At 46.5% G+C, this 141,274-nt stretch overlaps 6 protein-coding genes and 2 long non-coding RNA genes across 11 annotated transcripts; 3 read left to right on the top strand and 5 right to left on the bottom strand.

Moving 5' to 3' along the window:
- Positions 1-1,657: 1,657 nt before the first annotated feature.
- On the top strand, positions 1,658-10,848 carry LOC121073268 (cytochrome P450 2H1-like). The gene is given in 12 exon segments (XM_040564051.1): positions 1,658-1,837; positions 3,900-4,023; positions 4,026-4,061; positions 4,906-5,055; positions 6,294-6,454; positions 6,883-6,937; positions 6,940-7,058; positions 7,534-7,675; positions 7,960-8,147; positions 9,483-9,504; positions 9,507-9,623; positions 10,113-10,848. Coding segments are annotated over 12 exon segments (1,476 nt in total). The 3' UTR covers positions 10,295-10,848.
- Positions 10,849-17,107: 6,259 nt separating this feature from the next.
- BLOC1S2 (biogenesis of lysosomal organelles complex 1 subunit 2) lies at positions 17,108-20,883 on the bottom strand. The gene is made up of 5 exons (XM_040564052.1): positions 20,755-20,883; positions 19,875-19,991; positions 18,846-18,965; positions 18,219-18,323; positions 17,108-17,655 (listed from the first exon to the last, which is right to left on the bottom strand). The coding sequence occupies exons 1-5, from the start codon at positions 20,804-20,806 to the stop codon at positions 17,624-17,626; spliced, it is 426 nt and encodes a 141-aa protein (XP_040419986.1). The 5' UTR covers positions 20,807-20,883; the 3' UTR covers positions 17,108-17,623.
- Positions 20,884-21,640: 757 nt separating this feature from the next.
- On the bottom strand, positions 21,641-38,945 carry LOC121073262 (broad substrate specificity ATP-binding cassette transporter ABCG2-like). The gene is given in 18 exon segments (XM_040564045.1): positions 21,641-22,521; positions 23,041-23,153; positions 23,840-23,929; positions 24,345-24,499; positions 24,848-24,948; positions 24,950-24,970; positions 26,289-26,377; positions 26,702-26,788; positions 27,312-27,382; positions 27,385-27,576; positions 28,395-28,511; positions 29,433-29,584; positions 30,688-30,845; positions 31,611-31,763; positions 33,389-33,503; positions 34,772-34,831; positions 35,427-35,710; positions 38,220-38,945. Coding segments are annotated over 17 exon segments (2,106 nt in total). The 5' UTR covers positions 38,220-38,945; the 3' UTR covers positions 21,641-22,373.
- Positions 38,946-48,699: 9,754 nt separating this feature from the next.
- On the bottom strand, positions 48,700-69,414 carry PKD2L1 (polycystin 2 like 1, transient receptor potential cation channel). 3 transcript variants are annotated; one of them, XM_040564104.1, is made up of 17 exons: positions 69,212-69,414; positions 66,107-66,249; positions 64,244-64,406; positions 61,910-62,023; positions 60,436-60,563; positions 59,158-59,414; positions 57,973-58,197; positions 57,402-57,630; positions 56,839-57,009; positions 55,982-56,163; positions 53,933-54,053; positions 53,206-53,304; positions 52,271-52,392; positions 51,816-51,933; positions 51,453-51,589; positions 50,495-50,642; positions 48,700-50,090 (listed from the first exon to the last, which is right to left on the bottom strand). In XM_040564104.1, the coding sequence occupies exons 1-17, from the start codon at positions 69,231-69,233 to the stop codon at positions 49,878-49,880; spliced, it is 2,592 nt and encodes an 863-aa protein (XP_040420038.1). In that variant the 5' UTR covers positions 69,234-69,414; the 3' UTR covers positions 48,700-49,877. The 3 variants fall into 3 exon arrangements, with proteins under 3 accessions (XP_040420038.1, XP_040420039.1, XP_040420040.1); XM_040564105.1 differs by lacking the exon at positions 69,212-69,414 and adding an exon at positions 68,334-68,483; XM_040564106.1 differs by lacking the exon at positions 69,212-69,414 and adding an exon at positions 68,213-68,281.
- Positions 69,415-82,852: 13,438 nt separating this feature from the next.
- Positions 82,853-103,493, top strand: SCD (stearoyl-CoA desaturase). Its single transcript, XM_040563326.1, has 6 exons — positions 82,853-83,131; positions 86,872-87,157; positions 94,412-94,542; positions 97,417-97,622; positions 98,388-98,620; positions 99,831-103,493. The coding sequence occupies exons 1-6, from the start codon at positions 83,105-83,107 to the stop codon at positions 100,028-100,030; spliced, it is 1,083 nt and encodes a 360-aa protein (XP_040419260.1). The 5' UTR covers positions 82,853-83,104; the 3' UTR covers positions 100,031-103,493.
- A 4,177-nt stretch (positions 103,494-107,670) lies between these two features.
- LOC121072963 lies at positions 107,671-118,328 on the bottom strand. 2 transcript variants are annotated; one of them, XR_005821446.1, is made up of 4 exons: positions 117,004-118,328; positions 114,967-115,990; positions 112,975-113,771; positions 107,671-111,459 (listed from the first exon to the last, which is right to left on the bottom strand). It is a non-coding gene; the product is annotated as an uncharacterized LOC121072963 (long non-coding RNA). The 2 variants fall into 2 exon arrangements; XR_005821445.1 differs by having other exon boundaries at positions 114,967-118,328.
- Positions 118,329-118,877: 549 nt separating this feature from the next.
- Positions 118,878-126,665, bottom strand: LOC121072792. Its single transcript, XR_005821389.1, has 3 exons — positions 126,330-126,665; positions 124,558-124,637; positions 118,878-124,450 (listed from the first exon to the last, which is right to left on the bottom strand). It is a non-coding gene; the product is annotated as an uncharacterized LOC121072792 (long non-coding RNA).
- Positions 126,666-127,091: 426 nt separating this feature from the next.
- Positions 127,092-140,721, top strand: WNT8B (Wnt family member 8B). The gene is made up of 6 exons (XM_040562745.1): positions 127,092-128,558; positions 134,926-134,959; positions 135,875-136,013; positions 137,080-137,205; positions 138,684-138,826; positions 139,261-140,721. The coding sequence occupies exons 1-6, from the start codon at positions 128,461-128,463 to the stop codon at positions 139,816-139,818; spliced, it is 1,098 nt and encodes a 365-aa protein (XP_040418679.1). The 5' UTR covers positions 127,092-128,460; the 3' UTR covers positions 139,819-140,721.
- The last annotated feature ends 553 nt before the right edge of the window (positions 140,722-141,274 follow it).

Raw genomic sequence — 141,274 nt, 5'->3', positions numbered from 1 at the left:
TACATGTAGATCTTACTCCAGAACAACTCCATTTGACGCACTTCTCTCATTTATTTGTTTCACTCCTAAGGCTTTATTGAGCCTGAATTAACTTCACTTAGGACTGTTACATGACTCACAAGTCAAGTTTAGTAATATTTGTTAACCTTAATAACCAAAGAGCAGCTCACTTTCTTGATATTTATGCTGTGTCAGAAAATCAGTATAATTTTGCACCTACTAATTCCCCTTTTCTCACCTTGTACGCCTATATACTGCACTGGTTACAGCACTGCAGGTTGACTGAAACCTGAGCTTTTTTTAGGAAAAGGGTACCTGTTATTCAGACTCCTTCCCATACCGACATAGCCCTGGCCCACAGAGAGCCTGATGTGCAACCTTTTTCATATCCTCTTGTACAGCAGTGTGTCCGCTGTGTTTAAATGTGCTCCAGGACAGGGTCACGTAAAAAGTCACATGAAAAGGAAATACATAGCCTAATGCCATGCCTTGTAGTTGGGGTGGAGTGGAAGGAAGAGGCATGTTAGACCCAAGAGGCTGATGAGTCTAAGTATAGTGTCTACAGTAGATTGCTAACATTTAGAGACACCATGCATGATGTACAGACAAGATCTGGCAACAGAGTCCTAGGATTAGCTCTTTGGTATTGCTCTTTGCTACCAGGTAGCTGATTCACTGTTTCATTCCACTTCTCTGCCAGAAAACATACATATTTCCCATCTTGTTTATAGGGTTTGGGATTCCTGTGGGGAGGAGGAGTGGGATGTAATATTTTATGTAAGCTTTTATAATGTGTTAAATAATAAAAAAATATTATTATATAACAATTATTATAAAATAATAAAGTGATAAAATATTATTAACTATTGTATTAACTATTAATAGAGACAATCATTATGTCATTCCCTGATCAGGAAGCCTTTACCTTTCATGGCTCTTCACATCTTCTATGGATTTTCAGCTAGTTTCTAGAAACATCATTAAATGAAGAACACAGCAGGTTGCTGAAGGACTCTTTGGTTTGTAAAACTCTTGTAAACTCCTCAGTGATCATGCAAATGCTGTAGACAGTGTGGCTTGTCTGGTTAAAACAGATTAGGACAAACTGATTTTACTCCTCAAAAATCTGCATGTGTGACTGAGTACAATTTCATTTTTTCATTCCAGAAATGGAGGTGAAATATCGAAGAACTAGGGTCCTTTTAGGACTAGATGTCTTTTTTTTTTCAATCACAGCTCCCTCCACTGTGGACACATACTGGAGTGATACTGCAGTGACTGGCAGGAACTGCTCTATGCTTAAGGACAACAGCAAGAGTTTAAGCATACCCATAGCAGCTAGACTCTAGTATTTCTGCATTTGAGTTTGCTTGGCAGCATTAGACCATGATTTCTTTAGTCCTACATGAATGATTACCTAAGGGGACACAAGCTGTAGACATAAAAAGTCCAAGTATACAAACAGAGAGTTCATCACTAGTTTGTTCATTCTTATCTTAGACAGATTAATAAGTAATCTCCTATCTCAGCAGGAATAGTGAGGTGCTATTGGCTAATTTCATCTGTGTGCTTTTGTACTACAGCATATAACTAAGGATGGATTTGGATGTCCAAGCTCAGCCTCTTATGAAACTTGACATCTCTTTGTCAGTCCACCATGGAGCTCCTGGGACTGACTACTATCATCTTGCTGGCCTGCATCTCATGCCTTCTTCTCTTTGCAGCATGGAGAAGCATATCACGAACAGAGAAGGAGCCTCCAGGTCCTATGGCCCTCCCCATCATTGGAAACATGTTACAGCTGAACCCGTGGAACTTGCCTAAAAGCTTGAAGGAGGTAAAAGTCTGTCTCCTTTCCTGTGTTGTCTCCATTGCCTATAGCATGAAGTGCAGTCCAGATAGTCTCAGCTTAATTCACTAGACAGTGTCAACGCTGCATTGACCAAACATCAAACTTGAACAGGAAATGTTTCCCAGAAATGCATAATTCTGATGTCTTATACTGCGTATTACAGTAATCGTACCAATGATGAGTCCTGTGCTGGCCTCATGGCTGTACTGCATTTTGCAATAGATTTTCTATCAGTGCTCTGATGTTATTGCACTATTCACCACATTCCTTTTGTGTCCATCTCCTTGCCACCCTGGCAGCAGGGTCTGGCATTGTTTGAGGGAAGACCCTGCTCCATTTTGTTGCCTCTGCTCCCTGGCCTATAGGTATAATCTCCTAGGAGGGGAAGTAGTGAGTGAAGGGGCTGAAGCAAAGGAGTTTGGAGGTGAATCGTGCTGTCCATTCCCTCCCCTGGCTAATGTCATGCATCTGTCAAACAAAACAGGTGTGTTGCAATGCCTGGGAGGGGTTTAGTGGAGGCAGTTTGGCTGTAGTAACTGTTCCTTAGGGGACTGTGAGGGGATGGTGGTAGATGGATGGGAAGGGGCTGAGTCTTCACTGAGTTTCCAGACACTTTGAGCAGGGCTCTTATCCACAGGGTAAAGACTCTCTGGGGCAAATCCCATCTCTGTGGGAGGTCAGGCAGTTGAGAACCTCCAGGCTTCACGTCCAGCCCCAGCGAATCTACAAGTTTTAACAGTAGTATGAAATGGTGGTCCTGTAGTGTTTTGCCAAATATGAATACTGGGGAGGTCAAGCAGTAACACAGGTGACCAGGTCACTAGGTTATGCAACAGGAGACTTTTCAGTGTCATTGTCAGCAATCTGCTACTGTTTCTTTCACTCAGCTTTCTTTTATCTTTATTCTTTTATCTTTACCCTATGTGGCAACATACAAGCAGCACAGTTCCTCGAAACATGTCTCTGGAGAGCTCAAAGGTGTGAGTGCCTGGCACAGTTAAAAAGAAACCCTTGTGGATTAAATATGCTTGAATCAATATTTATCCCAACTCTAATCTCACACACCCTTAGCACTGAGTGAGATGAGGATCTGTTGAACCAAAGCACACTCCCACTTCTACAGCGTGAGTGACACTGCGCCTCCTGGGGTGCAGTTAAGCTGCTCAATGTATTGGTGCATATCAGACCTCTTGTCTGTCACAGTATTGTGGAATCTGCAAGTGTTTCCAGGGATAAAAGAAAAAAAAAAAAAAAAACTTTCATATGAAAGGTTAGTGTTAACCAAGTCACTTCTGAGTGTTCACTTTTTCAGAGAAAAATGTGGCAATAGCTAGCATCACCATGTCCATCAGCAGATGCACCCATATCCATATGAGCTTCTTTTTGCCTTGCTGTGTGAGTGTTGAGAATCACAAGCATCCTGCATTGTTTCAGAGCCCTAGGTTATTTGTTTCCCCAAAATACTGGGACTAGATTGTTCTTAGAAAGTGAGCTTGTTCCTAAAAAGTGAACTTCAGAAGAGGTGTTCCAGTTCAAACCAAGTGGCCCAAGAATCTTTCTGCAGCTGTAGCTAAAACCAGATGCCTGGGAAAGAGTACATGATAAGCACAAGGATGCAGTGACTCTTCACTGGTGTACTCATCCAATTTCCAGAGATCTGTGGATTTTAGAGACATCTGTAGTATTTTATGCTCAAAAACCCTTTAGGGACTTGCTTTATCAAGTGTGTATAATTGTTTTTTGAGCTCGTGCAAACTGTTACTATCTACCACATACAGTAGAAAGGTGTTTCAGACTGTTTGTCAGCCTCGTGAAGATTAATTTCCTTTTCTCTGATTTGGACCTGACACGTAACCATTCCTATTCAGACCCCCTATTTCTCACACAGTTCCTCTTTCCTCTAGGTGTACTCCATAGGTGAAATGTCATGCCTCAGTGATGCTAGATTGCCCTTCAGACCTCTTAGCTACAATCTTTTTTTTTTCTTTTTTTTTTTTTTAGCATGATTAACATCCAGATGTGGCCTTTGTGTTCTTTCTTCCTACAGCTCAGCAAGAAGTATGGTCCTGTCTTCACAATATATTTAGGCCCCCAAAAGATTGTGGTGCTGTATGGCTATGAAGCTGTGAAAGAAGCCCTGATCGATCAGGCAGATAACTTCAGTGGAAGAGGCAATCTGCCGTTGCTTAAAAACTCTTCGAAGGCACAGGTATGTCCCTGGTAATGTCAGCATGCAAAGCTCAGGCAGTCAGTGCTTCAGGAACACAGCTGAGAGGGCAGTGGTGGATTTCATTTACTACTTTCATACATAAAAATTAGTAGTAAAAGATTAAAAGCCCAACTCACTGCTTGGACCTTTGAGTAAACTGAACCCCTGGAGGATTGTTTAAGATCCCAGGTTGGCTTCGGTCAGTTCCTTTCTATTTCCACCACTCTTCAAATTCTGGCTAAAATCTTGTTCATGAAATGCACCTCTAAGATCTTACTGTCTTTCTCCTGTTTCTGAAAGTACTGGCAAGATACCTACAGCTCAGGAGCCAGCAAGAGGAAATCCCAGAGCATAATAGCAACAAGCTAATATCGGCTGTCCTAGTAAGGGTCACACTCAGGATTAGGCCCTGGGCCCATTCACTAGGACAGTTCCCAGTATGGCATTTAGCCACGTAAATGGTTATTCCAGGGTACTTCTGTTCCATGGTATTTTAAGTGATCACACGATGTGTGAAAGTGCACAGATGAACATCTGGTCAGTTACCTAAGTGCAAAGGCCACGTGCTGGTGGCCAAGTTCAGGTTAGTACCTGTGGTGCCTTCTTATTTACATCCTGATGTAGTTTCTCTTATTCTGTGAATAAGCTTCAGTTTTACTCAAAGTGCTGTGATCATATTGATCAGATTGTCATCTCCGGAGTTGAAGGAAAGTTAGGTTTGGGGGCATACAGTGATTGTGGTAGAACGCCACAGAGAGGCATATTTGCATGTTGAGAATTTACCACGTAATGCCTATTCAGGGGGGGAAAAATCCGTTTCCTCTGTTTTTCCTTCCTGTGTCAGGCATTGTAACCAGCAATGGGGAGACCTGGAAGCAGCTCCGACGATTTGCCCTCACCACTCTGCGTGACTTTGGGATGGGGAAGAAGAGTATCGAGGCGCGAATCCAGGAGGAAGCTGGTTTTCTGGTGGAGAGGCTCAGGAAAACACATGGTAGGACATGGACTTTGTGCCTGCTGGGACACTGTGAATCCACAATGGGACAGTGAGGGGTGTGGGGCTGCTTCACCAAACCTGTGACCCAGGAAGTGGGCACACAGCTCCTATTTCTGCTATTTCAACCTACAAATGCATTTTCTAGTAGTATGTAAATTAAGACTACTTATTTTAAGTACCTCCCCTGAGAGTGGTACCACCCTGGACCACAGGCTTCCTTTCCACAACCAACCTTCATGAGTGATAATCTGCAAGGGGGGAAAAGCAGATGGACCTAAATGGATGACAATGCATCACTGTTTCCTATGAGCCTCTAGGAAATAGTGACCCTCCATCTCTGGGTCACTTTGGTATGGCATCTTTTACTACATACTAAAAGGTTTCGCAAGCAAGATATATGCAAATGAAAAGTATAAAGCATATTTATTGTTAAAGCTAACAATAAATAGCTAGGACTACTAACCTACTAGGCTTAGGGTTACTATGCTCACCACTTCTAATGGGACACCGGATGGGCCTTTGCTGGCCAGGGAGTCAGCAGGCAGGCAGAGAAATGTTGGCTGCAGTGCTCCTTGGAATAGGCTGCTCCTCAGTGCTGCTGAGTTGACATTTTCTGTCACCTTTTTTTCCTTTAAGATTTTATGTCTTTTCATCTTGATGCTTCTCCTCTTCCATCCTTGATATGCACCACTGTCTGCAATTTTACCTTTCCTGTCTTTTGTGGGTCTAATACCACTTTTTCTCACACTTAGGTAATTTTCTTAGAAGTTTATGCAGCTATGCTATCAAAACTCAACTTTTGATCATGGGTATCTGAACCCCTAAGAGAGGTAACTGAGGTTACGCTAATAGAGTTTGTAAACAGGGTGCAATAACCTAAAGACAGGTTAATGCAAAGTCCTTAAAATTTTCCTTAGATTTTGGAGGGATTATTCAGGCTGTTTCTAATAGTCTATAATGCAGAGAGGCATGTGTCAGCTGAAGAGGAACCAAGCCACTCAGACCAGTGTTCTGGTGAGAACAGGATAAAAGAGGTATTTAAACCACTCAAACAGGAAAATTGGATCATTTAAAGTAGAGAAAAATAAATTGGATTAGCTCTCCACCAGCTTCTCGAAGAACTATACAACTCTGATTCTCAAAGACTCATAGTAGATGCAAAACTTCCCCATAGTGTCGAAGGAGGGAATAGTGACCAAAATACTGAAAGCAAGGAACCATTTTTTTTGTTGCAGAGAAACCTTTCGACCCTAGCAGTTTCTTAGTCCATGCTGTTTCCAACATCATCTGCTCTATTGTCTTTGGGGATCGGTTTGATTATGAGGACAAGAAATTTCTAACTTTAATTGAGTTGATGGAAGAAAATAACAGGCTCCAGAACAATATACAGACACAGGTACGTGCAGTTTCATTTCAGTAGTAAATGTATTAATTATTATGATTTTAATGAATATTTATTCACATTATTCATTTTTCATTGGGGTAAATTTGCCTAAATATGGAGAAAACTTTTGAAGGCCAAAAAGTCAATTAAATGATCAAGTCCTGATGTGTGGTGGCTTTTTGTGTGGTTTTTTTTGTTTGTTTGTTTGTTTAATTTATGGACTCCAAATTGTTTGTCCAGAGAAGGGTATCATTGCAAAAGTAGCTCAAGTGAATTCTATCTTTGAAACCATAATCTAAAAGGCATTAAAATCCACTTGAATAATACAGACCTACTGTTCCAAAACAGTTTAATTACTAATTTTCATAGTAACAGTTAGGGAAAAAAATATTGTATCTACATTGAGCAAAATGTGCTTTTCCATCATTTTATTTTTACAGATATACAATTTCATCCCAAATGTCATTGATCTTTTACCTGGGCCCCATAAGACACTCATAAAAATGTTGAAGATGTAAATCGATTTATTTCTGAAATAGTAACAGCACACCAGGAATCTCTGGATCCCAGTTGTCCTCGAGATTTTATTGATGCTTTCATCAACAAAATGGAACAGGTAATGTAAGAGTGAGAGTATTCTGGATGTCAGAGTGAGAAGGTTTTGGATACTAAGAATACCACTGTTTGAATCCCTGTGTCTTCTCGCAGTTGTAGCAGGGCACTGGGCTTTTGCAAACACAGAGGGGAATACACTTTCATTGGCACCTTGTTCTATGCTCACCTTCATTCTACCCTCTCCATTTTCTTTTTAAAGATCTTTAAACACAGAACTAACATTGGCATACAGCACTAGACAAAGCTAGGAGAGCTGGTGACAAACCTGACTGATGTTATTTTGAATTACACTCCTCCCATATCAAAAATGTTCACATCATTCAGTAGAACTACCATAATTGCTGGTGTTCTGGAGATCATTTTATTTTCAAAAAAAATTAGATGTACCTAAACACACATTACAGGAACAAGACTTTCCTTTGTAAACAAGCTTCTTAGCTTTCTCATTCAAAGAATTCTGCTAAATCTTCCTTCAGGAGAAAGGGAACGGTCACTCAGAATTCACCGTTGGTACCTTGACCAGAACCACGCTTGACTTGTTCCTTGCTGGAACAGGGACAACCAGCATTGCCCTGAGATATGGACTTCTGATACTCCAAAAATACCCAGAGGTTGAAGGTAAAAGAAAGGGAATAAATACCTGAAAAATTTTTAATAGGACATGGGTTCAATTTGTACAATTCCTGTCACTGCCACAGGTGGCAATGGTCCCCTGAGTAAAGAAATGTATTTGAAGCATGAAGATGTCTATCAGTCTTAGTTCTATTCATAGGAGAGAGGCATTAGTACTAAGTCTGTTCATATATTCTTGGGGCTCTAAAAGTTTTGCTGCAGCTCTGGGGAGAGGTTTAGGCAAACAGACAAGAGACTTGACCATTCAACACTTACTTATTTCCTAACAGAGAAAATTCACCAGGAGATTGACCGTGTGATTGGCCGAGACCGAGGTCCCTGCATGGCAGACCGGAGCCAGATGCCCTACACAGATGCTGTGATTCATGAAATCCAGAGATTCATTGATTTCCTTCCACTTAATGTCCCACATGCTGTGACCAAAGACACCAAGTTCAGAGACTATTTTATCCCCAAGGTCTGTTCCACTGTTTCTGAGAAAGGTCATAATCTCTTGTAAACAATGACGAGTTCTATTCATTATCTTTTACTTTGCTTATTTTCAAACACACTGAAATAATATATAGAATCAGAATAATTTAGTGTGGGAGAGTATCCTGAAAGTTATTGAGTTTAGCCCCCTCCATTGTATTTGAAAAAAGCCTTTCCATCCTCTGTGTGAAGAAGGAGATGGAGCTTTCTATTTTTCACACAAACGTAAACAATCAAAGTTCTAATTTATTTGAAAGCAATGTTAAATACTCGAACCAACCTTGCTATTAAAATTCATTACGGAACATCTTTACCATACTTATAGCAGATATTTTTATTTATTAAATGCTCATTTTAAACTGGTCAAACTTCACTGACTCAGATAAAATATGTTCTGTTATCTTTTAAAGAGGTAGGGGAGTAAAGGATCATGAATCGATTATCAGTAACAATGCCTTTCCAGCTGTGCTTTTTGCTTAGGCAAAGAGTGCTTTTAACCTTATTATAGCATATGTGGATTAAATAGAGATTCATTTGACCAATTTTCTATATCATCAGGATTTTCGTATCACATGTGCATGTGCAAACTTAGGTATCTGGAGCTCTGGGATCGACCGGAGGTCTGCTAAGTTTTGAATTGCTGCTTTCCAGCCAGTGTGTGTGATGATCACAGAGCTTACCCAGGCCAAAAGTACAGGGGAATTAAATAAATGAGAGCTGGAGCTTCCTGTTCCAGGCTTCAGGGTTATCAGGATATTGACCTCATAAAAACTTTGCCACTGGGTTCTCTTTCTATAACAAATGATTTCAAAGCTGATACAGTTGACATGAGAATTTATTTTTCAACATTCTAGAGGATGCAAATGGTCCTCTTGAGGTGTTATTATGCATTAAGACTTGCAGTGCTCTACGTTTTTATTTCCCTTTGTGAAATAGTCCTCCTGATTTTTACTTATTATAAAAATAATTGTTATTGAATGAACTGCTTCTCTGGAAGAATGTAGCCAGTTAACTCCTATACATGAATGAGTACTGTTGATCTCAGTCAACTCTTCTGTAATTTCTTTCCTCAGAAAAAAAATCCTGTTTCCCTAAACCTTTTAAATCTCACCCAAGAACCCCACTTGTGGCTCATGAGGAGTTCTACCAGCCTTTCTCATGAAATTTTAGTTTTGCTACTTCTGAGTGACAGTTACATGTACTGAGACTACGTAGCAGTTAAACCAAAGCAGTGCCATGCTGTTCAGCTGTGGGAACTGCTCAATACTGCTGTGCTTTGGCATGTCCCCACTTGAATTTTCTTCTCTCTTTGCTAATTCAGGACACTATGATATTCCCTATGCTGCTCCCATCCTAAAAGACAGCAAGGAATTTCCAAATCCTGAAAAATTTGACCCAGGACACTTCCTGAATGCAAACGGTACCTTTAAAAGGAGTGACTACTTCATGCCGTTTTCTGCAGGTAAGAGCTCTTTCTACTTCAGATCCTAGGCTGTGCTTTGCTAGAACCTCCGAACATTTTAGGGGCTCTGTCACCACTGTCTGTACAGTGACGTAGAATAGAAGAGTCACTTCTGGGCAGCCCTAACCCCTGTACTAGAGTTTCAGTTGGCTTCCTTTCTTAGTAGTTACAAAAGACCATCCGATTCATTCTACACAAAAGGATGAACGAGGTGAGACTCACAGCCATGCCAGTTCTCTATCTCCTGACTTACCATCAAACAGAAGCAGAACATGAAAAACTGAAGCCTTCAAACTACCTTTCCCCACTGAGCACTCTCACATTATTTTGGATACTGAACCCCTAGTTTAATTCAATTCACTTCCCCAAAATGCTGCAGTGCTGCCCACCTATTCTGAGACGTCCGAACTTTCAAGGAACAGGGGGTAAAATAAGTTACCAGAAAAATTACTCTACCATCACCTCCTTTTTATTATTTGTTCTTTGCAGGAAAACGCATCTGTGCAGGCGAAGGTCTGGCCCGGATGGAGATATTCATATTTCTAACATCCATTCTGCAGAACTTTACTTTGAAACCTGTTTTGGATCGGAAGGACATTGATACTTCCCCATTAATCACCAGTCTGACAAATATGCCCCGACCTTATCAGGTCGGTTTTGTTCCCTGTTAGACAATGAAGACAGCTGGCAGCTCCCAAATTCATGAAAAGTCTGCTTGAATCAAAGTCATTTCCCAGCTTGATGAGACTGACATCATTGTTATATTCTTTATGGAGATAAATGTTATGCTTTAAAAAAAAAAAGTGTGGTGTGTTGATAATCACCACAGCCAGCTCTAAACAGAGGCAGAGTAGGTAATTGCATAGCAACAACAGCTCCCTATGCTGAACGATAAAGGGTCTCCTTCACCTAGCTCAGGTTCCTATCTGGTTCCTGACATCCTGATGTGTTAGGCTGTGTGGACTAGTGCTGTGAGAGCCCAGCTGCTGCTGTCCCTATCACCTGCTCCTCTCAGCACAGCAGGAACAGATGCTTGCACTACAGGCTTTTCACAGACCCTGCTTGAGGTACATTTCTCCTCTGTTTTCAGTTTGTTTGTGATCTACTTGTAAAAGTAAGCACAAAGCAATATGGAATGATTTTCTTCTGTTAGAAGATGACCATCTACTGTAATCTTGCCCCAGTACAAATCCTCTCATATGACGGGGATGGAGTTAATCTGATGGCTGGGCGCATGGGTCCTCTCTTGTGTGATTATAATGAAGATCTGTAAAATTAGAATTTATACTGCAAAATAAATAAGAAGTAATGCACTGAATTGCTTTCTTAAAATCCTAGAAGGACATGTTTTAGTGGAAAACCTTTCTACACAAAGCTTAGACTCTCAAATGTTTTCCAAGATTTGTATGTATTTGACTTTTGTTTCACTCATTTATATGAAACACATTACAGCTTGAAGACTGAGCTACAACGACCTATAAAACTTACATTTTCAGTAACAATGTGGTAGAAGGCTCAACTGGCCTTATTAGACCTATCAGAACCAGAACTGTGATTACAGCACTGACCATTGTGCAAAAGAGGACAAATAAAATAATACTGGGATCCCCATGACGTCATTTACTAGCTGAATGGCAGCTTGCATCTTCCCATTACTTTTATGAACTATGTAAAGATCACTAAAGCAATTTTACAACCATTAGGCAGAAAGAGGTAAAAGGAGTTTATGTGAGATGCCAAGCATAGACGGACAAATGTAGAACTGGCATTTCCATGAGTTGTTAGCATGGCATTACAAAGTCCATAGCAAAAAATATTACAGAATCACAGAAATAGAAATGAAAAAAGATACATGAAAATATCATCTAGTTTATAACCATATACAACCAGGACCAACTGTTAGAAGACTTCTTGGCAGGAAAGAAGAAAAAGAAAAAAAAGAAAGCACCCTGTACTTCCCCTTCAGCTGTTCCATGACTAAAATAAGCAAAGTAAATGGCCCAAGGGGCAACTTCCCTGTTCCAGATATCTTCGTCCATGCTGAATAGATGAGCAGGCAGCCCATGCAAATCAGCAAGAAAACAGCTTTAGCTCCCAGAGACTCCACCATGATACGGAGCAGAAATTAGAGATAGAGGAGCACTGAGGCTGACTACTGAAATAGTCCTGACTGTTTCAGGAAATACTTGTCCCATAGAGATGACCTACCCAGCTCCTAGGGTGGAAAGCTGAGTGAGAATGACAACACAGCCATCTGTTTTCCAGGTAGTAACCCAGACATTACAAAATGCAACAGACACCATCTACAATAGCAAGAGAATGGGACCATTTAATGCCAGTGAGCCAAAGGTCTGTTCTAAATGTACTAAATGAAACATCAGCTCTTCCTCTCTGATCTTCGCAGTTACATCCTCCTCCTCTACCCAGCAAGAATCTCTCAGGAAAGTACACGTTCCTCTGGAGAACTTCTAGGAGAGTGGAATAGGTCCTCTTCCACTGAACTCTTAGTCAATCAGAGCCTCTTTCACAACATCAGGTCCATATAACACCACTGCACATACTGTGCCCAAAAATATATTGTGAACATGAGACCGTCCTTCTTACTGAGCTGAAACAATTTACCAAAAAAGAACACAGCTTTTAAATTACACCCATTTAATTACAAGAACATGAGCAAGTCACACTACATAGAAATGAAAGTGCTCTTGTAAAAGCTATCAAGCCCTGCAAGCAAATATCCTTTACCTCTTCCACAGACTCAGGCAAGCTATTCTTTAGCTGCAACATGTTTCCTATGAAGGGCAAAGGAAATGGCCCAGGAAGTAGCTTCCCTGTTTCTGACATCTTCTCCAATGCTGAAGAGACAAGGAGGTAGACAATGAAACTAGCAAGGAACTGGTTGTGGCTCCCAGCAGTTCTGTTGCAATGTGAAGCAGGGATGTGGGATCAAAGGGGGCTGATGCTGCATCCTGAAAGTCTCACTTTAGGTAGCCTACGGTAAAAACAACAGTGAAAAGATAATCAATAGATCTCATTTCTTCCAGGTTAAACATAACTGGCTAGATAAATCACTGGCTGCTGACAGACCTGGATGAACTGCTTTAATTTATAATTTTTGTTGACCCTGTCAAGGTTCAACTTTGTTCTACTGTAATATCAGAAAGCAGGGACAAATACTAATCATTAACAAACCTTGCATTAACAGACTTCATCATACTTAAATATCATGATGTCTTCTGCTTATTACTTTTGCTTGTATGTTTTTCCTCAGATGTAACACTCACATACAACAACATATTATTTATAATAATTATATATTTAGCTTCAGGCCAATATACATTTGTGATTAGCACCCCACTGGATATCTTTTAACATTTATTGAACACAGAGTTCCACGTAAAAAAGTATACTCCATTCTAGAAGAGCTATTTTCAGCTGTTGAACACATTGCAGTTTCCACTAATGATTTAAGACCCCATCCTGAATACTCTGGACATCTCCACAAAATATTATTCAGAAAGTTGGATCAGACTCAGAATCATAAAATCATTTAGGTTGGAAAGACCTCTAAGATCATCGAGTCCAACTGTTAAGTCCAACTTCTGAAGAACCTGTTGGAGCAGCTGAGTAGAACTGCCTCAAGGGTGCTGGGGAAAAAATCCTTCTCTGGAACTGAATGCTTCTGTCCTGCTTAAAGAGCTGTGTTTGCTAGGCTATTAGTCCCTGGTTTGCAGTTACAGTCCTGTCAAGAACTACAGACTTGTCAAGAACTGCTTCAGCTTCAAAGCGGCTGCACAAACCACTTTGACAAGATACTTTGCCCCTTGACTCTCATCTGTCAGCCCCCTCTTTCCTCGTGATCTTCCATGTTCTTCCCTTCGAGCACATGCTACTTTCGTATTATTTTTCCACCAGGAAATGCCACAGAAGAGAAGAGATGATGTTTTAATATCCGTTGTGCCTCCTCTGAGATGTCTAATGGACTTCCTAGGAAAAATGTTTGAGCAGCAACCAAGCTGTGCCTTGGCTTTTGGACTATACAATTCACTAGTAATATGCTGTCCACACACACTTCACCATGCCTCTTCTGTGGTGCTGCTTTTCAAGGACCTGCCAACCTTGCCATGATTTGGATTCTACCAGTCACAGAGAGGGCCCTCAGGCAGAGAAGGAAATGGTCACTTAGAGACAGAACTGAGAACGCAGCTGCCAACTCTTGGTGTAACTGGGGTGCCACTGTCACACAAACACTCAGGTACCCATTCTCTAAAATTTCCTCTCAGTAAAAATTCACTTGTTGGACAAGCTCCTCTTCCCATCTCTGCTTCCTGGAGATATGATACTCAAAAGTTGTGAAAGAGTTTGCTATTTCTTAGCTCTCTTACCTGAAAACACTAAGTGAAATCCATGGCTAGACAGACTTCCATCTTCAGAATTCCTGAGGCTCCAGAGTTCAAAGAGTTCATCTTTGTAATTTTAAAATACCACTATTTTCTACATGCAGAAAAGCAATTATTTCAACACAACAATACTGGTTCTTACTTTCCCTTAACTGCTTTATCTTGGGGAACTTTTCTCTACTGACACATCACCCTCTTGTGGCCATCTTGCAATCCTGTCAAGAAAAGACAATGAGCAGAAAAATGCTGTATTATTTTTCTTTGGAATTTTCTATGCCCTGATCATACAGATTCCCAGAACTTCCAACAGCATACTGGTTTGTATGTGGTGAGTGGATCTCACCATCAATTGTACCTTTGAGTAAAACAAGCCATGGCTAAGCTAGCAGTTCTACAAAACCAGATCCAAATAGGAGTGTCCCTGCAGTATATTTAAACCTATTCTTGAGCCTCACTGTAAAGACACAAATCAGACACTAGACCTCTGACTATAAAGAGATGGGATAGGGCAGACCAGGAAGCTCCATGCGACTGAACATTCTCCAGGTTGAGCTAAATGCAGAGGTAAAAGATAAAATGGTTTTGCTTGCATGTGAGCATATTTACGTATCCACTGTCACTCTGTCCCCTTGATCCACTGGGCCCTGAAGGATGAGGAGCAGTACCTGTTAACACCAGTAGTGTGGATGCCTTCTTTAGAGGATTCCAGTTAGTTTCCAGTTTAGAGGATTCCAATTTCCAGGATTCTCATTCCAGGTTTAGTTGTGACATTGACAGAATCCTCTGCTTTCAGACATGTCTTTGAAGACCGTATAAGGTGCTGATTATGGCTTACAGTTAGTAGGTCCGTACCCAGAGTGGTGTTCTGTACAGTATAATCTGCTTAATCAAAAATTTCCAGTTATCTGCTGAGCCGAGGACAAACTCTAGCCTTCGTGCCCCTGAGTGTGTGTTCTTGCTTACCTAGCAGTAGTCTATCTTTGAGTGCAGTCCCTTCTGCCTAAACACTCTGGCCATCCCTGTATCTAACTCCTGTGTTAGTAAAAATTCCTACTGGGTTGCCATAATGTCCAAAGCTACCACTGGCGATATAGTGTGCTGCATGCATGCATTAGGGGAAGAAGTCTTGCTGGCACAGGATGAGCTTCGTACATTGAACAATGCTTGAGGGAGAAACATGAGTGTCTCCTATTTTCTTTTAAGAAAGACTTGTAGCCCTGAAACTTCTTCACCATTGGTGCCTCCCCATGGCCTCAAGACAAGCAGGTGCCCTACTAAAGCAGCTCCAGTAGGAAGTATTAAAGGATGTAAACAAAAGCAGAGAGGAAACCTGCATTTTTCTTCATGGTCAGTTCAGCAGATTACACAGCAAGGCCGCTGTAATGATCCCAGTAGCAGAGGATTCTTCTTATGCATGACACTATGAGCCTTGGCATCTTAACTAACTGGAATGTGGACATACGTATTAAGGAAAATGCCATGGTGACTGCAACAGTTCTTAAAGACAGAGCAGGGCTGCCACGCATCCAGTTCTGCACCCAGCTTGGTTCTGTGGACTCTGTCTCCAATTGAGGATCTTAGTACATGGCACACATCCAAGAAGGGAGTGGATTTGCACCTAAATCGACAGCATGCTGCCATTAGAGTATGGAGCCTGTCTGGATCATGTTCCATTCTCTGTTCAATACCTGATTGACAGGTTATCTGCCAGGAGCAGAAGAATTTATTTAGCTTGCTGCATAGTGACAGGACAAGTCACTGGCACTTTGTGCTTGATATTTTCCCTATCACATAAACATGATCACAATGCTCTAGACAGCATCTTATCCTCAAGAGATTTTACATCATCAGCTGTGATTCTCCTCTATAATGGCAAAGAAAAAGGATGGTACTATCAAATACACTGGTGAGTCTGGCTGAATCATGTCCACCTCTTGTATAATCAAAAGTGCATGAAACCCTGGAGAAACAGGACTTGTAGACTCTCTACCACCTTGTCTTATTGCGTTGATATATTACACTTCCCCATATCAGAGATCACCAAACAGGCCACTGTCCACACTGTCATTCATGCCAGTCTCTAGGAATTAAGATTTTAGATCTGCCTGGCTAAGATCCTCTTGTCTAGCATAACTGTGAACACAGGTGCTGTTCTGCATGGTATGATTTCCTCCAACACAGAAATAACTCATCAGCTGGTATCTCCTCCTGTTGGACTGGAGGATGTTGCTTTGATAATGATGCTAAGTGTTTAGTAGCTAACTACGGATAAGAGCAAACAGACACAAATGCATGGATGCCTCTGGGAGACTTAACCCTGTTCTTAAAGAAACTCATTCAAGAAAATCTTTCAAAGTGAACTTGGCCTTCTCAAATCCTATGTCAAGGCCACCTAGAATAGTATTTACCATGTTAAAACCAGGATTTTTAAAGTAATGCCGGAGGCTCTCAGAGGCCTTGCTTCACCGCTTTTAAATAGCACTAGGAAAAACTGTCAATCCGCGGCTGTACACTGACTGACAGAATTATGATTTTTACCATATTGTCACCTGACTAACCATTCTTCTAAATAGTCCGTCAAAAGTTTGAACTTCCTCTTTCCTGCATCAGTACTTGTAGCATCATCTACTGCAACTCACTCAAAAGCCAGCTTCAACTAGTATGAGTCAATAGGAACCAAAAACCCACAAACTTTGAGTGGGAGTTTCTGTTCAGTGAAAAGGGCCTTGTTAAATTAGCAATTTGGAGCATTGTTAATCTTGTAGAGAAGGAGATTTATTTGCTGGGCATGCCCCTCCAAAAACTACTAGGATCAAAATATTATACAAAACTTCACTGGGAAAGCAGAGAAAGGATGTGCTATGTTAGCTAAGCATGTGATAATGTGATACAAGAATTCCACCTGAGGTCAGGACAGGTAAAGAATATAAGTGCAGAAATACTTGACACAGAGTTTAAAGCATGTTCTCTTCTATGACCTCCAGTAACTGGAAAGAGTTTGTCTTTATTAACAGACCCTTTGAAAAATAAAAGGACAAGTTACATAATCTTTCCAACAGGAATTTGAGATTCCAGAGAGACAAATGCAGCAAGTTGTTTTATTGTAAATTTATCATAACTAGTCTCTCTATTTCAAACAGATAAAGATGTATATCAAACTCGAGTATTTTCAATACCGCATTTGTAACTCCAAAGGCCAGGGAATCTTCTTAATGCAGAGCTCAATGAAAGAAAAAAATAGGTTTAGGTCCTGCTGCTACTACGGGAAGACATCTTTATAGGTTATGCAGGGCTTTTCCTAGGTAGAACGTTTCATGTGGGACACAGGACTAAACACAGCCAATATCAATGTACGGGTTAGGGACAAGTTTCAACTTTTCACCGTGTAACAACGGAAGCAACAGGAACGTTTGAGAAGAGGAAATACTATTCAGCCTTAAGCATGAATACAGCTTACTGTATTCGATAGATACAAAAGATTACCAGTCATGATGTTAGCTGTTACCAAATCCTTGTCAACATATAAAACTGGTGTTGTGTAACTTAAACAGGGATCGGTCTGACTCATAGCCCAACTCCAACTTAAAGATTGTTGTAATTTCATCGTTTCTCCAGTTTTTTGTACTTGGCTTCTGCAGGAGGAAAAATAACAGTATTTTAGGACTCGATAGGTAAAAATCTTAAATCTTGTATGCAGCAATACAAGACATCTTACAACCAAGTTAATTTAAAGAAATCACTTGGGGCCATTTTTTCCTAAAGTACTTAGGCAAATCGAATTGAAAAATGGGATTGTCAAGATCTAGATGCCTAAGTCAGACAACGCATACTAACTTAAGCCAAGACTTGGGTGCCTGGTGGAACTCAGTGAATCTCTCTATCTGTGGGATTAAACATCTGTCTTTAAAATTTGCATCAGTGCACACTGCAAAAAAGAAATCAAGCTTCATTAATAAGTTGTAGTTCAATAATACCTGTATTATACCTCCATGTAACTTGATATATTAATCTTTTATCAACTCTTACCACTTCACACACACTTCTAATGTTCATTAACTGGAAGTGGATCAACATTATGCTACACGAGCAACTCTGTCACTCAGACTTGTTAAATAAAGTAAGAGTTTACTTTGTCTTGTGAAATCTCCTTATAAGAGATATGTTGCTAGGTAGTAACAGTAGAAGATATAGTTACCAAGTTTTTTGGAATATGCATCCAATTTATAAGCTGCTTGCTCCAGAGCTGCAACCTGCTCCTCAATTAGATTGATTTGTTCCAGATATGGCTGAAGAGCAGCATCTTAAAAAAAAAAAAAAAAAAAAAAAAAAAGCTGTTAGTTCTTATTAATTCAATTCCAGGAAACAGTTCATACTTCAAACATAAGAATTTCTCATAATATTCTCCAGATAAAATACTTCAAAAGCTCCTTCCTTTTCCCACCCCAAAATTGAGTGGTGATGCTGACAGCCATATTCCAGCAACTTATGAAAAGCTTCAGAGGCTAGACTGGCTTACTGGCAAAAGCTTACTGGCTAGACTCCACACAAATAAAAAAACAATGTATATCAAAAGAATTGTTATTTAATCCCTATCAGTCCAAAATTTGGGGTAGAATGGGACATAAATTCTCTTATGCTAGTCTATGTACACTGTAGTTTTGTAAAGATATACAGAAGATTGTCACTGTCTAACAGCATGTATATTTCAGTGAGTTTTCTTTCCTTGAGAGCCTATTGGAGTGTAAACTATCAAATCTTAGATGCTTAATTTCACACACAAGTCTAGAGTTAATTATATCCCTCCCTTATTTGGTTTACTTACATTTTTGATTTAAATCCTTCAGATTTCTGCTGATGTTTATAGCAATATCTTTCATTTCTAGGTACTTCAAGCTAGTCAATTTGTTCATGTTTTCCAAGAGTTTGTAGTCTTCACTGGTGGCTTAAAAACAACAGAGTACATTTTAATGTTCACGCAGTTTGAACTGAGTGCAGACTCTTCTAGAGGACAAGAAATTTCAAAACAACAGCCAAATATAATGAAGAATAATTTAGGTGGTACTAGAGGTATTAGTATAACGATGTACAAAAAGAAATGACGTTTTGTGAAATGTAAAAATCAACTGGACTGTTGAATACATACTTGCAATTTTTTCTCAAAAAAATTAACAAACAAACAAGAAACAAGCAAACTTGAGAAACTTCAGGTGGAAGGAAACTGTCATTCCGAAGACAGGCCAATTCAGCAAAACATAGAAAGGAAGAATGCTTCAAAGATCAGAATGGTAGATAGAGTTTTGGGCAATCCCTGCATTTTCTCAGCCTCACAGACTTCCTTGCCTATTTTACCAAAGTCACTTTCATTCAGATTTTCAAGACAGAATCCAGTGAAATTCAGAAGATAAATTAGCAAGTTTCCACTTCCCGCAGTCCCCTATCTGTTTAACAGAGATAAGAGATCTTCTACACTCACAGCAAGGTGGAAGGACGATCATATCAGAGAGATCATCAACCTTATGAAGCATCTCAGCTAGGCAGGTATCTGCTTAAGTGACCTAACTGCTAAGTTTCCCTTTCTTTTAACAGGGAATTAGATTAGATGACCTGCAATGGTCCCTTCCAACCTATATAATTGTATGATTGCCTGTTACAGGCTCAAAGCAGTTGGACAAGACTGCTGATTTTTAAAACATACGCATGTGAAGCACCTATGAGGAACAGAACAGTTATTGCCAGCCTTGTCAAATATGATAAAATAGGTATAGTTTATATAAACAACACAACAGAGTTCCTGGAAAGAAAATGAAAAGAAACAAAAATTTATTTGCCAGTCACTACTGCAGTGCCTTACCTGTCAGTTCACCTGTTAAATAAGTGGCCATTTTGCTGAACATATCTTTACATAGTTCATTGATGTCTGCTTCTGCAGGCTCCTTAGCTTCCTCTGCTGTTTCAACAGCTGAATCCTCTAATCGGGGTACAGACATTATAGGGTTAGAGGAAGGTTAGCAGGTACAGAAACACACCATAAAAATGAAATGGTCAAGTGTTTTATTTTTGTTGGTGTTGTTGTTTTTGTTGGTGTTGTTGACTATACCTACTTTCCATACACACTGTCTACTTTGCACGAAAGGAGAACAAACCAAGCCTTTACCTTAAAGAAGCATCAAGATTATTTTTAAGTAATATGTTGGGAAACATTTAAGCGGAAGGTACCTGGCCTGACTGCATTTACAAATACCAGCCCTTTCTGAAAGGAATATGGGGAGAACTTCTGCGGGATGTTGCCTCTAAGAACTTGTGCACAATTCCATTGATGTTTATTTCTAGTCACTGCCTTAACATACAAAAACTGCCCCAAGCCAGTTTCACAAGGGGAAGAAACGGATTTCCATCCACGGAAAACGATAACCAGCGCTTTCCTCCTCGAAACCCATTTCTACCACACTTGGCCCTTGCCCTGCTCTCCCACAACCCGGCAGCTTGCTCTTTGTTTTGTGACAGCTTTGCCTTGCCTCTGGGCTGAACGCAGAGACCCCGGGTCCCCGCCCGTAGGGGGATCGCAGATACATGCCAGGACGCTGCCATCAGACGGACGGACGGACGGACAGACAGACAGACAGACAGCCCCGGGGCCCGCCCGCAGCCAGCCCCCAGCCCGGCCGGGAGCAGGCAGCGCCCCCCACCGCCCCCCCACCGCCTCGGGGCGCCCCCAGCCCCCGGCCCCTTACGCTTGGCGGGCTGCGCGCCGGCCTCGGGCAGCCCCTCCGCCGCGGTCGCCATGGCGCCAGGCCCCTGCCCCGGCGCCCGCCGCCGCCACCGCCGCCCTCACGCGAGGCCGCGGTCCCGCCCCTCGCCATGGCGGCGCAGGCGCGGCCCTGGAGAACCGGGGCGGGCCGGGGCGGGCCGCGGCCTTCTCGCAGCGCTGGGCGCTGCCCGACGGGGGCGCTGCTGCCCCCGCAGCCTGAGGGGAGGCCCCGGCCCCGTAACCAGGGGTGGGCTGCGGGGACGTGCGGGGGCAGCCCGCATAGCGGCAGCGGGAGAAAGAGGAATACCGAGATGTAAAGTGTGTCACGGTTTTAATTTTCATGAGCTGTAAGAGGCAGCGAAGCAGCGTTGAAAGTGTTTGACTTCACACAGCTGTGCTGTCAGTGTAGTTATTTCCTTCCTCGTGACACCGTGACCCAAACATTTACTGCAGGAGCACTTTGACAGACCAGCCCCGTTCCAAGGGTTGCCGGCTCGCCCAGCCGTCTCCAGCACATGCCTGCAGTATTTCCCTTGGCGGAGCAGCTGCACTGCCGTGTGAGGGTCTTCGTGCAGCTTAGAAGCTGCTCTCCTTGCTGACGGTGTGGTAAGGAGACAGCTGCTGGCACGCTGCAGTCTGTGCCGTGGTGACTGCGGTAAGCTTTGCTGCAGTTACCACAGCAGTAGGTATGTGTCTTCCTCTGTGCATAGTATGATATATAGTATATATACTATATAGTATATATAGTATAGCATAGTATATATATAGTATATGTATATAGTATAGCATAGTATATATCGTATAGTATAGTATATATATGCATCTCTATATAGAGTTGGCACAGCTAAACAGGAAGCCTGCTAAAAAGGTTTACCATACATACAGGTTTCTATTCACTTCTTAAAAAAGAGGGGAACAAAATCCCTTCTTAAGTAATATAGAATTCATTTTTATAGTACAACTGTTATCATATTTCTCACTCTTAGGTTCTATGGCTTATACCACTGTTTAGATGCCATCAGCAAACGCTGCTTCTGCAAGTATCTTCCACAGAGGAGCTACCAGAAGTATAACTCTTGCCTGGCACTGAGAGCTCATTCACTGTATAGGCTTCAACCTTGAATGCATGTCCAACTCATTGTGAATGGTTTCTGGATCTCCTCAGGTGTGACAGACACTAACAAGGGGCAATATATCAATGCATAAATGTCATCATTACTTTATGCCATGTGGTAGAGAAGCTCACACTTTCAAAGGAAAATGTTTCCTTGTGTATATTTTCTGTACAAGTTAACCACGGAAGAATGACGCTCTATAATGAACAGTTTGATAAGTACCTAAGAATTATGAGAAATATATTCCCTTACAAAAAAAAAAAAAAAAAAAGGAAAAAGATCACTTATGCAATCTTACAGTAATACATTTCCTCTTAAAAAACAAAATCATACAATCATATGGAGATCATGGTCCAGAAACAGTAGGACAGGATTTCCATCTTAAGTCCAGTAAAGTCAGTTGAAATCTTTGGCAACCTCCAGCAGGCTTTAACAAGCTTTGCCGTTTTAAGACCTGAGAAGTTGCTGAGCAAGGCAATGCAGGAATCTATGTGAACTTTCTCATAAACCGTAGTTTGGCATAGGCAATGATGAGGAAGATAACAGTCATGCAGAAGAGAGCCACTATGTTTTCCCACATTGCCCAGTCGGTAGGTGCAATTCCTTGGCTGCACAGGTATGCTTCACCAGAACACCTGCAGAAAAGCATGGGGCAGAAGTTGATATTATATTTGGTGCAAGATACTATAAGTCTTCAGTTGGTTACTTTTATTTTTCTGTCATACAAAGATTTCTCTACCCACAACTCTGCAAGGCAGAGATGACAGAAATAGAGTGACTTATCATGAAAAAATAAAGCTTAAGGAACAAATCTGGAATTTTTGTTCTCATAATTTTTCAGATGATTCCATAGCATCATAATTGTTTCTTACAGATAACTGGCAGTTTATGAGCAAGCCTCATAACCACATCAGACTATGATACATACAAAAATATTTAGTTTTATGCATCAATGATTGGAGGCCCACAGCAGGGCCTCCACGGTTCACTTATTCTCACAATAAGTGAGAATATTTTCTTATTCTTAGAAACGGTTCACTTATTCTCACAAATACTTATTCTCTGGGTAGTAGTAAGTTTAGAAATAGTCTGACTTGTCCTTTAGCAAGCCATTACAATTCAGACCCAAACACAGTCATGAGGTAAAGACTTACATTTCTCCTGAAGTAACTGGAGGACAACTACCTGCATCTCCCACAGACACTGTAACATTTGGTTTCTTCTCACCACAGAAGTAGAGATCCCTAAACTCATTCACTTGAAGAGCCTAGGGAAAGAGGTAGACAGCAGATTTTTACAAAGAGCTGGTGACTTGGGGTGCTAAAGCTGAAACGCCTCAAAGGTGCATGATTATTAGGAGATATATATCACCACTCTTGGAATCATACGTTAATTTTAGGCGGAACTGAGTGGCCCAGAAAAGTTACTTCTCAGCACTTATTTTGAAGCTCTTAACCACTAACTTCCCGGAACTGCTCCAATGTCTACATGCATGATTTGGTGTCTGAATCTGTAACTTCAGAGTTACTTTTCAGTGTTTTAGTCATGGGTTTCTGTCTTGCCAGCTACAAGTCCCCATTTATCTACCTTTATCCGAGTCAATCTCCTCCCTCAAAACCATATGGCTGCATACTGACACCCCAGCACCAGCACTATGAAGCAGGAGGGATCACTACTCAGGCTAGGAATTAGTACCTCATTGAACAGTTTGCTGCTATCCAAGCAGTACTAATTTGTGGCTCAAATTAATTGTTCAGTCTCTCAGGTTTTCACGTTTTACACAAATTAACTTTTCTTCCTTTTTGAGGATGGCTGGTTTGTTCTTTCATCACGTTCATGTGAGGAAAGAAACCAAGTCAGACTTTTAAGAGAACTGCATTTATACACAAAACCTCCCTAGGATGCAGCATGGTAGCCACTACTCACAGGAGACCAATGCTACATTCTACTTACTGTGAGGCCATATCGAGGGATGCTGAAGTACTTGAGCCAGTTCAGCCAGCCCATTACAGAAGGGAGGTTTACTAGAAGGCCTGAAAAGATCTGAAAGAGAACAAAAGAGACTAATGAGTCACAAACCCAGTTTACAGCAAACCATGCCATTCCTGCAAACCCCACTGGGCAGCCAAAGTTAATGCAAGAAAATCAGCTAAAGTTTATTTCATTTTTTTCCTTTTAAACAATCTAGTTGATCACTTAGATTTGTAATGCTGTCCTTTTTTTCTAAGGACAATTTAAAAAAAAAACACCTTTTTGAGGCACACTTTTAGCACAGCTCTGGTGGCACCACACCTACAGAACTGTGTTTGAGCAATGGTTTGACACTTAGATTACAATTTAGCAGAGGTAAATCTGACTACAGTGTCAGTAAAATTGCAGGCAGAGAGTAACAAGCTACTGGACCCATTCATGTAGACAGCCTGTCTCCTAAATCCATCTGTGCACCTTATGTACTTACAAGCATCAGGACAAAACAAATGGTGATGAGCAGATTCGCCACAGCCACCACTTCCATCCCAGCACTGATAGCCAGAGACATGGCTGTGGCAGTGTAGGACACCAGTATCAGGGCCAGCATGAAGAAGAAGAATCGGCCTGCAACAGCTTGGTATCCTGTCAAAAAGCAGAAAGAAAAGTCCAGTTAATAGCCACATCACGAACCTCAGAGAGGTACCCTTGGGCTCCCACACAAGACATGAAAAGGAGGAAGAAAGGCTGAGTCTGGAGTTGGCAGCAACTGTGAATGCTCTAAAGCATTACCAAAAGACATGGACAAGCAGGTCCCCATCTCTGATTGCTGGTGTCTCTGCCCCTGCTCCAGAGTCCTCAGAAGGTATGATGCCAAGCACTTAAATCAGCTGAGCGTTCAACCAGTTTCAATTTAGATAAACAAACTCTGGCTAAGTCAGAAATCAAATGTGTTGGAAGATGACAGGTTCAATGAAAGCATCAGTTCATTACCAATCATCCAGTAAGTGATGCATGAGAATATGATGGCTGGAGCAGTTCTCATGGGCAGTAGATCTCCTATCATCAAGGCCAGGAAGTAGGCAGACACACTAATATCCACTGGTGTACTGATGACTGCGAGGACAGGAAGGAGGCAAGTTGTACAGGTTTAGAGGTTATCTAGGAAGCAGGTTCAGTATGTGTGTCTGGTTTATCCTGATTCAGTTTGTTCTTTCTACCACTGACTCCTCTATATGCAAGTTGATTATTTGCTCTGTGCTGCCACTTCCCACTCCAAAGTAAGGGCTGATCTATCTCACAGGCCCTGCAGCAATGCTGGGAGTACTCTGGGAAGATGAATGAGAAGCCATGTGACTACTAAATAGCATATTGGAAAAAAGCTCCTAAAGCTCTGTTCAAAGAGAATGATCCTAAACACAAGAGCAGGGGAAAGTATGAGATTAACTGGAGGAATAGTTTATCCACAGCTATCTCATACAACTGTTTCTAAGGGAGAAGGAATGATAGCCAAGAATGAGAAAACACCTGTAGGACATTAACTCACCTCCAGTTCACAGGGCAATTAAATATCATTACGATTGCCTTGCTGCATAATGGAGCTCATGGAAAGACTCAAGTGGTGAGGTGCCAGAATCCCCACTAAGTTGGTAAGCAGGCCAGACTAGCAAGAAATGTCATAGATTCATTCCTGAGCAGCTGTTAGGGGTAATACTAAGCAGTTCTGAGTAAGCTGCCAGTGGTTGTGCGCACATCTAAGCTAGTGCCTCACAAAAATCACGCTCATTTTCCAGGCACAAATCTCTGATTTCCTCTTTACTGCATATCTTTTGCCCTTTCGTCCCATGAGCTGGAGGCTATTCCAAACCACATTTTCAACATGTATATACACTTTTTTATGCACACTTATATACATACACACATTTATATATGTATTTAATATACGTATGTATATAGACAGATACACTTGAATGTTAAAGAGATCTTGCAAGCCAGCCAGCAGCACTTTTCTTCTAAGCATCCTTTGAGAAGCTTTTCCAAGAACTCCCCTTCATCTTTGCCCAGTCTTACCACTTTGGGACCACTGCAAAACCCTGTTTCAACCAGGCCAGCAAGAGGGCAGGCAGGGTTCACAATCTTCAAGATTCACATGCAGGCTTCAAGAACAGGCTGTTACCAGAAGTGGAAAAAGCACTTCTCGGTAAACTGTGATACAGCAAGCAAGTAAAAGTATTTTATTTCTCCCTTGCTTCCATCACTTCTTAGCATTTCAGCTCCTTGCTTTACTGACTGATTTAGCACTACTATTACATTCTGACGTTGGAAGAAGAAATCAGCTCTCAAGCCCTCATAGGTAGAAATATTTTTGGTTAGCTTTTAAGATATTTCCCCCCCACTGCAGGGCAGGAAACAGTCCAAGAGCATCTCTACTTACACAAATAGTTTCTTATCTCTGATGAACAGCTCAATTGCAGAGACACTGGAAAAGCATTGGTTTGTGGTGACAAAAACAAGGATCCAACCCTAGAAGGCAAAACAGCAGTCAAGAAGTGAAGAAACAGCCAAGATCAAGTCAGCACTTTTCTGTCTCTGTCCATAGAACAGAGATATTTAATTGTGCTACTGTAGATCCTAGCTGCAAAGCCAAGTTTATTCCCTTGTCTTCCCCTGCACATTTCCTTCAGACATGTGTGCAAGCCCAATGAAATTGTGGTCCCTTTATTCTGCAGTGTGTTCAGGCTGGTGAACCCAACCCTCCTTTGTGGTCCAAGCAGAGCCCAGAGCCTTCTTTGTGGCCAAAACCTGTAGTCTGTCGGCACAGAAATAAGCAAGCTGCATCTTTCCAACTTACCGATTCTGAATGCCACTTTGATCCAGTTTCACACCAAAAAAAATGGCCCCCACAACCAAGGCTAGAATTATGGTCACTGCAATCTGGAAGTGAAAAGAGGAAAGGGAGAATGGAGTCCTTCAAATGGGCAAATAGGGACAAATCACTAGATGGTCATTAAGGTATATACAGGGTTTAACAGTCATGCCTACCTAAAACTATGCAGTGTGAGTCCATGTAAGCATAAAACACATACAATTAAAAAACTTCTGCCAAATTGTCATGATTTATCCTTTTCCCTTTTCTCCTTCGTTTGATCTTCTTTAGCTCATAAAGGCTAGCAGAAGCACACCCAAAGAATATCCCAGCTTGAAATGTCAAGTAAGCCACAAGATTAACATCACCCTGGAAGCTCCCCATGTGAACCATGGAGCATTTACTCCACTCCCCAGTATTCAGTGCTGTAATCCTTCTGCTATTTTTTTTTCCAAAGGCAACAACCTGTGTGGTAGTGGCACACGACTTTTCTGTTCCCATAACTGACTTTGAAAACAGAAGTGTGCTCTACAAACTGCATATTGTGGGACTGAGATCAGGAGTCTGAGACTTCTAACAATTGTTACCAACCTGTGCAACAGAGGCCTGCGGGTTCCTGATGAGGTTTTTCAGGGAACGCTTGGAAACCCAGTACAGCTGGTGAGGAATCCATTTGCATAGGTAATCTCATGCCCCTGCTTGCATACTTTACGATTGCTTCCCCATCCCAGCTCCACTTTTGCCAGTGCTTCCTTTGTGCTCTGGTACAGGCTGGAGTTGAGGTACTTCTGGTGTAGCACATCCACCACGCTGCTGACCGCATTCTGTTCCACTGCTCCATTTTCACTGTTCACCTCTAAGTGGCAAAGACAAGATATGGCTTGTGATTCCCCATGAACCCGTACCTTCAGACATGGCCCATCAACATGGGTCCGCTCTGGAGGCTGGACAAAGATATGATCAGGAATAGCCAGAGAATTTGCATAGTTCAAGCCTTAGCTCTGATCTTAAGAGAAGAGCTTGACTGAGAAGGTTTCCCTGCAGTTTTAATCAGCCTGGATCATCTGCCTTTGTGGCATAAACATGGCCACAGTCTTAGAATAAGCCATTAGAAAACTTTCATGAGATTTTGGGGAAATCAATGATTTGCAGTGATCCATTTCCGTAAAGACACCATTATGAATACTGTTGCTTTAAAATCCTTCAGTCATAGTCATGCTAAAGCATCCCCAGACAAATCTTTTCCAACATTTCACTCACAATATTGTTAGAGAATTTGTTTTCACATGTAGTTCTATTTAATCTTTCTTGATGCCACATAAATCCATTACTCCTAGGCCTATCTGCCTTCTTCTATATGGCAGCCCCTTACATGACTGAAAGCTTGTCTTCTTTTCTCAGCTATTTCTTGAGACTAAGCAATTCTAGTTTTTCTGTCTTTCCTACATTTTGCAGACAGCTAATATCTATCACTGTCCTCCTATATTACTGAAGGAAGAAAAAAAAAATCCCTTTTAAGTCTTCTGAGATCTTTAAACAAGCCCAAAGCAAAGTATATCTATTAGTAGGAAAAATAAAAAGATAGTAAAGTGTCTTTAGACTGGAGAAAACCCAGAGAACAAAAGGTTGCCATAACTACATTTAACCCAGGTGGGTTTCTCCTTGACAATTTACCTTTTCCTGTGTCCACGGGTTCGTGAACTTCCTTGTTTGCTGCCACAGCAGTTGAATCACCATTTATGATATCGAGGAAAAAGTCAGCTGGGTTGTTAAAGGGTTCACATTCATATCCTTAAAAATAAATAAATAAATAAACAAACTCCATATGACAACATGTTTGTACTACACAGAGCACAGCTTGAAAAGTCAGGTTTAATACTATATCACTATTCTACAACCCTGCTATGAGAGAAACCCACTGCTTCACTGCTTTTCATGAACATTAGTTTACAACAGTAGAACGGACAGGATTTGGGAGATGGTGAAACTGAGGTATCTATACAGAGTTTCAGAGCTGCTTATTCCTCACTGATTTCAGATAAGGAGAAATCTGCAGCTTGCTTCTTTCTACAGAGCTCAGCATGGACAACTCTTGCCTTCTTCCAAGTGAAAAAAGCTTGCAATCAAAGCTTGCAATCCAATGTCCATGACTGCATCTAGACTGGGAATTCACTCCATGTTCTCTGTCCATTATAGTCAGAAACCCCCATCCTCCTTATCCGTGGGGGGGCAGCCAACCAACACTGCAATTATTAATCCAACTTAAGACACACCATGATTTTATCCATTCAGTCACCCACCTGCGTTCAGACTAGAGCAGATTCTTGGATCAGCCTCCACAGATTGCTGCCAATCTGGAGGCTGTGGTTCAAAACTGACCAGGTCTGCCGTCTAGGCTTGGCAGAACTAGAAGCATCATCTTGTCTGTTGTGCATCATGCTTCTAAATGTCCAAGCAATTCTGTTTCTTTGGCCTGGTACAAGTCAAAACAAAGGCAGGAGACACCCATGCTCTATTCTATCTGGAAATTTTACTTTTTAATATTTCATTTTTTTCTAATTCTATCCTAACACTGTTCAGATTGTCTGTGTACAGCCTCTAGTATTGTAGTGATAAAATAGCATGAGAGTTTTATCAAGAGCAAGGGTAAAAACCTACTGACAGTTTAAACTTGGTAGCTGGTTACTGTTACTCTTGGCACAGAAAGCTTACCAATAGAACTAAAATAGTCCAGGGCCTGGTTTGCAGGACCATGGTACAGCACCTTCCCCAAGGCTAGTAACGTCAGGCTGTCAAACAGCTTGAATATGGAATAGCGGGGCTGATGGATGGAAAATATGATGGTTCGGCCTCTTCTGGAGAGCCTGAAATAGAAACAAAACTTCTCTCAAATACACCACACTTTGCAATTCAGAAGGGTCATAGTAGCTGAAGCAAAATGTAAGTATCCAAATCCAAGATAAATGCTTGTCAGCTTTCTAGAGTCCCAATCCAGTAAAGCTCTAGTTCCCTCTTCTCTCACTGTGTCAGATGCTACCTGCAAGACCTTCAAGCACCCATCATTACAAGAGACTTGCTGCAATCCAGGTAGGCAGAATGTTATGTTGTTTGCGGCTAGCAAAGGTTAAGCACACAGGTTAACCACAGCTGTATGTATATAAAACTTCCTTATAAGTTTTCTGTACCAGGCTTCAACATGACTAACAGGAAAGGTCCCATTGCACTCAGTGGCATAGCCAGGCTTTACACAGCAGGCTGCTGAAGTCTGGCCAGCTGAGATTTCTCCTAGCTCTTCTGCTGAGGACTTACTCTTTACAGAAGTCAAAACTAGTTTTTCTTCAGGTTTGTCAGATGCTTTTTCAAGTGCTTTGTCACTGATGCCCAACAAGTATCCCCCCTGATTAAGACCCTCTGTCCACGAACAGCAGAGTAAGAGGTACCCATGGACAAAGTCAGACAACATGCCGCAAACACAGGAGGAGTGTTAGAACTCATTCTCATTACATGAGCCTCATTTGGACCTCTTTGCAGCAGAAGATAGTTCATCTCTAAAGCAGGTAACGGGGAACACTGAGGGCAAAAATGCAGGTGAAGTTGGATCTGAGTTACAGGCCATTGTCATAACAGAGGAAAAGCTTTTGTAATAGGCTCAGCTGGAAGGCCAATAAATTGTGATTACAAGGCTTGACCTCACAGTCTACCCCGCTCTGTGGCAAAGGGAAGCTGTCCAAGCTACAACTGCTTTTTGGGCTCCAGTCCAACGCTTGCTGTGGAAAGATTCCCATCAACTTCAAAAAGCTTTGGACAAGACCCAGATAAAGAGTTTACAACCACTTCTGAGTCTGCTAGTCTAGCTTTAAGAAAAAAAAACACAAACATTGTAGCTACTAAGTCATAGCAACATTCCTTTTTTAAATAATGAGCTAGCAAAGAAATTTCAGCAGAGCCCTGAAGAATCGACTCTTACTTCTTCAGGAGGATGAGAACAGCGTTGGCTGTGCTGGCATCAAGGCCGGTCGTTGGCTCGTCCAGAAAAAGAACTGGTGGCTCTGTGATGAGCTCCATCCCAATGTTGGTTCTCTTCCGCTCCCCTCCAGACACTCCCCGGATCAATTCAGTTCCTACCTACAAGCAGAAGAAGTCAGGCGTTTGCAACTATTTGCTCTGGAGTTCAGGGCTCACCAAACCCACGAAAAGCAGACCTTTTCATTTTCAGTGTCCCTTCAGTGAGCTCTTAGAGCCAGCAGCAGATGATGGGTCTGACTCAAAGGGCACTGTGGAGGACCGTGTAGCAGTGAGCAGACAGTCTGATTTTTAGTAGTGCCAGACACCTTTGGCATCGGGAAACAAAGATGACACTGACAAGAGCCATGACAAGGCCAAAGCAGCCAGAGGCAGCTTTGGTAATCGGGGATGACTTTCATGGGTAGCTCACCTGCTACCCACGTAAGTGGGGGTAAGTAACATAAAGGTAAAATAAGAGTAAAAATGCAGCTGGGAGGAGCAAGCTCTGCACAAAACTTCTCCATCACAGCCCAGCTTCCCACCCCCACAGCATTCAGCAATTGTAAAAACAATTCCCTTGTCTTGTCCCACAAAGCCAGGAAGCCACCATGCAGCGTTCCAAGGTGCTATGACTAGGCAACTTTTTCCCCACTGCTTATACAACGTGCTGGATGCGGCCCAAAATCTTCCCTGTTTAGTAACAAATACACATACCTCTTTCCAAGCTACCTCCTGAGCTGGAGTGATTTCCTGCGTGTATTATGATCTTGTCAGGTTCCTGCTTAGCTTAGTGTAGCTGCGCTACATACTCCATACTACCCAGAGTCAAGTAGTTTAGTTTCCAGAGGCAGTAGGATTTCTAAGATGGGTATTCTCACTGCTCACCTTAGAATCAGCCACCTTGCTTAATCCCAGCTCGCCGATTATCTGCGTGACTCGCTCTTCCTTCTCCTGAAAGCTGATGGAGCTGGGGAGTCGCAGGGCAGCAGAGAAGTGCAGGTTCTCCCTCACTGTCATGGTGCCCATGACAACATCATCCTGAAAGCAGCACAAATTGACAGCTGAAAAGCCTCACCCTCAGCTACCTGACTGAGCACTGGAGTCCCTGTGGTGGCAGTTACTGCATAAGCTGTTTGTGGATCACAGGGAAAACTGGACTGAGTGACAACTGCTTCAAAGCATACAGAATACAAAATTCAAGATCACTCAGTAAAGTCAAAGGGAGAACGCAGCTCTGCAGGCTCCCAGCTTGTGCCCAGCATCACCTCAGCCTGCTTTCAGGCTCAGGAGTGTAAGTGCAGATGGTACCACTTTGTTATGGAAGTGCACTTTCCTTACAGGCTGTAGTGAGGTAGAGCAGGTAGCTGTTTCTGCTGCTAGTGCTCAGCATTTGCAAGATATGACTGCAGAGACCATTAGCAGTTTTATAGGGATAACACATGACTCAGCAGGTTTACACACCCATCTGCATAGAACAGATAATATGTTAAATATGTATGCATTTAGGCCTTCAGTTTGTTATGACTCTTTGGGTCATTTTTATCAATATAGGGAGTAGTGCACAGGGGTGGGAGGGGAGAGCAACCATTTAATGTCTTGCCCAGTTGCCAATCATTTCAAGGTTTCATTTGTTTGCTTTTGACATTGGAGAAACAGATGTCTCAAACTGGGAACACTTACAAGAAACTTCCTGGCCATTTATGAGGATTTGGGGATCTTTAACCTGCAGCATCAAGATTTATCACAAGTCTTGTCACATGTATCCTTTCAAAAGCCCCCCAGCTGTCAGCTTTCAGAAAGGCTGCATATTTTCTATCTGCCTGCAGACAGAAGCCTGGATGGATTCCAGATTTAGAGGCTCATATAACTGCCAAGAATCCCCTTCTCCTCAGCTCCCCCAGGGCTTTGAGGGTCTATTATTGGTCCAGGCCTCCACCCACTTCCGCAGATTCAGCCAGCTTTTCCTGTCTGAGTGGAACGAAGCTCTGTCCCAGCCAGCCAGAATCAGAGGAAGAACAGCAAAGATCTACTTACTTCCTAGAATTATTGTTGGACAGCTTGAAGGTACTTCTGCTGACTAGAACTGCCTCTGAGTTTTACAACAGGAGATTTTGGGTGTTGAGAGGTTCCCACCAACCAACCCCTGTTTTAAATTTAATTTAATTTTTATTTTTAGAACCCTTGCTGGAACTTCAGGAGAGAGACAAAAAAGAAAGAAAAAAACACAAACAAAAACAAGCCACAGTAGCCCGGTGGCTTGGGCACCCATGCAGCTTTGGGAAGCCAAACACCTCCATGCTTTACTTGGCTGGAGTAAACAGTTTGCTCCTCTGTCTTCAGTATCACAGGACAACACTGTAGGGATCATTGAACATTACCTTACTTAATGCTTTCATGCTTTTGCTCATCTTTGCTTCATGCTTTGCTCATCTTATGCAACAGAGCCCTGCCTTTTTTCTTGAGAAGCTGTTCCTCTTCCCACAGCAGACCTACTCACTCACTGGGGAAGACCATGCTATCTCTCATTCATGTAGTGGTGAGCTCCATCCAAAGTATTCCCCCCACCCTCTTCTCGTGGAGGACACTTTTCAAAGGCTTTACACCAAAACCTATGCTCTTCCCTCCGAAGGTCTACCAGGCCTCCACTGAAGGCATTTACTCACCTGCACGACATATCCTGAGATGCACTTGAAATTTGGAGGCTGTGGGATGCCATCTATAAGCACTTCTCCAGACAGGCCTGCCGGGTCCTTTCTGGCAGCCAGCACATCTAGCAGACTTCAGACAGACACCAGACTTTAGGTTTTGCCATGACAACTGCTTTTATGTTTGACCGGGTAAGTGCCACCAGTCAGGACTTCAGCTACAGCCTGCTCACGGCATGCTCCAAACCAAACGTGAGGCACTGAAAGGGCTTCCTCTGCTCTGGGGGCTTCAGCTTTTTGTACAGAAAGCCTGATGCAGATGGAGGATTCTCAAGTGCCAGCAGTATTGCAATATACAGACCCTCAGAGCCATCAGCCCCCTACAGATATTAACTCAGTCTCCATGCTAACAGCTAGTCTCAGACACACGCACACAAAAGCGCCCTGCCAAGCAGCTGCTGTCTGCTCTCCAGCCAGAGGAGCACAGAAGAAACTACTTTGATCTCAAGCAAATTAATCCGAATTGGTATAAACAAGACTACAGTCAAGATTAATTTTATAAATTCATTTTGTTTAACATATCTCTGGATTCTCCTTACTGCAAATTAGAGGTCAGACTGTCTACTAGCTATGTAAATACCAATGAGGTCTGGCTCTTCCAAACATCCTGATCAGCTGGCAGTCTCCTTAGAGGGGAAGATCAAGGGTCACCACAACGACACACCTGCATGAACCCTGGCCATATCTGCCTGTCCAAGACAGTCTCAAAGGAAGAATGACATAGCACTCTCTTAATATTTTTATATAGAAGAGAAAACAGCATCAGCGGTGGCTGGAGATAGCCTGCAAGTTACTTCTCAGTGCTTTCATCCAAAGTTTTCAAGCATGTGCATTCCCACCACCAGGCAACAGCCAGGCTGGGGTGATGAAACCCAGCAGGTATCCTACGGACTGACATTACCCTATTCTTGGCAGTCAGAGGGGTTTGACCCTGCATCTCCGAGGAAGTCTTGCTACAGCAACATCACTGGGATGACTTCCCTACTGCCCCTGAGGGACCTTGCCCTCATCCCCATCCCAGGGCAGGTCTGGGACAGAGCCTACACCTGAGCTCCAGTCACCCCAGTACAGCCTGGTATCTTCTCTCAGGCCACCATTAACGGTGACAGCAGTAATATGGACTGCCAAGTGGAGCATATGAGGGGTGTGACACCACTGCAGGGCAAGAACTCCAGCAAAGCCAGCATCAGAGAGACAAGAGGTCTGGCTGCATCTCCAGATTTCTCCCAGGCACATGCAAGTCTGAGCCTGGGGCTCCCTCATATCTTCCCCAACCCCAACAGTCCCACATCCCCTTTGAGCAGCTGACTGGCCATTTAAAGAGCAAAAGAAAGTACTCACGAAGATTTACCGCTCCCTGTTGGCCCCAGGATAGCATTCAAGCCTGGCTTCATAATGCCACTGAAAGAAGGAAAGAGTTATTCCCAAATGGAGGACTGTTCACATGCAGCTCACAGTAGAGGACAGATGTGAACAAAATTATTGAAGTTTTCCTTTCAGGATTGTTGAAAGCAAAATTTAAAGATTATTAAGAACTTCTCCTTAAATCTGAAATCAGTAAGCATTTTCCTTTCTTGTCCCAGACTGCCAGTCAAAGCAAAACCAGAGCTGGACAGAAAGAGCAACCTACAAAAGGCAAATTATGTATCTTACCAGCTGAGCTGGGTCTGGAAAAGAAGAAACAATTGCCCTCTGTTACTTATTTCCTCCCAGCACATCTCAGACCATAGTTAAGGGAACCCTCAGATCTTCTGGCAGAAGAGTTCGCACAAGTTTGGTCCTAATTTGCCTAGATCAGTAACTGAAACTGCTCCAGTTATATCCCAATTTTTATGCCTAAGGCAAATTAGCAAGTGCTCACATGAACGGCAGACTGGCAGGAGGGTTGTCATTTCTCTGTACAACAGTACAGCTGGATCTGGAAGGTGACACTCAGGTCTCTGATTCACAGCAGCAGATTAATTCCTACCCTCCGGTATTTTAGTTAGGAACTTACTAAACATTTTGAAGGATCTTCTTTTCCACAGTCTTCCGTCTACACAGGAATCCACTGGACTGCTTAACGGAGTACTGGATGTTATGGAAACTCACAACAGAGCCCCGAGGGGATCGGAGGGACTCCCGTGTTGGAAGAGAACGTTGGAAATTGCTCGCTCCTTCCTCTTCTCCAACAGAAATGATGCTGTGATCAAATGTGTCTGCCATTGTGTCCTTGTTACACAGGTCAAACTCCACCGCATGAAGATTTTTAGGGCTGCTGTTGTTTTGGGCAGTTCCCATCCACTGAGACAAAGAACACAAAAACACGAAGAAAAACACAAGAAGACGTGAGCAAAGAGGCCTGCAGAAGGTGTCCTGAAAAAGCACGTTCATGCACACCACTCCAATTCATACAAGTGCCAAGTTTCCAAAAGGATGGACGTCCGCACTGGAAGACATCCAGTACTCCCCAAAGGCATGGAAACACTTAGAACAATGCACACAGCCTTTAGGAACAAGACATGGATGTTCTTGGAGAAGTGACACTAGTTCAAAGAACATCCGATGAGGTAAAAACCAAGCCTGTTTGTGATGGTCAATGCCTTGCTTGACACAGTGGGGGCTACAGATGCAAGCTGCTATGCTTAAGCTAAAGAGACTGAAGCTCCCCTCCATCAGGTAGAACACAATTAATCCGCTTCATACCCCTACAAAGCCAGCAGAGAAAACCTTATTTGCTGGCACAAGTTTGTTTCAATGATATCAATTTGATTAAAATGCAGTTACACATATCACTTAGCATGTTTCAGTCATGCCAGTATCAAGATGCTTCACAGATACAAGGAGGAAGAGAATTTTGGATTAGTCTGCAGGTATTTCCTTCTTCCACAGGAAGAGATCTGGGACATCCCACAGTAAAGAAAAGAAGGGTACAAACGGGTATATTAAGGAAGATTAAATATGGTATCTGTTTGAAATCACAGGGGAAGTTATAAACCATCCCGATTCAAGCAGATAAGCTGCTTCCGTAGTGCAGGACGGGAGCACCTGGAAGGAAGGGCATGAGACCAGCAAAGGGAAAGAGCTGTTCTCCCTGCCCATGCAGCAGCACCTACACAGCAGGGAAAGTATCAATACTGCCATAACCATTAATACTGCTTCACTCAGTAGTCATAGCAACAGAGCTATTTTGTCAAGGGATGCTTCACTTTCTGTTGCTGTAAATGACTGAGACCAAGTTTGAACACCTTCACTCATTTAAAAAAAGAGAAAAAATAAAAGTTTAAACTTCTTCCCTTGACATTGCATGAGAAGAACACAAAACCTTGCGGTCCCCACGTTCTGCAGCCTGGGCAAGGGCTGGGCTTAGCCCGCACCCTGCCTTTTATCCAGGTGACCTCGCAGCCAAAAACCTTCTCGTCTCCTTTCCAGGCAATCACAGCAAGGAAGATGGGAAACACTACGTGCCCTTTCCAGAAACTGAAGGGAACAGGTTAGACTAACACAAACTAGTCTAATCATTTACTTCCCTTTTAGCTGCTGGCACAAAGGTGTTTGTTGGAAAGCTTAAAAAGTTACTGTGATTGTGTGGAGAGCCAAGGCCCTCACCAGGATAATGAAGAACAAGAAGAAAGAACTGTGCACAAAGACATCTGCTGCTGATTAGTTGAGTTTTGTGGGAAGGCAGATGTATTCCACAAGTGACCTTTTTCCTGCCATCTGCACCCACAAACCACCCTTTTCCCACCGATTACACTTCTTTCTCTCGAGGACTGAGATGGTGATAACCAGTAGGACTGATCACTGCAGAAGCAAGGGATATCTCCGGAAGCAAGATGGTCTCACTCTTAAGAAACAGGAGCTCCAAGAGCCAGGTTAAAAAACAAAGACAACCCCCACCCCAAAAAAAAAAAAAAAAAAGAAAAAAAATACAAAAACAAACAGAAAACAGAAACTACCCTTTCCTATCACTTAAAGTCGCTTGGACACGGTCCTGGGCAACCAGCTTTTGGTGGCCCTGCCTGAGCAGGAGGGTTGGACCAGATGACCTCCAGAGGTCCCTTCCAATGCCAACCATTCTGTGAAAGCTGAAGAAATCGCAGTAGTTTTTATTTCTTTATAAGTAAAGGAAGAGTGGCAGGGGGGAGAAAATGAAGGGTTGTTTAACTTGGACGTATCCTGTGGCTGGTGACCCCTAGGAAAGCCTTGCCTGTGGGAAGCAAGAAAGGATCTGCAGCTTACCTCAGCAAGAGAAGGCTTATATATAAAGGTTGCACAACACATTCGGGGGAAAAGAAGGAAAAAAAAAAAAAAAAAAAAAAAAAAGGACGACCACGACACTAAGGGCAAAGACCCGGTTAGACTTTTGAACATTCGACTGTTTGTAAACCTCACATGTGCTTCGGATAGCCAGGTTTCTCCCTTTACAACCCCACGAGCCCTTTTATACGTGTTTTTGCAAAGTTACCGATAAGCACCGCTCCACCTTGCCAGCGCCCTGCGGGCACGAGCGAGGATGACAGAAGGATGCAGCCGGCCCGGCAGAGGCTACAGGTGGGCGCGGGCAGCAGCACCCCGCGGGCAGCCACCCCCCGACCCCGGTACCGGCACCGGTACCAGCACCGCACCCCAAAGCGCTCGGGGACAGCGCCGCCCGCAGGGAGCCCCCCTCCCAGTCCTGGTCCCGCTCCCGGTCCCGGTCCGAGCCCCGCTCCCGGTCCCGGTCTCGGCCTCGGTCTCGCTCCCGGTCCCGCTCCCGGTCCCGCTCCCGCTCCCGGTCCCGGTCCCGGTCCCGGTCCCTGCCCGTTACCTCCGGGCCGCCGCGGCGCTCCGGGCGGCGGACACGCGGCTCTGGCTGCGGCGCTGCCTCGGCGGCGTTTTATAACCGGGTGCGGGCGGCGGGTTATATAAAGCGGCGGCGGGGAGTGCCCGGCGCTGTCACGCAACCCCCGCCGCGACCCGGGCAAAGGCAGCGGAGAAGCCCCGCGTCCCGTCCCGTCCCGTCCCGTCCCGGGGCGGTGCCGCCGGGCCGGGCCGCCCCCCGCTCCGGGGGCCGCGCAGGGGGAGCCGGCGGTGCGGGGCGGTGCGGGGCGGGGCGGAGCGGTGGAGCCCCCCGGCGCCGGGATGCCGAGGGTTGGAAGCTGCCAAAACGCCGTGTTGCGGCCCGTACGTGGCCCACGGCCCACGCACATCCATCCCTAGCTCAGGGGGAACGGCTGGAGGCAGCCCCCCGTCTACGTCCTTCCCTCCCTCATCCCTCTGGAAGGCTCATCACACCCAGGGGGGATTTCCCTGGAAATCCTCAGCTGGGGCCAGGGATGGTCCTGGCAGTGTCACCCTTCGAGGGTGCCACGCCGTGACAATTCCACCTGGTCGCACGCCTGCAGAGGCCCTGTGACCCCCCGGGGGGTCACAGCAGCCCTCCCGGGTCACCTGTCGTCCATCACGCTGCCATGTGTCCCCAGCTCCAAGAACGTGTGAAAGCAGGAAGATCAGTTTCCGCTGGTTTGCTGTCACAGTTTCTCCTCAGCCTCCTGTTCCCAAGCACTATTGTCTTACTATAAATAAGCTTGTTCTACTTAGGCTCCTTGGAGTTACGAGTGCAGGAAAGGCCTGCTTTTTTGGTTTATAAAGATAATTTATATCAGCGCTGTCAAGTCACGCTATCAATTGCCTCCGGTTTGACCACCCTCTGCACAGCAGCTCTGTACAGAATTGCATTTCCCTAACAACAGCTCTTGCTATATCAGTTCAAGGGTCAGATAAGCAGGAGCATGCCTCTAGCTACCCAATAAATACCAGTAATAAAAACTCCAAAGGTTCACCTATCTCCTCCCTGACGCCTGCCTGCCTCCAGACATGCTGATGCAGTAAGCCGAACAGATACTCACATCCCGTGCAGCTGCACTGCTCTACAGGGCTGACAGGAGTCAAGAGCAGGGGGGACTGGGGGGTTCTGAAAGAGCTTCAGAGATCTGTCAAGAGGGTAAGTTTTGCCATAGATACACTCAAGATTCAGGCTTGCTGAATAAGGATGTTATTTGCAGTCACTCTGTGGGGCAGAAGCAGCTCAAGTTCATGTTTAGTTTGCACTTTAACTTCCCCCTTCGAGGGAAATCTGCCTGCACTGAAGACTTTTGTCCTAGTGCTTCACCAAGCATGCATATCTGTGTCCAAGGGTATTTCAATCAAACGCTCCCTTGCCCTCCTTGTGCTGCGGTGACAGCCCTCTCATCACATGCCTGGGACAGTGAGAAAAGAAACTGGTGTGCTTGGGAGCAGAAGTGTTCTTCTGAGCCACAAATTTGCTGCTCCACACGGTGCCTGCACAGTGGTGCAGGAGAAGCGCTCTCTAAAGCAGCACAACTAGAGGTTCGGGTTCCTCTTGACAGATGGTTTCAGTTGCTTGGCTGCTCCTCAGGCAGAGGTGCTGCTTCCCTTCACTTCGTGGGGAAAAAAAAAAAAAAAAAAAAAAACACTTCTCTGCCCCCTGTACCTAAGCACATCCCAATGGCGTAGAAATGGAGAACTGAGATATGGGGAGGAACCAGATCTGCCAACTAAAGCATCTGGCTGGAGACTCTGGCTTTCCTCTAGCCCATTCCTAAAGCAACAGTCTTCTGGGCTTCTTCAAGGGCCTTTTGATCCTCAGACTTTTTCATCTCCCTTTCCAGCTAGGCAGCCTGGGGGAGGACAAACGCTCTCCCTTGCTGGGTGCACACACAGGCTGTGCCTCAGCTGCCCTCTTACATCTGACCGTACCACAGGAATTGGGTCTGGCTGCAATTAAGCTAGCAATAGGAAAGAAACAAGAGGGAAGGGAGAGTTTTTCTGCTGTGTCATTTTACTGATCCAGTTGATCTGAATCATAATGCTGCTGAGGCAGATTTCTGTCCACACAGGAGAAGACACCAGTGGCCAGAGCTGCGGCTTGAGACAAATACTCATAGCAAGCCAGGAGATCCTCACGTCAAACACTGTATTTTTCTCTCACCAAACCACTTGTAGGTTGGTGCTTTCTGATGCTCATGCACAGAGAGGGGGATTTGCCTTGCAAATTGTCAGTCTTTGCTTCTGATTAAAGAATGTGGTCTTCAAAGAAAGACGACAAAGGCATTATTAACCCAGCATAAATTTCTAGCAAGCACCAAGCTATAAAGCCTTCTTGCTTTTACTGAGAGATGTTAAACAAATTCAGCTACAAGCTTGGCCTTGATACACTATGGTAGCAAGGCAAGACCGGCCTGGGCCATGCGCCAAATCCCATGCAGGTTTTAGCACACGTTTGGGGTCTACATTCTTGCTTCTTAGATGATGTTGCCATGAGCTTCTGACCTGTCTGTTACTACAAGGTTGCAGAGGAGGAGAGACTCTGATCCTGGGCATGGGGAAGGGAACCTGGCAGAAAGTCAGGCTTAGAGGAGGCCTGCTGAAAAGAATTATTCTCATTTGAGGCTAATTTTAACATTGCTCCTTTCTTACTGGATCTGGTCACACTAGACATGTCCTGCATGTGCCCCAGCACACAGAGTGGAGAAGTTACTGAGTACTATGAGTTCATCTCTCTGCTGAAGGTCCTGGCCTCTTCGTTCCTCCTTCCTGCAGCTTGCGGTACAGGTTTGCAAAAGCATCTAATTGAAGGGGGTGGTGGAGGTTCCCTCTAGTCCAGCTTTACACTTGGGCCTGGGACGTGCCACCCCTTAATTAACTCAGACATGGCTTTGTCTAGCAGAATTGCCAGACAGAAATTTTTCAGGTCTGTTTCTCCATTGCTTTCCTTGGGCTGCTGCCTTCATTGCCCCGAGGATCCAGGTTGTTTTAATCCCACCTAATGCTGAATTTCATAAAGCTCATAAAACATTTCAGGGACTCAAGCCAGCAAGAGAGTGGATGAGAAACATGTGCGGGAGGAATTGCATGCTGATGAGTACTATTTCCTTCTCTATTGAATGCAGCAAGAAGCAGATCCCAAATGCTCACTGTGCAAAAGCAGCTCTGAGAACAGTGGAGAAGACAGCAGTATCAGATGTGGTGCATGAGTGAGGAGCTCTTCTTTTTCAAAAGTTCCAGTAAACCATTCTAAAAGACACACCCTGTGTGTACAGATGTGTACATATGTGCTGAATTGGCTGCATCTTCAAATTTACCACCCTAGGCACAGAAAGACATCTCATCTTGCCTTTTCCACCCTGAGTGCTCATCATGTCAAAGCCAGTGCTAGCTTACTTGACTAAAGTGCTGCTTCCTGTGGGGAAATTGGCTTTTGCAAGACTTGAAGATTATATACAAGAAATCAGATGTTGTTGAGTTTTGTTAATCATTTAGTCCATTATCTCAATGCCTAGTAGCGCTAAAGCCCTAATAGGTTAAAGATAAGAAAGGATTCAAGCAAATCTGAGAGTAAAGAAGATCAATCTTTAACTAGTGTGCTACATTCAGGTATCACTGGCTTGACTGACAGAAATCAAGAATGGCTAAACAATAGGATCAATAGAACTACACATAGACATTATCTGGATAAAGCAGATAGACAAGGATTACATATCTGAAGTCTAAAGTATCTAGAGGATGTAAACCACCGTTCCACTTCTTTGGTGGGTAAAACACTAACATCATAAATATTTACAGATATTTACAGCACCAACTTGCTGCTGTTAGTGAGGTTACAGAGAACCTCAGGTTAGCATAAGATGTACAATGCAAATATAGAGAGATGCTCCTTTCCCCCCCATCTAGAAAAATGGAGAGAGGGAGATAAAACAGGTAGAAGGAGCAGAAAAGGTAAAGTTTAATTAGAAACTTGAAATAGCAACCTAGACCAGGAATACTTCTTAGTCATGCAGAATAGCAGCTATGAGGTGGGTAAATTTTGAGAGCCTGCTAAGAAAGGAAGCCCCCATGTCCTCTCTAAAAAAGCAGATATGAAGAGACACCAGCCATGACTGCCCCATGCTCTTACATCTTTAGGATGAAGCCTGGGACTGCAGACTGCCAGGAGGTGAAGCGGACCTGAGGTAAGCAGAGGAAGGCACACAAATTCTCCCACATTCACCAGGAGCTCCTGGGGCAGGACTCCCTCAAGTGCAGTTCATGTTGCCATTTGCAAGTCAGGCATGGCCACTCTGCAGTTCTGCTTCCCGTTTGAGTGCTTCAGTGCCCGCAGCAGTCTACAGGTTTGCAGTGTGTTTTATCTGTCCAAAGTCAGCTCTCCAGAGGTCTGCTCTGTCCCTAGGCATGAATGTTGACATACACAACGTTACGTAGGCATTTCACCTCCTTCCTCAGGAGCAAAGTCCAAGCTACCCTACCAGCCATTCCTAAAAGCAGTTTAAATTTTATACATTCCCATGGCCTGATTCATTAGCATTTGCTGCTGCAGCCCTGGACAGATTTGAACTTTTTTTCAATAGGTGCTATACACCCAGAGGCGCAGAGTGTCTCTCCCCAAAGGGACACTGCACAACAGCAGAACGTGAGACTGCATGATAGTAAACAGCCTGTATGCAGGAAGAGGAGAGAGAAACAAAACCAGCTCTGATTTGCTATAACTTCTCCCTTCTTTTGCACTTTCCTAGATGCCTGACAGTGCTGTATGACCCTGACAGAGTACTGCACCACATCCTTCCAACACAGGACAGAGCCTTGCATTAGATGGCAGAAAAAGACAGAGTGCAAAGACTCAGAAATTACAGTTGTCCCCTCCTCTGGTGCAGACTGCAGGAAAATAGCATTCAACAACATGAAAACCAAGGCAGAAAGACAGGGATTCACCAAGTAGCATGCATTATCAAAGAGAATCCAAAACAGTGGGCCAGGTTAGACGTTTGACTTCAAGAGGAAGGTAGTGACATGGATGATGGCGAGAACAAAAAGAAAGAAGCACTTGGTTGCACAGCTCACCCAGATATGCCACAGGAAAGAGCTCCACACTCCTGCATTACTTATCCCAGACCTCTTTGTGCTTACCTTCTGGCTGATCCAACTGGTTACACCCTACTATGTCCCAGGTGCATCTCAATACTTAACAATTTCATTCAATAAAGACACTGTCTGGTATTTGTTTTAGCCACTGAATCTCTTTTATTTTTTTTTTTTGACGTTGTCATTCTGCTCCTCTCCAGACCTAATTTTCTCTCCTAGTTTGGAAACCTTTATGCATCCCCTTTGGGGATGACTAATGCATGCAAAACGAGCAGAGAGAGCCCAGAGCTACCCAGGGACCCCATGGACCACTGAATGGCAACCGGATGTCCTAGGGCAGGAGACTGTAATTCAAGAGAGGCAGAGAGAATAAAGAATCATATCAGGAAGTCTAAGACAGGTATGAATGGAGAGTAAATGAGAGTCTGAGTGTGGAACACCAGGAGGGGTCACAGGTGTTGATAGCACTGAGCTTAGCAACTCATCAGGACATCAACACAACTAGGGGTAGCTTCTCTGGGCACTCAGACTGGGAGAGAAACAAGACAATATCTTAATGACTCACATTAATGACTCATGACAAGATAAGAAACTGAACACTATCATCTCTTAAGGGTATGGTTATGAAAATGCACCTGCAAGACCAACCATTTTCACTCATCTAAGAGGAAACCAGGAGACATGAGAACTCGAAAACTGTCATTCCTTGCTCTCTGTCCTCAACAAGGACATCCCTGACCACATCACCTGAACACAGGTCTTGGTGCTCAAATTCTGAACAGCCAACAGTCCATTTGAATAAACATGACAAGGCTGGTGAATCAGAGCTGGAAAGGCCTTCATCAAAGGCCCTACATACCTTTGATGTTTCTGGAAAGTCTAAAAGTGGGTTGGATGCCACAAGTTTCCTTCCACCACTGTTTACCTCTTCTTTTAAAGGCACACTCCCTGTCACACACCTCAGTGTGATCCAGTAAGCAGCTCAGGGACAAGACCCTGGCGCTCTGTCACTTCAGCTGGTCCACTGCCTTTGTCGCCACATGGCTGTGGTGGAGAAGGCAGGCTTGTGGCAGGGCCTCTTCTGGGGCTGTACAGGACAAAACCTGCTGAGGCAGGACAGGTTGATTCCTGAAAAGATTCTGAAAGACTGCCATCTCCCATTTATGTAACTGCTGTCTATTCCTTATGAAACTAAGGAAAAGTTCTGCCCTTTTGTTTGTCCTATAAATCTTTGTGCACAGTTCCAAATCTTGCTTTGTTCAGCTAACTCCAGACGTGTCTGAACAACCTTTTGCCACGTTTGAGCAACATGTGTGCATGTGCATGTGCAGTTTCTCCATCTCTAAGAAAGCCATTTGCTGTTATTTCTGGTGCCTTTCACAGAAGGGGAACCTGAAAGTAATCACAGCCAACATAAATGATTGCTTGAGATGGCTTCTCAGCCCTTTCTCAGGCAGCACAAGCCCGGCTTGCTTCAGGCTCCTCGGCCTTGCCTGTTGCTTGGATGGGCTGTTCCTCAGGCTGCTGTCCCTTCTGGCCCTTGGAGGTGAGCATGGCAGCTGAGAAATGGCTGGTGTCCTCAGGGGATGGCAGTGGTCAGGATACAGGACCAGGCAGAGCTGGTCTGGGACACCCTGTGCTGTAAGGCCCTGTCACAACGCCAGGTGTGCAGGCTCTATTGGTGACATGCCATGGCATGCCCCGGCGAAGCCCGGCTTTGAAGCGTGACCCAAGGCCAGAGGCCTGTCACCAAACACTACATTTTGTTTTACCAGCTTGACTTTGGTGTTTCTCTTTCAGAGGCGGGGTGCAGCCCCAGCTCACCGCACCCAGGGGCCAGCACCCTTCAGCTGCCCGCTTCAGCTCACAGTACCTGCGTGGTTGGCTGTCAGCTATGCCTGGCATTTCCCACCTCTGAACCCGGGCTACCAGTGAAACTTCCTAGTTGGTTTCTCAAGCAGTGTCCTTGTTCAAGAGTCCTGAAAAAGTCCTCTCCATAATCCAGTGCATTCCTTTTAACGCCCCCCCTTGATGTCTGAGCTCAGGAGGAAGGCTGGGCCTCGCACCCACTGAAATTCCTCCTCCTCTTACTACTGCTCTCCCAGTACCTGGCTTCTTGCGTTCAGGTTTGGAGGCCCTAACTGGCATTTTATGTGGGTTTTTGTGATCAGCTGGCTCATCGCATGATGATAGCTTCTCGCCTCCCTTTTCCCAGGTCTCTAACAAACTCTGTAGCTTAATACTCTTAGTTGTCCCCTGGTGTCACTTTGTAAGCAGCTTCTGCTATGAAGTGTTTGTGGGAAGTGTGTGGGAAAACCTGGTATCATAAAGTGTGTTTTGGGAACCCTGGGTTCTGCTTATGTCTTTTTGCCACTGAGAAAGTCATTTTTCTGTGCCTCAGTTTGCCTCAGTAAGGTAAACGTGACACTTGCAGCAGAGGTCTTTTGAGAACAGTGGAGGACAGTTCGCAGGTGTGTCTGTTAATGGTGCTGAATGATGTCTGCTGGAACACCAAATACTTTTCTTATGGTATCTCCAGAAGCTCAGCTGTATTTGTCAGGGTATGGGGATTCATGTGTTCCTTTCAAATGTGCCAAGTTGGACTTGCTCACTGGTGAGGCAAACACGCCATGTTCCTGAGAGACACAGCAAAGAGACACTGCAGGAGCTTCCGTTGCTCATGGCCACTGCTGGCTGGGGCTACCTCTCACTAGCCTGAGTCCATTTTCAGACATTGCTGCTATGCCTCCCCCTGTACAAGCCAGTGAGTCTCCCCATGCCTCACTCATGCTTTGACACTGTGGTTGTGACACTGCTTTCTCCTCCTGGCTGGCTCTGTGAGCTCATTAACCACCCTAATGCACAGCAGTTCTCTGTGAGACAGGAGCTCCCCAGCAGGATGCTGCAGTCTGTATGGGCCACCTTCCAGATTGGAACAAAACACATCCATGCTCCCACTATTGAGGAAAAAAACACTTTACTTTCCTCACGAGACATTTGTCATCTAAATAATACCAGCTGCTGCTGGAGGCCTAACTGTGCATCTGAAAACAGCAACTACATGAACTTACCATTCAGTGTATTTATGTTGTTTCTCAACCAGCTTGAACACACAATTGAGTATTACACATGAGTGACTGCTTGGAACAAGTAATTGCCTTGCTCTGCTCTAGGACACATTGTTTACATGACAGCATGTCAAGGAACAGATCAGACACAATTGCATGGAGATGTACATGTAAGAGAAGTCAATACAGGCACAGGAATCTAATAGTAACAGAGCTGGTTTTACACCCAGTGACACTGACACAACCAAAATCACAGCACATGGTGAGGAGAGTGGCCTTTCTGACTAAAAGCAGGGAGAAAGGAGCTCATTGACCAGATTCTGGCTGAGACCCTGGAGACCCTGGGTTCTCATCTGATCCCTGGCAGGATTCCCTGCCAAAGTTTCTCAGCAGAGGAGTATGGAGACTCCACACTCTCACTTTGGAGGGAAAGCTGGCTTCCCAGGTCTTGGGCATGAACAAACCCAATAGTGAAACATCACCATTTTGCTCCTCCAATAGCCTACTGCCCTAAATAGCAGCCTATGTTACACATGACCCGGTTGCCTGAGGATGATTGTCCCTGCCCTGTTGCCACACCATCATCTTTTTGCCTCAACTACCTTCTCTGACATTTACAGGGGTCTCTGAAAGAGAGGAGAGGTTGGGTAGAGGTTGGCTCCTGGTGTGCAGTGACAGCAGGGCTCTCGTGCTGCCCTGCAGTGGCTGCAGCATCCCTTTCCCTGTGGGTGAGTTGCAGGAGGGAAACAGGAACACCGGGTGGTGCCAATAAACAAGGAGGTCTCATGCCAGCTTCTCGGCTGGGCAGAAACACTCCCCCTGTGAGAAATCTGAGACTTTATAGAGCATGGCCTCACCTTCTTGTTTCTGGTGGGACCTGGATGCAGGATCCTGTTGTCCTCATGGTAATTGCTATGCTGAGGAGCAGAGCCTCATCCAACAACATATCTTCCACCGACTCTACCAGCACAGCATCAACCACCTGAAGCAGACAGTTGCTGCTTGGATGTCTTCCATGGTGCCAAGCTTAGTTCTTCACAAATTCCAAATTATTTGATATCTACGCAGTAATGCCCAGTCCCTCTCCTGCTATTCTAAGTTTCTGGAGGAGGTAGGCACCCCTCCAGAGATTTCAAAGAGCGTCTTGGTAGTGTGTTTTGCTTGTTTGTTTGTTTTTGTTTCAGTTAGGTCTCAGTAATCATTGTCTGCTATTGAGGCAGGATCTCAAACAAGGTCTAGCAAATGATTTTAAAGAAGATCTTTCCTCTCTACTTCTTGAGATGCAGAGCAGCCAGTTCATTAACCACAAACTTTCCACCTGCAGTCGCAAACATGCTTCAGTTTTCACATCTTTAAGGGGCTGTGTGTGCTATTCAATCTAATTAGAAGCACATAGTTCTGATGGATTATAATTTTGCAAATAGATTTTCTGTTTAATTAAAATTTTCAAGAGTTTCTCATGTCTCTGACATAGGCCATTTTCTCCTGAGTAAGACAATAGCTTCAGTGCTGAGAGTAGAAAGAAATAAGCAGTATCCTTGCTCTGTGTTCAGCTGGAAAAGCTGAAGGCAAAGAGCTCTTGCTCAATTCTGCATTGAATGGAACTGGGAATCAAGAACCATGGCAATGTCTCACAGGGAAATCTCATCCCCAGCAGCAGCTGATGGGACTTAGAGCTGTGTGACCTGCAGGTCCTGGATCCACAGTTCCTGGCTGAAGTTCAAGCTCCCTGTGGGCTGGGTGACAAGGTCTCACAGCTCTTGCTGGGCTCTTGCAGCTGAATGACCCTCTTCTTCAGTTTGTCAGTGATGTTGAATAGCTGTGACTGGAGCTCGGGCCATCTTGGGACAGGGCTGATCCTCCTGAGGTCCCTCAGACATTCCCAGGGAGGCTTTCTCTCAGAACAGATGGACGCATCCATCTTGGAAGCATGGCAATACAAGATGCCACTGCACAATATCCCCACTAAGCCTTTCACTGTGCTGCATGCACATTAAACAGCGCAGCATTCACCTGACTTGTTAGCAGTGGTCTGGTACAATTCACACTTCCATTGGCTTTAAGACTACAGAACCTACTTTCTGTTAACTATTGTGGAATACCAGCAGTTAACATACTTCAAATAACCTTTACAGTGGTCCTGTCCTGAATTTTTTCCCCAAGTGACTTTTTTTTTTTTTTTTCAGTCTGTAGGTGGTTGCCTTTCAGTGGTGAAGTGATCTCTAAGCTAAACTTCACAGCAGCCCTAGGATGAAGTTTACTATAAAAAATGGAAAATAGTGTAGCCAACAAGTAAAGTTTTGCCCCTGCTCATTTCACAAGATGATCTTGTGACAGTATTCCTCAAATATATTAACCATTCATGTGCTTGTTAGGGTTACAATAACATAAGCAACACAAAATTGAACTGATGAGCTGGAATGTAGAACAACAGGCCAGATTCTCCAAAGGTATAAATCAGGTGCTGACTTATACTAGCTGCAAAATCTGCCCCAACTGCAAGGAAACAGGAGTCTCCAAGTGAAAAATGCCTGGGAAAGCAGCATCTTGCATGTGATTGAGAAACTTATGTTCATCGTAATTTTCACAATATTCCTAAACTGAAATTGGTGTCAGTACCCACAACTGCAAGCAAAATCATTACCTTGAGAAAAATGGGAAGTGTCATAACTTTGTAAATACGGTGCTAGTTTTGTTCAGTATCTTGAAATACAATTTAAGGAGTGTGAAAATAGACAACATAGAGATTTTTTTTGGTGCCAACACCTGTGTTAGAAACGATGAAGTCTGTTCCCTAACTTTCAGACCCAGGACTCTACCAGTAACAGCTGTTTCTCCATTTGTATTTCAGATCTCCTCCTAGTTACACTGGGAGTCAAATCTCGTTTTAATTATCCTGAGTTAGATGTTTATATCCCCTTTTCTCAAATTCTGAATCTAAGGTACAGAGAGAGTTACCAATGTGTTCTGGAAACAAATTACAACAGAACAAAGTTGGTGGTAACCAGGTAGATGCAAATAACTATTCTCTCCTTTCTATCTCACACTAATGATTATATTCTGCCTTGTTTACATTTACCACCTCTTTTCCTGCAGACAGTTCTGAGAGTAAGCATACATTGTAGAGAACAAGTTGCAATTTCCCACCTTAGATCCAAGTGTTTCCAGAGCTCTGAGGTCTTTACATGTTGGAAAAGTATAGGTAAAAGTACTTTAAGTTGTCCTGTTTAGAGACAGAAACCTCGTACAATGCCTGGTTCCAAATTTCCACCTAGTCCAGAGACAGTGGGGCCGGAAGTTTCAGGTCTGTGACATCACACTTCATTACACTGGTAAAGAGCATCCCTGATTTTTCCCGTCATCAGTCCCTGGCAAGAGTGGTGTCTGTGTTCAGCTGTTCTGACTATTCTAACAGCGGGGAAAAGAGCTGACAGTGACTTAGTACTGTGGGAGCCAGACTGAGAGCACTGGGCTGTTCACTAGAAGTGCACGTCAGATTGCAGTTGGATGTTCTTGGGCACCTGAGACCCTGGTACACTTGACCTGGGCAAGATGGGGTAGACCCCATTTTGGGAAGAGCTACCACTTGGGTTGTTTCCCTGTAGACATTCCACTCCCCAGCCTTCTGCTTCTTTGTTCACCAGCTGGTCTAGGTTCTTGGGGAGCACTTCTTCCTGACTGGGTTCTTCCTCCTGTTAACCAGAAGAAATTGTGACCTGCTTTGTTAGCAACATAGCAAGAAGTCTAGCAGCACTCCAGGAGAGAGACAAGGTGTACATGATACTTAATAAAAACCCATTTGTTAAAGATCCAATATAACGTTTGCTGCAATGCTTTGATGAATATAGAAACAAGCATTAGACAGATGAGAAGAGAGACAACCCTTTTTGTCCTCTACAATAATGTTCACAGAAATCCTGTGTCACTGCTTGTGACCAGAGGAGGCTGGATCATGCAAAATTCTGACCCTGCCCAACCCTTTTTGTCTTGCATCAATGGGGATTTGAAAAGCAAAGATGATACCAGGCCCATTCACACAGCAGGGCTGGTCACCTACCCTGAAGTTGGTTCAAATGAGTGGTGGAGTGCTACTAACCTTCCTACCACTATCCAGTGGCTTGCCCATCAGGTCCTTCCTCTTGAGCTTGTTTCTTTCCAGGACTTCGAGCTTGCTCACCACTGCATCAATCTTGGAGCCAATGCTGTTTATGGACTGTTCCAGATGCAACACACGTTGCAGGAGGCTGGGGAAGACATGAAGAACTTTTACAACTTTTTTTCTTGCGATGAACACTAAGATTTGCATCAGTTATCCCATGGGCGATGGGCCAGATCTCAATCAGGAGCGAATGCTCCACATCAGAGATGCTGATTCATACTCACTGAACACATAACTCCCTGCTGCACTGGATTTTCGTCTGTAATCAGTGATTCTGCAGGGGATGGATCCCAACCAGTTTGGATTACAGTCCAGACACCTTATAATCACATTATTATTTAATGTTTTACCCTATTCTCTTTTCATGTGGCCCTATGCTTTCATGTGGCCCTAATTGCTTAGTGTTTCTCAGTAGCAGAATCAGGATACCCTCATTCTCTGTGCTGTATTTATCCAATGCTCCTGTCTTGGAACAAGCAGCCACATGTTATTCTCTGGCATGGAGGATGACATTTAGCTAGGCTATAAACCAAGGATATTTATTCCCACAGGGACTCTGTAAAAGTATCAACTTTCCCTGGGCAGGTTATCCAGGCTACCTTCTGACCTGAAACATGACAGCATATTGCTTGTGGCCAGCTGACAGCTGCAGAGTTTATTCAAGAAGCAGAAAAAAAAATTCTTAGCCTGATCTTTTATGCGAGCAAGCAAAACACATTACAAGAAATGCCTTGATTATTTCCTGACCTGATCAGTTACACGTATGCAAGATAAAAAGGGACAAGATCTTACTGCAACTGCTCAGCACCAGTGTGAACAGTTACATCGGGGAGAAAGCAGCAGGGATCAGACTGTTATTTGCAGAGGGGTTAAACTAATACCAGCACCAACATACACTTGGAACTCTTCTTTGGAGACCCAGCTGGCCTTACTGGCATGGTTATTCTTTGCTTCCACATAGGTCAGACTCTCATCTAAGTTGTTGCCACCATAGGATTTCCCCAAATTTTCAATCTCTGTATTCAGAGCAACCTGGAAGATAGATAAAGTTACTCCTACAAAACTGGATATTAGCTGTGTGACAGTTTCACTTTGAATAACACATAGCTTCACAGGCAGGTCACATACTCAGCTGCTATTCAGACAAAACTGGAGCTGTGTTGCCTGCTTCGTTTACACCACAAGCCCCAATAGTCCTGTGACCACTTTGGAATGATCTCTACCAAACAGAAAGTTTCTTTCCTTGCCCTTCTTTTACCCTTTTTGCCTCTAGGTCATGCTTCATCCGCTGCTGCTCCTCTTCATCAAGGATGTGGTTGCCATCTTTGTCAAACCTGGAGAAAGCTGCCGTGATCTCATGGTCTGCATGGCCCAGTCTGCAAAAGAACAGAAAGGGAAAGCTCAAGGCACTGAATTACGCAGGTAGGCTCTAACTGTGCAGGAACACCCATTTTGAAATCAGTGTATTGCTGCCTCCTGCAAGGGACAAACTTAAATATCCCAAATAGGAAGGAGACAGCAACACAACCCCACTTAGATCAGGAGATTAAACATGTGAGGAAAAATGATAAGAACTATTTTGTGTGTGTGTGCATCTGGCGTTGCCCCAGTCTGAGCTAACTGCTCTCTAGGTTTTGAATACCACAGAATTTAAATTACAAGTGTGACTGAGAGAAAGGGATAAATGGTTATCCCTCAGGTGGACTCACTCACTCTTTCAAACTGTTCTTGAAGTCCTCAAAGTCCAGTTCTTTAGTTCCATTCTGCAGTGCTTTCTGCACATCAGAAATCCGCTCCTTTTTCAGCTTCAACCTCATGAGTGTCCGGTTGTAACTCTGTTAATAAAGGTGTAAACGGGTATGGAATCATGTAGGCAGAAGAGTGAAAAACAAGAAAGAATTGAAAACACATATGGGTGAAAACAATATGGGTGGAGCAGATGCTGAGTAATGCAAGGAGATTTTGAGCTTTCCAGAAGTACAGATACAACGGGATAAAGTATGCCTCATTTCTAAACTAGCATCACTTCTTCAAAGCAACACCAACACGGTACCCAAAGTCTCCATGAGAAAATTTGTTGTCTGCTTTTCTCCTTCCAAATCTGCCTTTACCTGACCTTCCACTCATCAACTGCTTAAGATAATGTCTCAAATACCATTCTTTGCAAAATATTGGTTCTAAAGCATAGACACTTGTGAACTTTCAGGACCTTTTCTGGAATTTGCCCATGGGAAATCCAGATGTAACCCACCAGATTTGCATCACTGTAAAATGCTCAGATCATCAAAGCAGAACCTGTCACTTTATTTGTTATTGATCAAAGTGCACAGTATTAACTATATCAAGGACTGAAGGAGCTTTGTCAATAGACTATCCAGGGAAGGAAGGTCACTGAGAAACTCTACCAGCATTCTCAAGCAACAGGATTCCCCCAACCTTTGCTTTATCGTCTTCCGATTGCCAAAGCATCTGGAAGCTTGATCTATCCCAAAGGGAACTGTGACTTCTGTTGCTACTGTGCATGTTAGAAAGGTGGACCTGGAGCTGGCAACCATTTTTTTCTCTAGTAAATTCCACATAGGTCAGGAACTCCAAGAAAATGTTTCAGGATTTGGCTAGAAAGTAGAACAGCTTTTGCTATTCATCACCTGCTTCAAGATGTCTGAGAGCTGCAGCTCATCCTTCTGGCTTGAAAGTTCCTCCTTGACTTCTGAGTAGGTGTCATTGATGATGGCCAGAAACATGTTCTAGAGAAAGGAGAAGAAAATAGATGAATTAGCTTGAGTCACCTTGCCTGCTCCAGCAGCTGAGGCAGCAAGAGACAGACATAGCTGTGCAGAGTTTAGTTAAAAAAGCAGCTGTTTTCACATGGGGCATACCTTGCGCAAATTAAAGTGGGCAAAGGAAAGGACTGAGAGGAGGGCCTTGCAGCTAGAACAATGGCCTAAGATACATTTGTTCCCAGGTCAAACACCTTCTCTGTTAGCTTCTCCTGCAAGATCTTAAGTTACTTTTGTATCCCTGGTACTCAGAATTTAACATAATGAACAACCCTCTGGGTCCATTGCCTAGGAAAACAGCTGAACTTATCCTCTTGAATTCAGGTACCACATGAGCGGCATTCTCAGTCAGTTTTAGTCTTCAAGATAAATGATGGAAATATGGCCCTTAATCTCCCTGAGTATCAATCAAATCCCCAAATGCAATGAAGTGCTTTGTGTCTACTTTGGTCTATTTGCACCACAAAGCTGTTGTAAAGGAAACTTTCTTTCTCTCTAAGCATTTGCACTGCACCTAACACAGGGGAGGGATTGCTATGAGAGGTCTCTCCAACACTGCTGTCAAAACAGAGGCAAGGAGGCCTTTCTTACTTACCAGGAGCACAAAGAAGACAAAGAACACATAGGTGACAAAATAAATAGGCCCGAGGACCCTGTTGGCATTGTCAATAGAATTGTAGTCAAAGTCACCAAGAATGATCCGAAACTGGGTGAAGCTGGAGGAGAAGTAGAGCACAAGGTCACACAAAGGCACATACATTTATTCTACCTCCTAAGATAGTCTTGAGGAGAACCCTGAACCCACCTGCAGCCTGCATGGTCACAGGCAGAAGCCTGTGAGAGAGAGAGGTAACCTCTCATAGGACCAGATGCCAGAGGACTATGGAGCACAGGCTGAACAACACTGCCATAGCAGATGCCTCCCTAACATCACGTATTGCCTGACTGGGCACATGGACTGAAGGATTGTCCTTCTTAACTCGCTTCCCTGACACCCTTCCTAGGGTACTCATCTACCCACTGTTCTTGCCCCCATTTAAGGTATCCTGAACATTATTTGTGGGGCTTCTCTGGAAATTGGCCACTGAGATGACTCTGTTAAACAAACAAACCAACAAACAAATATTCTGCAATTAAAAAGAAAAAAAAAAAAAGGAAAATAGAGACAGAAAGGGACACACAGAGCATGAAGTTCTATGCAGAGAAAAGGGTCTTGACATCCTGGAGTCTGAAAATCCTGTCTAGGAAATGCAAAGCTCCATTTTGGATTCCTTACTTTTGGTCTATTGAGAGAGCTGGGAATGTTTTTCATGTCTAAGAGAGAAGAATATGGTTTTGCTTCCTCTTTGGTTCAAGTTGTGCCAATTCTGTGATGTTGAAATGTCTTCTTCTAGTAAGAAATTATTTATATTTCTTCTCCTTTGAAAACTTCTACCTTACATTCTTTAAGTTACTATATGGCTTAATTTAGGAAGCATCATGTTAAATTTGTGTTAAAATTGGCATATTATATGACTACTAACTTTCAGAATTACCTGTTAAGTTGAGGCAGAACTGTTATATTAAAATCAGATATAAATGTAAAATATATCAAATATAAAATAATTATTTTAGTTGGATAAGCATAGCTGTCAAATATCAACCACTATTATATTTAATTTTATATATTTAATATTAATTCCAACACCCTTATTTTTTATATTTAATGTTTTATATAAAACAAAAATAACAAACAGAAATAGTTTCTGACTTTTTCCATTTTGGTATTTAAAGCTAAAATCTTGATAAATGCATTACTTCCAATCTTTCTTTTGAAAGCCCTGAAGCAAAAAACAGTATTTGTATCAAATCTTTGTTTTTATTAAAATGCACTATCTGAGGAAAAACAGACAAGTTTTCAAGCAGCTGTTGTACACTGAAATGATGTGATCAGTGGCTTTATCTAGAAGCTAGAGAATTTCAAAGCTCCAGAGCTTCTATCTAGACCTCTTCCTTATTAAAGAGAAAACACTTTGAGCTTACCTCAAAACACTTATTTTGAGTTATTTAGTTCCTACTACCAGAATTACAGAGAAGTTGAACCTAAGTAGACCAAAAGCCACCTGCTGGTGTATAAAAACACAATTGCCAAGGTCTCAGCGGCAATCAGAACCATTCTACCACTTTTATGGACCCACAGCAGATGAGAAGATGACATAATGACCTGGTGAACAGAAACTATATTATCAACTCAGCTACAATACTTTTCTGCAGAATGGCTATAAACTACTCTGCATGCAAAGCGTCCTTGGTGTGCCTAACAACTCCACATCAGCTGAAAGCTGCCTAGACTACAGCAAAACAGAACTGAACTCTCAGCCTGAAAAGGCTGGGCTTTCCTTTGACCCAAAAGGCTGCTTATAAACACCAGACAAACAAAAATCTGTCTGTAACCTTCAATTTTCTCACTACATTCTTTTGTCCATGAGGATGTTATAGGTGTGGGACTGTGAGCAACTTTTTAGCCATCATGACTTTATTACATGAAATACAACGGGTGTCTGCTTGACATACATTTGCAATTGGGGATACGTTGGAAAGCAGTTAAAGTTCTTTTGATGACAGCTGGTAATGATGAAAATGTGTTTACAACTAATACACTTACATGCATTTAACAAAGGTACTGAAGTTTTCCACTTGTGTCCCAAAAAGAAGGTAACCCAGCTGGGCATAGGCAAAGAAGACAATGAAGAACATAATGGCAAAGCCCAGGATGTCCTTGGCACAACGTGCCAGTGTGGAGGAGAGCTGTGTCATTGTTTTGTTAAAGCTAATATACTTGAATATCTGCAAGAAGAAAGAACAGGGACAAAATTAAGCCAAACCATCAGCTAGATCAGTCTCTTTCCTACACATACGTGCTTACTAAAACAAGAGGTTATCTATGGCACCAAAGCACTGAGGAGACAGCCAAGCTGGGGCAATAGTGGCCTAGAGTTCACATTGTTTGTCCTGGGTGTGCCACCATCTTACTATTGGGTCGTAAATATATGACTGTTCCCTGTGCCAAATGAAAATGTGAAGAGGGAGTGCTATAAGGACAAATATCTTGAGGATAGTGAGGATAGCTGAATACAGCATGACTTTTCACCATGCCAAGATGCTTTGGTCAAAATGCAAGGTACATACCAATGGACAAGTCATTTCCAATTGCTGGGTGGCCACGATGAACATAGCATAGAATGGACAAGATTGTATTGTACTCAGCATTTTCAAAAGCCTTTTACACCACAGCTTCTGAACTCCCTCTCTGCCCTCTCCACAGAGCTGGCCTCAGAATGCAAGGTGAAAAGCTGCCTGGATTTACTACAAAACAGAGCACATGACGCTCGAGGAAATCCTTCCCTATTCTACAGCTGTTACCCTCATTCACTAAGAGAGATGGAAGAGTTAGCCCCCAGGGTATCAGGTGGAACAGGTCTGAGACTGGAGCCCAGGCACCCCCTGGCTCCCCTACAATACCTTGATCCAGGCAAAGAATAAGTTGACTGCATTCATGTTGTTGTACTGAGTCTGCCAGAATGCCAAGAACTCAAAGTCTGCATAGGTGTCCGGGTGTTTCAACAACTCCCCCAACAGTCTGTTCACCTCAATGGTGCGAAAGATGTGAAAACCAATAGCAACGATGGAGAGCTGTGAAGAGGAACGATCTGCAGTGAGTGTAGAAGTTAAAGTGTCCGCAGATATTAAAGTGCCACAGAATTACTTGGTATCACACTTCATAACTACACTCTACTGGTGGGGGATGGAAATAAGGTCCTAATGCACTGAGTGATGACCTGACTTCACACCCTCTCAATGATCATTAAGGAAAGAATTTTCTTCTAATACCTGATAGAAAAGCACATGTCCATTTACTCCGCCGGTCCATTTTTCTATTGGAGCAAAAAACGTGTCAGCTCTTGTCTTATCTAGACCAGTTTTCCCATTCTTTCATTAGTTGTGTCTCTTATACCCCTCTGCCATTTCTCTCCCTTCCCCCCCTCATTAAAAAAAAAAAAAATAAAGTGTGCAAGCATCCTCACCAGAATGACAACCACATCCAAGATGTTCCAGATGCTGGTGAAGTAATGAAGCTTGTGGATACGCAGCTCCAAAATCTCCTCCACCACATAGTAGAAGATGAAGACACAGAAGACAATTTCACAGGCAACAATGAAGAAGTCCCATGCACTGACATATCGTATAAGCTTGACTGTCCGGATTTGCCAGGAGGGGATGGCACCACCAGTGGCTGGAAACTCAACCACTAACCTTGAAGGGAACAAGAAAGCACTGATAATTACAAATGGTGGGATGGAAGCATCAAACCTGAGTATGAGCTATCCACCAAACTGTGACTGGAAGAGTTGCGCATGTGTTTATGCATTCTTCTCTCTGCTGCTTCACTACTCATGGCAGAAAAGCATGAAAGGTCAAAAGAAGTGAGTCTACTTGTGTCAGAAAAAACAGCTCTTCTTGCTAATCCATACAATATCTACTGATGCCGTTCAGTCCTACACCCCATAGTGGACCAGATTATTTTTGCATTTTAAGAATCTGTGGCATTAAGAAACAAGCAAAAGGCAGAAGAATTTCCAGTGGGACTCAGCCTACCTCAGAACACAGAACAGATTGATATTTGCATTATACACAGAGAAATCAATGAAGACAACTCGTGTCCCCCGATCCAGCCACAACTTCTCCTTCAAGATTTGCAGGGCTTCAGCACTCTCTTCTCTGGTCAACTTGAGGTCTATGTAGTATCCTCCCCCACTATAACTGGTTAGTCTTCCCCAGTGAGATGAGCCACCCAGCTCTTCCTCAGAATGGTACCTCCACCTGCAACAGACAAGCCATGAGAAAAGACATCACTTACCACCCACAGCCTTGGATAGGACCTTGCAGTCAGGAGAAATGAAACTGCATCTTCAAAGGACAGAGCAGTTTAATCAAAGAGCTGGCACATAACTCCTATTCCAGATCTGAGCTTACACCAGTTCTTCACTGTTGATAGATTTCCGATCTAGTGCTTCCCAGTAGAGACACAACACATCTTGCCATACCATGGAGGGAAAATTCTGCAGGCTCATTGGCTATGCCATAGCCTTGTTTGCTTTTAAGGTTATGCACAGAGTCTGTTGTATTGCTTCCTACCATGTTGCACACAGTTCTCTGCTTAGAACACTCTTGCACGCAAATTTCCTTATGAACAATAGCTTCTTTTTCACAGATCAAGACTCAAGCAGCAAGCAAGGGGTTATTAAATGGCAGCTGCCTCACTTTATTATAGAGGAAAATCCACATCAATTACATGAATCATTAGTAAAAAATAAATAAATAACCAAGTGTGATGGTGATTTCACATGTTATATTCCATCTCAGTGTAGAATTAGAAGTTAAGAAATCTGGGTCTTAAGAAAATGGTTCAGACACCTCTGTCTGAAAAAAAAAAAAAGGGGGGGGCAAAAAAAAGCTAGGAATAGGTTTTCAAGATGAAAGAGGTGCACTCCCTTAAAAACAGACAGCAATGTCTACCTAATTCTCATCTGGATTTCTCATGGCTTTCTCAACAGGTCCCACTCTAACATTCATCCTGTCTCTCCTCGAAGAGGCTTGATGCAAAGGACTTGCTGCCTCTAACTGCAAGGGGAATTCCAGCCTTGTGTGAGAAACTCACCCCTACCATTCATTCTGCAGCTCAGCATATCTTATTTTAACCAGAAGAGACTAATTTGGGGCAATTTAAAAAATGTAAAAATCACAAATATTCTAATCCCAAACAGCAGAGGATGTACTTACGCCGTTCCATTGACAAGTCCAAAGGAGAATCTTTCCTCCTTGTCTTCTGAGTATACATCATAGCAGCCTGAGATTTCCTCCTTGAAGTCATCATGGACCACACAGGAATTGTTCTTCACCTTCAGCTGTCGCATCCGTGGGACACCCAGCAGCAGGTTCTCATAATAGATGTATGACTGGGTATTGTGTGCTGCTAGGGACTCATTGTTGTACCACTTTGTCCAGTAAAGATTATCCAGAAGAGGACCTTGTGCATACTGCGTGAGAGGGAGAAGAAAGCAACTGGTTCATAGCCTACATATCAGAGGAATTTTCTTAGTCTGGGCTTGAGATAAGACCTGACCCACACTGCTCTACTGGTAGAGCTTGTGTTGCATATTTGCTAAGGAGGGGAGCCCCCATATGGAGCTGGGTGGAGCTGCAGGGTAGGAGATTGATGCTGTGCAGCAGGGTGGTGTGGTGGCTCCTCTCAGGCCTGTAACGTGCTTGCTGCACCTTGTTATGCTAACAAAGAGACAGGGGCCCTACAACCTCTTTGTCCCTTCCTCTTCAGGGAACACAAGTCTGGAGGAACTGTCCTGGCATGAGGTGTGAATTATTAAAACAAGGTGGACCAGTTCCCTGTAACCAGTGAGGGAAACAGTAGTGCCATAGTTCATTGTGCTTTTTTAATATATCAGAAAAAGGCAAAGCTAACTGACAATGAATTTCTGGCTGGCCGTTAGAGATAGGTGGTTGCAATATCTCAATGACATTCACCGTGGACCATATTATTCATTCTCCAGTTCTTTGATAAAAGTGTGACAGATCCCAACATCTTGTCCCCTTTTTATTTTCTTTGGTAAAAGTCAGTGCAAATTTTAATCCAGTTTCTCCATAAAGAATCTACAGGTCAGGTCAGGCCATGCATAAATTACAGGTTAACTACACTGATCCCACAATTGCCCATGAAAATGGAGATAAGATTATTACTAAGAGACCAGCATGAAGACATTAGACTGCAGGATTCAAAGCTATGTCTGTCACAAGAAAGCCTGGAATGGATTTTTCTGGACACACACAACACTTAGCCTAGTCAGTATTCTGGCTACAGTGCTATAATGTTTTAAATCAGTGTGTACCCTGCATGCAAATGATACCATATCTACTGCTAGTAGCTGGCAAGCAGCAGTAGAATGGCTTGCTGAAAGCACTAGGTAGCACATTCAGAGATAACTGAATATCCCACCCTAGCTGAGATTTCCAGGGCTCCCCATGCCAGGCCAGATGTGTACTCACCACCCAGAAGTCAGCCATACTGCCAATGGACTGGAAAGAGACACGGCTGTCTGAAGAGGTCTGCAGGAAGAGCTCAGACATCACTTTGGTGTAGTAATAGGCATTGGAACTTGTCATTCCATATGTCACTAAGAGAAGAGACAAGAGGAGGGTCCTCCGTTACACCTGAATATCGGAGCCTGGTATATACATTCATTTTCTGCATAGCTTCTACTGTCGTAAGTAAGCTGAGCAAGGCAGAAGAGAAGAAACCTTGAGAGCTCTAATCGCATTACTTTCTTGATTGCTTAAGGAGTTCAACTTTATTTTCTGCATCTTCCAGAATTTAAACTGCCAGACTGACAGATTTTAAGAGTTTAAAAGCCAAAGAAGACCATTGGATGATGCAACTGAACATCCTGGGTAACATTTTTTCCCCCTCAGAGAGACAAAATTTCTGAGAGAAATCTTCTTTCTCAGAACAAAGTTCATGATCTGTATTTTGTGTGCACTTAGTTCTGATCTAAAGCTATGAAGGTATAGAGACTACCCTGTTGTGGAAAATTCCAGGCAAGTTTTTGTGTACCAAAAAAAATCAAACAAGTATATGTTGTTTCGACTACCCAGAGCTCCTCCCTGCAGAAGAGCATCCATCATGGTAGTCACTAGGAACAAGTCCTACTGTTGAAAGGATACTGTGAAAATAAAGCAGCAGATATTCAACATCCACCTCCCAAACACTTCTAGATGAGTCAGTGTGCGACTGCATGTACGTCTGTGTGCATGCCCTGGTTCTTCAGGAAGGACTGTCTCCCTGGGTCAGTGTGATAGTAACTTGGGTTGGTATTGTCTGTCTCTCTCTCCTGCTACAGGGCCCATGAAATATAATCCTCTTCACTGTTCTGTGCCACAGGTGCTCATCTGTGATAATGAATGAACCTTCCCAAAAAACAAACAGTCATTGTTCTAACCACACAAAGGCCATTAGCATTCAGCACAGGGCTGCATTAAATCTACCCAAGAACAACACAAGCTGCCATCTGCATTATCACCTCAGCCACCTCACCAGCCTCAAAGACAAAAATCTCTCTGAACCCCGTGTCTCTGATCCCAAGAAGTTTCTAGAGCTGCTGTCTGAGGTTTGAACATTTGCTGTGAGACTAAATCTGAGGTTTTAACATTTGCTGTGAAACTAATCTTGCTGTGCAGATTCTTCCAGGACTGTGATGTCAACAGCTGGAGCTGATAATGTGGTTTGGGAAATTCTACTTAAATCTACCAGGTATCAATTCAGTCCAGAGCAATTGTCAGCCATTTTACTTGTGTGTGCAGCAGCTGTTCTGTGAGTCAACAACACACCTGCTTGCTGCAGTGATTATACGTACAATCAATTTAACACCTACAACTGGGTGAGGAAGTCTAATAATAAAAACTCACCTTCTTCCCCTCATGCTACACACAGAAAAGACAGCTATGAGTTAGGATATCTACTTACATAGACAAATGTCCACCAAGAACACAATATAGACTAGAAGCTCTCGTAGAGTGGTCTTCACATAAAGCTCTCTGTTTTCAGCTGTGTTCTCAGTGAGCGTAGTGCCCCACAGACCTGAGGGATGTAAAGAAAAAAAATGAGAGGTTTGATGGCCATTCTCAAAGACTATGGGAGGAGTCCTATTCCCAAAGAATGCTCCTGTCTTGTGAGTTACTAGATTTTTGTCACTTTCCAAAACAGAAACATTTTTCATCTCAAAACTTGACTAAAACTTGTTAAATAACCTATAAAATGAACAATTCCAGTGTGAACAAAAGATTTGAGGCTGACCAAAACTGAATTTTTTTGACCATTATGTTTTGCTAAATCACTCTTCATTTTTCTGCCAGACTTCAATAGGGACTGATCTTTTTCTGCCTGTTTTTCAGCTTACTTTTTGCAGAAATTCAGTCTTTGTCACAAGTTTTCCTGGAATGTCATAGTTTCACCTCAGTCATGCACATGCCAACATCTGACCTTTTGTTAAGGACTTCCATAGCAGAACTGCATCTGATTTTAGCTTTACAGCTATTAGTTCTTTTTAGGTATACTGAGCTATCAAGCTCCAAATATTTGTCCCTTGCTTACTCACACACTAGAAGATTTCTTGTATGTCATAAGACTCAATCAAATAGCCCAACTCAATATTTTCAGCACACAATTTAGAGCCAAATCGTGTTCAGGATGTCTATCAATGGAGCTCTGCTGACTTCAACGCAGATTTATACCAGCTAATGTTCTGATTTCTTCACACAGTGAAAGCAACCCATTAAACGTCATGAGGATTGATCAAAAAGACAGGAACACTTTCTTTAAAAGAAGCCTCAATATTTTGGTTTTGATGAACCGCCTAACACCATTAGTTTGTTTACTTGTTCTTGCTGTAATGGCTTTCTGTTGCGTTTTCAGAATCTCTCCTGAAGTTGAAAGGCATAAGAAATTCCACTTGAAAGCCTAGTGATGGAACTGGCATCAATAATACCCACAGTCTTCCTGCTTTCTGCACCTCCTAGAGAGCTCAACCCTGATACCTATCCCCAGTGGTGCACAACTATCATCCCCCTGCAAATCGGGATCAAAGATCCACACATCTAAAGTCACCTCAGGAAGAGGAAGGAGACAGGTTTTTTGCTTTGGAACAAGCAAAAGTGCTATAGCGCACATTCACTCCTGTCCTGACGATAACTCTTTGGCATCTCAACAAAGTACGGAGTTTTTTGCACATTCAGCTGCCATGATGGTTGCCACCCTCACTCATGATGGCATCCACCCTCACTCCTGGACAGACAAACCAACAGCCTGATCTGGCCATGCAATAGACCAGCAACAGAAATGAGAGACTAGAGAAGATGTGGATTTACTCTAGTGCAGGAGAGTAGCATGTAGTCTGTGAAAACTCCACAACAGAAACAAACAAAAATCAGTGGGTAACAACAGAGCAGAGACATTACTGCAAGTGGTAACAGTAAGGCTGAGTCAGCGTATAGTAAAGGCCAGCTACTCAGAGAAGGGCACAAAGTTCATTGTAGTCATTGGGCTCCTGAAGATTTGAATCTTATTCTCATTTTTTGTGTTATAAGCAACAAGAGACAAGAAGATGTTAGTGCACTCCACTGCAACAAAAGGTACTTTAAAGGGACGGAACTATGTCCTTGTGAACAAACACCCCATGAGGCAGGGAACCCCTAGTACCAAATGTTGAGAAAAAAGGCAAAGGAAAATAAGTGCACTCAGGAATACCTAAATGCAGCAACACTCAAATATCCTTGAAAACTTGGTTCAGAAACTGGACCAAAATTATACCTGGAGGACCACGAGTCTTGTCCCTCATCATTCAGGTTGCATCCTGTAATTGTGAAACTATACCAGTTGAGGTTTTATTTCAGGTGTTTCTTTAGGAAACATGCCATGGAAATATACCACCTCATATGTGAAGTATGTACCCGTCTGTGTCTCCTTTGGAACCTTCCAACCTCGGAAGCCTGGGAATTCATCTCTTTTGAACATGACATTTGGACTGAATGATACTCCCATTCTCTCCATACCTCCTGCCTTGTAGCAAAGATGACAGGACAGACCCAGGAGGCACAGAAAGACACACAGAATGAGGATGGTCCTTTTAGGTCAGCTAAAGATGATGTTCAGAGTAATGACGGTCTGTAGTGTGCAGCTTCCTGTACTACACAGATATTATGTACTTTCTACCTTCTGCACCCCTCAGTCGCCTTCCCCCGCAAGTATTGCTCTCTTCCCAATGGCTAGTAAATCCTTTCTACCGAAATATCAGAACTTTACCTCGGATGCCTCTGAAGATGTAGACGCAGCACTTGAGGAGAGGACTTGTCTTCCCATCTACAGCTTTGTTCTGCTCTGTCCGGTAGGGAAGTGGATCCCCCACCTCTTCAAAGTTCTCATAGGGATTCTCCAGGATGGACTTGGGGTTGTAGATGGCTCGAATCTTCAAGGAGGTAGAGGGAGAGCCATTGTAAACAGGATTATCCCAAGCTTTCTTCCCCACAGTCTCCAGTTCATGTTCCTCTGGGGCTTGAAAGTGGCTCTCAGCTCTGCTGTTTAGGTGAGAAGAGCTCATGGCTATTCACTGGCAGCAGAAGTACTAATTAGCTGGAATTGTAGATGTAGCCTGCCTGGGCTGGAGTTGAAAGCTAGCGGAAAGGGAATCAGTCAATGCCAAACAGCGTGTCTGCCTCAGCAGCCTGAGGGAGGGTGCACTACCAGCATCCTGCAGACAGCACGCATCCTCCCCCTGCTTTATACCAGCTCAGCTGGTGAAACGTATGGGAGGGTGGCACTGCCCCTTGTAAAAACCACCACCAGCCCTATCAGTCCCAGGAACAGCGATGTGGCCACGACACCGCCTCTGCTTCCAAACTGAGATAAGAGACGCTGCTGGAGCTGTGGGAAGGGGAGGCTGCCAGGAGACAGCCCCCGAGCTGTGGGGGAAGGCTGGGATTTACTTGGACCCCTCAGGCTGCCCGCAGCCCGGGTCAGCTCCAGCAGCGAGCTGTCTCAGGATGCCCGAGCAAACACCTCTCGGCTCAGCACGGAGCCTTTGCTCTGGGGCTGAGGGATAGCTCGAGTGGGCAGGGAAGGGTCACAGAGCAGAAATCCTCCCTCTTCAAGGCAGGCGGTGAGGACCCGGGCCAGGCAGGTCACCAGGTGGCGCTGGCAGCTCGCCCCGGGAGCCGCTGAGCCTAGCTTGTGGGATTGCGGCTCTGTAAAACCAGGCATCGCCTCCGCTCTCGGTTAGACACCGGGGTTCGGCCTTAAGCGTGATCCCGGTGAGTTTTCCCAGCTTCCTCTTTGCTACGCTACTGTTAAAGGCAGGAGTAGTGAGCAGGAGTAAACTCCTAGTGCTTGCTCTGGAAACCAGAGGCTGAGCTCTTCAGCTTCTGCAGGATTTTCATAAGCCCTGCGGGGTCTGCTTGCTCTGAGGCAAACCAGGATCGTATCAGGCAAAACTGGAAATAATAGCAGCTAATGGGTGTCAATATTCATCCACTTCTTGCGAAGTAGTCCCAGGCCTCATAGGTGCTGTGGTAAGATGGTAAAGGAACATCCAGTCTGAGCCTGCAGCAACTGGTAATTTGGTGGGTTGGAAGTTCATCAGTGGTCTGGGCTGGATTCTTGGGCTGAATTTGGTACAGTATTTGCTGGCTTTGGAATGACACCTGTCTGATGGTATCTTTCTGACCTTAGGCCTTATTCACCAACCCGCCATTCTTGTTGAAAGCCAGCAAACAGGATTTCTCTTCCTTCCTTGTCTCTTCTCTGGTGAAGTCTGTTTCTCAGCAGCCCTAGAAGAAACATTTCAAAGGTACCCAGGCAGAGTCTCTTTCTAAAACTAGAAATCATCTTCACAGTGGGATTCAGCATGGTAGGGGAACGAAAAAGCACAGCCCCAGAATTTTCCTTAAAATACCATGTGGGTCAGAGCGGTTCCTGCACTGAGCACTCATTCACTGCAGACAAATCCACTGAGCAGATGAGAGGAACAAAGCCACGGAAATGTTCAGCTAGGGAGGGGATAAGCTCTCTGTTGCTGGATAATTTGTTAAGAGCAGGCTAGGTGAAGCTCAGAGATGAGCTCTCTGTCAGCTGGCCAGCCACTTCATTGGGTAGCCCGTGAGCTATTCCTACCTGGCACATCGAGTCTTCATGCAGGATACAGTAGCACGCTGCTGGCCAGTGCCTCAGCTGGCTTGTGTTCCCCCGTGGGGCTGGGGATGTGCTTTCTTGGCCTTGCCATCGCTTCTCTTCTTCAACGGCCTGTGGCCACAGACCTGTTTCAATGAATAACAGAGCAATGCTAGCTAGCAAGGAGGCTGGCAAGAGACCAAAGTAAAACACTGGGTGTTGTTGACATGTGCTGCCAGGCATGTACATGCACACACTTTGTCTGGGCAAGAAATATGACTTCCTCCTTTTTATTATTATTATTTAAACAAATTAAAAGATGAATCATGGGAGGAGAGAGGGAGAAGAATATTGTTAGTTGTTGGATTTTCTAAATCATGGTGCATTGTTTGGATAATGTCAGTGCTTTGGCTTTATTTATATTGCTAATTTAAATGATAAATTGAAATAAAATGGTTAAGAAAAAAAATCAAGTTACCTTGGGGTACACTCGCACTTACTATTATTTTCTATCAAGATCCCCACCAACCCTTGTTAGAGAGCACTGAAGATCAGCACTAAACAGAATAAAGATAATTCTAGTAATTAATGCTGCTATTACAAAAAGAAAAAAAAGTCTGCAAGGAGAAGGATTTTCCTTTAATAGGCCACGTGGTGGACTTGGGAAACAACTGGCCTGCTTCTGCATGCATAAACCTCATATTCCTGCATATTCCTGCATATTGAGTTTATTCCTCATAAACTCTCATATTCCTGCAAGTCTCACAAAAAAGGCTTATGATTCTGAAAATGTTTTTCCTAATAATGTCTTCTGGCTTAATAAAATTTATTGCCTTTCCTTGCATCCCTTGTCTTGGTTATATCAACATCAGCTGGATCATCAACAGCTATCACTACTATTCTAACACCATCAGATTCTATAACATTCAGTTGTAGTTTAGCAGCAGCTGGGCAGGCATTGAAACTCTGGAAGTTTTGTGCCATTCAGAAAATGTTATATAATAATCTGCAAAGACCTCCGGAAACAGAAAAGACTGTGATGGTGGGAAATGAACACACATGCCAGGTACAGTTCCAGTGCTCACGGACTATCTTAGCAATTGCAATGCAAATTTGTGGATGCTAAATGTGCATTACCATGAGCCTGTAAACAATCTCTGAACCTGATCCAAACCTCCCCTTTTTCACTAGCTTTTCATGGAGTTGTGAACTAAGCTGATTTGGGTAGTAAAATACTTTTCTTTCATTGGCACAATACAGTTTGGTTTTCTTTAAAAAATATATTATTTAGTTTTTACTAAAAGGAAATAAGCTGTCAAAGGCTCTCAAGAAGATTGGCATCATAGCACATACAGAAGAGGTATGCAGGAACCTTTGAAGGTTTTTGTTTTGTTTTAAAAAATGCTGTTTCTCTACATGGCTAATATAAAGTGTTTATATGGCATGAATAAATCCACCCTGCTTCTTCACAGGGGATGAAATTTTTTTATAACATTCATTCATTGCAAAGCAAAAGTCCAACCACCTTCTGCACAGCAAAGAATAAAAGAGTAGGGATTTTTATTGCCCCTAAATAATTCAATTAACAATTAAATTTATCAGCAGTAGTTTCTTTCAAATTTTCCACTGTGAAGTTATTTTCTGTCATGATCAATATATTGTTAAACTGTTTTATAGGAGAAGTATAAGCCACAGCTAATTTTGCCATCAGTTGGTAGTGTGATGACCACATCCTGCCACAGATAGTGAACTGAGATAGAAGGACCTCATAAAGGAATAACAGGTTACCTATGTAGAGCTAAAATAGCATTCAAAAGCTAAAATAGCATTCATTTTCAAACAATCCAAATTTAAAAAAAAAAATCTATAAATAGTATACAGTAGAGAAAAGAGGAGTGAATGCGTGTAACACCACAATTAAATTATTATTTAATTTCCTGGTATTCTCTTTCCCTAAAAAACAAATCCTCCACCATAGCAGATATCCAAGATAGCAAAAAATTTATGTAAAAAGAATGTTTTCTGTTATTGAATTATCATGCACTTTAGCAGTGGATGTCAGGTTCTCACCATTCTTGATTTTAAAGCTGACGTTAATAAAAACAGTACCTTGCCCATGGCAGCACTGCTTGAGGTCATGCTCCAGCTCAAAATACTATGGCCACAGCCCCCAACCTCAAAAGGAAGGAACTGGCCCCACTCCTGGCTTGTGGTGGCCTATTTTACTTACCTCACACCACGATTCTGGGGCACCTCAAAAACCCCTTGCCTGGTGTCTGCAGTCCAGCCCCTCTGACAACTCCACACCCCTCCTTACCAAAGGACACAACAATCTCTGTGCCCTTTTCACTGGGAGAAAGGTGGCCCCTTAAAATTGGGAGCAGGAGAATGTAATGTAGGAACAAAAAGGAGCAACCTTATTGGATTTCTTTAATTTGGCAGAGAGGAGAGGGACATTCTGAACTTAAATGCCTTATTATACACAGTACATTGAGAAGGAATTAATCAGAGTAAAACACTCTCAAAGGTAACGAGATGGTACATTTGATTTTGTTTTCACTAAACAGTCCACACCCCTGCTACCTTTCTTCCAGTTCAGCTAGGATGAACTTGAGTATCTCTATTATTTCTAATTACTAAAATGTGATAAGAATTAAGCATGGAAAAAAAGCAGCTTTATTTTGATAACGTGCAATACAGTAAAAAATGTAATTTTAGAAATAGGTGAAATAGCATGTGTACCCTGGTCTTCCCGGGCACAGGAGAATTCACCATCCATATATGAATGTTATCATTTGAAACCCAGTTTACCCTCCTTTGTTATTCTTTCTCTGGAATTTGTGATGTTCAAGTTTGCAGTGTGGTACTCCAATGGGGTCTGGTAACACTGCAACCATGCCTGGGATTCCTCAGCCCCGCTACAGTGAGGGAAAAGGTCTGAAGCAGCCAGATGGTTTATGACTCTTAGGGTCACTCGCAAAAGCCCACTTCTGATTAGCATTCCACACCTACACAATTACACCACACAAGCAAAGCCAATTTTGCACTCTGTGCTACACCTAACTCACACACCAACAACTGTCCAACCAATAACAGTCCAAGACCTACCTGGGAACTCATCAGATTTCATCCCTTCACAATAGACCGCTCTTACGCCCTCTACTGCATCTCATAGACAAGCCGTCACAAAGTAAGCCATTCTTCCTGCAGTACTCCTCCAACATCAACAAACACCTGCATAAGGACTTCCACAACAACACTACCAGCTCCTGCGTGAAAAGCTTCATGTTCTCCTCAAGAGTCCACCCTACAGCAACTGCTGATGAACACACACTAGCCTCACCAAAGCCAAACACCACCACAAAAACCGCAAAGTTAAAATTGCATGTGCGGGGCTATATTGTAGGTGTGGATTAATGCAGAGGTGGGCTTGGAAGCTGCAGAGTGTACACCCTAATGTTTCATATGGCATTTTATTAGGGATTCTGTTCTCCGTGGGAGAAGCCTAGAAGAAGAGATTCTAAAGACAAGAATGGAACTGTTCTTCAGGTCTCTGAAGCTGAGAGTATTTAGTGGTATCTGTGCTGTGGATCTTCTTTTATATTTGCTTCCCCATCCACCTGGGTGCTGTAGAAGATAGAAAAAGAAAAATATAGTGCATGATTAACAAGCTCAAAGTTTCTGTCCCAAAGCAGAGTTACTGCAACTCTACGTGCATTCTAGGAAGCCTAATTAGAGTTTTGCCATTCTCCCATATTATTTTCTACTCCCATAGTATTTTCTATCCAAAACAATTTGTTGATCCATCTGAGGTGCTTCAGGGCTTCTGCCCCACCATCCACTCTGAGGTACCCATGCATTTCCCTCTGAACTCCCCCTCTTCAGTGGCATCCCGTCTCTGAGGTACCTCAGGGTTTCCTGCTAATGCCGCCCCGATACTGCCCCCCTCTCGGAGGTACCTCTTTATTTCCCATTGAAGCACCCTGTCGCTATCCCCTCTCTGAGGTACCGCAGTGTTTCCCCTTTGAAGCCCACCTGGTACTGTTCCCTGTCTGAAGTCTGAAGCCCCCCCGCTGCCAACCCTCTCTGAGGCACCTCAGCGTTTACCTTTGAACAACCCCGGGGCACCGACCCCGCTCTGTGGTTTCTCAGCCTTTCCCATTGAAGTCCCCTCGGCACCACCTCCTCTCGGAGGTACCTCAATGTTGCCTGCCGAAGCCCCCCCCCATGCCATCCCCGCTCTGAGGTACCTCAGCGTTTCCCTTTGAAGCCCGCATGGGGAAGCCCCATGAAGCCCCTGCGGGGAGGTCAGGCCTGCCCAGGGGCGCTGCCTGCTTGGCCAGAGGTGGCCTGGGGACATGGCATGGGCTTGAAGGCTCGACTATCTGCCGCGCCGTGGGGCTGAGAGGAGAAGCACTCAAAGGCTGTGAGGCAGCAGATTTTACATCCCTCCCACCTCACAGTTTAGAGGACTGTGTCCTTTCTGATGGTTTAGCTCAAACATCTTTCTTACTTCTAAATGTACAGCAGTAACACTTGCAAAAGCCCATTGCTGATTAGCTTTCTACACCAATTAAATTGCACCACACAGGCAAAGCTAAAATTGCCCCCCGTGCTTCTGATAACCAAAAAGCTGCCCAAAAACTACCTGCATGCTGACCAGATCCCACCCATTTGGATCAACTTGCTGTCTTACTCTCTGTGCTCCATTGCACAGAGAAGCTTCCACAAAGAAGGCCACTTGACCAGCAGTAATACTGCAACATCAACAAACTCCTACATGAAGACTTACATCTTTCTGTAAGACCTAATAGGATATGGTACGCTTCTATAATAAGGTAGCACAAGGAGCAGTTTAAATCTGCAGAAGTAGGAAGAGCTGGGTTTGGAACTTGCCATCAGTTTTGCTAGCATGATGGAAAACACAGTTACATCCATTTGCCTGATGGAGTAACACACATAATGAGAAACTAGTAAAACAACATATCTGTTGTGATGTTGTTCCCGTTGTTATGCACTTGCATTTCTGCTGGTGTTTCTACCTTCAGATGCACCAGTACTTAAGCATTTAGTCTGAGGTATAGGTAAGGCCTCTACTCTCTTCAGTTTATTTACAGTAAAACTTACATTAAAACAGTGTGTGGTTTCATTTGCTATTATTTGCACTGCATTGGTTTTTATTGTACTCACTGATTACATGTTTGAGAGTTTAGTAAAGCTCTCATACTCACTAGTGTGACAACCTAGTTTTGCTGGGCAGCTCCTAAAAAATTTTACTGCATGCGACTCTTGCCTACAAACTGGCACGTGCTGAGCCAGGAGACCATCTTACACATTCACAGGGCTGCCCTGTTTGAGAAAGCTCACTGGGAACATCAGGCCTTTTCTGCCTTTCAGGATGTGTTCTCCAAGGATGATGTTCAAATCCCTCAGCAATCTGGGTCCAGATTACCTGAAACACTTGCTCCCTGAGCGGGGTGCAATTCAGCAACTGAAATCCCTGTGGGACACTGAGAGCTGCAGTCTTATACTTCCATTTTTTTGCTGGGATTTGGCAACCCTACAGAAGCCAACGGACTAAATATGCTTCTCAGTTTCTTCCCTTCCACCCCCCAAAGCTTAAAGTTCTCTGTGAGCATCATCACATCTGAACGGTGGGGCTTTGCGGAGCGGAGCGGCCGCTGCGGCGGCACCGCCGGGGCTCGGCCAGCGGGGGGCAGCCGCGCTCCGTCCTCCCGCCGCCGCCCACCGCGGGGCTGCCGCGGCCCCCGCTCCTGAGGGCCCCCAGCCGCCTGCTCCACACCTGAGACTGCCCCAGCACGTACAATCAGCTTGTGAGGTGTGGGCCAAGCCCTCGCAGTGTGCTCCTCACGCAGGCCCAGCGGATGTTTTCCTACCGTGACTGGCCCTTCACATGGACCTGCTGCAAGAGGTGGCATGGCCTGGAGCTGTGGTGCACACGTGGCAGAGCCCATGCTGCCCAAAATGCACATTAAGACAAACTTCTGCTGTCCGAGAGGCCGTCCAGTAACGTGGCCCTTGGGCTGCTGCCTTGTCCTCGGGGTGCCCTTGGTCCCAGGCAGGTTTGGGGCTGAGGTGGCACTTCTGAGTGACAGCAAACCACCTCTTCCCCTGGTTTCCCCAGCCACAGGCCCATGACAGGCCAGCGGACAGCAGGAGGGAGGCACAGGCTGCACCGCCATCCCAGCAGGATGAGCGTGGTTTGTGAGCCCAAGTTAGGCCTGATCTAATTCTGTTCTGCTGCAACATAGCCCCATTCCCTCTTGTTCAGTGAAGAAAAGGGGCAGATTATTGTCTCCTTCTGCCTTGTCCTTGCCTCCCTTCATTTCTGCCTTGGCCACCACCTGCTGACCCTTTCAGGCTAACCACACACCTTGCATCCCCTCCTATTTTCCTCCCTCCCTCCTGGATTGTCCCCAAAACTCACTCTCTCTCTGAGGGCATGGTGCCCACTGTTTGACACATTTCTTCAGCTGGTACCTTCACAATAGCAGAATGACTCCACATGGTGACCTTTGATGGTCCTAGTGCCACAGCCCAAGCTCTATGAGCTTATTTAGCAACCCTCTGGTATACTGCTGACTTGTGCTCAGCTGTGGCTCCACAAGGCCTCCTGGGCCAGGCAGCACAGAACAGATGCCTGTGCACTTGCAGACTTGTCCCATTTGTGCAGCTGGTTGCTCCTGCCTTCATGGCCCTCTTCTCAATTGGCTCCTGTTGCCTGGGACCACATCTCACAGCAGCCACAAGCCCTGGGAATCACAATCCCACCAGCACTCACTTTCCAAATCAGCTTGGCATTGTCCTCTGCCAAACTCATTCAATTATTACCCACTCTATCACCTTGGTTAATAAAGGCAACACGGGCAGAGTCAACACAGTGCCAGCAAAACCCATCCTATCACTGCTAGGACAGAACTACAAAGACATCTGCCAACAATGTGAAAGGCAGCAAATCCTGTGCAAGAGCCAGGCACAGTACTTGGCTATCAATAGTCTCTGAGGATCAGCGCAGGTGTTTGGGGTGAAGCAAATGCAATTTGTTCCACCTGGGAAAGCTTTCTCTGGCAGGCTACTGCTCCCTGCACATCGTTCACATGCTGCAGCACAAGGGATGGGACTGGGGGGAAAAATTGGATTAAGAGTTCAAACTAACATCCACAGCACTGGTCAGCTATCACGTAACTCTCACCTGGCTAGGGCAACCCACCCCTGCCTGTTCCTGTCATGCCCAGAGCAAGCTTTAGAGATAAGATACGATGAGATCAGGGACCTCCAGAGCAAAATCTCACGCGTCTCTGACACCTGCTTCAGGATTGTCTCTCTCTTCTTCCTCCAGGTGTCACCTGCTGACATTTTGGTGCTGCTTTTTCCTCCCGCTGCTGAAACTCATGTTAGCACCCACATGCTGAAGAGGAGTAACAGACAGTCCCCAAGGGTGCAAGAATGGCTATGATAGATCCAGCAGCACCGGGGAAGAGGTGGGTCCCTGCACCTAAGCGACAGGGACATCCTGAGATCCAGCAACAAGCCCCAGTATGGAAATACAGAATGAGGAATCTGGACACCTTTGGAAACAGAGGCAGGGATCCTGGGCACCAAAGAGCTGCCCTAGTTCTATCCCGGCATGTCCTGAGGAGCTCAGTCCCATGATTCTCAGGCTGATGGTGCTGGCCACGTCATGGCGAGAGAGCAGAGGAGTGGATTCCTCAAAAGCTGCAAATGATTCACCACCTTTCTACCTCTGTCCATCCCATTTCTCTAACCAAAATATTTTTTAGAGTAAGATCATTTTTCCACAGAACATAAACTCGACCTTCACAGTCCTGTGTTGCACAGTACTCTGTTTATTCATTCCCAATCATGTAATTCCATACAATCCATAAATATCCCATTTTATAGGTAGAAAAATAGAAGGGCTCAAGTGCCTTTTAAAATAAGCCAGAGGCTGGCGTCATTGTTAGGCTTAGATGCTACATGTACTTAATATTCAGGGATAAGCCAATCACCTGGTTGAGCTGGCTCCTGACCGATTGAGAAAGAGGTGGTGAAAGAGGAGTCCAGGTCCTACCACTGGCAACACTGCATGTTGGCACACCAACTAGCTGTTATCTGTGTTCCAGCACTTTCTAGACTCATCCTACCCCAGCACTCAGACCTGTTAGCTGGTGTCCCGGGGTCCCTTTGGAGTGGTCTCAGAATATTTCAGAAGTTGTGATCAGATGGGGACTTCCTCACTAGGGGGGACATTGCAGTCCCTTGCTAGTGGTTTGAGTGGTGCCATCCTGACAGGCATCTCCCAGAGCTGCTCATGTCAAAGTCTCATGTGCAAATGAAGATTGGCTGGGGCAGGACAGGGTAAGTTTGCCTGAGTTCTGTCTCTGTGTGTTTTTTTTTTTGTTGTTGTTTGTTTGTTTGTTTGCTTGTTTGTTTGTTTTGTGTGTGTGTGTTCAGGAAGGTTAATCTTTATATGTAATTCCTTTTACAGAATTGTTATTCCCAAGACACAGTACAGAGCCAGCAGACTAAAAAGAAAAAGCAGAATGACACAATGGATAAGCAGAGCAAAACCTCAGAGCTAAGGTGTTCCCAGTGCCAAGCAGAACCAGATGGTTACTCCATTTGCCTTTCCTATGCCACTGTTTCTACATCTACAGTTTGCTCTGCTCCCAGTTGCACGAGGTTTTGAACACATGCTTCACTGTTGCCCCAGACCCTTAACTCTAGAACTGCTATCTCACCAAATTGCCCTCTAAGTGTAGGTTTGGGCACTTGACTCTCTTCCCCCTTAAGCTAGAACTTTGTACTTGTTTAGTGAGTTGCATCCTATTTATTTCAGTTCACGTATCACATTTGCCAAGATCTCATTGGAAATCTAAGCAGAGTGACCTCCAACATGTTTTGTACTCTTCCTAGCTAAGTACAGTCCACAGAAGTAGGAAGCTCGATCTATCTTCCATCACATACATCAGTAGGGAAACTGAGCGGCCCTACTGCAGGTATGGACCCCAGTGCTGTTCCAGCAACCTGTAAGTGTGGGCTCCTAGCACATTTTCTCAAAACCTCTGCAAACCATCCTCATTTAGGTAAAGCTAGGAGGGAAAGAACAGCTGTGACAGTGTTGTGTAACTCTACATCAAAAGTCATAGTGAAGATAGCAACTCTGCTACTCTGCCTTTACCTTACTTTCTTTTGCCAAAGACTCATGGATAAAAAGGCCTGTCCTTATCAGCTAGAGAAAGTTAAAGTAATTTCTGTGCCCATATGGGTTCTTGAAGTTTATACCTGAATCCTGTGGAAATATGACCCAAGCAAAGCATGAAGGAAGCAAAAAGCATACCTTCCAGAAGGTGCCAAATGCACACTGTGCGAATGTGTGAATGCATGTGGTGGTCCGTCATCTGCCACAGCTCTCCAGTGCTATAAGGTCCAGACTTTGTGAGAGGTATTTGCAAATCTGACTTTTTGAATGGGACTTCTATCTTGATGCTGTCACAAGAGACAAAGAGACAAAACCAGGAGGCTTTAAAAAGGTGATCAGAAATAACTGAGAGTAGATAATGGGCTGCAGAGTCACTTAAGTGCTACTTGTTGAGGATTTCTTTTACACTTGCAACAGATCTCTCCCCCTATTAGCACTCAGAACACAATCAACTAGTTAATTTGGGGCATTTTACCCTCCAAAACTGACATGATCCCACATGTCTGCAGCCTTTTCCTTTAAGCGAGGAAATGAATTTGGAAAGGGAAGAGTGTGTTTTCCAGCTCCATTCTTTAAAGGAGACAGGGTAGACAGGTTCTTCAAAGACCTGGAAAGGCAGCAAAACCAGGCAGGCAGGTAAGGGCTTCATTCCCAGCAAGCAAACCTAAAAATGTTCCCGGACAGAAACGTAGCAGCTTGTAGCACCTCTCTCTTTCAGGACTCCGAATGTCCTTTCCGTGGGCAGTCATGCACACTGCTGCGGCCTGTCACAAGTCACGGTGGGGAGACACTCTGCTCAGGTGGGAACTGTCAGGGATTTTCAGTTGTGAATGTGACAAAGCATGTGAGTACCACCCCCATTTTATAGGCAGTAAAAAAAAAAGCAAAACAAAAGATGAGAGAAGCCACTTGCCTATGCTGGCTGAGTACAACTTCGGGGTTGCTCTGGCAGGACTCAGCTGTGCTCTCCTTGCTTATAATATTAAGCTTTGGTTTTGGGAGTAGCTGAGGTCTGTGGAGAAGGCCAGCTGCACCCTAGTCATGGGGTTGCAGCCTGGTTACTGCTGACGAGTTGGAAGCAGGTTAGGACTTTGTACCTTGAAACAACAGTGCTCATCTGTTAGGCCATGAGGAGTGATGCCTTTTATTTAGACTGCTTTACCAAAGAGTTGGTGTGGACAGAGATAATGAAGCATAAATCAAGACACTTCTCTAATCCTCAGAATACCTGTGGGGTCCCACCATGGCTTTGTTAGTGTTGGGTTAATGCAAAGTTGGTGGCCAAATGCTGACACTTGCTGGAACATTTCACAACAAAATAATGTTATAATGGTCTAAAGGCCATTTTGGCCCTCATCCTCTGGGTGGGGAAAGGAAGAGCATTAAACTCATGGTCTGAATATCTTCTGGGATAAACCAAGATTATTCCTCCTCTAGCCACAATGCTGTATGTGTGTAAATATTCCAGGAAAGGCAGCTCTAGGTAATAAAACCGCATATTGGGAAACTGCAGCATTCCGGAGAGTTTGTGTTGAGCCAGTAGCTTTCTCCTATATCTGCTCCCAAGACATAGCATAGATAAATGAAGAGACAGAGGAAGGACATGAGGGCTGTCCACTGGAGGAATATAAAGGCAGGTCTCTGCTCTAGTCCCATTGCCCAAGAGGAAACAAAACATTCACTTTAAAGGAAACTGAAGTATAGATGTAGACAGCTGGGGATGGCAGACAGGAAGAGGCACACCCCATCTTTGAGGTTTGGGTGGTTTTTTTTGAGTGCTACTTCCAAGTGTAGAGTGGGGAAGAATGGGATGAGGATCCAGCAGGTTCACCCCCTGTCCTTCCTGCTTCTCGTCCTGGCAGCATGTATATGCTCTCAGGGCAGCCCACCAGCTTCACCTTACGAGGGTATGCCTGTTTCCCCTGCCAGGAGTCTGTCTCCAGAAGGACCATGGAGACAATGTGGCCCATGCCACCTAAGCTGGGTCAGAAGACCTGCCACTAGTAGGTGGCATTCTCCCGGTCCTTTCTTGGCACTTTCACAGTGCTGGCAGCAGGAGATGGTTGAGAGGATGGTCTCACCCTAAAGAGAAGGGACAGGAGGTGTGGGCAGGGAGGCACAGAAAGGCTGGAGGAGAAAGGACGGCTGAAATGACCACGGCAAGGAGAGATGTCCAGAAAGGAGGCTGCAGGATCACAGAGGGTGTCACTGCCCAGTGAACGCAGGCCGGGGAGGGTGGATAAGGGCGCTCAGCATGCTGGCTCCTTGGCACCTGGCCTGCCATGTCTGGTGTGGGTAGAAAGACACCAGAGAGCACCAGTGCTGAGGAGAGGGTGGCAGCACAAAGGCTGCTGTGTTCCTCTGCTCCCCATCCCTTTCTCCCCCTCCCCTCCCAATTTATTTACCCGAGTTCAAAAGACAGCCTTACAGTCCCGAGGGGCTGGCTGAAGTGGCCAAGGGGTGGGCTGTGAGGTCATCTTTAATGAGGGCAAAAATCCAGTGTCAACAATGCTGCCCATTGTATGGCCCTGTTTAGACAATACCGGCTGGGTTCTTGCTGCTGGCAGCCCGAGGGCTGGGAGCAAAGCCTGTTTGGGGTAACAGGAGGGGAGGAGGATGGGCGGGGGGGCTGGCACCGAGTCGGGTGGCAAGGGATGGGACAAAGTGCAGAGATAAGCACCCTATCGCAGTCATCATCCTGTTATCAGCCTAATTCTCAGTGCTGATAAGATTTCTGCACCAGTGGCAGGGAATTCAGCCATCCTGGTCACAGCCTGGAGGCATGGTCCATCACCTGAATTACATCTGCTTTCCCTTCTGACCCTGGCAATCAGACAGCAGTGATTTTTGGGACGTCATCTCCTCCCTCTAACCTCACATCCCCCACTGAGCCACAGCAGGGTGGCACAGTGAGCACCAGCTTCTTTCAGCCCCAGCCTTTCTGCAGGCCGTAGTGGGAAAGCAGCTGGGGCTTTGGCCACTGCTTCTCTTCAAGGAGCTACCCAAGAGCAGCTGTTAGCTAAAGAGCCCAGCTAACAGACCCTGAACATAGCCATGCCTGAAGGGAGAGGACGGAGCAGGGAATCTTCAGGGATCTGTGGGATCCACTGAATTTATGGAGCAGCAGATGGTGTTTTAAGGAGAGGGCAAACCTGACAGAAGGCAAGCAAGCGAGGTGATGCCAGCTCATATAAACATAAATCTCACTTTTGAGGAATGCCATGATATTAGACTCCTCAATTCCCTCTTTCTGGAGCCAGGTGAATACACAGTCTTAGCTTTCCATTTCAAAGAGGAAGGCCATTTGCCACCTCTCCTGTCCAAGGAAGAGTATGTACGTGTAAATACAACCCAGGGACACCAGATTCCAAAAGAGAGTGCACGGGGAGAAAACAACGTTAAACCAGGATGGCAACCCAACGACCTGGGGTCTGATTCCTGGTTCTGAGTTCCTGGAGCTGACAATCCTGGCAGACCTGCAGCTGCCACCACCTTATCCTCACGCAGGTGTTCACACTGAACTCTGAGCTAGGTCTTGTCCCAACTCATTCTGTAGCTGGGGGCTGTCACCTCATTTCCCTGCAACACATAACTGCACACCCCTGTCAATACCTGGGGAACAATTAACTCATGAAACTGCTGGCAGCCGGTGGTGAACCACGTTGGTATTCATGTGTTCTGCACAGAAGGCTCGATGCTTTTGAAGGGCAGATTCTATATGAGAGGAGAGAGGAGGAAGAAAGCAGAACCGATGAAATGACAATAAACCACCCCTGCACTTCTCCTGGGATTAAAGGCCCTGGCATAATTCTCCTATCCCTAGAAAAAAAGCTCCTAAGCTTGAATTGCTTCATACTTCTTCAGGAAAACAATGCAAGAGATGCAGAAAATAGTCCTGGGATAATTTTTGCAAACCTTTATTTTTGGCAGAGGAGAAGGGGTATGATATTTGGAAGAGGAGAGGAGTCAACTCTTTCCCCAGTTTTCAGCTTGTTCTCTCTTTCTTTGATTCTCTTCCTTTTTTTTCAACTTCCAGTGATGAAATAGACAAAAAAAAAGGGGGTGGGGGGCAGGGAATGCTGTAAAAGAAGATAAACAAACAACATGAAACAAACCTTGCAAAGCCCTTGCAGCAAGTTTTGCTGTGTGTGGCTTTTTCAACACTTTTGGAGGGGGTAACTGAGGAGATTCAGCAAAATTTCCAAGATGTCAACACCAGACAAAATCTTCTTGCAAAACTTACTGCTGTGTGGAAAAGCAATACATTATTTTATTTTATTTTTTGAGGGGGAAGGAGAATGTTTTGACGAAATGTTTTTCTGCATCCTGCCAGTGGCACTATGGTAGGAAAATCAGGTTGGTTAGTGCATCCCATTAGAGAGATGGAACCACTTTCTCATAAGGGCACTGCTCACAGACTGTGACTGGTGGCACCGCTGATGGTCGGTGCTTCTCTTTCCCCAGCCTTGATAACCCACTTTGAGACCTGCTGATAAAAAGTACTCTGCAAGAACTTTTCCCTGGTACAATGCCTTGACTGGGCCTCAATGGGGAGGACTTCTCAGGAAGGTGCAAGCAGCCTCACGTTAGCACCGTGCAGTTTTGAAGAAAGTCTGTGCTGAAGTTCAGGGTCTGTGCTGCCCATGGTGCATCTGCTGCTCCTCACTGCCCAGTGCCCCGGCTCTGGCATTGCATCAACGCGTTTATAGAAGACCATGACCTTAGGCAGCAGTCACCAGATGCAGAAGATTTGAATCAGTTTCCTGGGGACAATGACTAAAGCTGAACCTTTCCTGAAGCGTTGGTGAACTCCGCCACTGACATGGTTCTACTGAAGGCTCAGCTGAGCAGTTCTCCCTCGAAGGGAGGAAGACCTACAAACTGGTGCAGGAAAAGCCCGGTTTACGCAGTATGTGTGCTAGAAATGTCTGTGTTCCCACCTGGTCTGCCTGTCGATCACCCCTTTTGTCTCAAGCCTTGAGCAGCAGACCTGAGGCAGAACCTGCAGCAGAGATTAACCTGTCGATAGATGAGAGTTCCCTGCCCCCAGACCCTCCTGCCCCCAGACCCCCCTCCAGGGAGGCAGCGGGGCTGCTCCAGCCCAGCAGGTCACATCTTCGAGCCTCGCGTGGCCGCTTTCCAGCTCGGTGTGGCAGAGCTGCACATGCACTGGGCAGGGGGTGAGGGGCTTCCACCCCTAGCTGGACCCCCAGCCTCACCTCCCTGCCCTCGCCCTCCCCTCCAGGCAGCAGCTCTCCGCCAGGGGGAGCCTGGCGGGCACGGCTCGGCTCGGCTCGGCACGGCACGGCACGGGAGGGCAATCTGCCCCCACAAGGTGTCCGTGCCCCAACCTCGCCATCGGGATCGTGAGGCAAGAAAAGGATGTGATGGTCACCTCCCGGGATCATCTGGCAAGGATGATTTCGGTGGTTTGTTCAGATAACTTAGCTCTGCCGGCTGGGAGCAGGCAGGCACAGTGCTGCTGATTTTAGAGGATTGCAAAGTCTGTTCTCCCTGTTACGTTCCCCTTAGCCATGCTCTGCTTCTGAAGAACGGAACTGGTGGGAAAGGAAAAGGCCCCAGTGGGTCTGGGTATCTGCAAAATCACAAACCTGGAATCCCCAGAAGCCTCCTTTTCATCAACCAGTAGCATTTCCAGTTCTCTCCTTGCTTCGTGGCATTGAGATTATTTTCACCATGGGGCATGAGGTGTTATATATATTTTTTTAATCAACAAGCACCACCTTATTCTTTTTTTTTTCTTCTATACTTATCTCATTGTTTTGTTGTTTATTGTTCTTGTTGTTTTCTTTCCCTTGAAGATAGCAGGAGTCTTATTTCCTTAGGGTAGTTTTTAGCACTGTTTATGGTTCTTCCAACACTCATATAGAAAGCAGAATCTTTAACTAAAACATCATTTCTCCCCAGTGTTCAGTAACCATCAGCATTGTTAACCAAACATTTAAGGGAGAGTCTTAAGACATGGTTACAATTCCCTTTCTGACTCATGCCAGCTTTCACTGTCTAGGAGTGTCTTCTTATGTGGGCTCTCTCTTTCAGTACTGTGTTTGAGAGTAGGCAAGACTCAATTTTCTAATGTAAAACTAAACCACAGACCCCTCTCAGACCTCTTCATTCATCACAGTGAAATGAAAAAGGAGACACACATTTTTCCCCTTTGCCGGACACCTCTAGAACAGAGAACAACTGGCTTACTGTTATTTTTCAGCGTCACTTTTCCCTCCCAGCAATTACAATGCAGCTCACTTTTGACAGCTGCCACTGAATCAGCCCCACTGTGCGTGAGCAGGACCAGCCCGGGGATGGACTCTGCAGGGACGTGGCTGTCTGTCTGCACCTTGTGTGGTCGGCTCCATGGCTGCAGGATAGCTGCCTGCATAGATGTGGCTCAGGGCATGTGGGCACACTTCAGCATGGCTTTTGTCATCTCTGTTCCAGCGTGACTCGTGTGCCACGGGTGGGCAGTGACTGAGCATGGGACACACCATGACTGGGGGAAGGAGCCGAAGCGTGCCCTGGCTGGGGTAGTGGCATTAAAGCACCCCAGGCCTTGCTGCTAAACATCTCAGGGAGCCTGGCACGGTGTTCAACTGGTGGGGTTAGGAGAGCTGCCTGCAAGCCCTGCCACCAAGGTTTTATTTGAAGTGCCCTCCTCTTCACTTGCTGGGGAAGGTCTCCCTGGGAAAGAGCCTGGGTTTCCCTGTTACTGGTATTACTGGAGCTGGTGAGAAACTTGTTATGGAAAATAGCTGATAGCAACTGAGCGCTTTTTTTTTTTCTTTTTCCTTCCACCCTCCACCAGAAGGGACTGTTTTTTGGCAGAAAATAGCCAGGATTCATTTTTAAAGGTTACAGCCAACGTTTTTCAGACTCTTTGTGCATGTCAGGACAAACACCCATACAAATATACATGCCCATCCAGACACACAGTTACGAACGTGCTTTTCTCTGCAAAAACCATACGATATATATATATATATATGTAAGGCTCCCCGCAGAGATCCCTACACCGAGGAGCTGTTTTGGGGTGAAGCCCCTTTCCCCACCGCACCCTGCCGCTGTCCGGGGATGGCGGGGGAGCCCTGCGCCCCTCGGGTGCCCCAGCGGCGGGGACACAAGGGGGGGCGGCTGCCGGCGCTGAGCCCCTCGGGGGACCCGCAGCATCCCCCGCGTCAGGCCGGGGCCGGGGCGCGCTCCCCGCGGAGCCGAGCGCGGAGCCGAGCGCGGAGCCGCGCAGCAGCGGGCGCGCAGGGTGCGCGCCGCGGGGAGCGAACAGCAGATTGCGGGCAGCCAATGGCGAGGGCAAGCCGAGGTGGCACCAAATTTCCCGCAGCCAATCGGCTCGCGAGGGGGAGGGAGGATTAAAAAAAAAAAAAAAAAAAAAGGAAAAAAAAAAAAAAGCGGCCAGGCATCATGCGAGTTGCCTGGCCCTCGCCATCCTCCTCTTCCTCAGCATCCTTCCTCCCGCCCCCCGCCCCGCCCCGCCCCGCCGCGCCTCCCCCCCCGGGCACGCCGAGAGCCGGGCCCCCGCCGCGCCGCGCCTCGCCTCGCCGCCGGCCGCGCTGACCCCGCGCATCTCCGCCGCGGGCAGGGGGTCACCGGGAGGCCGGGGCGTGGAGAGCCCGGCCCCGCTTAAATAGCTCCGCACCCGCCTCCCCAGCCGCACAGCTCGCCGGGCGAGGGGGCCGACAGGAGGCAGAGTCCCGCAGCCGCCGGGGACAGCCGCGCACCGCCGCCGAGGAGCCGAGCCCTGCCCCATGCCTGCGCACTTGCTGCAGGAGGAGGTAAGCGCGGAGCTGCGGGCGGCCCCGCGCCTCGCCTCGCCGCGCTGCTTTGTCTCGGCCTCGCCCCGGCCTCCTTCCTCGCAGCCTCTTCCCTGCGCCGCCGCTGCTGCTGCCGGCGGCGTGGGCAGCCACGCGTGTCCGTGCGCACTCGTATGGGCGCCGATGTGCGTGGCCATCGCCGGGCGGAGGCGATCGGTGCGCCCTTGAGGCTCGCGCGGAGGTGGCGGAGGGAGCGGGGGCATCCGCCGCTGGGGTTATCTCCCCGGAGGGGGCTCGGGGAGGTGGGGAGCACCCTCGAATGAAGTGGGCAGAAATTACAGGCTTGTTTTAAAAACATCGATCCAAGCCTGCTGGTAGGGGCTGTTGATGAAGGTCCGTTGCGGCATGAGGTCGTGGGGTTTTGATAGTGCTCAGACCGTGATTTTTATTTCTCCTTCTGAAATAAAGGGCTTTTACTTAACAGCGCTTTTAAGCCAAATGTTGCAGCAGGGAGCGTCTCTAGGACAGACGCAAGGTGAAAGTGGCCAGCTGCCCAGATGAAATGAATGACTGTGTCTGCATTGCCAGAGCCAAGCAAACATACAATGGGGAGACAGCCCATTTTTGGCATAAGACAGTCTGAATAACAACCCGGCAACAGGAAGAGATGTAGAGTTGTTGGATCTCTAGAGATTTTTTTTTTTTTGTATTATTATTTTTATATTTTGCCTCCTGGCTATCACCCTTTGCCTGAGGGGAACCAGGGGCTGATCCTGATGCTCCTGCTCTTGCGTTCTCATCCTTTCCACCTCTGCCTGTGCCAAGGAGTGGGAGGTAAACCACAGTCCCACTGCCTTGCCTATCGCCAGCACGCAGGGTCTCTCCCCATCCTTTTGTGCAGGTGCTGTGACCTTCCAGGGATGCTGTGATGTAAATAATTGTATTCTTCTCACCACCTGAAATGGATGCCAAGGACAGTGTGCTCGGACCACGTTCCTTGGTCTTGACGTGTACTTTGGGGCATATCCTAGAGGCTGGGAAGAATCCTGTCCCTGGGTGACGTTGGGCATATTTAAATACAGTGGACCTGAGATTCAGTGCCCTGGGGCCCCTAGGCTGAACCCATCGCTGGAGTCTTTGAGCTGCAGCTGGTTGTAGCGCTGGCTGGCTGCCAGGATCACCTATTGAGTGTTCGTTGCTGGTAGGGTATGTGGGGAGGCGTGGAGATGGGGGAGCACATCTGTTCTGCAGATGAGAGCTGCCAAGTCATTCAGAAAGGAGGGAGAGCTCTTGAAAATGATTTAGTTGGCTCCCTCCCCCTCTCGTGTGTAGACCCCAGATCAATTCCCATTCTGTTTTCCTTGGTAGGAGCCGCCGGAGCTACTGTGGCCATAAGGGGATAAAAATCCTTTCTTTTCTCCTTGTTTCCCTGGTCTCCAGCTAAATAGCTGCCCACTTCTCCCTCCCTTTTCCCCCTCATCAAGGCTGTAAAGGTAGAGCTGTATTTCACAGCTGTTTTATAACCCTTTTGATTTAAGGTTAGTTTACATGTGAGAAATGACCAGTTCAATTATATCAGGGTAATTCTAGCAGCAAAGGCATGCTGGTAAAATTCCTCATGTGGCTACTGCGATGCTGGGAGAATGATTTTTTTTTATTTTTTTTTTCCTCTCTGCTGTTTCCTTTGCACTCTGCCTCCTCCTCCTCTGCTCCCGTGTAACTCTGACAGTGACATAAGCTATCACGGAGGAGAAAAAAATGCAACTCCAACCCCACATTCTTACTCTGGAAGCAGCATGTCCATATGGGGAGCGTTACCCGTCTAATTATACCACCAGCTCTCTGTTGGGAATTTTTCCTGCATAGACAAGTCTTAGGTTTTTTGGTAGATTGTCTCCCAGCCAAGGAAGAAAACTGTGCCTTCCTGCCAAAATGTCAGACGAGAATATCTGACACTTTGGAACAGGCAGGACTTTTGCTTGTCTAATCTCTGGATTAGAAGTCATTTCTCGTGGCTCTTTTTGGGGCGATTGCTGAATCCTCCAGCAGCTTGGGATATCACGCCCTCAAACTGACATTAAATAGAAAAGCAGGGAGGGATGGCCCGTAGCCGGGATGCCGAGGTGGCTGGTCCCACACTCAGCGGTGCCTGGATTCACTGGAAACATCAGGGTGCTCAGTAGTATCCAGGGTTTTTCCTTTCTAACTGGGATACGTTCGATTCCAGAAGGAAAAACTTAGAGAGCTCCTCGTGTAGCAATCGTTTTACTTCCCAAATGCGGGGAATCTCCCAGCTTTACCAGCTCCTCCCTGTACGAAGGTATGTCTGTAACCCTCTAGTTTCTACCCTTGGGAAAGGGAGGAGTTGGGGTGGCCACGTAAGCTGCCTGGCCTGATTTTAATGCCTCCCTCAGGAAACTAGGCCATGGCAGAGCGGTGGTCTTCCACAAATTCCGAGTGCCTGGGGTTCAATCTGCTTTTGATTTGGGAAAGGTTTCTGTCTGGAAAGGAGCTCCCCGGCTGCAGGCTCCCGGCTTTGCTGCGGCCTCCCCCACCACCCTGTCTCTCCTGCTCCTGCCGGGGGGGCTTCACGGCCCGGCTGCCGGAGAAGGCAGGCAGCGCAGGGCCGTGGCCTTCAGGCAGGAGGCAGACCGGGGCAGCGTGCCCCCACCAGCCATGTCCCACGTGCTCAGCACCTCTGGCGTGTGCTTGGGCTCGGGCCCAAGGAAGGGCTGCGAGCGCCAGCAAACACGCGGCTGTCAGGATGGAGATGGAAATCGGTGATTCAGGGTTCAGTGACCTGTCTCATTAGGGTCAGTCCTGCCTGTGCCTTTCGTCATGCGTGCCTGCTCGGGCGGGCTGTCACTGCGCCAGGGCAAACAAGCATGTGGAGAGGGAATGTTGTGTCATGGTTACAGGAGGGAGCCGGGAGCCAGACCCAACGAGCTTGCTCCTTAAAACTTCCTATCCCTGCATTGGTGGCCTCAGCTCACGGGGTTGCCTTCCCTTGCCTCAGTTTGCCTGTGGGTGGAAAAACGGGAGAGGGATAAGAGGCTCAACGGCAGCTGTGAAATAGGAGCTGCAGGTCTGACTGGTCTCCACGCACGAGGTCTTGCTGCATCCTAGCCCGGGTGGTGAGGCATGGGGATGTGAAGAGCCCCCCCAGAGGAACCCCCCGTGGATGCTTCCCGATGCTCCCTTGTGATCCCTAGTGGGGTTACACAAAGACACAGGAGGTCAGGAGCAGCCCAACAATTGAAAATAAAATCATATTTCAGATCATATTTCTCTCCCACCTCTTTGTTCATTCACAAGGTTTCCTTTATTGTTGTCTGCTTGTGCACATGCCCAGACTGCAAACCCACCTTAAAAACGCCCACTAATAAAACTGAAGGAAAATAAAAATCCTTGCAGCCTGCAAAAGAACTCACCAAAGCCACTGGTGGATAAAAGACTGGCTTTCAAGACTTTTTTTTTTTTTTTTTAACTTTCTGCATGGTGTCTGCCGTTCACCTCCTCCCCCAGGAAAGAACAGGCTTTCTCCGTTTTGCAGACCATCACTTGGTGGGGCCAGAGTGGCTGTTCTTGGTGCCAGGGGCTAAGCTGAACAAATGGAGCCTGCCAGGGAAACTGCAGGCTGCGAGTCGTGGTACTGCCAGCCTACCTGTTCATCTTGCAGCTTCCTGCATTTGTAACCACCGATTTCTTGTTTTGTTTTCCCTCTTTTCTTTCTCGAAAACACCCATTGCCACCTCTCCAAGGAGTTCTCCTCCGCTTCCAGCACCACCACTGTTGGCACTGTCACCTCCCGGGTGACCAAGAATGGGGATGCCGTCATGGAGAAGGACTTACTCAGTCATGAGGACTTGGCAGCAGCCCGGGGCATGGTAGACGATATCTTCGATGAGACCTACCGTGAGAAGGAGGGCCCCAAGCCTCCCATGCGATATGTCTGGAGGAATATCATCCTCATGAGCCTGCTGCACCTAGGGGCCATATTCGGGTTGACACTGATACCTTCTGCAAAGATCCAGACCTTGGCATGGGGTAAGCACATTCCTCTGCTTGTTTCTTGACATCTGCAAATATTGTTGTTGGGTGGTGATGTTTTTTTCCTCCATGCCTGCAGACTCAGGGAGGAGAAAGAATTGGAGGTCTTCTGTTAGAAGGAGGTGCTCAGCCAGCTTCATAGCAAGCTGTGGGAAGGCATGATAGAGTCTCCTGTAAGGTCATGAGGGGGAAGAATTTGGCAGGGGACTGCTTGGCTGTGTAAAGGGTAAACTTGTTGCATAGGCACTAGACAAAATGTGGGAAAGATCTTTCCTCCTACTTTACTGCATCCTTGCAGGCTCATGGAGGTCCTCTGCTTGACTGGCCATTACAATGTGAGCTGGCAGAGGTGGGGGCCCAATTTTCTGGTACATTCAACCCTCTCAGGAATATTCCTGATGTTGACTGGGGAAAAAAAAAATCTTGACATGAAGCAATTCTGGTCTGCTAGACTTGGAAGTAGCCCCCACCTGAATGTGCAGCCACTACCAAGTTGAAGCACAGAAAATGTTTGATGGAGCACTGTGACAGTCCCAGAAAGTTAGGAAGAAAGATACTAGCAAGAGCACTTTCAAGGGTGTCTGGGAATGCAAGATATAGGGAATTTGGTGAGAGGCTGCTGCCAGAAATAAAAACCATTCCTGCCCTTACCAAGGGAGGTTGTATAGCCTGCAGAGATTCCGTATGTGTGAAGGAAAAGAGACAAAATACAGTTATTCTGAGGGTAAAAGTCAAGAATTAAGTCTGAAGTCCAGTCTTGTACCATTCTTATAAAAGCACAGATTAGACTCCATCATCCCAGAATTAAGGCTGACAACTTTCAAAAAATAAATAAGTGGCTCTCCAGGCAGCAAATTCCAATGGAAAGCACAACCAAGCAGAAGGTAGCTAGGAGAAGCTCCCCTTTCTGTGAGACCTTTCCCTGGGCAGGAACCAAAATTCTCCTTTGACTGCTTGAAAGGCAGCTGGGACCAGGGCCTGAGCTGCTGGGGAGCCTCACTTTCCATGAGGCTTTGTGTGGACTCCCAGAGGGTTCAATAAGCCAAACTGTTCCCAATGGGGAGGTCTAGAGACTGCATTCAGCCCTGGCCTTTCTGTGAAGCAGGGCATCCTGAAATAAAAAGCCCTGGTCACATTTGAGACCTGCTGGCATGGCTGCAGTGCTTTTAGTTTCAGTGGTGCTCCTGCAAAGTGCTGAGTTGATGGCTGGTGACAGGCCCCATAGAGGTCCTCCTGGAGTTGGACAGGCCCCAGAGATGTCCTCCTGGAGTCTCTTACTCTGCTTTGATGTCCGTGTTGGATGGGACCCTGGGACAGTCACAGTCTCAAAGCCTGTCCTCCTGACAGCTGTGAGCTAGGGGCATCGCAGCTGGGCTGGGAAGGAGATGGCTTCCTGGGCTGCCACACTGACTTTGTCCCTCTCCTACCACTAGAACATCTCACAGGCAGAGGCCTGGGGATGAACATCACTGGAGGCCACGGGACTCAGATGCTGGCTAGAGCATCAGCGGGGACAGAGGCAGTGTTCCCTGTTCCCTCACAGTCACTGTGGCCTTTCACAGGGCAGTTATGAAAGAAAACTTTGCTGACCTTTCCCTTGTGAAAATTTGACAGGCTTCAAGGACGGGCTGTGCTCTTCCCTGGCGCTGGCAAGGCTGGGCAAAACACGTAGCCTCAGCACAACCTTGGAAAAGTGATTCTGGGCTGTCTGTGTGGTGGGAAGTCCCATTCCTGGGCTCATGGCTGCAGGCAGGGGCTGTCGACTTGTCTCACATGCTGTGATGGCAGCCAGGGTCATCCAGCCCCCAGCCAAATACCCTCAGGGCTTTGGGGCAAGGATGAGGGAGGGGGTAAGTCTGGCTCACTGGTTTCATTCTGCTGAGATGTGCTGTGATTTCTAAATCCATCCAACCCTTACCCCTTGAGCTCCCTGGAGGTACTTAAGTGGGCTCAAGCATCTTGATCCAGAAGGTTAGTGATGTCTTACCCCCCAAAATGATCTCTGAAGCAGTGTCCTTGCAATCATGTGCAGGTTCGGGATATCTGCATGGCATCCCACAGCACTTCATGGGAATCTGCCTTGCTTTTTTTCCTGCCTCCAGTCCCTCCCACTCCCCTCCCTCAGTCAAATCCGGTGTGAAGTGCCAGTGGCTGTCTGGCCACTGTGAGGCACTGCATGATTCCTCAGTGGCTTCTGGAGTGACAGTTGGCCTGGGACAGGGAGAAGGAAATGGATTTTGGGGAATTGCATTGTCTTGGACTGGCTGAAGATCCATCCTGTGTTAACAGACCTGCAGTAGCTCCAGAGAGCTCTCTGTAGAGCTCCCTGTCCTACGTCACTTGTTCTGGGAAAGGACCACCATTTCCAGCACACACAGCTTTCTCAGCTGATTCCTTTCTTTGGGACATACAGGCCTCTGTGACTGTCTTTTCAGTGACTTGCTGTTATCTTCCCAGCACCCCCTGTTAGTGAGGACTACAGTTCCCATTCGAGCTAGTGAGAAGAGGACTACAGTTCCCATTCAACACACAAGGATAGAACAGCAGGGACTTATTTTGCTCCTGACCATATGCCATGGGCTCATGGCAGAGCAGTTCTCCCAGTGGTAGTTTTGGAGCTGCTCGTTTTGTTTTTGTTTGTTTGTTCAGACCATTTGTTCCTTAGACTGCGTACGTACAATATAAAACCAACATGGCCCCAGATGTTCTCTGTTGTGATGCTGCAGGCAGCTGTAGTGCCTGGTAGCTGATCTACCTACTGTATTTTTTATAAGGAGTAATTCCCTGCTTATATCCTCTTCATCTAGGCCACTGTCTCCTTGATGTTTCTGTCCCTCTGAAACCAGTTATATTGGTGACTGTGTCCTCTTTTGTTTTCATTTCTCTGTGTGCTAATTCCTCATTGTCTCTCAAGCTCTCCAGCCCTGCCTTCATCATTGTTTGCTGTTCTGCATTGCTGTGTGCATTGTATCCCCTGATCTCTTTCTGGTACAGAGCTTCCCAGAACGAGCTGGGGTTGTTGATCAGGTGAAAGCTCACCATATCGAGAGCTCTCTAAGCTGGCTTTCTGGCCAGCTCCCCTCTTTATTTATTCTCATCTCCACAGCACTTGACAAAGTCTGGCTCGTTCTCTTTCTCTTCAGGGATCACGGGCAGATTTTGTGTCATTTGCCAGACTCTGCCTGGAAGGGCAGAATGCAAAGGTGATCGACAGTTCCTTCTTTCACTGCTCTCAGCCTCTCACAAAATACGATTTGTAGGGTGTCTTCCTGGCCCTCAGGTGCAGCAGAGAGAGAGATGTGTAAACCCCTGTTGGCTTGGCCAACAATGTTTATAAAACAGTGACAGCTCCTCCTGGCTTGGTGCTCTGACAATACCGTAACTTCTTGCAGCACCAGTGGTGGCAGAAACATGGGTTGGTACTGGTTTTTGTTGCTGCTGCATCACCTTTGGACTGAGGAGAGTCTTGCTAGATAATTTAGGTAACTGGCAGCCTGAAAATCTCCGCCAGTACTACCCGCAGGAATGTGTCCAGCAAATTGTTTACAGAAGTCTGTTGTTGCTTTCTCATCAAGGCCGCTACTGGTAACACCTCTCTTAGTGTCCTCTCCAGGCTTTACTAGCACGGAGGGGAAGTTCTGATTTTTGCCAGACAGGGAAGTCAAAATTTAGCAACAGTAGCTCCTATTGCTCCTTCTAAACACTGTTCCCCTTATGCAGCCTGCATGCATTTCTTTGCTCTTGGTATCTTTCTCCTGAGAGCAGCAGCTGTCTTGATATCCTTAGGAACAACCTGGCTAGCAAGGACTGGGAGGCAAGGAGGAAACAGTCCTGAGCTGTGGCTTTCCCTCCCACTGAGCAGAAGCCCAAGGACACTTGTTGGAGCAGGGACACCTCTTCAAGTAAACATCCTTAGTGTTGAATGCAGGTGACAATGCCTTTAGCACATTCCTGGCTTCCATCATAACTTGAGGTCTGAATCCAGGTCACAAAGAGGTGAAGCCTATTGAGTCATATAGGCATGACTGAATGTGAAATGTTTTTGGATTCATTTTTTGGACCACTGAGTGCATATTGCTGCTAGTGGTCATAATTCTTTGTATTCCAGTTGTAAGGGGTCATTGACAACATCACCTGTGAGGTGACAATGTTTTGGATGTTGGACACTTCAAAGCCACAGTCATGTCACGGTACAGAACATGATGTTGAAACCTCAGCTGGTGGAGTGCCTGAGTCCTTGAGTTTGGGACAGCATCACAGGGCTGCTATGAAAACCTGGGCTACTTTATCTTGCCTTCTGTTCTCTTTCCAATTCCCATCCTAGTGAGCGATCTTGGAGAAGCTTATCTTTGTTCCCTGTGAGAAGCTCATTCCCTGGCTATGCCATGTTTTTGGGGATGAACCCTCTGAATCATTAGGATTCTCTGTTCCAGGTTCCAGATCCTGTTCTTGCAGCAATTCTCACTGTCACGACCTACATGTCTGGTGGAGCTAATAGCCCCCAAGTAGAGTTCAGTTTTCTGTGGGGCTAAGTGCCATGTCTGCAGAGCCTGAGAATCAGGTCCTTTCCCACAGAATGTGTCTGCTCCTTAGATAAACTACAGCTATTGTATAGGGGCAAGGGGCATGGTAGCACAGACTTAGAGTTATGGGACTCTTCTCTAAGAGCAGTCAGCACGAGCTGCTGCTGCTTGTGGGCTTTGGATGAAGGCTGTGACTGCTCTGCCAGGGCACCTGAAAGCTGTGGGTACTCTTCCAGATTTTTAACAAAGTCTTTCAGTTAAGACTACCCAGAGTAAGTACTGGGTTATCCGGTTTCTGGGTCTGTCTGTGTCCCCACCATGTCTCTTTTGTGTTTCCTTGTGCTGACTGATATGTCTTCATTGTTGGTGTCAGTTTTTGCTGTGGGATGGAGATATCCACAGGCAAATGTTGAGAAATGCCTGTGTCAAAGAGATGCTGGACAGCTTCCTTCTTGCAAAACTGAAATACCACAGCCTTCAGCCAGACCCATCTTCCCAGAGGCCTTTTTTAATCAAAAAATTCCTGGTCAGCATGTGAGGGTTAACTAGAAAGGGAAGCTTGAACTCAGGGCTATAAATAGGGCCTGTATTCTCCTAACCTGGCATTTACTTTCTAGTGCCATTAAAGATGATGAAAGATTGCATAGTTCAATTTCTGTCCTCAGTGCACCATTAACTCTCACCTACTTACCCCACAGTGGGGAGCTGGGCTCCTTCCCTAGAAAGTTGCCTCCCACATCCTTGATCCGACATCTGTTGCAAGGTGCCATTGTTTTTTCCACTGACTCCCTGTTTGGTGTTTCTCATGGAGTATATACAGATAAAGTATGCACAGGTTTGAGAGATACTGCTCTCAGCTCTGCTATAAACTCATCACTCTTCAAAACCTCCCTCAGCTGTTGAGGTGTGCACAGTAGGTATAAAGTTGCCCAGAGGTTTTATGAAATATGGTTTGCAGGGTATAGCAGCCTATGTCCAAGGGAGAATGGTGGTGTGTCACGCTCGTACTGCTACTAGGATGTGTTTGAAACATCCAGGAGGAGGTTATGTTGTTACTGCAGTGTCTGAGGTTCTTCAGATCAGAGTCAAATGTTAGGTGCGTTCTCCAGGTTTGCTTTCTGTATGAATTTGTGTAGATAGTGACTGATTTAAAACAAGTTGAAATCTAAAACCAACAGTAAACTAGTCATGAGATGGTTCGTAACTTTCAAGTCAGCATCACCAGGCTAGAGGAGGCCCTCAAGGTGTCCAGAATAAGTACTTTCTTGTCAGAGAGGCCGAAGGTAGACCTGAACCAAACACCCTGCTCCAGCATCCCTCCCTCTCCCCTTCCAGGTCTGACCAGCTTTGTGATTTTTGCTCAGCTCCATTATCTACTGCAAAGGCCAGATCATGCTGCATTTGCTTTCCTTTTCATGCCCTGAAAGTCAGTTATGGCCAGTGATTGTACTTCTGAGGGACTGCAGAGGCCCTGGAAGACAGGAGGCAGAGGTGCGCTGACCGGAGACGTGCAGTGGCTTCTGCAGCAGGCCTGGGAGCCAAGGGAGAGGATGAGGCCAGGAAGGCACAGTCAGAGCAACAGGCAGGGAAGGTCACTGTTACACAGCATGATTGGGGTGAGAAGGATTTGTGCAAGTTTAAGGGGCCGAAGAGGATGTTAAATCAGCTGAGACTGTCCTTTAGTAGATAGGAGATTAGGTTTGGAATCTAGAAATACAAAAAGGTGGCAGAGAGAAGGAAGAGGGAGCAGGAGATGATAGAAAATAAAGCCTGGATTATTCACTGAAGAAACAGGGCAACAGAGCCCTGCATATGCCTCAGATCTCCAGACATGTTTCTGGCAGAATATCTATTTTCTGAATTCAAGATAAGGTTGATTAGATCCATTTGGCTGGACTGAATGGTATCATCAAGCATACTGGTCCCTTTCAGTGGGCAAATGTGTAAGAGTAAGAAGCTGCTTGCAGGGTTGAGCCAATTGGCTGAAATCTGCAAATTTAAACCAGGGACGGAGTTCCTGCGGGAACTGGGAAGATGTCACTTCCCCCAGCAGACTGAAGGTGGATCAATTGACACGTGCACAGATGTGCACCCTTCCCTCTCAATTCCTGAGCTTATAGTGCAAATCAACTGTTGAATGCCCTCCATCTTTCTGCCAAATCTCCTGATCCTTCCTTCCTAGAGAGTCAGTTTTCAGATCCAGTTTCTTTATTAGCCCCAGCTTCCTAGCATAATGTTGCTATGACCCTATTAAGATCATTTCTCCATTTAGGACCAAATGCTGGAACCCAGGTTAATCTCCAGAGGCCCAAGAAAGGCAGGGGAGACAAACACATGATCTGGAGGGAGAAGAATGTGGTTTTTCACCAGCTCTCAGAGAGGCAAGGAATTCCCCTCCGGACCTGTGTGGAAAGGGAATACATGAAGCAGTCTTGAGGAAGGGGGATCAGAACGAGCCTGGGAATGAGAACCTCTGGGCAGTTTTAAGTCTGTGATGGGGATGAAGGTGAAGCATCAATGGATTGGTTGATTAGATTAGGTCTTTTTGATTAGATCTTTTTTCTGGCCAGTGCTTTTTTTTTTTTTTTTTTTTTACTGTCCTAATTTGCACCTTCTGTGGGTTTTTCTCTTGCATACACAGCTATGGGGGAAGGCCTGCCTTTGTGCCTGAAACTTTGCTGCAGGCTTACTTGCTCTAACTGCTCCAACACTTTAATTTCCTCTCCAGCCATTCTGTGTTTCGTGGTGAGCGCTCTGGGGATAACGGCTGGATCTCACCGCCTCTGGAGCCATCGGTCCTACAAAGCCACGCTGCCCCTGCGGATCTTCTTGACTATTGCAAACTCCGTGGCCTTCCAGGTAAGCACCTCCTCCGTGTGCTGCTGGTCCTCAGAAGGAAGTGCTCCCCTGAATCTGTGCCTCAGACACAGGGTTCAAGATTAAGATAGATTCCTCTCTCCTACTGCATCTTGTTAGCAAACAACCTGCCTTTTCTTTCTAACACTGTGGTGCCAGGGTCTAGCTTGTCTTCACCTTATCCCTTCAGAGGGTGACTGTGAGATGACCTGCTAATGAGGTGGGGGAAGGACTATTCACCAAGGCCAGGGGTAGGAAAGCTCTCCAAAGCAGGAATGTACCCTTCAGTCAAGTGCGGTCCCCTGTGCTTGCCCTGGGAGGATCTGTGAAGGAGGTGTGGAAGTGCCAAGTGCTCTCCTGGTGTTCAGGTTGCCTCACCTTCTCCTTGTTGCACTGTTGATAAGGGGAGACACATCTGTACAGCCTGGGGAGCCAGTCTGTGGAATTTGCTGCGGCAGAAAGACCAAGAACTTGAGGTTATGCATTTAGGGGGATGCTTCTTTCATTCAGAAGAATGATGGTTAGGAATAACCCTGTTATTAAGTCATGCCACTGGCTTCCAGAGAGAGTCATCCCAGGGCAGTGATGTTTCAAGGAGGGGAGGGTTGGGCCTATTCAGAGTGGCCCAAGTGACTGCAGGCAGCTGATAAGCTTCTCAGGATATTGCTTAACCACTCACGGGAGCACTTCACCATCCACAAAGCAAACAAATTGGGAAGTCCTTAGGGACTGTAAATAGTAGCAGAGATGGCCCTAAAGAAGTCAGAGAGAAAACCCCAATTGGATTGGCACATAAAAAGCGTGGCAGTCTCTCCTGTTTGCTGCTGTGATGCAGCTCTAATGCACTCCATCTTCAAACTGTACTCAAAATGACTTCATACAGGCTTGCGACTGTGTAGGAAGTGCTGGGTAGTGCAGCAGGATGCAGTACATTCTGCTAGAAGAAGGTGCACAGAAAAGTGCCAGTGCTGTGTCCTTAAATAATTTTCCAGTTGAGGTGTGGGGAGAAGAGTAAAGCCCAAGTGGGACCACCTATTTTAAAGCCATTATCTCTTTGCTCTTTTTGTGTAGCTGTAAAGGATATAATTTCATTGACATGTAAACAGAACAGGGTGGGATTAATTTTTCCAGCTTTGGAAAACTTTCTAAAACACTATTCACATTCCTGTTCACTGTTAGTACCAAACCAGAGCCTTCCATGAGGAAGAGGAAGGACCAAGCTGTTGATTCCAGCTGCTGGTCCAGCACTCAGCATGGGAACAGGATGGGTTGCTTTGTATTGGCCAGTCCCATACAAAAAAAATCTTTCACAGGGTTATAGGGCAGAGGGGAGAAAGAATTTGCTGAGTTATTGCTATAGGGGATAGGAATAGACAAAAATGAGAGACAGATATTTCAGCATCAATAGGAACTAATCCAAAGTTTTACGGAAAATTCATTACCATTCCTCCTGAATTTTTCTTTTAATAGTTGCTTTCAATTAGTTCAAGACAGTTAATTTTCAATTTACCTCATTCCTGTTAGTGGTAGCAGCTCCAAGATCAGACTGATAATTATTAAGGCCAGAGAAGACCACAGATTATCTGAGGTCCTCCAGAAAATGCCTGTTGGCTGTTCAGAGACTTGTGGTTTCAGAGAATTTGAGACTTCTACATCTAGCAGCTCCTCCACCTGCAAGACAAGACAGTTGCAGCACAGTAAAAGCTCTTCTAGTTATAGCCTGTAGCTGGATACTCTCAAGGAAGGAGGGTTCTCCTAGGCTTTGCATGCTGATCTGAGAAAGCCAAGGTTGGAGTTAGAGGTCACCACAAACTAAGATCTGCAGAAAAGGTATAAGCTAAATTTTGGATCAAGATTCTGACGTTTCAGCCTTGAGCCCCCTGGTATGCTTGTGTACGTGGTGTGATGGAGGTACCATGCTCCAGCTGGGGTACATGATCTCTTTCCAGATTTGTGCCTGCTGCCTCCAGCAGAAGGCATGGTACGTAGAAGTCCTACATACTTATGAGATTAAAGAGCTGGTTATGCAGTAGAAGAAACAGGAGGTGTGCTTGGATCTGTTTCTTGTTTCCTAGTATGCTGTAATACATGGCTTTGAGCACGTCAAAATCTTGGTGTAAAGGAACAAATACAGAAATCTATTCTTAAAACTGGCCAATACAAACATTTCCTAATACAAATGATGAAAACTGACATTTTCCAAATCGTATTGATTTTGCAGATTAAACTGAATGGGTAAAGGGGCCGAAAGGGATGATTTTTGGTAATTGTCACTGAAGTGGTGTGTTTATTCTATTTCTAAAGTGGGACCTGCCTTTTAAGATAATTTGATTTCCAAGAAAACTAAAAAGGGCCCCCAAGTCAAACAGATTTGGCAATCCCAGGAAAAGTAAGGCAGGTTGACCCATGGAAAGTGTCAATGTGGAGGGAAGGGGCAAGTTGGTCAATCCCAGCTGGCAGCGTGTAGGGACAGGGACAAATGACCAATAAGTGCTGAGTGTGTGAGGGAGGAGGCATTGACTGCCCAATTGGGACCAGCTATTGCAGGGGTGGGGGAACAAATGGACCCATCAGAGCCTGTGGTGCTGTGGAGGATGTGCAAACATTGATTCGAATAATAATAAAAGAGAGAAAAGAAGACCCACCAAAGAAACAAATTTTGAAGACAATTAAAATGGTTGAGAAAAGAAGATCCAATGCCTGCTTTAAAAGTCAAAGAAAACAAACAAAAACAATCAAACACTAAAGAAAGTTAGCATGACCAATACAAGTTCATGTTAACAGGATTTAGTTGCCTAAATGTTTTAGGCCCTTTTGTAACTTTGAAGGGATCATTTCTAGCCTTGGCCCTAAATCTCTGCTCCCCTTGCCTTGCAGAATGACATCTACGAGTGGGTCCGGGACCACCGTGTCCACCACAAGTTCTCTGAGACAGACGCAGACCCCCACAACGCTATGCGGGGCTTTTTCTTCTCCCACATCGGCTGGCTGCTGGTGCGCAAGCACCCAGACGTTATAGAGAAGGGACAGAAGCTGGACCTGAGCGACATAAAGGCTGACAAAGTGGTGATGTTCCAGCGGAAGTGAGTTCTGGGGAGAGCCCCAGCACAGAGGTGGGGTGGGCTGGGGAGCACAAGCACCTTTGATGGAGCACGAAGGGGACTGAGGGTATCACAAGAGAAACGTGAGTCTTTGGTCTGCCTGAGCCTTTGCTGTGGGATGAGCTCTGTGAGAAATCAGCCGTGCCTCTCCTGCAGGAAGTATTTGGGAGCTGGTGCTGCTGCCAGCCCTCCTACACCCCTTTCTCCCATAGTACCTCGCCAGCAGCGGGCTGAGTTTCCCACCACAAAGCACCTTCACACCTGCTTGCCCCCAGCCCAGCTGCTGCTTTGGCTGGCCCAGAGCCCACCCGTGGGTGCCTCCAGGCCATCCTTGGAGGAGCTGTGGTATGCTTTCCAGGTCATGCCTCTGCCTCTCTCCCACCAGTATGCTGGAAACGGTGTGGTGAAAGGGGAGTTGAAAATGGGGACGTGAGAGGGACAGTCACTGGGAAGGACAGTCTTGATTCACTCATGCCTCTTGTGTGGGGTCTCAGCTTGTCTGTGGCTGTACTGGGGCTAATCCCCAGAGGAGGCGAGCCTATCACCAGGTCTGCAGGGATGGGAAACCGAAGTCTCCAGGAATGGCTTCTGTGTATTCAGGGTAAAAGATGCAGGGCTCAGGGTTGAAGTATTTCTGCACTTGATTTTCCCTGTATAGTTCAGGCAAGCGTGAATCCTCCAAATGGAGGACTGAACCAGCCCTGCCTCTGCCACTTAACCATTTTCTCCTGGTCCTTTCCTTTCCAGATACTACAAGCCCTCGGTGGTGTTGCTGTGCTTCACCCTGCCCACTGTAGTGCCCTGGTACTTCTGGGATGAATCCATCGTCATCAGCTTCTTCATTCCAGCCATCCTGCGCTACACCATAGGGCTCAATGCCACTTGGCTAGTGAACAGTGCTGCTCACATGTTTGGCAACCGGCCGTACGATCAGAACATCAACCCACGGGAGAACCCCCTGGTCAGCCTGGGGGCCCTAGGTACGTTCAGTGTCCATGTCTTTCACTTCCTTGGTGCTGCAGCTGTTTATGGGAATTTCTGTGAATCCAGGTGTCCCCATTTCCCCTGCAACCTTCCCCTCCAGCCCTGCAGTTTTTGCATGTGGGGAGGTTTCCCAAACTGGTCACTAAGTACACAAGGGCAGTGGGGTTATCAGCTTCCACCAGCCTTTCTGCAGCCTGGAAAGGGCTCTGTTACACTTAGCACCTCCTTATCTCAATAGCAATATTTTATTTACCCTGCTCCAAGGTCTCTCCGCCCCATTTACCAGGCTGAAAAACTTGTGCTGCAGTCCCTGCTTATCTCTCTTAGACTTCTGTATTGAAAGACAGCAGACACATATTTGGACATATTCTTAGGGCAGCTGGTGACTTTTGGGGTACTTGAGGATGAGACGAGACAGATCTTATGTGTTTTCTGAAGTTTTGGGAACCTAGGAAAGTATATCCTAGAGTCAGCATTTGCCCTGATCTGTTCTCCCAAACCCACGTCTCAGCTGTTTTGCATCCCTGTACATTAGCGGGTCTGCATTGATTACCACCACTGAAAGATCTGCTCCTGGATTTTTAGTAGGCAGGAATTTGAACTGCAGAGAGCCAGGGGTTAGGAACAGGAGCCCAGGCAGTGTCACTGAAGGTGTGAACACTGAAGCCTGCCTTGACACCCCCCAAAGCAGGGGGTAGCTGTCTAGGGTAGGTTGCTTAGTAGAAGTCTGTCTGCATTACTGCCATCTGGAAATGCCATTTGGATTTTGGCATTAGGACTATCGGTGCTGTAGGATTATTCATTGGCCTCTCCCGGCTTGTCATGGACTTGCTGCAGGTCTAGCTGGTAGCTCAACCTGTACTAGGAGGTTTCTCATAGTGGCAGAGGAAAAGGCATTAGGATTCCCCCAGTGAACCAGAGCCTTTCTAGGTTCCCTGCAACATGCTCGTTTTCCTGCAAAGTCCCATTGCTCCTCTATGGCTGTCATTGCATCTTTTGGGCCAGCCCAGGCTTCTTCCAGTGCTGGGCCATGCCCAAATGAGATGGGGTGGATCGCAGAGAGAATTAATTTGGCTGAGAGGAGAAAGCAATCTAGAGTCAATCCAGAGTCTGTTCCAGGAATGTAGTGCTTTGGGCCAAGTGAAAGGGGCCCTAACCGCTAACTTTAGAGCCCTGCAACATCCTCTCCCTGGTCTTCTTTTGCAGGAGAAGGCTTCCACAACTACCACCACACCTTCCCCTATGACTACTCTACCAGTGAGTTTGGCTGGCGTTTCAACTTAACCACAGCCTTCATCGACCTCATGTGCCTCCTGGGGCTGGCCAGCGATCGCAAGAAGGTCTCCAAGGAGGTCATCCTGGCTCGGAAAATGCGGACTGGAGATGGGAGTCACAAGAGCGGCTGAGTTCCTACTCCCCTTCTCACACACATCCACACCTCTCCTTCCTCCTTTTTTCTCCCTTTCTCCCTTCCTGACCCCTCCGAACACGCTGGACAAAGGTTTAATGTTCTGTTTACTAACTACTGAATAATGCTACCAGTTTGCTTAAGATAACGATAATGAGTTTTAACCCCCTTCCACACTGTATTTTACATGATGTATTTAAGATCTGGAGCTCTGCCTTTGTAACGCAAGGCCACCCCTTTCCCTCCTCCCCTTTTCGTTCTCCTCTCTAACCCCTCTGCCCTGTCTTCTGCTTTACTTTGTCCCTGCCTCCCCCGGTGGAGGAGCCGGTAGGAAGCAGCCCGGCCATTGCAGCTGGCTGTACCACGGAGCTGAGGGATGCCAGTACCAGCCAGCTGAACAGTTGAGCCAAAGTCAGTGACCCTCTCCCCAAAACTCCCTCCCCTCCTTCCTCTGTCCCTCCTCCTTTCTCATGGGTTGCTGACGCTTGGCACGGCCAAACCGCTCCCTGAGATGAGCAGCCCCATCCCCTTCCCTTGCCATCGGGTGTAGAGTGCGGGGAGTTTGCCTTACCCTCCCTGCCTCTCTGGCTGGAGGGAGGAGAGCCCCAAGAGTCTCTGAGAGCTCCAGGCAGGTCTGCCGGTGGCCGTGGGCACCACCAGGGGAGCCTCAGCGGCCTTACGGCCTCCTCCCTCTGGCGTGTCCCACAGGGCTGGAGGCAGAGCCTGGCTCGGGACCGCACAGCCCCTTCGGAGAGCCGCAGAGCGGAGGGGACAGAGGGTTGTGCCACCAGCCTCGGGTGGCTTTGTTGGGTGCTGCCGAGACTGTGCCAGCAAACGGGACTGTGCCAAAATGGAGAGGGGGAGAAGGATGTAAACCAAAGCTCCACCAAGGTGTTAAGCTGCTTTATGTGCTGGAGGAACAGGGTCCCCACAGGGTGGCAGGTAGACGTCCCGGTGTCCGTGCATGTCCCGTGGGTATGCCTGTGCTGCGTGCAGGGACGCAGGGGACAGGGACAGCGTGGCGAGGGAGTGCCTGCGGGCTCAGGAAGGGGTGAGGACATCTTAGAGGACCGATGGAGCAGGTCTCTCTGTCCACATGGGCTCTGCTCGGTCGATTAACAAGTGCCTGACAAACACCGAGACGGAGCCAGGCGGCGAGGAACCAAGGTGGCTTGCAGCCCTCAGCCCCTTGAGGGATGGGGGTGCGCTCCCAAGAGAGCATGGGAAGAGAAAGCAGCTCCTCCTCAGTCCCTCAGTTCGCCTCCCAGACCCTCGCGACCGCCACCTCACTCCTCAGCCTGGAGAGCACGCCGCTCGTCCGCCGCGTGGGCAGCGCGGGTGGCTGAGGCAGCTTAAAGGTCGGTTATATCACCAGGGCCCCGAGACAGTGTGGGCAAGCAGCTGAAGGGTGTGTTGGGAAAAAGAAGTCCTCGTGGGTGTTGTTTCCTGCAAATTGCAGAGACCGCAGCTGGAGTTCAGGCGGTTGGGCTTTTGGTGCAGTGGCCCTGAGCCCCTCACCAGGCTGAATGTGCTTTTTATTTCCCTTTTAACTCCCCATATCATTATCCACTTTTATTTTTTGCTATTAGTTGTAGCAATAGTATCTGTTGTGTTGCTTAAACGCATCAATGGAGCTGGAGGAAAGCACGAGAGGTGACCAGGAAGGGGTGATGCTGGAGTGGGGTTTGTGGCGTCTCCCTTAGTTTGGGGGCAGGCAGGGCAGAGGGGGCACAGGTGCCCAGTTCCTTGCCCTGCTCTGCCACGTAGCAGCCAGGCAAGCCTCGCTGGAGCAAGCCTCTGCAGCTTTGCTTTCTCCTGCTGCTGTGATACACACCAGGAACCAGGACAGCTCTGTGATGCTCTCCTTAACTCTCCTTAGCTTGATACTCAGAAAAGCAGTCCTCCTCTCCTTTCACCTCCCTGCCACAGCCTTGTTACTGCTCATCACCATGGCCCTTCAGGGCTCTGAGCCACCGGGAGAGATGTGGTCTCCGGCTGAGAGATGTGATGGGAGGATGGAGCAGGGAGCCCTTTGGCTCCTGGCGTCCTAAAGGCAGGCGGCAGCTGGCTGGAGGCAGCATCCTTACGGCCCCCCTTGCTCTGCAAAGGGGCTGTGGCTATAACTGTATCCTACCATTTAAAAAAAAAAAAAAAACAACAAAAAAACAAAACAAAACTTAAAGGAGAAACAGTTAGCTCTGAAAGTGTGGGCTGACTTCACTTCCATCTAAACCCCTGTGAGGTCCTGGAAGTCTCCAGGGAGGATGAGTTTGCTCCAGCCAGTAATTTGAAAGGGGTTTGGGGAGGGGAGAAGGTGAGGAGAACAATTTCCTTGCTCCTGGTGCCCTTAGCGTGTTGTGTGATATACCCTACAGTAGAGAAGCGTGCCGTGACATGCTGCAATATCTCACATCCTCTCAGCAGAGAAGCAAGGTTTGACATCAAGGGTTCCTTTCAGATTTCAAGTGCTGATTTGGGTCCAGAATCTGGAATTAGGGTGGAAGCTGAGGAGCAGTAACCAAACAGTCCTGGTGTTTGCCCAGTCACTTTAAAGGTAGATTGGCAAATATCTCTGGGTGCCTTAAATCTTTCTTTAATATACATAGGAGTATTGACAGCTATTTGCCGTTTTTTTTTTTTGTTTTGTTTTGCTGAATTATGAACATTCGAGGGGTTTCTTAATTATTTAATTGCCTACATTGAACTGTGGGTGCAGGTGATTTTGAATGTATGAGTTAGAAATTTTTGTTAGATTAAGAAACAGATACAACAACACTTTAAGTAGAATTTTGTTTGATATATATATATATCTATATATACACCTATAAATATATATATATATATTTTTGGTGGCATGTTTGTATCCTGGACGCATTGTCTGTATGTTTAGCGTAAATGAGTCTGTGAGAGGTGGTAGTGGATGAGGCAGCAGCGGGACCTCATGACTAGAGCTTCTAGTTCTCCTGGGCTCTGCTCCCAGGTAAGCTACTTGCTCACTGCGTGCTTTTGGACAAAGTCACTTAAAAAAAAAAAAAAAAAACACCTCTCTGTGCCTCAGTTTCCCTGTCTGAAACACGGGGCTACACCCTGCCTCTCCAGGGCGCAGGGAGCAGGAGGAGGCAGGCGTACCACACGCACACCGATGCCGGCGGAAGCATTTGTTTTCCAAGACCGTTCCCAGTCCTGATGGTATCGTGAAGAGCAGCTGTCCAAGCGTTGGGTGTTTGGGGAAGGACTGGAAAGCTGAATCTGCACATTGTCTAAGCTCTGTCACTGTTGAAATGAGAGTAGGATACGATTTTTCACAGCTTAGGGATTTCTGCATAGTAGTATCTCTGTTTTGTGTACTGGAAAAGAAAAAAAAAAAAACCTTTTTGAAATAATTTCTACTAATACGGAAACAGACATCTGGTTGTGCTGATCTGAAATTTTATTTGTTCATAATAAAAATGTTACTTTAAGGCGTGTTGGGCTGGTGACATGGCGGGCTGGGTGAAGCGCGAGAGCTCCTGCCGGGGCTATGCGGTCCCGTTTCCCAGTGCCTCCTCCCTTCCACGATCAGCAGGAAAGGGCAGAAAAAACCTCTGCCTCTCTAAGGGCGGTCAATGAGCGGATTATAATGGCTTTCATACTCCAGTGCACGGCGGTGGCTGGGCACGCCTTCTGCTGCAGAGCCAACTGCCCGCGCCGCCGGGTTACTGCAGGTTACCTCCAGCCGGGGCCTGGTGCCAGGGCCCGTGGCTGACGGATGTACATGCAGCACAACACGTAATACCGGCAGCCTGTCTCTGTGGCCGGGCGCAGCCGCCAGCGCGTCACACGGGTTCGTCAACCTCAGCCAGGGGGAATTTTCCTCCTGCGAGTGCGCGCACCCCTGCTCTCCCCATCCCTTTTACAGCTGGAGGGAAGCAAAAGGAGAGGGGGGGAATCCCTGAACCAGATATCGCTGTAATTGATGTTCCTTCCCCACTCCCCCACCCAACTGCTGCTTTTGGAAGAAGCAGTGAACAAAACCATCTCCGCATGGCTCCTGCTCGCTCCCTTTGGATGCAAGGGGGTGCAGCGCTGAGGCACTGCTGTGCAAAAGGGCAGCCCCTTGCACGCAGCATGCTGAATTCCTCGGTATGGGCCCACGCTTGGGTTTCTAGCTGCAGCTCCTGCTGCCTGAAAGCTCTTTGGGTGGGAAGGGCAGAGGCAGAGCCTGGCGAGCTGCAGAGCGTGGGAGCGGGTGCCTGCGGCGGGGAGCAGGGGGTCACCGGGGAGGAAGGGCTGGGCTGCTCTGTGTTCTCCCAGCCGGAGGTGAGCAACGAGTCTGAGCAGCGTGGTGCTGTGCGGCTGTCCTGAGCTGTAACAACAAGCATGTGGAACGCTCTGGCTCTTCAGCTGGTCCCAGAAACACTGGAAGTGAGAGAGGTGCAGCTTCTGGTGCCTTGGTGCTCTTTTGATCTGAGCTCTGCGAGCACAACCCCTTCTAAAACAAGCGAGACAGAGGAGGCAAATCTACAAACCCCTTGATTATTCAGCCAAGCCTAAAAATAAAGTTAATGATCCCTCTGCCTGCGTTTCATGAGAGTGGAACTCAGATCTCTGCCTCTCCCTCTTTCTTAAACGCTGTTATTAAATCCCCTGCCCAAAATGTTTTCCTGTACTATCAAGCCCTTCAGCACTGCCAGCTCAGCACTTTGAGCTGGTTGCCTGGAAGTGTCCCACGCAGGATTCCTGTTCCTGGTTCCCCATGTAATCTATGAATTAGGGGTGCCATTGCGACGCGCCCCAGCGCTGCCTCCCCGAAAACCTCGCACCGGCCGGGGAAGGGACGGGGTTAACGAGGCAGCCAGCCCTGCTGGGAAGGGGAGGACGGGGAAACAAGCGGCCGCTTGTTCGGCACCCAGCGCAGGGAGGGAGGCAGCGGCCAGGTGGAGGCTCCGCAGCCCCTTCCGCGAGCACAACGCGCAGGAGATGCCACCGCGGCCCCTGCGCACACCCCTCCCGGGCATTGGCTGGGCCGCCCTCCAAGGCTGACGGTGCTTTAAAAAAAAAAAAAAAAAAGAAATGAAAAAAAAAAAAAAAAAGAGGCTGAGTTTCCGCGGAGGTTACTGCCGGTCAGGCCGGCCTCCAGCAGCGTGCCGGCCGTGTGTGTGCAGCCGCCTGACGCGGGCAGGGCCAATCCGCGGCTCTGCAGCCTTGTCTGATGCTGCCCGGCCCAATCCTTTCATCTCCGGAGGCGCGGGGAGACGGAGACGGAGTCGGAGACAGCCCCGGCCTCTGCCCCGGCCCCGGGGCCTCGCCTCGCCCTCCGCGGGAGGCCCGGCCCCAGCGCCCGGTGCCGGCCGGGGGTCGCTGCCAGGGGGGAACCGAGCCCGAAAGCCCCCGGCCCCTGCGGCACCGGGCGCTGCAGCCGTGGGAAGCACGGGCAGCTTTCTGTCCTGCGAAAGGGAGGTTTTAGGGTCAGCCTTGGGAAGGAAGCACACGCGGTCCAGAAGGTGAAAATGCAGCCTGGTGTGCACACGGGCAGCCGTGGCCATGCTTCAGCACGTATACGTAAATACAAACTCACAAGGATCGGTCACAAAGCAGGACATCTTAGATTTGGGAGAGAGGCTTAAAATCACGATTTTATACACATAAAAGCCACTTGTGTTCTGAATCTGATCCTTTTGTTACTGCACATTTAAAGTTATCTTTGCATAAAAACAATCAAACCCTTGCTTGGAATTCTTAACCAACTAACCAAACAAACAAACAAAAAAACCAACACCTACCTGTAGAACTTTTATTTCTTTTTAAACTATATGCAAAAACAGCACTTTTCAGAATAAGTAGTATTTCATAATGGAGACCAGCATGACGACAGCTGTTACATGCCAATTTGGCTCCGTAACAAACACATCTGCTTGTTTCACATTTTTTCAGCCCGCCTAAAATAGCTTTTTACAAAACCCTGGTCTTTAGCCCTCAAACAGAAAAAATGCCGATCCCTTTTCAAAATGCCTGTGACCTTCAGTCACTTTATAAGCTGACTAAGCCGAATTGTCATTTTGACTGAACAATTGTAAATACTTCTCCCTTCATATACAGAGAGCTTTCACATTCTGGCTGTAGCATTTACATGGATATCTGAAATACATGGCTTACAAGCCACCAACACGATTCTGGTGACACCTGCCACGTGATTTTTAACACTCAGAAATGAGGAAACTTGCACAGTCATAATATTGCACTTCATCATTGTCTTTTTGAGGTGCCAAGTTAAAAGGTGATGATCCAAATATCAAGTATTTAACTAACATTTTATCACCTAAAATGGGCTTAACCTGACCCTGAATCCCAAAGCAACTACGCTTAGATGCATTGTTCTCGGGTGACCACCAGGAACTGCATCATTCCAAAAACCAAAATAATTAATTTAAAAATCCTGATGCATTACAGCTGTGAGAGGCTAGGATGTTTTCCCACCCTGAGCAGGTGGTGGAGCATCAGGCTGCCCTGCGCTCACCCGCCCAGTGTTCCCCTTCGGCCAAAATTCTTCCAAGGTGACTGGAGTTTAGGCATCTCTTTTCACAGGGCAAAGATGGCGGGGGCAGGTTTCAACAAACTTCAGCAATTTAACCTTATGTATGAGAGCCACACTGGTTAAATAAGCATCTTCTATAGTCAAGAGAGACAGGGAGGCGGTTCCCAGGGTGACTCACACCAGCAATCTGAGATACCTGTGTTAGGAAAGGGTGAATCATCCTCTAGTGGTGCATCTCTAACTTCTGTATCCAGATACCCGGATCAGTTGCTGGATGCCTGTCTTTTAGATGAGTTTGGTATGATGAGTTCCACTCCTGGATTTTAGCTGTGGAGAGACCTCAGCTCTCCAGCAATGATCCCCAAAAACATGGGCTCTGTGCTCAGCGTGAGCAACATCATCTGAGGCGTCCCTTGAAAGCAGTGGCTTTTGTCTGTGACTCACCTTCCTTGTTTGGGAGCTGAGGAAGTCCAAAATGCCTCAAGAATTATGGGAAACTTGGAAATTTTAGATGTGCTCGGCAGATAAGGGTACATTTTTTCACACAGGAGATGATAAACTTCTGGAAAATGTTGCCAGTTGCCTGCCAATAGGCAGACAGCACCAGCATGTTCGCAAGGAGTTTAGAGAGACTCACGGGCACCAAGGTCCATAACCAGATGCTAAGGGCAGAGATGTGCCCTCTGACACACACATGGGTTGCGGACACGGGGCTGATGGTGCAGACCTCAGGCAGGAGCCAGGTTTGCACACACTCCCTGCACAGCCTCTCTCGTTGCCACCAATGACATGGGGTGAGGTGGACCATTGCTATGACACGGTACAGGGTTTTTTGGAAAGCTTCGCACCACTGTCAGGTGCTGTACTCTCCTCTCATCGCAGCCTCAGTCACAGCATGGGGATACAGAGAGCTGGAATCTCAGCCTCAGGATCCCACCTGGCTCTGAAGACAGCACTCCTATCCTTCCTTGTCATTCCTTCCAGCTCTTCCAGTTCAGTTCCCCCAGGCTTTGTCGTTAATACTCCAAACTTCTGAGAAGTCCAGCCATCAAATTACCAACATGGTACACAATAACATTGGATCTTTGGCAATGGAGCTCATAATTCAAACTCATAAATGAATGAGTATGTTCTTTGGACTAATGACCATGTAACATGCTAGGATTGATGTTGTGGAAGATATTGCAGACACATGGGAGTTTTCAGGAAATATCAAGGCTCTTTAAAAGCACTGCTAATGATGCACTAGCTTTGTTTTAATATCCATATGGGATTTATTTTCTGTGTTTGTGAGAATTTTCTTTGTCTCTAATCTCTCCAATTCAGCTGAGTCATGTGCAGGCAAAGCATAAGGGGATGTGTGAAAAGTGCATAAAATTGGACATTCCTGTTTTGCAGAAATTACATATACCAGTAAGAGCTTTCGTTTGGATGCAGGATGAACCTGACAGTGGAAAATCAAAGGAAAATCTCCTTGGTCTTTTCAGATTGATTTACAGACAAAGAGCTGGGATTTCCCAGCTGTTGTCTGGTTGGTTGTTTTTGAGGGAGTTCTGTCTTTCAGTTTTGAGTGTTTCCCTTCCTTTATTTTAGATTTTGAATCCTTCCATTATAATATATACAATCAGTTCTCTTGCACAGAAATACAGCTGGAAAGTCTTTTCCAAGCAGAAGCTAGAAACATTTCATTTTGAAAATACCCAAACCGCAGCATTTCAATATGGACAGAATGATTTTCTCCCTTTTTCTTTCTTCTTCAAGATGATATTTCTGGTTTCTGGCAGCATTTCAGCTCTGATGGGACCACATTATCCGCTGGCAAGAGGTCCCCTCAGTGGAATTTAGCTGGTCAGGAGGATGACGCAGGTTCACACCCCTTGGGCTGGGCCAGCCTGGAGTCTGAGTCACTAACTAATGCATTTATTTGCTTCCCACTCTGCCATTGGCTTCCTCCATGACACTGGGTATGTCTCCTCATCCTCCGGGAACTGGCACAGATGCTGCTTTCCTGCTCCTTAGATTTTCTGCTGTGGTCTCTGGAGAAGAGACTTCACATCTAACACAGGGGAGCCATAGTTTGGTTAGGGATGTTTATGGCTGTGGTATGAAACTCGTCTTATCTGCTGCATTTGGAGTTCAGCTGCTTCTGTTTCTGTGATGCTGACAAGGCAAGTCTCCAGGGACTTCGGCTATCCCTCAGCCTCTGAGGAAAACTGGACCCAAACAATATCCCATCCTTTGCTGCTTTAAACTAAACCCTTACCAGAACCCAGTTCCTGTGCAATGAGAGGGCACTGCAGTAAGCACTGAAACAAAAGCACCCTCTCCCAGGAGGTTTTCTGTCAAGAGATTGAAATCATTTCTGACTGCACATCTAAATATTTAATGCTTTTGAATGGTAGATGGGTCAAGGTACAGCTCTCCTAATATTTGTTCTGTGCCTGCATCCTCATCTGGATGTCCTGAGCTAACGGAACAGCACAGCACAGCAGTAAACGCCTCTGCCATGGGAACTGGAGGCCTTTTCATTCCTCAGCAGCACGTTTACTGCCAGCCCCTTCTTCTACCTGAGCGGGTACAGCACATACTGCAAGCATCACTACACGCCTGGCAGGTCGTTGTCAGTAACCATCTCAGCTGAATTTACCTGCCCTGCTGAGTTAGGTTCATTCAGCCCCAGTATCGTGTTGTGCTATAACAGATTGCTCCGTGGCTGGAGAAACTCTCCTGTCTCCTGACTGCCATGCTGCCCGGCAGCACATCACTGAGCTGTGCCACAGGCGAATGCTAAGCTCAGCAAATGCTGAGGACAGTCTCTTTGCCCTTTAGTTGCACAATAACGATACATCTCCATTCTGCATGGCCAGCACATACAGACGTTTCTAACCCAAATGTTTGCCTGGGCGTAGCACATGGTGTCAGTGCCAATGGCCTCTGACCTCTGGTCTCCAAGAGGCAGGGCAGATATAGCTTTTCTGGCCTTTTGGCACCAGCTTGAGCACAAAGGGCAGTAACACCCACATACTTATAAATGTTCTTGCTGTCCATTGCCATGCTCACATGTATAGGACTGCTCAGGGCATATCAAATAGTAAATATTTACAAGGTCAGGCTGGGATCAGGCACTGTATCTTTCATGCAAACCCCACTTCAGAGCACATTAGCCTGTTAAATGTCCCCAGATCCCCTCTGTAAAAGGGCTGCTATGGAGAAAGTGCTACTTCCCTCAACACGAAGAGCTGGTTCGCGGTCATGAAGGACCCCCGTGCAGCAGTAAAGGAGAACAGTGCTCATTTAGACAGTATTAGTTTAAATACAATCCCTTCACCCCTTTAGTTTAAAGATAATTCCCCCATCCTCAGTGAAAAATCCTGAGATGCTCCAGGCCAGCTGGCGTTGTTAAGGCACCTCTCAGCAGAAGCTCAGATTTACAACTACTGCAAATCTGCCTCCTTTCTCCTGCATTTGGAAATAGCTTTTCCATGGCTGAGAGGACAGGGCTAGGCACCTCTTCGTGTTGAGAGAGATGGGGATGTTGGTGCAAAACTGTTCTTACTGCAAGATAGTGATTACAAGAGTACCATCTATGAGGACCTGGCAGCAGAGGACAAGAAATAACCAAGTTGCTGGAGAGCTTTTGATTGAGCCATCAGGATAGCGTGGGTGGGAGCTTGACAGATAGCAAATGGCACAATAGACACAGCCAGCGATGGCAATCAGTGACATAGTCAAACAATAAAAAAAAGTACCTGGCATTGCAAACCGTAACATAGCACATGCAAAGCAAGATCTGTCAATAAGGGCTGCACATGGCTCTGATTTCCCAAATGGAAGCTCTGCAATAACTGGATAAGGAACCTGACTTTGTGAAACGACCAGCACCACTTATATTAGCACTTAAATCCACAGCTAGTGGCTCTGCTTTACTGAAATGTCAGCTTAGCCTTTTCACACTTTCCTCCTGGTTTATGCATTTTATCACATGAACTGCAAACCACCACCTGTTCTTAATTTCTAATTGCGTGGAACTTCTGAACACTTTTGATATCTGCCACAAAATACCAGCAATGTAAAGATGTGCAATGTGTGTTAACCTGCACACTGCTGACCTCCCCTCCATCATCGCAGGTAACAGCTACCTACACAGCTAGCTGCCAAGCACAGCAGCACAACCCTCTCATTTTTCTCCACAAGAAAAAAAAAAAAGTGTCTAAAGTCATTCCTTCCCCACCACAACATGCCTGAGAGAGGCACAAATTGTTTCTCCGTATCAGTTCCTTCTAAAAACCCAACTCCCTCCATTTTCTTGGTTACACCAGCCAGGTCCCCCTGTGGTTCCTGCACAGCTGACCATGACACAGGTCAGAGCACCAAGCTGCTGAGTGATCAGGCAGGCTGGTTTCTCCTCTCCTTGCTGGCTGGTCAAGTCGCACTGAAAGCCAGCCTGCAGCAGGGAAAAAAGGCATGGCCCATGGGATGTTGCTCAGGAGCCTCTTCGGTAGCTCACAGACTTCTTTATTCCAGTGTCCCATAGCCCAACACTTATTCCCAGCCACTTTGGCTGCTCAGGCCAGGAACCTCTTGGAGGTTCAGGCTCCATGGAGGGGAAAAATTAGGGCTTGAATAAGGAAGAGTTGCAGAGCACTCACCCCTTTCCTCCACTGTGGAGACACCCAAGATGATAACTCCTCTCTCCTGGTTCGCTGGCTGGCATTATATTCAGTCTTGCCAACTATGCACAAACTACAGCCCAGGTTTCTTTGGAGACCCTCGCTGTGCAGCCAGGAAAGGTGTTTCCTCCTTCAGCAGCAGACTCCTCTGGGCGAAAGCAAGAGAAGCGAACTGAGACCATTGGCGAAGCTGCCAGACTGAGCCAGTGCCTCTCACAGAGCAGCCAGTCTAATTGAGACCTGCTGAAGGAGTAGACGATTTCATTAACCACACATATAGGAAAGCCCCAAGCAAACGTATTCACAAGGAACCAGTGCAGCATGCCATATGGCTAAGATCCCAGAAAGCTCTCCGGGTTTGAAGGCCTGAGCCATCCCGCTCTGCCAGGTTCCCACATAGGGCAGGTGTGTAATTTGCTGGCTGCTTTGTGCCACGTAGTCACTGTGCTCCTCTTAACCCTTCCAGAGCCTGCAAGGAGCTCCCTTCTCCAACCCGCAGCCAGGCTGGGCACCCATACATTACAGCACAGAACACAGCTGGTGGAGAAGGTCATTGCTCCATATATGAGACAGCCAGACAACCTGTAAAAGCCTCTGCATGTCCACATTCAGCTCCAGAGCATCAGGAGGAGTGCCCTGAAGTGCTGACGTGAGACAAAAATCCATGGATACTATTAAAAGTCAGAAACTAGCATTAGTCTACCTGAACGTGTGTTTAGACCTCTTTAAAGTGTGTAACCAAACCATTTTTTGTCAGAAGGGGAAACAGGAAGATTAGTAGGATTGATCACCAGCCCAAGCACAGGCTTTAAAACAGGAAGGGACATTACATTACATCCCCATGGATGGAGAGATCCAGGGCAAAAAAGTTGTTGCAAAGGGCAGCCAAGATGGTGGGCAGAACCCAAACAGTCCGCAAAACACCAAGGAGAGCTGTGGCATGGAGGCTTTTCTGAGTCAGGAGGTATGGCATAGAGGCTCTGAGGCCAGCTGGAGTAGATAAACATGGACTTCATCCACAGAAAGATGGAGACTGTAGCATTGCCATGCCCAAGTACGGATCCATCTACCCACCATCCACCTTATTCCCGATGAAACTCACCCACCTCGTGTGGCCCACCTCATGCCACAGTATCATGGACTCTGCCAAGGACATACTTTGGCAACTAGTCTGTGCTGCAGGGGCTGAGTGCTATGCATATTGGTATCTGTCAGAGGCAATGATGCTCCTGATTTCAGCTCAAAGGCATGGGGCTTTTACAGGGACAGACAGCAGAGATTTCATTTCAAGTGGGCTGCATGTTCCCCTAGTCCTGCCTCCTGGCCAGGTAAGTTTGCCTTCCACCATGCCAGTAAAGCAATGACCTCTGGTGTCATAAAAGCCCTTTTTGTGCAATTTTGTGCGTAAGTTCTATATGTTTCTATAAATTTGAATGGAGAAGTAGTGACAAAGAAACATCACAGGCCAAAGAGAAGAAAGAAGAATTGTGCTAAGAAGATACTATGTGGAAGGTTCCCAAGGACTGATTAATTCCGGAGGCTAGTAATCCTGATGAATTCGCAAGAACTGATAAATTTAGACCACCAGAGCCTGATACTGCACACAGCTGCCAGCAGACATTACCATCTACAACAGGTTGTATAACTTCGTTCACACACCCTTGAGGGCGTTGGCTGCTATACGCAGGTGAAGACTACAGAGTTATGTGCGCACCTGATGAAACAAAGTGCCCTCCGAAGGAATTTCTAAACACCTACCTAGAAACCACTGGTGCATCAGGATGACCTTCTGCTTCCAAGTGTGCCTGTTGGGGTTGGCCTCCCAACAGTTGCTCCAGCTGGGTAACAGTGAGCATGAATGAATATGCAAGTGAACGTGTTATTAGTAATAGCAGGTAACTCTTCACATAACAGCTTGATTCTATTAATAACAACAGCTAATAAAAGATATTTTAAGAAATAGAAGTTGTGATCTATGTCTTCTGCTAACAAGGAAAAAGGAATTTATAACACTTGTTTGGAAGAAACATATTAAAGACAGCGTGGCACTCAGATATCGGTGCTGGGTCCTGCAGACACCACTAGGACTGATGGTGTTAGCATAGGACAGCTTCTTTGACCAAACAAGCCACTGGCCATGAAATGGTCTGTTGAAATCCACACAAAATCCTTGCCACTGCTTGCCAGAGGGAACTGGTGGGTGTGGGGAATATATTCCTCCCCAGAACGTGCTGTAAAAAATGCAGTCAAAGCCAGCCCTGCAGAAGGATTTGACAGGAACCACATGCGTATTGTAAGGGCAAAGGGAGAAGGTCCCACGTGAGGGAAGCCAGCTGCCATCTGCTCCATCACCTATGTGTCTTCTCTGCATGCTTCATTGTGTGGCAGGGGACCCCAGACTGTCAGACACAACCTCGCCATTAGACTTTCTACAGAAGCAGCCTGTCACTTCAGCCTGCAATTCTTCTACAGAATGTGCTTATTTCAGGTGTCTCCACAGGTGATGTCTCAGGGCTGCCACTGGTGTCCAGGGAAACTATGCAGATTCAGCATTTCTAATGCGGAAAAACAACAAGTGTTGCAAGGTGCAACAACATTTTACCTTGTAAGCCTCCCCCTGAATCTGCCTCCAGGTAATCTGTGTTCCCATCTCTCCAGGGCTGTCATGTCTGTGCCTCCACTTAAGAAGCAGATTTCTCCAGATTATACATAAAGAACGTGAGCTTGTTTGAATCATTATTGCAACAAAATGAGCTTGAGTAACACCAAAAGCATCCTCTGACTAACCACAGCCAGCAGCAGATGCTTAGAGGCCTAAGAAAGAATAGTCATATTACATCCAGACCCTTCTTTTTAATAACTACCAGTAGCCTCATCGTCTGTGATGATTACTCCTCCCATTTAAGTTCTGAAAGGCTTGAACTAGGTTACACAGTCTCGCACATAAAAGCGGCTCCAGCCCTAGAGAGGGCCTGTAGCCCAAGAGGCAAAACCCCAAATCCTGATGCAGGCACAGAAGTGCTTTGTGTGAGGCAGCCCAAGGCATTCATGGCAAAACTGAGAACCCAACGCAGTCTTTCGAGCCCTGCTCCTGGGTTATAGTCTCAAAACCTTCTGTCCAAACAATGATGGGAATGATTGAACCAAAGAGACAAAGGCTGTGACAGGTGAAATATGCTTCCAGATTTCCTGGTGGTGTTCCAGCCTCGATCACTGAAGTTTCACATGCACACCTGACCCCTGTGAGCACGGTGCTAACACATGCCTAGCTGAAACAGCACTCAAGCAAAACTTTCTGCTTCAGCAAGCATGGTTCCTGTCACCTCTGATAGCTCCTTCAACCCCACCAAGCTGATATGAGCAACAGCATGATTTAAGACACAGAACAGTGTTTTTCTGCTGTTTCCCCACCACCACCATCATCCCAGGTTAGGTCCTGGCTGTGAGCGCTTTCTCAGTTTGGGCAGCCAGCTCTGGCAGCCCAAGTGAGCTGCAATCAGCAAACATTTGCAATTATCAGCTGGCTTCAGGCAGACCACGAAGCACTTCACTTTTTTGCCCAGCACCAATGTGGAGAGCAAAAGAAGATCCCCAGCCTGTGGTACTTCCTGAGCCCACACAATGCCTGCAGCCATTGAATTCATTTAATGCCCAAGCAAAAGGAATCAAACCAGGTGTGATCAGAGATAAATGGAAAAGTGAGCTAGCTCAGCTCTGCTTTAAGGGTATTAGTCATGAATTTTTTCCCACCTGAAGTTCTCAAATCTCACTTTCCTTTTTTTCCTCCTATCTCTTTGTCTGTGTGAAACAGGTGATGTCAATTGTGCTGAGACGGTCCTGAACATTTTGCTTAGCTTTGACACTTCAACCTCTACCTCAGACTTCAGGGAAAGCTTACGCTTGGTGACATCCGACATGCTAAGGGGACTCCTTTCCAAATGCTCCCTATCAGTGCCAAAATGTTATCAAATCCCCCTGTTTCAAACAGAAGCCTTCCTACTTCAGGAGATAACACCTGTCCTCTGCCTCCCCCCCGTGCATCAGCAAGTGGGTATTGATGGCCTGGCTGCCGTGCCTCTAATGCTGCCAAACTGCTGCTGCCAGCAGCTGGGCACACAAGCAGATGGCACTTTGTCCTGGCAGGGAGGCATTGAGAAAGCCCCAAGTATCGCGTGGGAGTTCTCCAAGGCTGCACCACCAGAGTTACTAGAGAGAAGCCATCAAGAGCCTCACGATTAATGCCAGCAGTTTAGGAGCTAAATTAGTTACAGTGCAGATAGAGTGGATGAGGGAACCTGTACCAAACAATACACCCACTCACGTTAAAACTCCAGGGACATCCACTCCCTCGCCCCAGAGAAGTGTCTCTGGTCTGGCCCTACATGCAACCGAGGTGAACATACCAGCTCCTCCACCAGCAGCGGCACAAGTTCGCACTTCCCCCTTGCCTCCTTCATTCTCATTGAAGATCAAAGTTCCCCCCCCCCCCCCCCCGATGCATGAAACGTGAACATAGTCTAGGGCTCAGGAAGTTTGGATGCTCCTTCGCATGCAGCCAGTGACCTGCAGAGGAACCTTAGCCGTGTCCTCTTGCTCCTTCGTCACAGGAGGGATTAGTCCCCACCTCACAGGGCCTTGTACAACACACCCCTGCTGCAGCTTAGGCGATGTTGCTGCACGTGTTAAGGAATACTGGAACTGCCCTCCATCACCAGAGGCTTAGGGGATCAGTTATTTTGAAACATCCCAAGGCCTATTGGTTATGGCACTTTGCCTAAGAACATTTTGCAGGTGAGATGGGAAGTCAACTCCAGATCAAAATGCTTTAAAAAAATATAGATAATTAAGCAATACAAGGTTTGCTGTGTGCTTTATTTGCGTAGTGATGAAACAGCAAGGAAAATATAGTTATTGGAAACCTTTCAGCTAGGATATCTACTCTTCAGATATCAAAGGAGACAGTAGCTGTTCAGAGCTAGTAAGATTCCCTATGGACACTGTTTGAAGATCAAACATCCTGCAATTTTACCTCAGACAGCCTGTCAACTACCACAGGGACATGGGTCACACTAACAAAAAGTGCCAGATTTTCTGTTTGTCTGCAAACAGCAGGGCCAGAGAGTTACTGAATCTTTGGCTGACCACAGAAACCAAAGAACAGTAAACTTCACGGGCGATAAGGACTGATACCAGCAACAAGGAAACCAGCTGATGGATGCACATCACACGCTCTGACACGGGAGGAGCGCAGGGGTTACCTAAGTGAAATGAACTGGCCAGGCACCACGAGCATACAAACACTCCTAAGTCTGAAATCACCCAACCAAGATAGCAGCTCAGGGACAGATCTATCACAGGGTGGCCCTAGCCTCCAGCTCCTCAGATGACACTGCCTAAGCTCTGCCCTCCAGCACAGTGCCTGCAAGGTCACCAGCTGAGAATGTCCTGGCTTGGGCCAACAGGACCTTGCAGCTGAGCTGCTCTGGTGTAGGAAGAGCCTACAGATCCCCATTAGGTGCAGAGACCTAGAAACAAAGCTTCCCTCAGACCCTTGGGAGGGGGGCACAGAAGCCTTCAGACAGAGCTATGTCCCACAGAACAATTCACAAGCTTCGAGACCCTGATGGTATCCCAGCAATAAGCAAGACATGACATGTAGGAGATCAGATTACCCACATCATCAGGAAGGGAAGACTTCTGAAGCCCTCATTGCCATATATGGCCATAGAAACCAAGTCGCATCCTTTCCCTGAGGACAGGATATTCCAGACTTTCAGAAATACGTACAAGCTGTAGAGCCTCAGGATTACTCTGGTTCCTAATCCCATACCCTAAGACCTTTTCCTCTCTCACCAGAGCATACCTAATCCCAGAAAACAGCTAGAAGCTAGGGAGAATTGCAAAAAGTTAATCCCCTCCTCAGCAAAATTATATTTCTTCCCTGAGAGCAGACCGTGCTATGTTATGCTCCCCTTCCCCTAGATGGTACCAGTCATAATAGGTAATTTCCAAATACATCCACTTCCCCTTTTATCTAGCAGCTGTTTACAAGACTTAAACAGCGGCCTAACCCACAGAACACAACTGCTGACATTCAGTTCCCTAGCTGTAACACTAAGCGTTTTGCTGCAGCCTATCATCCCCCAGCACATCACATCAGCAACAGCCTACGTTTTCTTATTTCTCGATCTTCTTCCTCCAGCCTTTGAAGGCTCAGTCCCAGCAGGGCTCCTTTATACAGAGCCCCACTGTTCAGCTGCCTCCATCCTCCACACCTCAATCCCCACACCTGGAAGAAGGAAGGAGGCACAGGTGAGGTCTTCCTGCCTCTCCATTAGGGGGGTCAGTTCACCTTTCCTCATGGCAGAGAGTTGACAAGCTGGTGCTGATTTCAGTATGGAGCTATCCAAAGAGCATAGATGAGCCCTAACAATGCTTGAAAAAAAATTATTAACACCATTGGGGTGTAACATAAGAGAATGAACCATAAGTTTAAGCCCTGAAATAGAAGACATCCAGGCCTAGGTTTACATACGTGAAGGTGATTTGAGAAATCCTGCCCAAAATACTGTGAAGGGATCAGTTTTTCATAGAGCAGGGACACCATTATTATTATTTTTTTTTGTTCCTGGAAGTCAGGATTAGAGAGGTTTTTTGATTTTTTCCCTTAGGAGTTCTGCTCTTAGAAACCTCACTTGCGGTCACTAGTACCTTGGAAATTTTGGCTTTTATTTCACACTCAAGATAACCCAGCAGAGGCAAAGGAGAACAGCTCCAGCTCCACTTCACTTCAAACAGCTCACTATTTAGCTGTTATTACACAATGGCATGCCTGAGGCCACCTTCTCCCATTATTACAGGGCTTATCACATTTTGAATGTGTGCTTGACTCAGCTCAGATGAAGCCGCAGCAACGTCTGGTGGTGGTCCAGACCAGAAGTAGCACACGGGGGACACACTGGGCTGATGTCACGAGAGACATGGCAGTGGTGATCATGTTCCTGTTCTGTTGGGACATTGAGGAAGGTCCTTCTGTGACATGCAGGGTGCGTACTCCTTCAGGGCATGGAGAAGCGCGGGCTTGTAGACTCCTCCGCGCTCTCCCTTCTATACCATCACACAACTGCTCAGGGTCAGTACGGCGCAGAAATGATTGCAAAACTGCTCTTCCTTTGGCCAGACACTTGATAGAGTGCCAACAATATATATTTATTAAGGGAGTGGAGAAATCCTAACTGGATAACAAATAGCAAGGCCTGGATTAGAAACTAACTGGCAGATGAGGAACAGAGCTTCCCTGTTGCTTCAGGAATGCCTGCTGTCGCCAGAAAGATTCCGTGCAGTGTCGATGTGGGTTTGCTAAACTGGGGCAGACTGAGACACGAGAAGACACAAAAGTGGCCTGAGAAGCACAGTGAGAAACACCAGGTTCTTCTGGACGACTGGCTGATGTCTTCATCAAGAAAAGGAATACACAAATGAAACTGTCTTTCTCTGGTAGAGACTGTATGCTCCAGGCAGCCCAGCAAAGCTGGCCAACATCCCATTGGAGGTGAGGTGCACAGTGGGGTTCACTCTTCTGCTGTGCTAGAAGGGAAGTTTGCTCTCTTAATAACAGGGGAAGCAGTATTAGTGCTCCTCACATTACTCATGGAAAAATGACAAACGTCCCTGTTTAAAAAGTCCTTTGCCAGGATTCTTTTAGTCAAAAGGGAGTTTCTCCTTATGAACTGACACCTCTACTTCCAGTGATGTTTCTAATGAACAATGAAAAACACGGAAGGGACTGGATGTTCCCTATCTGCACAAACCTTTTCTGTTTGTTTGTTTGTTTGTTTTGGGTTTTGTTTTTGATCAAGATGGATCAACCAGTATCCCTTGTAGCCACATGTAATGGAGATACTGGTCACCCTCCAGGCCGTGTGTCCCCCTCTCTAAGGAGGTGCCTCTGCAGAGAACCACCACAACTGCCTACAAAATCATCCTTTGGTTCCAAGTCGGCGAGTTGACTCCTTCCCACACGGAAGAAACCTTGTGGCAGGCAGCAGAGATGGCACACACATAACATCTGAGTGCGGTGCTGCCACTTGGAGGGCAGTCACCTCAGCCTAGCAGCCCAGGTGTCACACCTCCAGTCACACCAAACTCAGAAAGGGGTTTTACACTACACAGACATTGCCACGTGCACACACACACAGTTTTCCATCCATCATTTCTTATCACACATGATCTAGAGTGCAATAATGCCAAGGGAGTGTTCAGGGTAAATTAATTTATATGATGACTTTGATGCTATTATTAAAATAATGAGTGAAAGCTGCAATCAAGATCAAGGGTCCCTATTTTGCCAGGTGCTCTACAAACCCACACTGGAAGATACTCACTGTCTCCAAAAGCTTACAGTTTAAGTAGACACTTAGCTGTGGAGGAAGACCGGGGCAGGTAAAAGGGGAATAATTTATATCCATGCTCAAAGTCTGTAAGCTGGAATTAGAAGACCCTGTTTCCTGAGCAGGGATGTGTCTCTCTTCTCCGTGAGCATCACCACTAACAATCACTGGATACAGTCCTGTAAATAGCATAAAAAAAAAGCCTCCCAAAACCACCACACTTAATTCCTGAAGACATTTTGTTCTTTCTCTGCTTACAGAACCCAGGCGTGTAGGGCTGTTCCAGCAGCTGCATGCAAGGCTTCGGACCGTAGCAAGAGCAGAACAGACTCCGGCTGGAAGAATGACTCTGTCATGTGGCATCATCTAGTCAGCACGCCCTGTGGTGCTAAAAAAAGAGCCCTTCACAGAGCGCACAGTGTGCATTGTCGCTGAAAGAAGAGCTGAGACAGCATCGCCATCCCCGTGTAGGAGAGGAGGAACTGCAGGGACCGCACGCCCCAGTTCGTGGCCTTCATCTTGCCATCCAAGGGTTTATGTATTTATTACTCTTCACTCACCCTGGTGACGTGAGGTCTGAATCATTTTGCCATATTTCTGAAAGCTGAGCAGAGGAAGTGGTGGGATTCTTCTTCCGAACGTGTACTGCTATGAAGGCTGGCAGCAGAAACTCTGGGAGTTAGCATGACTTTTGTGGTGGTAACAGGTAACAACAAAGTTACCTGAAGTACCTAATTCCAGAAAATTTCACCTTGTGATGGATTAATATCAACACTAGTCTTCTTATGTGGTAGCAGTTGCTTTTTTTTTTTTTGGCCTGCTCTCTATTGGTGTGACATGGATGGTGTAATGAATGCTCCTGTGTCCTCTAAACACAGGGCTCATTCCTACTTTGCATGTATTACTGTAAAACCGGTGCAACATCACTGTTGATTTGCACTCTGAGACCAGATGCAGGTCACCAAATAAACTCTGGTGCTTGGGAAGAGCTCACTTCATACAGGATCCTCTTTTGCACCTGGTAGGGTGCCATCCTCAGTTCACTGAGCTCCCAGTCCCAAGCAGCCCCTGGCCAGAAGCCTCTCGTTTCACAGGATGACCTTGCACCCCACCTCAGTAGGGTACCCCCTGTCTCAGCATTGACAATGCTGTAGGGAGCAACCTCCCTCCCCTTCTTCTCCCAGGTAGCAGGCTCCGCTCTGCTCTGTTTTCAGCTCAGATGTATCATACGATACATCACCTCACTGCCTGACTCTGGGCAAGTCGTTACCTGTGCCATGGTGCACTTGCCAGCCTCCACTCAACAGCTGATGTTTCATAAGTGTACTGGGAGGCTGCAGTGGACCATGTCTTCGGATGCTGCCATGATGGAAGTCAGACATGAATGACTTTGTAAAACAGTGGTACAAGCAAGCTTGAGTACTATCAGTTGTTGACAATGAATTGTAGCATGGCCAGAACAGTTTGCTGTCATGTACTGACACCCCTCAGCAGCACCTGACCAGAATGAATCCCTCTTTCCTAGTGGGCTTCAACATTCACACTCAGCAAAGGGTTACTGTTCTTGCACATTTCTCTTTCCTTCAGTCTCTGGCTGTCTACTTTTTAGGGCTTTAAGGAAAATCTGTTCAGCTTCATCAGGCCTTAGCCCATGCTCTTAGCCTCATCCCTTTAGACAGGAAAAGCAACACCTCCTTCAGAAAGCATTATACTTCAACAACACTCCTCTTTCTGGCAGCTCTCATCAGTGGGGAAAACAGGTTGACAGTATGAAAGCCAAGGGTCCTTATTCCCAACAGGCGAACAAAAGTGCTACTTTGCTATTTATGTAGCAGCCTTTTCTTGGGACATTTAGAACAGAGGTCAAGGTTGTCCAACAACAGTGTCCCACAACATTTTTCTAACAGCCATCAAAAAAAAGTGCCTCATACTTAAGATTTTGACAGGATCTGGATTCTGTCTTCGTCAGCAATGGTATTTGCAAAGGATTTGTAATACATGGTGCCAGTTACCCTGAATGTCTTGAAGCTGTTTCTTCATCCCAGCTGTCTGATTCAGCCTCCAAACTCCTGATCATCACCTTTTATTGGGGCTGACTGACTATTTTGGCAGAAGAGATGATCCTGGTCAGTACAAATGGACACTGACGCTAGAGCCAGAACCTGAGCCCCGGGTTTTATGAGGAAAGGATTCAGCTTTCCTTACAGCTCACTGAGAGCCACAGCACCCCATAGGCTGGTCTGATGCTCATTGCTGCAGTGCAGCCACTCCCAAGGTGGAAATGAGCAACACAATGAAAGCCAAGGGAAGATTTTGGCCAAGGACAGAGCAAGAAAGATCCATTATTTTAATGCATGAACACTGAATGCATGAGATCTCTCATGCAAACAGCCAGGACCCCCACTCAGCAAGTTTGGGGCAACTCAGAGAGGTCTGTATGCCTTCTCAGCCTTCCCGCCTCCTATAATCTATCGCGAGCTTTTTGACATTTGATGCTCATCAGAAAGCTCATCGCCTGCAGCTCAGGACTCTCAGCTTGCCTTCCATTGTGCAAGAACAGCATGTTCCCAGCCCTGCCGATTCCAGAGGAAACAAGCCCCAAGAGTACCTTAAAGGCTTGGACACAAATAGCTCTCACTGTGTATTATTCTCAAGCCAGTCTCATGATTTTGCAGGCCTGACTCATCGCGGGTAAATGCCGAGGGGTAGTCATGTTAGTCATCCGTAGGCAAAGAGAAAAGGACCTCGCTGGGCTTGTGCCAGCACAGTATTTACTACTGTTTTAGGGCAAACAGCTGAGCCAGGACTGCAGGCCCCTGACCTAGGGGGTCATCCTAGGATCTATCAGGAGGCACAAGTGTGACATGTGGTTCAAGATCTCCTTTGCAGAGCATCCATCTCCCTCTCGAGGGTCAGTGAGCACCTGGCCTTTCCCAAAGTGTCAGTAGAGGACTCAGCAGCAGCCACCGCGCTGCCAGGGATGTGTGCCACGAGACACGTGTGGTGGCCGCAGAGAGCACGTGTCAGGCCGCTGCCAGCCCTCCACACGTGTCTCTGCTCCTCTGCTGTGACGTCTCTCCAGCTTTTCATGGCTTTTACCCGTGCTGGGGACTCCGGGTGCTTTGGCCTGGAGGAGAGGGGAGGTTTTTTATGCCAGGATCCCCTGCAAAGCCTGGACACGGCACGCTGCGGTGAGGTGGGAGCACCATCTGCCGGCTGCCGAGCGGAGGCCTGCAGCCATCCGGGGCGACGCATGCCTCTGCACGCTCATTAGGCCGTATGGCAAATTAGTGAAGGAAAAGATCACAGGATCATGTAAAACCCGCAGATAAAGCTCCTCCTGCCCGTGGTTACAAAAGGGACTCCAAGCCAATCAGTCTCGGCACCAGAGACAAGCAAAATTGCTTCAGCGCAGGCTGGCCAGCTGTAAACCAGCCGGGGCTATTTGCAGCTCCTGCCGAGCTTGCTGATGGGTTCAGCTAAAAAAGATCAAAGCATGCCACCGGGCAGATTTCTTAATGAAAGGGCTTGATTTTGCTCAGTTTGAAATGGGGTTTTGTTTCCAAATATTCCTGATAGTAATAATATTGAGGGGAGCACAGGGAGCCTGAAGAGGGAAACAAAATGCATGCCTGTGGTGCAACAGGAACCTATTTCAGCAGCTCCCATGTAGGTTTTCTCGGGTTCCTCAGGCCTGCCAAAGACACCCATGAGCCATCATTTACACTGCTCTGCTGGGGCCGCCTTCCTGTTTTTCCTGCCTCATCCTCTTGTCCACTGAGCTCCGGACCTCTCGAATCCAAAGACCTTTCCCCTCCAGCTACTAGCCCTAAGGCCACTACAGCAGGGTATCTTTGACTCCCTGTGACTCAGTCTGTGGTGGCCCACACAAGCTTCTCTGAAGGACAGTGGCTGTGTCCAGGCCAAGCAGCAGCACATGGTCTGGGCTCCTGGTCCCCAGGGGAAAGCATGGGAGCCCAAATTTCCTTCGAGGTGCATGGGGACAGGAGCGAGGTGCGGCTGGCATGCAGACAGGGCACGGTGCTCGAGCTGGGAGCTGGCATGGTCCCTCTCACGTACAGGGTGATCTTGTCTCCTGCCAGCCGGTGAGGAATGTGCTTTGACTTGCTCAGTCCTGCTCTTCCTTGTTACACCTTCCTGGAGTGCTGCACATAATTCCCCTCCCACCCTGACTGTTCTGCTTCTCCAAGCTCATCCTGCTGGTCCTTCGATGGCACAGCATCCTCTCTTCCCCCCTCAAACACACACACACTTTCCTGTGATTCTCAAGAGGTGGGTCATCCACAGGTACCCACCCCTCAGCACTTCTGTCCCTTTTGGTGCCCCGTCAGAGTGTGCTGGCAACAACTGCTCTGCACCTGCACTCACTTTCTGGACTCTCAAAAGAGTTTGGTAACAGTGTGAGCCTGTGCAAGTTACTGCCACAGTAAGTCAAGACCATTCAGAGGAAATACCCTCTACTATTATAATATGGGATAATGGAATCATGGTAGCACAGGCTGAGGATGAACTGGAGCTTTTGAAGGCCTCTAAGCTCCCTTCTCCTAGGCACACCACCTTCTAAGTGTGATGGCTAAGGAGGACTTCTCCCTAGAAACCTTTGCAGTTCCCCTGAGCCAGGCTGACTTGAACACCAGACCAGGTAGATGGAGACTGGGGCCAGCCTGGGGCCCAGGAGACTAGATCTATTCCCAAAGTGCTTCCTGGCCACAGCATCAGCTTTGCATTCTGCACGAAGGCAAAAGCATGCTAGTTGTCTTGCTGAGGCTCTTCGAGAGCTGCAGATGGAAAATGCTTTGTGATGCCAGAAGGAAAAGGTTTTTCTGAAACAAAATGAGGGGGGGAAAAGCTGTTAGCCTAGAAATCGCCCCTTTTCTCTGGGACACTGCTGAGTCTTACTGAAGGCTTCAGATGTGGCTTTGGGTCTCACCTGTGCTATCCTCCCAGTCCCCAGCCTTGTCACTGCAGTAGTGTCCCTTGAACTGTCCCTGCATGAACCGAAGGGAGAATCTGCAAATATGAGGCCAGATTTAATATTGGTAAAGCACAAGCAGACCTCATGAGAGCCTCCTCAGTGTGCGTCAGCCATGCAGCGATAGAGAGCATGAAGGTTACAAAGTCAAGCTTACAGTGAAGAGGTCATGCAGCCATTTGCGTGTTCAGGTGTGTCAATACCGTCAGTAGTGGCACAATCTTAGGTTGATATGGCAAAGAAAATAAAAATAACAGGCTTCTGGGCACACCAGCAACTTTTCTGCCTTTTCAAAGCCAAAATGGTAAAACAAAAATAAAAACAAACAAACAAACAAAACCCCACATGTATTAGCTTCTTGCATTGTGTATCCAACCCTTCTAATAAAAGGTATTAAATTTCCCCAGCTTTGTTTCTGGAGTCACTTGACCACAGGAGCAGAATAGCACAGGACAAGTTCAGCAGTGGATTGCAAGTAATATGTACACTTTTGGGGGCCCTTTGGGGATGCTTGACAAGCACCAGATACTGTTGAAGCCAGATTTTAGCTGGTGCAAAAGGCAAAGTTGCAGTCAGGTCAGTCGAAGTCTGCTTACTGCTCTGGGAAAGCAGACCTTCCTGAGACTTCTTGCTCTTTCAGGAGTGAATTCTCTTCACTCCCTAGGCATGATCTATTTATTTATTTTCATCTATTTGATGTATTTTTTAAAATAGTTATTTTTTTTATTCCTGACCTTTTTAATTTTTTGTTTGTTTGTTTTAAATCTGTCCTTCGGGAACTTTGTATTGATGCCAATAAAATTTTGAGATATCTGTGGGCCAGACTTGGAATTTTTATCCCCACTTCTTAACCTCATTTTCAGTTCCATCAGTGCATTGTTATAAGGGTGAAAGGCAGTAAGAGTGTTAGAGACTGTATTTTTTAATCTTTCTGTGATTACTTTTACAAGCTCTTTAAAGACAGTTAAGATTTCCTCTGTACTCTGGAAATTAAAGACATCTTATTTTTGTGTTTTGTATTATATGTATACATTTTTTGTTTTTAAACAAAACTGTAAGCAAACCACAGGTGGTAGTAGCTCCTCTATCTCTTGTTGTCCTCAAGCCCTGCCTGCCTTTCTGAAAGATGAGCAAATAGTCAAACACACATTACAGAACTCCATGCAAAGGTCAGATGGGATTTGAATTAGACAATGGGTCAGATGGGATAATATACCAGTCTCTCTGGCTATAAAATGTATCTTAATGCTTTGTGGACCCATTTTAGAAAATTTACAGAGCTTTGTTTAGTAACAATAACAAAATTTGGTGAACATTATAAAACCATTTTGCATCCCATTTCTTTAGAGACTACCACAAAGATTCTATTATACAGCCTTTGAGAACTGTAATTAAGTGCTTTAAAAAATGTTTGGGACTGTTTGTTTTTTTTTTTTTCCTCAGGCATTGCCTCCAGCCTCTTTGGCTTGAAGAACATGATTGTTTACGGGAAAGTTACTATTGCATTTGATGGAAAATAGAAATTGACTGGGAAGGCTGCTGGCTCCGAAGCACCCTAGTGCTCTCAGTGTTTGTATGAGCTTGGGGGAAAGCCTGCCTGCCTCTTGTGAAATCCAGATATTAAAAACATAAATTCCCCATTTTTATTTTGTATCTGCCTACAATTATTTTTTCCTCCTTTCTGCAATCCCCTTACTTAATTTATCATGGAGTAAATAAAAATAGCTCACCCCAGCAGAGCTGGTGTACGTCCTTCCTTTCCAGTTGGTCAAGATGTGGCTGAAGTTTTGCCCAGTTTCAAAATGCTGTTGCTGCTGGACCCATGGAATGAGAAAACCCTGGTTCAAGTGTACAGAAATGAGCCTTTGGACACTTGCAAGAAGCAGCTGAAAATTCTTCTTCCTGCTATTGCAAACACTTGTCAAACACGGAGCACATTTTGAAAGCTCCTGGTGGCTGTGGTATTTCTTTCTCCTCTGGCTTGCCCTGAAGGAGCAGACCCTTTCAGAGTCATGATTTAGGTCACCAAAACCATTAAATTGTGCTCAACATGGAAAAAATAATTGGGCTTATTCCCCTTACCTTTCAGTTTCTGGAGCTTTAGCCTCCACCATGTACATTTTCAAGCTCTTAGCATACATAACATCTTATTTTTAAAATATTTGTGGCTCCAGGAGTTGGGCTTTAATTTTTGCAAATACCACCAGCTTGGCTGTACTAGGATGCACCTGGGAGGCACAGCTGACCCTGGGATAAGCTGAGGGTGGCTGCATTTTCATTTCACCTGGGTGCTTGCAAACAGCCAGCCCCCTCCATGAGAGCACTGAGGGCAAAGGTAGTGTTTTGCCTGCACATGGTGCCCTGTGCCCAGCTGGAGTTGCCAGAGGCCGTCTGAGAGCAAGTCTCTGCTGGCTGCGTGGATGGAGCCACCAAGCAGGGGTATTCCTCTATTTGGGAGCCCGGCCACATCCTTGCCCTGGCCTGGCCTGTTCCTTGGGTGAAATGAGTTTGATGGGTCTCAACACATGGTTTGGCTGATCACATCCACAGCACAAAAATCAGCTGTGCAGCGTGGAGAAGATGCAGCTCACACCAGGGAGAAAGCATATAGCTCAATGCCTGAAAGAGATCTGGGGTGGCTGCATGGCAGCTTTGCTAGTTTTATCACAGGCACAGAGAAGGGAAGGCAGTGAGATGTGGGGCTGGCTGGTGGTGTCCTGGATAGAAGATGACCTTCCCTACGGACCCCATAGGGCATGGAGATTTGACCATGAGCTGGTGCAGAGGATGCTCCTAGGGCTCCAGGACAGGGTGGCGAGGGCAGTCCCGTTGGCCTGGGGCTGGTTGGAGTGGCTGAGGTGTGACACCGACATGTCCCCTGTGGCCAGGAGGGATGGGCTGGGTGCCCTTGACTTGGGATAACACCTCACTGAGCAACCACTGACTTTCCCAAACCCAAGGTACTCTTGCATGGACTTCACAGAACACCCTTAAAGCAAAAATTAAGGGTGAGAGGGAAGGTTTAGCCGGAGACCTTTCTTCCAGGGCAGAGATGGCATATTGCACACAGGAGGTGGGAAGAAAGGGCAGGTCTCCATGATGAGGGAGGAGCAGATGGAGTCCTAAACTGGCCCTGATCCCCTTAAGTTTCTGGGGGAGACCGAGGCAGAGACAATACTTAGATAAATGTCCCCAGCCTTCTCCCTGACACCTCCAAAGATGGGGCCCAGGCAGGCCATCCCCAAGCCCCCAGGCCAGAGCACCCAGCTGCTGGTGGTGCCTCTGCAGCAGGAGGAGGTGAGGGCACGGCGAGCAGCCCTTCCCGCTGCTTTAGCGGGGGATGGAGAGGCAGAGCAGCGGCCGTGGAGATTGAGTCTAGTGATTGCTTTAAGGGATTTGCTGTCTCTTTCTTTCTCCCTCTCTCTCTCTCTTTTTCTTTCTCTCTCTCTCCTTTTCCCCCCCTTTTCCCTCCCTCTTATCCCTTTCGTGGTGCATTTGTCTTCGAGGAACCTGGGGTGTTCTTTTCATCAGTTCAATCTCTCTCTGGCACTTGAGTCCTGATTGGCTGAAGGACTTAGGGAAAAAAAAAAATCTTTAATTAAGTAGATAATCTCTTCTTAGGAAGTTCTGCGGCTCCATTTCACCAACCCCCCTTTAGCTCTTACTTTAGGATTGGTTACCCTTCACAGAAGTTGGGATTCAGGGGGCATGCGCCTCTTCATCACACCAGGAGCGCCGGGTGGAAAATAACTTCATCCCTTCCCTAATTTTTGTTGCATTTCTTTTTTCTTTTTTTTTTCTTTCCTTTTTCTTTTTGTTTCCCTGGTGGTGGTACCCATTTTTTTATTTTTATTTTTTAGGATGTCCTTTCTCCCTCTTTATTTGGATTTTATGTTTCACATGGACCCTTATCTGGGCATCTTCCTCCTCACTCCCTTCTTCCAACCCTGCTGTGCCTGGTGAGTATTGAGAGCACCTCAGCCTGTGTCGCAGGCAGGTGCTCTTCCCAGAGACCCTAAGGATATTCCTCTTCACCTTCCTAAATGTCCCCTCTTTTCCATGTAGCTCTGTTCTGTTCTTTAGTGGGCCCAGATATTTAACTAAGTCCCAAGACAACCATTGGCAGAGACATTCGATCTAAGCAGAGAATTCCCCTTCTTTCCCCCTCACCTCCCAGCAGTAACTCTATGGGACAGATCCTGAGCTGGAGTAAATTGGAGCAGATGTCCCAAGAGCAGATGTGAAAGATCTAGCCCCTCACTTCCAATTGGGAAGATATCCCATTGGGACAGTCAGGGATTTCTGGTTTTCCAAAGGCTCACTGTCTGCTTGCCTCTGGTCTTAACCAAATCAAATGGGGCTTCTCTTATTCTCCCCGGACAAGACAGTCCCTGATTAAGAGCTCAGAGACAGCAGGGATAAGCTCGATGCACAGGAGCATCACTCTGTGATGCCTGCACAGGGTCAGGATTACATGTCTGAAATTTGTGTATTAGGGTTTCCTGGGGAGAAGCTTTTGGTGTAGAAATTGCTACGGTTTAGTTCCCAATGAACTGGGACCCATCAGAAGCATCCCCTGGGTACAAACCTGTGGCCATCTCCTGGCGACCTAATGCTCATCCTCAGAGTTGTTTATTTCCAGAAATGTTTTATAAGGGTGAACAGAAAGAGATTACATTTGCATCACTTCTAGTATCATCTCTTGTGGAGTATATCTATCCCATGCTCAAGCGGAGATGGGCTCAAATGACCTAGCTCTGTAGGTATTTGTTTCATAAGTGATTTCTACTGAGTACCCAAACTTTATTCTCCCTTTCTGTGATGCCCCTGTGAATCTGCTCAGTGGATCACAGACTTATCTCTAACAGCAAGGAAAGTCTTTTCCCATTCAATTACTAAAATCCCCTGCCTCCCCCATAGCAGATCTCTGGAGTTGTTACTGTGGATGGAAAAATCAAAATTACAGAAAGGGAAACTCAAGACTAAATGGGAACTGATTCTTGCTAGTGTGGGGGTGAAATCTGTGTTCTCTCAGAGGTTTTCTCCTCCCTTGTAGACCTCTAAATATGATACAGTGGCAAACTCAGGACAAATTTTACTTCCTGAGCAAGGGGAATATGTATGTTATGCAGAAAGGCTAGGCAAGGCAAAAACTCATACTGATTTTATTTTGTTCTTTTCCTTCTCCCTTTATATGTCTCTTACTTTCCCCAGTATAAAGTAGGTTTAAAATACATTAAAAGGAAAAATAAATCAACATCTGTTAGAAAAAGTCAAAGGGCGGAATTTTCAGTGCATGAAGTGGAGTGAAATACAGAAATCCCAGACATTTTCAATGGAAGTGGAATGTCTAAATGTCCTGCTTGACTTTCAGAAGGTTTTATCTAAAAGAAAAGTTTATAGCTCAAGATAGCTCTTCTCTGAGCATCTTGCTCATAGGTCATAGTTTCCTGAGAGAAAGGAAAATTGTAAACTTTATTTGAAATGATCATATTGCAGATCCTGTCCTTTAACTCTCACAGAGGAAAAAAAAAAAAAGAAAAAAAAAAAGGTTAATGGGAATCGTAATAATCCTGCTTGCAATTTCTGCTGTTTATCTGATCTAAGTGCTTAAAATTCAACAAGATCGTTTTTTTTTGTTTTGTTTTGTTTTTTTTCCTTCTGTGATTTGATCACTATAATTCAGAGCAGGGCAGGGGGAGGTATTTAGATCAACAATAAATGCTTTTTGTATATGTGGCCACTTCCCTTCTCTGATAGTGAATTAGATTCTGCCATATAAGCTAGGTGGAATGGTCAGCATGTTTCTAGACCAGCAAAGTGTCAGGATTGTATTTAGGAACTAAAAACTTAATAAATATAAGAAAATCGAGAGAAATGAAATAACAAATGTAAACCCTCAAATGTTAATGAGTTACCTCCTAGTTTCTTATCCTGTAGGAATAATGTAACAACCTCTAATGCCACAACTTGCTTCCAAATGCTTTTTACACTTCAGATATGGGGTTGCCTCTAGTTTCTGGTGTTGCTGGTTTTCTAATAGCTTGAGGATGAAATTCAGGTTGAAAGTGAAATTGTATCCATTTTCTGTGTTTAAAACAATGACAGTAAAGATCTAAATACAGCTATATCATTTTCTAAAGAGAGAAATCTGAATCAGCAGCAGAGCAGCGTGAGTGGGTGATCAGGTATCAAACAAGTTCTTTAATGGGAGATTTGATAAGACTCTCAGGGCATATTAAACTGAGGAGCAGGGTGCATGTTATTGGGTAACATTGTAACTGAGTAGAAATTATCAGAGGCTTATTAGTATTTGATATGTGTAAAATATAATGGGACAGATACTTGGTGGCATCATTTCCTATTGAACCCAACAGAATGTGACAGACAACCTCTGCTATAGGTTAGCTTTGAGATAATTTTCTAGTATCAGATGCAATGAAACATCACTTGTCCTAGGTCTGCTTTATCCCGCAATGAACAGAGTTAGCATAACACCCTGCCCAGTGCCCTGCGTGGGCTGGGAAGGTGGTTGCCCACTCGGTGGGTCCCTACTCCCTGGCTGCTGAGGTCTGTCTCTGCTCTGCTCCCATCTGTGTAATGCTATCCTGGAGTTTGAAGGCAGAGGGAAAGAGTATTAGATAGCTAGAAAATATAAAAAATAATAAACAAATCATGCTACAGAGACAAAAACGAAGAGAGATTCATTTCCATAGTGATTGCTACTTGCCTTTCAGAGATGACTCCAGTGGCACTGCCAACATTCCACTACTTCTGTGGTACAAGTGGCTTAATTGCTTTCTGTCCTTGCTAGAGACTATATCCAGAAAAAAGATGAAATTTTCTTAGCTAGATCATATGGTCAAGGACAAAGTGAACAGTTTGTCTCCATTATTACCTTTCGTTCCCTCTCAGAATAAATAAGAAAACTTCCAGCCATACGATGGCCTACTTTGCAGCAGATAGCACCCCGATATTCAAACTGTCCCATCTCCCCTTCTCCTGAAAGCACTTGCAGCTGCAAGAGTTAAATGTGGGGGGGTAAGTGTACTGATCTGAAAGAACCCTTCACTCATCTAAGTGCTACAAACCCACCCAGCAGCATGCCTGCCCGTTGATCGGAGAGCTCAGGGAAAATGCCTTCTGTCTCTCCGACTTAATAAAAACGTTCAGAATATCCTGCTGGGAAATTGCTACTGTACCATTTGCTCAGCTGCAGATGGTGAATTGGCATATCCTGAACTTGGCCTTTTTGTGAACCTTGAGGTTTATCCTGGGAGGAACAGACCCACTGCTTCAATGCAGTTATGTCAACTGACGCCTGCTAGCAGACTGGTTTTCCGTAAACCCTGAACCCATGGATTACTGTCCTCCTCCTAAAGCCACCCTCACAACTAGGGTTCCTAGTCCAAGATGAGGCCCGCAAAGGTTTGAAACAAATGCTTCTTGAGCACTGGGAATTTGCTTTTTCCTACCAAAGAAGTGGGAAGCAGTGCAGATGGGATGTATCTCGTTTCACAAAGGCCAGATAAGAGAGGAATTGTAATTCCCTAGATCTTTCCTACACGAGGGCATTTTAGCAGAATTTTCTCACAGCTGCTACCAGGGACTCAGATTCATACCAACACTGTCATAAGCAAGCTAGTGTGGTCCCCATGGCAAAGCTCTTAAGGAAAAGGCAAAGGACAGGAGGGAAAACAGATGGAAAATAACTTGTTCATGCTGCTACCCAGTTGCGCGAGGATGGGGACCCACAGAGCTTACACAGTCTGAAAAGCCCCAGGTTCATGCCCCTGTGTGATTCAGGTCACCCGATGCTCTAATCACCCGGCTACAGATGCCGTCTCTCCAAGTCCCAGGAAATATTTAATTAGCTGTACAATGCAGAAGCGGCTCCCAGAGGAAAATTCCTCTGCAAAATAGCCATCAGCTTCATGCCGAAGCACCCACCGGGCCTGAAGAACAGCTGGGGCTGAATCCCGGGCCTGAAACAAAGGGAAAGGGCCTGCTGCTCTCACACTGTGCCGTGGCCACGGCCCCCTCCCACCTTGACCCGGGGGAGCCTTTCCCATATCTTCATCCATATGGATACATTTCCACAAAAAAAAAAAAAAGGAAAAAAAAAGTAGACTTGCCAAATGAAACTTTGCAAACTAGCTCTTCGAACTCCTTCTCAACTGTGAATAATAGGAATGATCGGGTTTCTTGTGGTTTTGACTGAGCTAAAGCAGCTAGCCCTCCTTAGCCCTCCTTTTTGTGGTGTACCTCTGAGAGATCACCGTCAGGGCAGCTCTAGCTGAGGGGACTGCCGCATGGCTGCACTTCTGCGCCCACCTTGGGGTGTTAGTGTCTGCTTTTGCCTGCACTCCTGGGACACCCAAGCCAGCGCTGGGGTTCCCAGCGCTGAGGCTCTGTGAGAGCCCAGTTTCTCTCAGCGTATGCTCCAGCTTTTGCACCATTACTCAATGCAAGGTCTCAAGCAGCTCACATCACCTCCCCGGCCTCGGTGTCCTCCACTGGGGTACAGCACTCATCTATCTTAGAGCCACAGTGTGCCTGCAGGGCAGGCTCTCCACAGAGTCACCAGAAACAGTCATGAGGGTTATTTTGCAAACCTGGAGTTTTGGAACGAGCTGATTGTAGGATAAGCCTCCCTCCTCTTGCTTCATTTCTGGCTAGGGATTGTCGGGGTTGGCTGTTGGTCCTTTCTGCCAGACATAGCTAAGCTGCATCCTCCAGATCCCTTGTAGTGGTCACAGCACCACACATGGTCTTGATACTGACAGACCACTTGCATTGAAACAGCCTTTCTTGGTGGAAAAAGAGACTTGGAAGGTTTCAGTGACCCTGATTTCCAGCACGATCCTGCAAATCGTTGTACTGGTACAGGGGAAGGAGCTCAAGGCTGCAGGGAATGGGGGAGGCCGGTGGGGATTTTCTCCAGTGGAGAAATAGCCAGCTGAATGCTAGCCTGTGAGCAAGCCTGCGGCCAGGCAGTAACCAGGCTGAGGGGTTGGTGATCCTACAGTGACCTCCTGAAATCCTTCATTCAGCTTCAGCAGCCCCCAGCTGCCACCCACCAACAGCAGCAGCTCAGGACACTCTCAGTCCCTGCTGAGGACACTGTCACATCAGCTGGTGGCCAGGTCATGGCCTACCACTGCCCAAGGAAAGGGGGAAGCTGCTCTCAGCTCAGGCTCTGCAGTCACCTGTGCATTGCCCTGGCAGGCAGCAGATCTCACTGGGCACAGTGTGGCCTTTTGGGCAGGGTAGTCTCAGGTGGGAGCAATGAGAAGAGACTGCTGTTTTGCTTTTCCCTCCCGTCCCACCTGGAGGCAGGAGGAACTGGTTAAAAATGTTGTGCCATGACAAACAAAAGCCACATGCCAAAAGAGCATGAAATTGGCAGCAAAAAACTTGTGATTCAAAAATAAATATTAGAGTTCCTTTCCTTTATTTTGCAATATCCTTAGGAAGGGAGCCCACATTTTTTTCCCCTCTGTAAAAGGAGTAGAATTTGTTGATCTATGGAACAAAGCAGGGGGATCATTGGGCTCACAGAGCTAAAGATTTTAGAAGCCCAAAATTTAAGATTACTGAAGTAGACCTAGTGCATTTTCAGTAGAAAAATGAATTTCTATGAATAGTGGCAGTTTTCCGTAAACAGTAGCAGAAATAAAATTTTCACAGGAATACTTACAAGTAGGCAGCTCTGGAAACTGTTCGTCTCAATTTTTTCACATTTCACTTGGAAAACATCAAAGATTAATTTGGGCCAAGCAAGAGAAGAGCATGGGCTGCCAAAGCTGGCATCGTAGGAATGCAGGAGGCCATGGGGCATGGCCCATCTCCTGGGGCTGGGTGCACGCTACCCTGAGTTAAGCTGAGGAGCATTTGGTTATGGCAAAAAGCAAGGGTAGGGGAGCAAGGAAGCACTAAAAATATGGGGGAATTGGTATGAAAGGCAGCTGTGAGGAGGAGAGCGAAAAGAAGGAGCGGTGATAGAGGGCAAGGGGACTGCAGCAGTGGGGAGGGAAGGAGGGGTGCAGACAGCAGGGCTGGGGAGTTGCTCTGGAGAGGAGGGCAGAGGAGAGTGCAGTCATGGGGACCTGGGGAAGATGGGTCCTTGGGGCTGGGCAGGCAGAGAGGGTCCAACCTGGAGGGGGGAGCAGGCAGGGGGAAGGAGGAGACACCGAGAGACCAGAGGTGCCTGCAGCCAGGAGCCAGGCAGGCTGCGGGGCTGAGAGGAGAGCCCTGGGATGCCAGGCATTCCCCAGGCCCCTCCGCCGTCACCCCCTCCCTGCTGACACTGTCTCTGTCTTCCAGGTCAGTGAATAATTTCCTGATGACGGGCCCCAAGGTAAGAGAAATCCCTTTGATCTCTGTCCCTGATTCCACTAAACCCAGGAAAGGGGGTGGGGGGTGGCTCCTCCTTCCCACTCCTCTCCATCCAGCCTCAGCCAGAGCTCCCCTCACCCCAGGACTCCAGCAACAAGGCAGGGGAGGGCCAGGGATACCCTCCTAAGAGCTGCAGCTCCATGGGCTGTCAGCAAAGGAGCCTGGGCTCCTAAGCTGCTTGGGGTCAGAATTTGGAGATGGGTCTGCTGACACCAGGTGAGGATCTCACCTGCCATCTGTTGCTTCCTGCTGATCCAGTCAGCATCAGGACCCATGGTTATCCGGCTGGAAGGACACTTTCTGTGGCCCTACAAAACACGCTTCCTCAAGGAGCACAGCTGGAATTGCCAGGAACTTGTTTGGTGTTTTTGACCCCCCTTCTCCTTAGACCCCTCTTTTAGAGGCTTATTTTTCCCTAACCAGGACCAGCTGTAAAATTCACCCCCAGATTTTTGTTCCTCCTGATAAATTCATCTTTAGAAACCATCTCCTTTCACACTGGAGAGATAAGGGTTTCCCCACTGCCTGGGCTGGCCAGCACATTGCTCCTAATGTGGCTACTAGCCAACAGCTCCATTTGGCCTTCTCCCTGCAAGAGGCTTAGCCTCTGACCTGGCACAGCAGAAAATGCATTTCCTGCGGCTGCTGGCAACTGCCAGACCCCAGGGGAGCCAAACCCAGGACAGCCCTTCAGCTCTGTACATCTTGTCTCAATAAGATGGCACACAAGTCCTTTGCAGTTGAATGCCAGCCTCCTGAGGAGACTGGTGCTCTGCACCATGCTTCTCCATCCACCGAGACCCCAAAGCAGCAGGGCCCTCAATATGCAGTGCCAGGGTGATGCCATCCCCCTCCTGACCTGCTGCTCTGCCCCTAGGCCTATCTCATCTACTCCAGCAGCGTGGCAGCCGGGGCGCAGAGCGGCATCGAGGAGTGCAAGTTCCAGTTCGCCTGGGACCGCTGGAACTGCCCTGAGAGGGCACTGCAGCTCTCCAGCCACGGCGGGCTGCGCAGCGGTAAGGAAAGCATTGGACACCACTACCGGGACCCCCTTGCCACAGGTTAGAGCCCAGCAGCCCCTCCTCTCTTCCCATGTGCCTCCTTTCCTGCCCTGTTCCCACACGGGCTGTCCCTCTCCTGGGAAAGCCCAGGAGGGATCTTCCAGGAGGCCCCTTCACACATCAGACGTGCTGGGACTTAGCTTCAAGGCAAGGCAGCCTTGCAACTCCAGTGCTGCCTCTGGACCTACTGAGACCCAGCTGGTGCAGGAGTGCCCCACCAAGCCCCGTGTGGGCTGCTGGACACACCATACTCAAGATGGGCCTCTTGCCTTCAGGGCTGGGAACCAGCATGGAGCAGTGAACAGAGGGATGGAGGTGAAGTGAGCAGACAGAGCTCTGCAGCGGCTGTGTTCTGGCCAAGGAGCAGGAGAGGGAGGAAAATCTCCCCACGGCTTCCAGGAGACTGAGATGTCAGAGACACCTTGGGCAGAAATCCAGTGTTGGCTGGGACTGGGAGAGGGTCCCAGAACCATTCCTGTCTAGGTTATCTGCTCAGATACAGACCCTGCTGATATTAAATGAAAGCCAAAGGCCCAGTGACATTAACTGATAAACACCACACAGATCTTGGTGGGTAGGTATGGGCACCGCACTGAGCCCCTGTCAGTCTGGGCTGGTGTCTAGCAGAAGAAAAGGATTGAGGGGGCTGTGGGGAAGGAGCCCTTCCACCCCTGGAGAAGGCCTCTTCCGCCCTGGGTTGTATCAGTGAGATGCAGGGGACATTTGGGTGTCTGTGCTGTATACTCACTGGTGAGCTCCCACGACAGCCAAGCGATAAACTCATCCACACCCTTGGAATAGCACAAGTCAGTTTGGATCAAGCCTGGAAGCTTCCATCTTCATGTGGTTCAAGCCAAGATGAAGCTAATCTAACATATGGGGTCTCCTCTCTGCCCTGCAAAGCTCCGCTCATTGCAAACCTCATCCAACCCAGTCTCCTGCATGGCAAGAGTAATTTCTACCACTGGTCTTGCCATGAAATCTTTAGCACATTTGCTCTTCTTGTCTTCCCGCTTGACAGCAAACCGAGAAACCGCCTTTGTCCATGCCATCAGCTCTGCAGGCGTCATGTACACACTGACCCGGAACTGCAGCCTGGGGGATTTCGACAACTGCGGCTGTGACGACTCCCGCAATGGGCAGCTCGGTAAGGAGAGACAAGCTGGGGTCCCTCTGTCACGCCCCAGACTGCAGGAGGAAGCTCTCCTCTCCTCCACAATTTCACCAGAACTACCGTTGGGGAATGCAGGATGGCATTTATAGACCTCAGGAGCTTTCATCAGCATAGCAGATATATGAGAGCACAGTCAGGAGAAACACTGGCAGTGCCCAGCCTTCATCCCATCCCCGTCCCCACTGTCCCTAGCCTCTAGCTGCTGTGTGACCCTTGGTGTGGAAACCCAGGGCTTCACTGCTCTGGCTCTCCCCTCAGCTCTCACACAAAACAGTGAAATTTGGGCATTTTGTTTTGAAAGGAAAAAAGTGAGATTTTTAAATTATCAAGATCTTTTAAAAGCCTTTTCTTGTTTAACTGTACTGGGCAGTTGGTGCGTGTCAGTTTGTGAGAAACTCCACTGGAGTGCCCAGTATTGAGTAATTTGCTTTATTGGCTAATACTTTTTAAAACAGTCACCATTTCATAGGTGTCTGAGGCCTGGGATGGCCCGTCTCTAGGAGAGTAAGACTTTTGGGCAACGACACAACAAATTTTATCTTCTCTGGAAAACTGAGCTAGTCATGCTACACTTCCTTTCCCCAAAACATGTCTGTTTTTCATGAAAATTTTCCATTGCGAACTTAAAAACTTGGCAGGCAAAAGAAATTTTTGGGTTTGTCCAAAACATTACGGTTCAATTCCACATGCTGCCACGCTGACTCTGGGTTGCTGTTTCTGCGCTGGTTCAATGTTTCCATTCTCCCTTCGGCCCCAGCTCTTGATTTGGACTTCATCATCCGCTGCAATCATCCACCTCCCGTGAGACACCACCGCCTTTCCCTGCGAGAGGGCACCCAGGCAAGGGCCAGGCCTTTCAGGGACAAGAGGCACAAGGCCATTAAACCACAACGCCCACGATGTACCACTGAGGCACACAAGGGTCAGAATATTCCAGATTTCAAACCTTCCCAGAGAATTTGGTATTTTTCTCTAGGAGGAAAAGAAGAAACCGCACGATGTGTTTCCAGGCAGCTGAGCTAAATTACCAAGCCCACACTAGGTTAGCAAAAGTACCCGCCACATCTTGCTGTATGGTTTCAGACTGGACTGATTAAAGTCATGTTTAGAGGGAAGGTGATTAAAGACCCAAAGCCTCATCTACGTAAGACTGCTAATATATGATAATTAACAGCTTCTGAATCCTGTTCTATAGAAAGCCGGGAAATCCTTGGGTTTGTTATATGTGCCTTCACTTCTTGCATGAGCCACATACTGCCCAGGCCTCAGCAGAAATGGCAGAAACCCAAGGGGAAGGAAACTGGGAATACCACTGGGCAAATGGCTGGCTTTGTCCCCCAGCCTCCATTCCCCATCCTATCACTTCTGGTGACCACCCTTTCTCATCCCTGGGGCCACAGCACGGTGAGGGGCTGGTTCCCTGGCAGTGCACAGCACATCTCCTTTCCTAGGTGGGCAAGGCTGGCTGTGGGGAGGCTGCAGCGATAACGTGGGCTTCGGGGAAGCCATCTCCAAGCAGTTTGTGGATGCCCTGGAGACTGGACAAGATGCCAGAGCTGCTATGAACCTGCACAACAATGAGGCAGGTAGAAAGGTGAGCCCCCTCCCTCCCTCCAGACCTGGAAGCACATACCTGATGTGCTCTGGCCATTCACTATGGTGTCTCACTGCTTGCTGTGGCTAAAAGCATGTGCCCGGAAGAAATAATTACCTTGCTGAGGAGAAGGAAAGGCAGGGTAGCAGTACTGACATGATGAGTGTTTGTTCTAACATAGCGAACCTTCCGTGATTACCCTGCTAACTCCTCCTTGCTGTCCTTTCTCCCTCTTCAAGTAGTAAAGTCCCTTGGAGAAGCAAATCTGAACTTTCAACCAACCATCCCTGGTCAGGTCTATTGTACAAGGAGGGGCCGTGGCAGACCCCTCCACAAGGTTGGAGCCAGACCTGTCCATGAGCTGCAGCACAGAAACGACCCCCGTGAGCCCACTGGACATTTTCCTGCATCCCCTCTCTCTCCTCATCTTGCAGGCTGTCAAAGGAACCATGAAGCGGACTTGCAAATGCCACGGCGTGTCGGGGAGCTGCACCACCCAGACCTGCTGGTTGCAGCTGCCCGAGTTTCGGGAGGTGGGCACTTACCTCAAGGAGAGGTACCACAAGGCCCTGAAGGTGGACTTGCTGCAGGGGGCAGGGAACAGCGCTGCCAGCCGGGGTGCCATCGCCGAGACCTTCAGCTCCATCTCCAAGAAGGAGCTGGTCCACTTGGAAGACTCTCCTGATTACTGCCTGGAGAACAAGACGCTGGGGCTGCTCGGCACGGAGGGGAGGGAGTGCCTGAAGAGAGGCAAGGCGCTCAGCAAGTGGGAGAAGCGGAGCTGCCGGCGGCTGTGTGGGGACTGCGGGCTGGCGGTGGAGGAGAGGCGGGCTGAGATGGTGTCCAGCTGTAACTGCAAGTTCCACTGGTGCTGTGCCGTGCGGTGCGAGCAGTGCCGCAAAAGGGTCACCAAGTACTTCTGCGTCCGCAAAGAGAAGCGGGAGCGGAGCGGGAGTGGTGGGGCCAGCCGCAAGCTCAAGAGAAAGCTCTAACTGTCCCCTGCTTCTCCACGGCCTTCTCTGTCCCTCTCCTTCCCTCCCCACCTCCCCAGCAACCCCTGGCACCATTTCCTTTTGGGTTAGCTTTGTCTCATTCCCAAGCAAGGCCTCTTCACCCAGCATCACCTCACTGGGGCTTGGACAAGGCAGAAGAGCTCCCCTGGGCCTTGGCCATACCGAGCATTTCCTGCTAGTGCAGTGGCTGATGACCTCTGGGACACTCATGTTGACAAAACCAGGTGAGATTTGGTCCCTTCAGCCCAGGATTACTCTATCCAGTGACTCTTTTTCTTGCTGAAAACGCAGCTGCTCTCCGTGGCTCCTGCTCCTTTCAGCTTTTCTGTTCCCCAGGCAAGTGCTGCTCACGCTGCTCTGGGCTTTTAAGCAAGCAAGATCAACACTCAGGAAAACATGAGGAAGCTAAGATGGCACCACTAGATGTGGGCCACTCAGAGTGGTATACCCTAAAACAGAAGAGGCTTCTAGTACTGTTTAAAAAAAAAAAAAAAAAAAGAGGCCCTAAAAGAAAATTGTTACTGCCTTTTATTAAGCCCTGCACTGAGGAAAGAGAAAAGGTGTGCAACTCCTTCCTGTAGTGAGCCAGCCTCCAGGAAGCCCACAGTATCGCCTCCCACCCTTTCACAGCTTTGCTAAACTCTCCAATGCTTCGCTTTGCAATTGAGACAGCAGCAGCAAGATTCAAGCTGCTGCTTGACCTGCCCATTAAACATTTGTCCTAAGAAGGGGTCACGTCACTTGCTTTCTTACATGCTTGCTCTGCATCTTCAATGCCTTCAGGTCTGGCCTCCCTTTTCACCCCAGCGCTTGACTGGTTGGTGCCATAATGATGCCCTCACACTTCTCCAGTCCCTCTTCCATCCCAATCTCCCCCAGAGAGGAGCTGCCAGCTGAGCCCCTTCCCCAGTTCTTGGTGTACTTGCTGAGCACTCTTACCCTGTCAGCTAACTAACTAAATACTTCCTCATAGTCTGAGAAAATGTCAGTTTCTATTTAATGGTGTTGTAAATAGGAAAGTGAAGCACTTTGAAGTTTAATTTATTGCACAGTTACTGTGATGTATACATAACATTTTTTCCTCCACGGCATATTGTATATACTCTATAGGCTAAGCAAGCAGCAGGAAGATTTGCTTGATTCATCTCTGTTCCCTTGCCATGGCTGAGGTAGGCAGGGAAGAGGCTATCAGAAGCAGGATCTGAGAAGACTCTGCACCATCAAAGTGATCTCCCTCAGGCTATGAATTTATACTCAACTTTGCTGTTTGAAGTGTCCTTTAGACAGATGAGAAGCCAGCAGAGCTAAGTTACTGGCCATCAGATCTGTCTTGTAGACAATATTTGTAAACCAATAGCCAATGCAATAAATCAGTAGCTAAGTGCTTGCAAAATGCTGTTGTGTTGGGTGTTTTGTTTGTCCAATTGCATGTGCA

Source organism: Cygnus olor, chromosome 7 (genome assembly GCF_009769625.2).
Source record: "Cygnus olor isolate bCygOlo1 chromosome 7, bCygOlo1.pri.v2, whole genome shotgun sequence".
NCBI classification, from domain to species: Eukaryota; Metazoa; Chordata; class Aves; order Anseriformes; family Anatidae; genus Cygnus; species Cygnus olor.
Note: the sequence above shows the minus strand (reverse complement) of the source record. Positions and strands in the feature narration are given on the sequence as shown.

Bases quoted from the DNA above. Each gene is read 5' to 3' on its own strand.
- BLOC1S2 (XM_040564052.1), bottom strand. From the start codon at position 20,806: ATGGCGACCGCGGCGGAGGGGCTGCCCGAGGCCGGCGCGCAGCCCGCC. The intron at 18,324-18,845 runs GTAAGTAAACCA...TTTTTTTTTAAG, and splicing joins GAAGGATTTAAATCAAAAAT to ATGCTGCTCTTCAGCCATAT. The intron at 17,656-18,218 runs GTAACTATATCT...TTCCTCCTGCAG, and splicing joins TGCATATTCCAAAAAACTTG to AAGCCAAGTACAAAAAACTG.
- PKD2L1 (XM_040564104.1), bottom strand. From the start codon at position 69,233: ATGAAATCTGATGAGTTCCCAG. The intron at 64,407-66,106 runs GTAGGAATAGCT...ACCTCCTTGAAG, and splicing joins ATGAAGACTCGATGTGCCAG to ATTCGAGCCATCTACAACCC. The intron at 59,415-60,435 runs GTGAGTACACAT...CCTCTCACGCAG, and splicing joins GTATGGCTGACTTCTGGGTG to TATGCACAAGGTCCTCTTCT.
- SCD (XM_040563326.1), top strand. From the start codon at position 83,105: ATGCCTGCGCACTTGCTGCAGGAGGAG. The intron at 94,543-97,416 runs GTAAGCACCTCC...CTTGCCTTGCAG, and splicing joins CAAACTCCGTGGCCTTCCAG to AATGACATCTACGAGTGGGT. The intron at 98,621-99,830 runs GTACGTTCAGTG...CTTCTTTTGCAG, and splicing joins GGTCAGCCTGGGGGCCCTAG to GAGAAGGCTTCCACAACTAC.
- WNT8B (XM_040562745.1), top strand. From the start codon at position 128,461: ATGTCCTTTCTCCCTCTTTATTTGGATTTTATGTTTCACATGGACCCT. The intron at 128,559-134,925 runs GTGAGTATTGAG...TCTGTCTTCCAG, and splicing joins TTCCAACCCTGCTGTGCCTG to GTCAGTGAATAATTTCCTGA. The intron at 136,014-137,079 runs GTAAGGAAAGCA...CCCGCTTGACAG, and splicing joins CCACGGCGGGCTGCGCAGCG to CAAACCGAGAAACCGCCTTT.